Below are 144,179 nucleotides of genomic sequence, written 5' to 3'. Positions count from 1 at the left end.
TGAAAGACCTAGATAGTATCTTCCAGGAGGATGCTGTTTTGCCTGCACTGACAATCTGGTTTTTGCACCTTCATTCATGATCTGAGCTGGATCTTCTGGAGAACTTGCTGCAGCTTCTACATCAGCACCTGCTGCTTCGCCTTGCGCTTTTCTGTTATGGAGACGGCTTCTTTCCTTCAACCTCATGAACCAAACTCTGCGAGCTTCCAGCTTTCCTTCTGCAGCTTCCTGACCTCTCTCAGCCTTCACGGAATTGACAAGAGTAGGGCCTTGCTCTGGGTCAGGCTTTGGCTTAAGAGAATGTTGTGGCTGGTTTGGTCTCCTATCCAGATCATTGAAACTTTCTCCATATCAGAAATAAGGCTGTTTCGCTTTCTTATCATTTGTCCATTCACTGGAGTAGCACATTTGATTTCCTTCAAGAACTTTCCCTTCATTCACAACTCAGCTGTCTGGAATAAGAGGCCTAACTTTTGGCCAATTATGACTTTCAACAGAACTTCCTCACTAAACTTCAGCATGTCTATCTTTTGATTTGAAGTGAGAGATGTTCGAATCTTCCTTTTGCTTGGACACTTAGAGACCCTTGTTGGGCTATTATGTGGCCTAATTGTAATATTGCTGTGTCTCAGGGAATAAGGAGCCTTGAGGAGGGAGAGAGTGGAGGGAACCGCCGGTTGGTGGAGCAGTCATAAAAGACATAACATTTATCAATTAAGTTCTCTGTTTTCTGGGGGTTTGGTTTGTGCCACCCCAAAACAATTACTATAGTAACAACAATGATTACTGATCATAGATCATCAGAACAAATATAATAATATTAAAGTTGAAAATATTGTGCGAATTATCAAAATGTGACACAGAAACATGAAGTGAGCTAATGCTGTTGGAAACAATGGCACTGATAGACTTACTTGACTCAAGGTTGCCATAAGCCTTCAATTTGTGGGGCGCCTGGGTGGCTCAGTGGGTTAAAGCCTCTGCCTTCGGCTCAGGTCATGATCCCAGGGTCCTGGGATCGAGCCTCGCATTGGGCTCTCTGCTCAGCAAGGAGCCTACTTCCGCCTCTCTCTCTGCCTGCTTCTCTGCCTACTTGTGATCTCTGTCTGTCAAATAAATAAATAAAAACTTTAAAAAAAAAACCCAAAACTTCAATTTGTAAAAATACACAATACATGCAAAGATCAATAAAGCAAAGCATAATAAAACAAAGTACGCCTGTACTCAAGATACAAGTTGCCTATCAGATAAATGAATTGTAAATATTTTCCCATTCATTGCATTGTCTTTTCACTCTTTTTTGTGGTACCTTTTAAAACACAAACATTCTGGTGAAGTCCTATGTATTTTCTCTTTTGTTGCTTGTGCTTTTGGTGTCATATCTAAGAGACCATTGCCTAATCCAAGGTCACAGAGATTTACTATTAAATCTCTAAGTTTTCTTCTAAGAGGTTATAGTTGTAGCTCTTACATTTCGGTCTGATCCATTTTGAGTTAATATTTGTAGGGTAGGGATAGGAGCTTTATTGAGATAGGGGTCTGAATTCATTCTCTAACATAAGGATAGCCAGTTATTTCAGCACAATTTGTTGAAAAGACTACTATTTCCCCATTGGATGGTCTGGGCTCCCTTGCTGAAAATCAGTGGACCATTGATGTATAGGTTTATTTCTGGACTCTCCTTTCTATGCTAGTAATCTATACATCTTGCCTTCTGGCAGTACCACAAAGTCTTAATTACTGTAGCTTTATACTGAGTTTTGAACTGAAGAATCAGGAGTCCTCCACTATTCTATATAAATTTTAGGATCTGTTGTCAACTTCTGCAAAAAAAAGAAGCTGAGATTTTGAGGACTATGTTGAATCTGTAGACAGACATGGGGAATAATGCCATCTTAACAATATTAAGTCTTCTGATCCAGAACACAGGAAACTTTTCAGGTTATTTAGGACTTCTTTTAGCTATATTTTGTAGGTTTCATTGTATATGTCTTGAACCTCCTTGTTTAAATTTATTCCTGAATATTTTATTATTTTTGATGATATTATAAAGTGAATTATTTTCTTAGTTTTACCTTTGGCTTTTTAATAGGTAGTGTATTGTAATATAGTTGGTTTTTGTATATTAATCTTGCATCTTACAAACTTGTTTAACTCATTTATTACTTCTAATACTCATGTTTATAAGATCATACCATCTGTGAGTTGCCTGGATGGCTTATTTGGTTAAGTGTCTGCCTTAGGCTCAAGTCATGATCCTAGGGTTGTGGGATCCAGCCCTGAGTTGGGATCCAGCCCTGAGTTGGGCTCTCTGCTCAGTGTGGAGTCTGCTTCTCCCTCTGCCTCTCCCGACTGCCACCCCCCAACCCCCCCAGCTTGTGTACTCTTTTGCTCACTCTAACAAATAAAATTTTTTTTTAAAAGATCATGCCATCTGTGATAGTTTTACATCTTCCTTTACAATCTGAATGCTTTTTTTTTCATTGCCTAGTTGGCCTGGATAAAACCTCCAGTTGGCATTAAATAGAAGTAGCAAGAATGGACATCCTTGTCCTATTTCTGACCTTAGAGGGAAAGATTTTGGTAGTTCACCATTAAGTATGATGTTAGTTATAGTTTTTGTTGATGCCCTTTATTGAGTTTGGGGAGTTTCATTCTAATTGTTGAGGTTTTTTTTTAAGATATTTATTTATTTGTGGGACGCCTGGGTGGCTCAGTTGGTTAAGCAGCTGCCTTCGGCTCAGGTCATGATCCCAGCGTCCTGGGATCGAGTCCCACATCGGGCTCCTTGCTCCGCAGGGAGCCTGCTTCTCCCTCTGACTCTGCCTTCCACTCTGTCTGCCTGTGCTCGCTCTCACTCTCTCTCTCTTACAAATAAATAAATAAAATCTTTAAAAAAAAAAAAAAAGATATTTATTTATTTGAGAGAGAGAGAGTGAGAGAGAGCATGAGAGTGGAGAAGGTCAGAGGGAGAAGCAGACTCCCCATGGAGCTGGGAGCCTGATGCAGGACTTAATCCCAGGACTCCAGGATCATGACCTGAGCTGAAGGCAGTCACTTCACCAACTGAGCCACCCAGGCACCCTTGTTGAGTGTTTTTATCATGATTATATCATGATTATATCATGGATTATATCAGATGAATTGGTATAAGTCTATTAAGATGATCATGTGGTTTTTGGTCTTTATTCCATTCATGTGGTTTGATACATTGACTAATTTTCGTATGTGGAACAACATATGAATTTCTCAAGTTCCTAAGATACAATCTCAGCATGTCATGGTACATAACCCATTGTATGTGTTGCTGTATTCAGTTTATTCATATTTTGTTGAGAATTTTTATATCTTTATTAATAAAGGATAGTCGTTTGTAGTTTTCTTGTGACATCTTTGGTTTTGGTATCGGCATAATGCTTCAAAGAACTTCAAAGAACAAGTTAGAAAGTGTTCCCTCCTCTACTACTTTCTGAAAGTGTTTGCAAAGGATTAGTGTTAATTCCTCTTTAATTGTTTCATAAAATTTATTAGTGAGGCCATCTGGGCTTTGAGTTTTCTTTGTTGTTTTTTTTTTTTTTTCTATGACTACTTCAATCTTTTCAATTATAAAAGATACATTCAGGGGCGCCTGGGTGGCTCAGTGGGTTAAAGCCTCTGTCTTCAGCTCAGGTCATGATCCCCGGGTCCTGGGATTGAGCCCCACATCGGGCTCTCTGCTCAGCAGGGAGCCTGCTTCCCTCTTTCTCTCTGCCTGCTTCTCTGCCTACTTGTGATCTCTGTCTGTCAAATAAATAAATAAAATCTTAAAAAAAAAAGATACATTCAAATTTACTTGAGTCATTTCATAGTTTTGCTTTCTAGAAATTTATTTTGTTTAGGTTTTCTAATTTGTTAGCATGTTCATAGTATTTCCTTCCAATCCTTTTTTATTTCTGTAAGGCCAGTAAAGATATACAGAGTTTAGTCAACTGGGAACAATTCCCACAAGACTGCTCTCACTTTTAACACCAATGGTAAATTTAGTGTGGGAAAAGTGGAAGTGTTTCTAAAAATACTCTCAGGCTTGATAATTTAGAGGAAGGACTCAACATAACTCACTAAAAACTATTATATTCATGACTTATTACAAGGAAAGGACACAGGATAAAGTTAACCATAGAAGAAATAGAGAGGGCAGAGTCTGGGAAAGATGCAAATGCAGAGCTTCTGATCATCTCCTCCCATGGTCATGGATAGCATTAACTCTTCCTAGACACAATGTGTGACAATGGAGTATTAACAACCAAAGAAGCTCACCCAAATCTTTAGTGTCCAGACTTTTCAATGGGCCTTGGCCATATATTACTCACATGGCTGAACATTAGTCTCAGCTCTTCCCATAGAGTAGGCTAATTCCTTTAGCCTTTAGCTCCTTTGAAGTTTGGAAATGATCCAATACAGCCAAAGGCCCTGGGCAAACAATGAAACCCCAAGTAGGCAGGAATTTCCGGAGGCCTAAAGATGGAATCACAGTTGCCAATAGCAAAGACCAGATCTCTCTACAGGTGAGGTTAATTCTTCATTACACATAAGGTACCCTCTTTCATTTCTGGTTTTAATAATTTGAGTCTTCTTTTTCTTTTTTTCCTATGTAGTTTAGCTAAGAGTGTCAATTTTTTTGAGCTTTTCAAAGAGCCATCTTTTGGTTTCATTGATTTTCTCTGTTGTTTTGTACTTTCTAGTTCATTTATTTATTTTCTAATCTTTACTATTTCCTTTATTCTGTATTTTTTGCATTTAGTTGGGTTTTTTTTTTTTTAATTTCTTAAGGTAAAAGTTTAAGTTATCGAGATGTTCTTTTTTTTTTTTTTTTTTTTTGAGAGGACAGGTTGGGGAGGGGGAGAAGGAAAGGTAGAGAGAGAATCTTTTTTGTTTTTTAAGATTCTATTTATTTATTTGAGAGAGAGAGAGTGCACAAGCAGAGGGGAGGAGCAGAGAGAGAGAGAGAGAAGCAGACTCCCCACCGAACAGAGTATCTGATGTGGGGCTCCATGCCAGGATCCTGAGATCATGAGCTGAAGATGCTTAACTGACTGAGCCACCCAGGCACCCCAAGAGAGAGAACCTTAAGCAGACTCCACAGCCAGTGCAGAGCCTGACTTGGGGGCTTGATCCCACAGCCCTGAAATCTTGACCTGATCCACATCACAGGACCCTGAAATCATGACCTAAGCAGACACTTATCTGACTGAGCCACTCAAGCACACCTCATCTCTTTACTTTAAACCAGTCTATGTCTTTGAATCTAAAGTGCAAATCTTGTAACATATAGTCAGATCATTTAAAAAAATAAAAAATTCTGCCCATTTACAATTTGCACCAAAAACAATAAAATATCTAGGAATAGCCTTAACCAAGGAGGTGAAAGACCTGTACACTGAAAACTATAAGACATTGATGAAGGAAAGTAAAGATGACAGAAGCCAATGGAAATATAGTCCATAGTCATGGACTGGAAGAATATTGTTAAAATGTCTATACTACATAAAACAACCTACAGATCTAATGCAATCCCTACCAAAATGTCAACAAAATTTTTCACAGAACTAGAACAAGTAATCCTAAAATTTGTATGGAACCACAAAAGACCCCAAAATAGCCATAGCAACCTTGAAAAAGAAGAACAAACCCGGAGATATCAATCCCAGATTTCAAGTTATATTACTAGGCTATAGTAATCAAAACAGTATGAAACAGACAAAGATTAATGGAACAGAATAGAAATCCCAGAAAAAATTCTTGATTATATGGCCAGTTAATCTACAACAAAGGAGGCAAGAATATACAATGAGAAAAAGACAGTCTCTTCAACAAACAGTGCTGGGAAAGCTGGAGAGCTACATATGAAAGAATGAAACTGGATCATTTTCTTATACCATACACAAAAATAAACTCAAAATGGAGTAAGGACCTAATGTGAGACTTGAAATCATAAAAATCCTAAAAGAGAGCACAGGCAGTAATTCCTCTGACATCTGCCTGGCAACATTTTTCTAGCTATCTCCTAAGGCAAGAGAAACAAAGGCAAACATAAACTATAAAGACTCCATCAGAATAAAAAGCTTCTGCACAGCAAAGGAAACAACCAACAAAACAGAAAGACAACCCACTGAATAGGAGAAGATATATGCAAGTGACATGTCTAATAAAGAGTTAGTATCTAAAATGTATAAAAAACTTACACAACTCACACCAAAAAAACCCAAATAATCTAATTGAAAAATGGGCAGAAGACATTAACAGACATTTCTCCAAAGAAGACATTTGCTGTAATTACTGATAAGATAGGATTTAAGTCTGCCATTTTCCTATTTGTTTTCTCTATGTCTAATGTCTTTTTTATTACTCTCTTTCTCCATCACAATCTTCTTTAGTGTCATATAGATATTTTTAGTGTACCCCTTTAATTACCTTGTTTACATCACCATATTTTTGTTATTCTCTTAGTGGTTGTCTTGTGGATTGTAATTAATATCTATTTTTTTTTTAATTTATTTGTATGTGTGTGAGAGAGAGGGGGAACGTGCAGAGGGGAGGGGCAGAGGAAGAGGGAGACAGAGAACCCCAAGCAGATTTCCTGCTGAGCACAGAGCCCCTCAAAGGGCTCATTCTCATAACCCATGAGTTCATGACCACAGCAAAATCAAGAGTCAGACACTTAACTGACTGTGCCACCCAGGCATACAGCAATTAATTCTTAATCTAAAACAATCTAGTGAGGATTAATACCAACTTAATTGCAATAGCATACAAAAACTGTGTTCCTATACAGCCCTCATTTTTATGGTACTATTGATACACAATTTACATCTTTATACATTGTAAGCCCATAAACAGTTTTATGATTATTGCTTTATATATTGTCTTTCAAATCAGGTAGAAGAAAAAAAGTTACAAATAAAAAATACCTTTATACTCTCTTTTATATTTACCTATATATATACCTTTACTGCTGGTCTGTATTTCTTCATGTGGATTTGTTTCTGTCCAGTGTCCTTTCAATGCAACCTAAAGGACACCTTTTGGTACTTTTTGTAGTGCAGGATGGCAGGCAATTAATTCACTCAGTTTTTGCTTATCTGGGAATGTTTTACTCTCTTCTTTATTTTGAAGGATAGTATTACTGGATATAGCATTCTTGGTTGACAGTCTTTTTCTTTTAGCACTTTAAATATTCCATCACACTGTCTTCTGGTTTCCATGGTTTCTGACTTTCTTCTTTTTTCTTTTTCTTTTCTTTTCTTTTCTTTTCTTTTCTTTCTTTTTTTTTTTTTAAAGATTTTATTTATTTGTCAGAGAGAGGGAAAGAGAGCGAGCACAGGCAGACAGAATGGCAGGCAGAGGCAGAGGGAGAAGCAGGCTCCCTGCCGAGCAAGGAGCCCGATGTGGGACTCGATCCCAGGACGCTGGGATCATGACCTGAGCCGAAGGCAGCTGCTTAACCAACTGAGCCACCCAGGCGTCCCTCTTTTCTTTTCTTTTTCTTTTTTGGAGAGAGAGAGGGAGAGAGAGAGAGAGATAGAACATGAGCATGAGTGAGGGAGAGAGGCAGAGGGAGGAGGGAGAGAAAGAGAATCCCTAGCAAACTCTATGCTGAGTATGGAGCCTGACTCGGGACTTGATCCCATGATCCTGAGATCATGGCCAGAACTGAAATCAAGAATAAAATGGCCAACTGACTGAGCCACCCAGATGCCCCTGGCTTCCATGGTTTCTAATAAAAAACTAGCTATTAGGGGCAGCTCAGATGGTTAAGCAACTGATTTTGGCTCAGGCCATGATCCCAGGGTCCTGGAATCAAGCCCTGTGTCAGACTCCCTGTTCAGCTCCCTCTCCTTTTGCAACCCTCCCCACTTGTGTGTGCTTGCTCGCTCTCTCTCAAATAAAAATAAATATCTTTTTTTAAAAAAACTAGCTGTTAATCTTTTTCTTTTAAGATTTTATTTATTTGTTAGAGAAAGAGAGCACACAAGCAGGCAAAATAGCAGGCAGAAGCAGAGAGAAGAAGGCTCCCCACTGAGCAAGGAGCCAGATGTGGGACTTGATCCAGACCCTGAGATCATGGCCTGAGCCAAATGCAGCCACTTAACCAACTGAGCCACTCAGGCACCCCAAAATTAACTGTTAATTTTATTGAGAATCATTTGTGATGAGTTTCTTCTCTCTTGCTACTTTCAAACTTCTTTGTCTTTGACTTTTGGAAGATTGCGTCTCTTTGTGGATCTCTGAGTTTATTCTACTTAGAGTTTGTGAAACTTTTTGGGTGTGTAGATTATTTTTCACCAAATTTGCAGAAATGTTGACCATTATTTCTTCAAAAGTTTTTTCCTGCCCCTTTCTCTCCTTTTCCTCTGGGGTTCCTTTGTTTGTACAGCTGATGTTCCATAGGTCTCTAGGGCTCTATTCATGGTTCTTCATTCTCTTTTTTTTTTTCTTTGACTTGATAATCTCATCTGACCTATGTTTAAGTTCACTGAATCTTTAGTCTTCCAGCTCAAGTCAGTTTATGGGGCTCTCTTGTGAATATTTCTTTCTTACGGTACTTTTCAGCTCCAAACTTCTATCTGGTTCTTTTTCATAATTTCTCTTTATTGATTGATAGTCTCTATTTGGTAAGACATTGTTCTTATACTTTGTTTCCATTCTCTGACATGGTTTTCTGTAATTACTGAAACATATTATTAATAGCTAATTTAAAGATTTTGTCTAGTAAGTCCAACATCTGGCCTTCCTGAGGGATAGTTTCTACTGAATGACTTTTCTTCCTGTGTATAGACCATGCTTCCTATATGCTTCATGTCTCATATTTTTGTTTTTGTTTTAGATAACTGGACATTTTATATAATATATGTGGCAGCTCTGAGAATCAGATTCCTTCTCTCCCCTCCCCACCACCCCAGGGTGAGTTGTAACTACTGCTTGTGGTTTGTGTTAATGATGCTGCTATTGCCTTCTGTTTAATGACTTCCTGAACAAAGTCTGTGAACTTTGTAGTTTTGGGGTTTTTGTTTGTTTGTTTGTTTTTATTTGTTTTGTTTTCTGTGACCACTGAAATCTCTGCTCAGTTTAGCTTAGTGGTAAGTCAACAACTGGACAAAGACTTCCTGAAATGCCTTGAAAGGGCATTATGTGTGTGGTGGGACATGTTTTCAACTCTCTAGCAGACAGCTTACACCTCTGTCTTGGTCTTTAGTTCCTGCTTATACAGAGCTTACAAAGTCAGGCAGTGGTGAGAAATTCAGCCCTTCATGAGCATGGGTATAATCTTATACATGTTCATGACCTTCTAGAGTCCTGGGATTATGCCAGAGCACCTCAACATCCCCTATGGATATCTTATTCCCAAGATTTTCCTTTTAAGTTTTTGGTCAGCTTTTTGTTTGCCCCAGTTGTTTTCCCAACTCAGGCAGCTTAGATGCTAAATGATTGCCTCTGATTCTTTCCAGCAAATGTCCTGGGGAAAAGGCTGATCACACTGAGCACACTCTGAAACATGTCAAATAAAGATAAGCCCTCTAATTGGGGGTTAACAGGGAATGCCATACATGTTAAATAATGACAATTCTCTGAGAATGGGGCTTTTGAGAGGGTTCCAACCCATTCTGCCCCCGTAGAGGCTACTAGGCTACTCGTTTTTCATGGTTACTGTGATCATGAAATTATTTGTTTTTAATCTTTTTTTTTTTTAAAGACCTTGTCAGAGAGAGAGAGAGCACAAGCAGGGGGAGCAGCAGGCAGAGGGAGAGGCAGGCTCCCCGCTGAGCAAGGAGCCCAATGCAGGACTCAATCCCAGGATCCTGGGATCATGACTCAAGCCGAAGGTAGCCACTTAACCAACTGAGCCACCCAGGGGTCCCTGTTTTTAATAATTTTAGGGAATTTGGAAAAGAAGGATGGCAACAGGTCATGTTTAAATACCACAAATTTTGCTGTTTTTTGTTAGATTCAGCTATTTTCTTGTATACATTTTTGTTGGGTTATTATAAGCCTTTGGTTAATTTTAGGTGTTAAAAGTTGATTTTAGTAATTTTTGCTAATGTTCTCATTGCTTTTATGAAAGAGTGGATCTTTAGAGGGCTTCACTCCATCATTCCAGAAGTACACAACTTATTTTTGTATATTAATCTTTAATTTGAAAAATTTGCAAACATTTTATTATTTTTAATACTTAACTTATTTTTTAAGGTTTTCTACACTGAAAATCATATTACCTGGGATTTTTTCCCCCCAAGATTTATTTAATCTTGAGGGAGAGGGAGAGAGAGAGAATCTAAAGCAGACTCCCTGCTGAGTGCTGAATCTGACTTGGGGCTCAATCTCGTGACCCCAAGATCATGACCCAACCCACAATCAAGAGTCAGACACCGAACTGACTAAGCCACCCAGGACCCCTGGGTGGATTAAGTTTGGATTCCTCCTTTCTAATTCTCACACCTTTTTTCCCTATCTTATTGTGATGGGTTCACTATCCATTACAATATTAGATAAAAGTGGTAATGTTGGTGTATTAGTTTACTAAAGCTGCCATAATAAAATACCATAGACTGAGTGGCTTAAACAACAGAAATTTATTTTCTTATACTCCTAGAGGTGAGAAGTCCAAGATCAAGTGTCAGCAGGTTTGGTTTCTTCTGAGGCCTCTGTCCTTGGTTTGTAGATGACTGCCCTATTACTACCTATTCACATTGTTATCTCTGTATGTGTGCAAGGTCTGGTGTCTCCTTTTTTTTTTCTTTTTAAGATTTTATTTGGAGAGAGAGAGAGCACAAGTGGGGTTAGGGGCAGATGGAAAGGGAGAAGCGAGCTCCATCCTCAGTAGAACTCGATCCTAAGACCCTGAGATCATGACTTGAGCCCAAATCAGAAACTTAAATGACTGAGCCATCCAGGCGCCCCTCTCTCCTTTTTTTATAAGGATACTAGTCATGTTGGATTAGGGCCTACCCATATAACATCATTTTACCATAATTAAGTCCTTAAAGGCTCTATATCCAAATATATTCATATTCTGAGGTACTGGGGGTTAGGATTTCAACATACGACATAAGTTTAAGGTACCACAATTCAGGCCTTATTTTGGTTTTGTTTGTTTGTTTTTTAAAAGATTTTATTTTTTTATTTATTTGACAGAGAGAGGGAGATCACAAGTAGGCAGAGAGTCAGGCGGAGAGGCAGACAAAGAGCACGATGTGGGGCTCGATCCTAGGACCCTGAGATTATGACCTGAGCTGAAGGCAGAGGCTTAACCCACTGAGTCACTCAGGTGCCCCCTTATTTTGTGATTTTCAAGGTAATATATACAATGTTTCATCATCAAGAAAAGTATTTACTCCAGGGTTTGGTAGATACAATATCAGATATAGTAAGTTTATTCCTAGCTCATTAAGAATTTATTTCAGGGATACTTGGGTGGCCCAGTTCAGTGTCTCCCTTTGGCTCAGGTCATGATCCCAAGATGCCGGGATCCGGCCCCACATCAGGCTCCTTGCTCAGCAGGAAGCCTGCTTCTCCTCTCCTTCTACTGCTTCCCCTGCTAGTATGCACACACGCTCTCGCTCTCTCTCTGATAAATAAACAAAATCTTAAAAAAAGAAGAATTTATTTTAAATTCAGTAACCATCAAATTGTTTTTAAAAAATGCCCTCACATGACATTTCTTCTTTCACCTGTAAAAATAGTTAATAACATTAATATATTTTTATATGTTAAACCACCTTGAATTCCTAGGATATTCCCAACTTGGTCACAATATATTATTTTTTTAACACATTTCTAAATTAAATTTGCTAATATTTAGTTTGGATTTTTTTTTTTTACTGTGTCCATAAATGATTTGAAAACATAATTTTCCCTTCTCATATTGTCCTTTTCTGATTTTCATTATCAATATTATATTACAGTCACAAATGTTCTTTTCCCTCATCTCTGGAAGAGATTATGTAAGATTGGAATGATCTATTCCTTGAGACTGATAGAATTTACTTCTAAAAACACCTAGACATTGTATTTTCTTCTGGGAAGATTTCAAAACTTCTACTTCAATTTCCTTAACAATTTTGGTCTCTCTTCATTCCTACTATGGCATTCTGAATCTTTCTATAACTTCTTCCATTTTCTCCAGGTTTTCAAATTTACAGGCACAGAATTTTTATATTTTAATCTCCTTATTGGTTTGTAGCTATATTCCCTTCATCATTGATATATGGATCTTCTTTCCCCCATTAATCTTAGGACTATATCTATCAGTTTTCTTCAAAGAACATTCTCAATTTAGTATGGGAATCTTTTGTCTTGGGTTTGTAAATTCAAACCCAAGTTTGGCATAGAGCTCATTCCAAAAATATATATATATACCATTCTCAGCTTTATTGACTTTTTAATTGTTCTCCCACCCCCTTTTTCATTGATTTCTGCTACTACTTTTATAAACATTCTTATGCTTACAGTTCTGGAATTCATTCGTTCTATTTCAAACATAAGGTGGATAGTTGCAATTTAAATTAAAATTTGGTTCCTTCTTCCAAGGAATTTGTAATTTGCTGGCAGATGACAGATATTTTTGTGCTGGATACTTTCACCGGCCTTGTTTGACAAACTTCACGTGTCCTTGCTTTAGCATTAATTCAACACCCATTGTTCAAATCATTGAAAATGCAGTCTTAAATGCTTTCTTTGACTTCTCTCTGGATTTTCTTCCTTTCTCACAGGCCATTCACTCCTTTTCAGTTTGATTCAATGACTCCATTTCTCTGCTTACTTTATATTAATTAGGTTGGCAAGTGAACAAATACATAATCCAGTCTGACTTGGACAAAAAAAAAAAAATGCTTAAGATTCATGTAACCAAGCAATCTAAGGTGGGGGTTCCAACTTTGACACAGCCTGCTCCAAGGACCAAATGATGTGGTCAGCAGAATTTCTGTCTTTGTACTTCTATGTTGTTTCCACTCTTAGGCCTGCAACTCGTTGAGGCAAGAAGACTACCAGTAACTCTAAGCCTACACACTCCACAACAATTCTAGCTTCTAGTCAACAAATTCCCAGAATGGTCACTCTAGCAACATAATTAGCTTCAAGTAAGTGCTTGTTTCAATCAGGGCTAATCACCGTGGAAGGCTTGACTGCCTGGATATAGTACACACACCTACTTCTGAAGCCTGGGGTCCAGTCACAGAATGGAAAGAATGGAAAACCAGTTTTCAAATGCCACAAAAGCCCTATATCATTTTCCTTACTTTATTTCCTACCTTTGTCCCTCCGGCTCATATCACTCCAGCTACACTGGCTTTCTTACTATTTTTAAGGATGTCAAGCATGCTTGCTTTTTGGGGTTTCTGGATTTATTCTTATCTCTGCCTATAATTTTGTTAATACAGATATCATTTCAATTAAGTCTTTGTTTAGTATTGTATCCCATAATATCCTTTGCAGGGAGTCTTTTTATTTATTTTTATTTTTAAAGATTTTATTTATTTATTTGACAGAAAGAGACACAGAGAGAGAGGGAACACAAGAGGGGGAGTGGGAGAGGGAGAAGCAGGCTTCCTGCTGAGCAGGGAGCCCAGTGCAGGGTTCAATCCCAAGACCCTGGGATCACGACCTCAGCCAAAGGAAGACGTTTAATGACTGAGCCAGCCAGGCGCTGCCAGGGGTCTTTTTAGACAGCCAAATCAATTTTCTTTCACAACTACAGTCTTTTATAAGGTTCACACTTGATGTAAGACAGAAAAAAATAAAGCAAAATACTGAATGATATAAAGTCCTAATTTATACCATTCTGTGTTCTCTTAACATAATGTCCTAAATTTACTTTGAAGGGAATAAGGTGTATGTACAAGTGACTCCAAGTCTGTGATCTTCAACTGTTTTGTCCCAAAAAGAACTACTATTAAAATGTATAAGTTTAATAATTGCAAGTTTGTAGTTCCTGGCATATTGTACATTGTGTTAGATAGGCTTTAAATGTAAAATTGTCAAAACCTTGGCACTTAATTCATTCTGCTTATGGAAAATGGCCACTCGATCACCTAACTGACCAGTCCTTATCATCAGAAAAAACCTACCCTCATTTGAATTCAAAACAGTGAATTGATAACCATTCTTATTAAAACTTAATCTCGGGGCACCTGGGTGGCTCAGTGGGTTAAAGCCTCTGCCTTCGGCTGAGGTCATGGCCTCGGGGTCCTGGGATTGAGCCCCCATCGGGCTCTCTGCTCAGCAGGGAGCTTGTTTCCTCCTCCTCTCTCTCTCTCTGCCAGCCTCTCTGCCTACTTGTGATTTCTGTCTGTCAAATAAACAAATTTTAAAAAATCTAAAAAAAAAAAACCTAATCTCTTTCAAGTTCTAAGATTGATAGAAGACAGATAAGGTAGAAGTTTGTGTCTGGGTGAAACATGATCCTGCTTCCTTCAGTATTTCTCTCTCTGGGACTGTGCAGCCTGGCTTTTTCTCTTCGTTTGGACTGTCCCCAGAGATTTTTATACCGTGGGGCAGTGCACCAGAGTAAGAACTGGGATGAATGAGGTAGCTTTCATTTCATAAAGGAGAGGGAATCTCCTTTATGAATTGGTAAAGAAGTCCTGAAGCACCCTTTCTCATCTGGATAGGGATCATTTTAAATTCAGGGTACAGATGAAACAGAATTTGCAAAATAATACCTTAAAACTACACTACCATTTGAAATTAAAGATGACCTGTCCTAGAGCATTTCACCTACCTATGCCAGTGGTAGGATTACAAAAATATTCCCAAGTCAGGGGGTCCTGGATGGCTCAGTCAGTTGAGTGTCTGACTCTTGGTTTCGGCCCAGGTTACAATGTCAGGGTCGTGAGATCAAGCCCTGTACTGGGCTCTGCGCTCAGCAGTCTGCTTGACATTCCTTCTCCCTTCCTCTGTTCCTCCTCCTCATAAATAGTCTTTTAAAAAAAAATTCCAAGTCAAACTTTACTAAAATTTCCATTTGAATTATAGAAATTATAACATCTCAGTTCAAAAGGAAACAACCTGGGTTCTAAGACTACATTAAATAGAAATGCTCCAGAGCATGAATTTTACAAGTTTTTCCTCTGAATTAAGAGTCAACAAAAACAAGGTTAACTCATCTCAGAATATTTATACTTAAATCTTTATTTTTTTGAGGGTTTTTTTTTTTTAAATTTTAATTTGACAGACAGAGATCACAAGTAGGCAGAGGAGCAGGCAGAGAGACAGAGGGGGAAGCAGGTTTCCCACCAAGCAGAGAGCCCAATGCGGGGCTCAATCCCAGGACCCTGAAATCATGACCTGAGGTGAAGGTAAAGGCCTTAACCCACTGAGCCACCCAGGCACCCCCATTAAATTTTTATTTTATTTTATTTTATTTTTTTAAAGATTTTTTATTTATTTGCCAGAGACAGAGAGAAAGAGTACACACAAGCAGGCAGAGAGGCAGGCAGAGGCAGCGAGAGAAGCAGGCTCCCTGCTGAGCAAGGAGCTCGATGCGGCACTCGATCCCAGGACCCTGGGATCATGACCTGAACTGAAGGCAGCGGCTTAACCAACTGAGCCACCCAAGCGTCCTAAATTTTTATTTTTTTAAAAGATTTTATTTTTAAGCAATCTCTACATCCACCTCGGGCACAAACTTACAACACTGAGATCAAGAGCCACATGCTCTACAGACTGAGCCAGCCAGGCGCCCCATGAATATTTACGCTTAAATTCACATACACAATCACAATAGAGCTGCTTGATACATTTGGGTTCACTTGGAATAGCTAATAGGATACATATCATGCTGGATGTGATTAAACTTTGAGCTTCCTTGCCAATTATGATGTATCACCATTTGTTTTTTTAAAGTCATAGTTTTGGGTCGCTAAGAACTAATTCATCAGTCTTAATAGTAACAGTGTATCAAAAATTTTATTCCCGTGTCATATTTAAGTATCTTAAAACAGATTCAGAGAAAAAGTGAATAAATTTGAGGATGCAAAGCAAAATTATGGATTCAAAAAATTCACAAATCAGAAATGAACTCAACGCAATTTTGCCAAATTAAAAAATTCCTGTTTTTGTTATTTGATTTTGGCATGATTTTTAAATCCAGCACACCCCCCTTTTTTCACACTTTAAAAAGGACATCAGGCTCTGAGTAGTGAAAAAGGGAAGGTAGCGATTCCTTCAGTCTTTTACACTATACAGGAGAGTTTTGCTTAGAATTCCAGATTATAATCTAGAATACAATTTATAAATACTGTTTTCTGCACCAATCAAAAGTAGACTCTACAGATCAAAACCTAAATGTACTATCTCAATTAATACAAATTAATTTTATCCCAGGATATGAAGCAGAAATGTACTGGCTCTTTTTTTTTTTTTTTTAAGATTTATTATTTTTTTCTTTCTTAGAGAAAGAGAGTACACACCAGCTGGGATGGAAAGAGAGAAAGACAGACTCAAGCAAACTCCTTTCTGAGCAGAGAGCCCAATGCAGAGCTCAATCTCACAACCCTGAGATCATGACCTAAGATGAAATCAAGAGTTGGACACCTAACTATCTGAGCCACCCAGGTGCCCCTGTACTGGCTCTTTTAAAATAACAAATATATAGTTATGGTCATCTACATTACTCCTTTTGAATAGAAATGCTAATATATCACTGCTAGCATCCACTTCACACAGTTCTTTTGAGGCCAAGTTGGGAGAATGCATCACAAAGAGGAAGCCAACAAAGAAAGTTGTTTTCTTTTACTGGAAAAAAACAGAAAGCAAAAAACAACCTGTAGTCACAGAAAGATTTTTTTTAGCACTATAATTAGCTTCATAGTTTTTAAAAACAGTTTTATAGTGTATAGTTCTATGAAAAAAATGAATCATAGGTTTTGGTAACTAAAGACCACAGACTCAAATTTTAAAGTTTCATTCATCATTCTGAAAGTTCTCATCCCAAAATGAGACCCTTAAATTTGTCTCCTTGTAGTTCTTTTTTGCACACATGCTTCATATTCCATGAATGGGTATGAATATCATTACTGCTACATATGAGCCTTACTTCAAAGAAGGAATGAAGTTATTTTGTTTTTGTAGAGGACCTAATAATCCACCAAACACTAATAAACTGAGTATTGGTGGTGCCTGGGTGGCTCAGTTGGTTGAGCGACTGACTCGATTTCAGCTCAGGTCATGATCTCAGGGTAGTGAGATGGAGTCCCACAGTGGGTTCCATGCTCAGAGGGGAGTCTGCTTAAGATTCTCTCCATCTCCCCTGCCCGCCCCCACACACTCTGTGTGCACACTCTAAATAAATCTTTAAAAAAAAGAAAAAGATGGTGTGCCTGGTGTTTGAGTCAGTTAAGCATCTGCCTTTAGCTCAGGTCATGATCCTGAAGTCCTGGGATGGAGCCCTGAGTTGAGCTCCATGGTCAGTAGGGAGTCTGCTTCTCCCTCTACCCCTGGACCCTTCCTCTGCTCATGCTCTGGCTTGCATGCACTCTCTCTCTCTCTCTTTCTCTCTCTCAAATGAATAAATCTTTAAAAATGTCAAGAAGTAAGTTTTGTTACCTCAAAATACAATTACAGGTTAAACTTGATTAAAATTCTGACAATATAAGCCATATAATATACTTACACATGCAATAATTTCAACAATCTCTTTCACTTCCCTAAAAAACCAATGGTAAATGGTTAATCTGCTCTCCTGCCACATTTGTTTTCTACATCATAAACTACAAACATCAGCATGTTGCAGTAACAACAAGGCGGCGGCGGGGGGGGGGGTGGTAAACATGTGCATTTCTTTTCTTCTTTTTTTAGAATTTATTTATTTATTTGACAGAGAGAGATCACAAGTAGGCAGAGAGGCAGGCAGAGAGAGGAGGAAGCAGGCTCCCCGCTCAGCAGAGAGCCGATGTGGGACTCGATCCCAGGACCCTGGGACCATGACCTGAGCCGAAGGCAGAGGCTTTAACCCACTGAGCCACCCAGGCGCCCCAACATGTGCATTTCTAATTTGCAGGTAGAGCAACCCAAATCTGAGGGTCAAGGGCTCCCAACAGGTTATTGCAATTGACATGACAAAGGCCTGCATCTTGGAGTGGTTCACTCCAGACACTATTTGGGGCTAAAATGTAACTGGATCCACAAGAGAAAAATACTCCCTGGGTCATAATAATTACGGAAAAAGTTGCTCAAAACCTATTCCATTCAACTATGTGCTATGGGAACAAAAAGATAATTACTACCTTAACAAAACTTACAATAAGTAGAAAGTAAGCAAAAAATGCAACTAGAATAAAGATTCACATAGGGCACCTGGGTGGCTCTGTCGGTTAAGCGACTGCCTTCCACTCAGGTCATGATCTGGGTGTCCTGGGATCGAGCCCCACATTGGGATCCCTGCTAAGTGGGGAGTCTGACCCTTCCCCATCCCCTGCTTATTCCTTCTCTCTCTCTAAAAAAATAAATAAATAAAAATTTTTAAAAATTCACATAATACAAAAATTACAGTGGAAAACAGGATGGGTAGTATTTGAGAAGAAAAGGGAATTTCAGTGGGCAGAGCAAAGTCACAGAGAAACCAGAACAGAGAGAATTTTATCAGGATAAATTAAAAGAGGCCCAAATAGGGATGCCTGGTTGGCTCAGTCTTGAGCATGGGACTCTTAGCTTTCTGAGTTGAAACCCCACTTTGGGTATGGACATTACTTTAAAAAGAGGCCCAAATAAAGACTTCAAAGATTAGAAGGTTAAAGGGGCATCTGGGTGGCCCAGTTAGTTAAGCCTCTGTCTTAGGCTCAGGTCATGATCCCAGGGTCCTGGAATTGAGCCCCCCACCCCCTTAAGCAGGGAGCCTGCTTCTTCTCCCTCTCCCTCTGCCCCTTCTTCCCGCCCATGCTCGCTCTCTCACGAACAAATAAAATCTTAAAAAAAAAAAAAAAAATTAGGTTAAAGGTGGCATGCCCCAACGCCAAAAATGAAAAAAAAAAAAAAAAAAATTGAAAACAGAAAACAAAAAACCTCCCGCCCAAACCACCTGCGGCAGAGCCACAATCTGGCCAAGAGAGCCTGGAGGCAGGACGTTTGTCATCCCTATTTGATTTTACAGCCAAGGTCGTTTTCCTTCCAGAACAAAAGCATCCCCGCTAGAGATGAAGCGATTTCCCCCAGGTCCTCCTCTCGCCAGCCCGGGGCCCGCACACCTGTCCACATCCCCGCTCGAGGCTCTGGGCCCGCCCCGCCGCGCCGCCTCCCCCACCCGCCCGCGCCCCTCCCCCCATGCAGGCCGGCTCCCCAGGCCGCCTCCCACCCGCCAGGGCGGCAGGGGCACCGCGCGGTCCGCGCCCAGCGCCGCCGCCGGCCGTTACCCAACTAACCGTTCTGCGCGGTTCGCGCCGCCAAGCGTGCAAGGGACGCGGCTGCGCGGGACGGCGCTGCCCTGGGCCGCGCGGCTCCCACGCCGGGGGGGAGAGCTCCGCGCCGCGTGTGCAGGGTGGGCGCCGCTGCCTTGTACCCCGGCAGGCCGGAGCTTGCGCGCGGGGGCGGGGCCGGCACGACCGGCTCGGCCGCCCCCTCCCTCCCAAGCGCGCGCGGTCACCTGTCCAGCCCCACGAGGCCGGGGTGGGCGGAGGGGGGTGCGGGGTGGCGCTGACGCCCTGCCCGGCCACGAGTACCCCGCATCCTAGCCCTCACGTCCGCGTGTGCGGGACTTAGTCTCTGGCAAAGAGGAAAAAGCCGGCAAAGGGGCGTCCCGCCGGGGGCCTGACCCAGAGCCTCCACTGCGGCAACTGATGAAGGCTGGGCGGTATGGTCCCCAGGGAGGTGCGTAAGTTGGAAACGTGGAGAAATGAGAATGCAGAGGCCAAGTTTTTGTGGACCCAGAATGTTGGGGACGGGATATAACAGAAGCTAGCAGCCGGATGATGTGCTAAGTACTTGGCCGGAATCCTCATGACCCTGTGCCGTGGGGACTACATTTCACTAGGAGAGCACCTGAGGCTCAGAGAGATTAAGCAGTTTTCCACAGGTCAAGCAGCTAGCAGGAGCCAGCCTTTGAAGTCAGGCTCCAGAGCCTGGTTTTGTGGTAAGAGTCACTGATGTCTTGAGGAAGTCCAGAGACCAAAGCATACCAGTTAAAGTCTTTTTTTTTTTTTTTTTTAAACAGATTTTATTTATTTGAGTGAGAGAGAGAGAGAGAGAGCATGAGGCAGGGAGGGTCAGAGGGAGAATCAGAGTCCCTGAGCCAGATGCAGGACTCGATCCTGAGACACTAGGATCGTGACCTGAGCTGAAGGCAGCCCCTCAACCAACTGAGCCACCCAGGTGCCCCAGTTAAAGTCATTTTTAAAAATGTTGATTTTTAAGAAATACCGAAAAGGTATAAATCAAGGCCCCTTGATTTTGTAAGAAATTACAATTTCTTTGAGGAGGCTGAGGTACAAAAGAGCCAACATTTGCTGAGCTTTCCTTGCATTCTGGGACCTTGTCCAACCCCTCCACTCGCACCCACTAACACACACATTTAATTCTCAAAACAATCACAGGAGTCGGCCTTAAGATTTTGTTTCACAAGTGAGGAAACAGGCTGCGGAGTGGAGTTTGGGGGATCTGGTCCCCAGGGGTCCCAAGTGCTTTCCTCTCACCCACTCTTCCTGTTTCACAGCGAAGTTTTCAGTAGGAGTTCAAAGTGTTCATAGAAGACAGTGTAGAATCTACTGCCAAGTACTGCTTATGAGCAGTAATCGTCTCTGCCTTTGATAAATGCAGAGAAGGAAGGATCTTCAGGTCATTGTGGTGGCCAGGACCTGGACACTGGTGCTTTAGGATTGTTAAGGGAGCAGCAGCATTTCGGGTTGACTGTTAAATTAGGAAGTTAAGTTAGGAAGACAGAGTGGGAGACTCTGGTTCAGGAGTGAATTTATAATGGCAGTGGGAAGAGATAGGATAGGGTGACTCCCAGGAGATTTCTCAAAGACGTCTTGTAAAGCAGCAGTGTTGTGGGTTCAGAATTCGGACTCAGGAGCCAGACTGCCCAGTTTTCAAAAACCAAAGGACCTAATTAGGGTTGTTAGGGAAATAAAACTAGTGTTTGTGAAGCATTGGGACAGAGTCTAGCATATAGCAAGTGTTGAGTAAGTATTTGTTAAAAACAAAAGGAAAAAGAAATCAAGAAAACAATTTCATTTACAACAGCACCCAGAAGATTAAAATACCTAGGGCTAAATTTAACTAGGGAGTTTGCAAAGCATTTAGGCAAGAGGACAGTCTGAAGACACAGTGTCCCCAAACTGTCCTTGCTTTAGATACCAGCTCTATGTAAATCTGAGGGTCCCCAGGGCCACCCTCACTGGCCACAAATTGGAGGTTCCCAAAACCACCCTCAGGCTAATTTGCTAGCAAGACTCACAGAACCCGATGGAAATGATCATACTCAAGGTCATGTTTAACACAGTTTATGGATGAATTGAAATCAGGCAAGAGATGAAGAGCGTAGGGCAGAATCTGGAAGGGGTCTGAACTCAATGTTCTAATCCTCTCTCCCAGCTATGACTATGTGTGACAGTATTCAAAGAGTTTTGCCACCACAGAAAGTCACTCCAGTCCTGGTACCCAGCATTTTATTGAGGCTTCCTTCCTTGACATGAATCATCCCCCAGCTGACTGAACTCAAATTTCGGGCTCTACCGACCTCTACCCCAGTAGCAGGGCTGTTATCATGTGACACAAAGAAAGCCCTACTTTTCCAATCACATGATTGGTCTTTCTGGCATTGCCAGCCCTCACCTTGAGTTGTTTCATTAGCATAAACTATTGAAGTTGATCTCTGAGAACCTACCATGAATTAGAAAGACACTCCTCTAGCACTTGGAAAGGTGCAAGGTTTTAGAAGTCACCTGCCAGGAGCCTGGATAAAGGCCAGACCTCTTTTTAGATGAGGCCAAATTCCGTACTACATTAAGTTAGTAGACCCATACACTGAAAACTGCAGAATGTTACTGGAAAAAATTAAGGAAGACCTAAGTAAATGGTAAGGCATCCATGTTCATGATAGAAAGACTTACTATTGTTAAGATGGCAATACTACTCTGTGTGTGATCTACAGATTCAATACAGTCCCTATTAAAATTCCAACAAAAGTTTTGCAGAAGTGGAAAAGAGGACCTCTAAATTTGTATGGAATTGCACAGGACCCCAAATAATCATAAAAATATTGAAAAAGAACGAAGTCAGAGGACTCACACTTCCTTACTACAAAATTTATTACAAAGCCACAGGGATCAAAACAGTATGATACTATCATAAGGACAAATATATAGACAAATAGAATGGAATTGAGAGTCCGGAAATAATCTCATGAACATAGGACCAACTGATTCTCTAAAAAGGTGCCAAGATCATTCAATAGGAAAAGAAGTTCTCTTCAACAAATTGTACTGAGACAACTGGATATCCATATGTAAAAGAATGATGTTGCAACCCGACTTCATAGTACATACAAAGATCAACTCAAAATGGATTAACCAACAACCTAAAAGTAAAGACTAAACTATAGAATTCTTAGAAGAAAACAGGGGTAAATCTTAAGGATCTTGGTTTGGCGATGGATTCTTAGATACAACACCAAAAGAAGATCAACAAAAGAAAAAGTATGTAAATTTGATTTCATCACAATTAAAAGCTTTTGTGCATCAAAGGATAATTAATTATCAAAAAAGTGAAAGAGGCACCTAGCTGGCTCAGTTGGTGAAGTATGCAGCTCTTCATCTGAGAGCTGTAAATTTGAGCTCCGCGTTGGGTGTAGAGATTACTTAAAAATAATAAAATCTTTGGGGCACCTGGGCGACCCAGTCGGTTAAGAGTCTTACTCTTGGTTTCAGCTCAAATCATGATCTCAGGGTCATGAGATAAAGGCCAAGTTGGGCTCCGCTCAGCACAGAGTCTGCTCAGGATTCTCTCTCTCCCTCTGCCTTTCCTGCTTATGCTCACTCTCTCTCTAAAATAAATAAATCAATAATAAAATCTTAAAAATAAAATCTTTTTTTAAAGAGTAGAAAGACAACCCACAGAATGGAAGAAAATATTTGCTAATTAGGGTCTAATATCCAAAATACATAAAGAACACTGCTAACACAGTAACAAAGACAGCCTAGTTAAAAAATGAGCAAAGGACTTGAACAGACATCTTCTAAGAAAATATGTAAATGGCTAACAAACCCATGACAAGATGCTCAACACTACTAGGCAATAGAGACATGCAAATTAAAATTACAAGATGCCATTTCACATCCACTAGAATGGTTAAAGTAATAATTAAAAAAAAAAAAAGAAAAGAAGTACTGGCAAGAATGTGATGAAATTTGAGACCTCATATATTGCTGGTGGGAGCAGAAAATAGTATAGGCACCATAGAAAACAATTTGGTGCTTCCTCAAAAAGTTAAGAGAATTACCATATGACCCCCCCCCCATTCTACTTCTATGTATATATCCAAAGAATTGAAAACAAATATTCAAACAAATACACAATATTCATAGCAACACTTTTCATAATAGTGAAAAGTTGGAAACAATTCATTGCCCATCACTGAATACCATCATTGAAAAAATGTGGAATAGCAACAGGAGGGAATATTATTTAGTCAAAAAAAGAATGGAGTATACGGGCTACAGCATGTATCAAAATATTGCAAGGGAAAGTAGCAAGGCACAAAAGGTCACTAGTTATATGTCTCCATTTTATGGAATATCCAGAATAGGTAAATCTGTAGAGATAGAGATTTAGTGATTGCCAGGTTCTGAAGAGTAGTGAGAAAGGGAATGATTACTTAATGGGTATGGAATTTTTTTGGAGTAATGAAAATGATTTAGAACTTGATATAGGCACTTGTTCTGCAACATTGTGAATGTATTAAATACCACTGACATGTATACTTTGAAATGGCTAACTTTATGTTATATGAATTTACCTCAATTTAAAATAACAAATAAATAAATGAGAAACAGATTTTCCATGCATTTAATAAAGGTTACTATATGTGTTCATAGGATCATATCTAATCTTGTAATTGTAACTTTGTATTTTTTTTCTTACAGAAGGACAACATGGTAGTTAGAATAAGCAACCTCCCTAAGATGTTCATGTCCTAACCCTTGGAACCTGTGAATATGTTATATTAGAGGACAAAAGGGAATTAGGGATGCAGATGGAATTAAATTTACTAGTCAGCTGACCTTAAAATAAGGAGATTATCCTGGATTGTCTGGACCCAATGTAATTAGAAGCATTTTAAAAGTGGAAGAGGGGGCGCCGGGGTGGCTCAGTTAGTTAAGCAACTGCCTTCGGCTCAGGTCATCATCCCGGGGTCTCATGATCGAGTCCCACATTGGGCTCCCAGCTCCACGGGGAGTATGCTTCTCCCTCTGACCTTCTCCCCTCTCATGCTCTCTCTCTCACTGTCTCTCTCTCTCTCAAATAAATAAATAAAATCTTTTTTTTAAAAAATTGAAGAAGGAAAAAGAGTGCCTACGTGGTTCAGTCAAGGCATATGCCTTTGGCTCAAGTCAAGATCTCAAGGTCCCTGTTTTGGGCTCCCTGCTCAGCGGGGAGTCTGCTTCTCCCCTCCGTCTGCCCCTCCCTCTTGCTTATGCACTCACTCTCTCTCTCTCTCAAGTAAATAAATAAAATCTATAAAAAAGGAAAAGTGGATGAGGGAGGCAGAGAGGTCAGAGTGAAACAATGTGAGAAGGATTTGCTATTGCTGACCTTGAAGTAGGAAGAAAGGGTATGCCCGTGAGGGAATGCGGGTGGCTTCTAGAAGCTTGAGAAATGCAGGGAAACAGATTCTCACCTAGAACCTCCAGAAGGGAACAGAACTCCCCTCCACACCTTGATTTTACCTCGGTGAGGTCTGTGTTGGACTTCTGGCTCAGGAAACAGTAAGATCGTAAATTTATATTGTTTTTCAGCCATGGTTTATAATAATTTGTTACAGCAGTGGTAGAGAACTAATACTGTCTGCATCAATGTGGATTCTTCAGGCCCCACAAAAGTGGTTTCCACTAACAGGAAATACTGTCATGAAGAGCACAGGCTTTGGAGTTGGAAGGCCAGGTCCTATAACTGACTAGTTTTGTGCCTGCAGGCAAGTCACAGAAATCTTCCAGGCCTCCTCTTTCCACACCAGGTACTCCAGAGATAATACCTACAAGCCCAATTTGTTGTGAGAATCAACACAGAAAATTTGGCAACTGCTTGAAGAATGTTTATATATCATATTAAAAGTTGTCAGTAAAGGGGTATATGGGTGGCTCAGTTTTGGCGTGGCCTTTGGCTCAGGTCATGATCCCAAGATCCTGGGATCAAGCCCCATGTTGGGCTCCCCACTCGGCAAGAAGCCTGCTTCTCCCTCTCCCACTCCGCCTGCTTGTGTTGCCTCTCTCACTGTATCTCTCTCTGTCAAATAAATAAATAAAATCTTAAAAAAAAAAAAAAAAGAAGTTGTCAGTAAATGGTGCTTAAGAGGTAAAGGTCAAGGCTGGAAAAACAGAAACAGGAAAAGCAAAAAGAGGAACCAGTTAGAGCGAGCTGGAGAAAGTGATAAAACAGGTACAACTCTTTAACAGTTTTGTCAGATTTTATCCTGGCCTTAAGGAATTCCTAAATAGGAATTTTAGAGTTGACAGGAACTTGGAAACCACACAACCAAACCCACATTTTGTAGATGTGGAAGTTGAAACCCAGAGAAGTTGAAAGACTTTCCTAAGGCCACCCAGCTAATGAACGGTTTGACCAGGCGAACAAACAGGTTTCCTGGCTTCACTGTGTGGAGCAAAATCTTTAAGATAATAAAAGTATTTCTGCACAGAAAGCCTTAACTGCAAACCATACGGGGTACAGTGCCCTCTAGTGGCCTTTAATTTTATCTCACAAATCTCTTCGTTCTGTTTGAGACGGAGCAAGGTAGACGGGAGGTAGATAAACTTACAGCTCTTTGCAGACTCAGGAAGATTTCAAGCGAGTTTTAACTTCAGAAATTAAGGACAAGGATGAGAAACACCATTAAAAGAAAAGGTGGCGCAGATCTTGTAAATGCAAAATTGGAAATGTATTAATTTTGCTGACTACATTTCTCAATTATTTTATCTGGAAAATAAGAAAAGTAAGTTTTTGTTGTGGTTTCACTGACAAATTCAGCAGCTTCGTGTCCATTTCCTTATTCTTTCAACACCTCTCTTAGGTAAGAGATAGGAAGGTGCCCTTAACCCTATTTCATTAATGATAAAATGTTAAAAAGTTTTGTTTTATTGAAATGTAATCCTCATATAAATTCATGTATGAATATTACAGAATTCCATATTCCATAAAAAGCAGAAAAAGTCACCATTTTAAAGTGTACAAGTAAGTGGCTTTTTAGTATGTTCACCATGTTGTACAAACATCACCACTATCTAATCACAGAACATTTTCATCTCCCCATAAAGAAACCTTGTGCTGGGGCATCTGTGTGGCTCAGTGGGTTAAGCCTCTACCTTCAGCTCAGGCCCTGATCTCAGGGTCCTGAGATCGAGCTCCACATCGGGTTTTTTGTTCAGGGGGGAGCCTGCTACCCCCTCTCTTTCTGCCTGCCTCTCTGCCTACTTGTGATCTCTCTCTCCCTGTCAAATAAGTAAATAAAATCTTAAAAAAAGAAAGAAAGAAAGGAAGAAAGAAGAAAGAAAGAAAGAAACCCTGTGCTCTTGGCAGTTAGTCTCAATTTTGCCCCCTCTTCTACCATCCCTCGGCAACAACGAATAAACTTTCTGTTTCTATAGATTTTCCTATTCTGCATATTTCATGTAAATGGGTTAAGTATGTAACCTTGTGTAGCTGGCTTCTTTAACATAATGTTTTCAAGGTTCACCCATGTTACAGTGTGCATCAGTACTTAGTTCTTTTTATGGTTGAATAACATTACTGTAAGGATATATCATGTTTTGCTTCACAGTTTATCAGCTGATGAACTTTTGGGTGGTTTCCTCTTTTTGGCTCTTATGAATAATGCTATCAACATTTGTGTACAAGTTTTTGTCTGAACAAATTCTTCATTTCTTTTAACTATTTTTTTTTTTTTTTTTGAGTGATAGAGACCATGTGAACATATGCACATGCAAGTGGTGGGGAGGGGCAGAGGGAGAGAAAGAGAACCGTAAGCAGGCTCACACCTGGTTAGTGCTTTTTGTGTAGCAGGCTCCCTGCTGAGCAGAGAGCCTGATGCGGGACTTGATCCCAGGACCCTGAGATCATGACCTGAGCCGAAGGCAGCGGCTTAACCCACTGAGCCACCCAGGCGCCCCTGTCCTATCTAAAAAATGTTTTCCCACTTCCAATTCCTCCACTCCCAGATTACAAAGATATTTTCCTATGTTTTCTTCTAAAAGCTTTAGAACTTTAGGGGCACCTGGGTGGCTCAGTCCTTAAGCTTCTGCATTCGGCTCACGGCCCCTGCATCAGGCTCCCTGCTCAGTGGGAAGACTGCTTCTCCCTCTCCCACTCCCCTGCCTGTGTTCCCTCTTTCCCTGTGTCTCTCTCTGTCAAATAAATAAATAAAAATCTTAAAAAAAGCTTTAGAATTTTAGCTTTCACATTTAGAACTATGATGCATCTCAAGTTAATTTTTGTATAAAATGCACTGAAGTGTTGGGAGTGGGGAGTGGTCTGATTTTTTATTTCTCTCCTACAGATATCCCCTATCTGTTGTTACTGATGTTACAGCACTGCCTACTGGAAAACTTTATTTATTTATTTATCTTCTTTCCTTGATTGAATAACTTCAGTTGTTCTGTCCAAGTCAATTGATGGTACATGTGTGGACTTATTTTTGGACTCTCAATTCTGTCCCATTGTTCTACTTCTCTATCCTTGTGCCAATACTACCTTTTCTTTCATTACTCTGGCTTTTTATTGTAGAAAGTCTTTTTTTAAAAAAAGACATTTATTTATTTGAGCGTGAGGGAAGGAGAGAGAGCGGGAGTGGAGGGAGGAGCAGAGGGGGAGAATCTTCACGCCAGCTCACTGCTGAGCCTGATGCCAGGCTCCATCTCATGAGCCGTGAGATCAGGACCAGCTGAATCCAAGAGTGGGACCCTCAACTGACTAAGCCACCCAGGTGCCCCTCATTGTAGTGGGTCTTGAAATTAAGTAGCCTATGCCCTCGAGCTTTGCTCTTCTTCAAGATATTTTTAGCTATTTTGAGTCCTATTCATTTTCATACATTTTAGAATAAGCTTGTAAATTTCAATGAAGAAGGTCTGTTGGAATTTTATAGAACAGCTGGTAAGAATTGTCCTCTTAACCATTTCAGACTTCTAATTCATGAATATGGTATATCTCTTTATCTGTTTAGGTCTTTTTTAGCCTCTCTCAGTAATGTTTTATTGTTTTCATGTAGAGGTTTTACACAGTTTAATTAAAATTGTTCCTGATGTTTTATTTTTTATTATTTTAAATAGTTTTATTTCAACTTCACTTTTGAATTAATACTAGAGACATACAATTTATTTTGCTTATTGTTTGTATCCTGCAATCTTGCCAAATTCACTTATTGTTTTTAGTAATTTGTTTATAGCTTCTCATTTTCTACATATGTAGTCATGTCACCTGTAGAAAGGGAAGTTTAAAACTTCCCTTTTAAAAAACAGAGTTTTTTCTTTGTCTTGCCTTGCTGCCCTGACTAAAACCACCAGCACAATCTTGAATAGTAGTGATGAGAGTGGACATCTTCGCTTGACTTCAGCTTCGAGGAAAGTGTTCAGTAATTCCACCCACAAGTTTGATGTCAACCACAGGATTTTACAGACAAGCTTAACAGATTAATGAAGCTCCTTTCAATTTTCAGTTTGCAAAGAGTTTTTATCATGAACAGGTGTTAACTTTTATGAACTCATTCTCTATATCTATTGAGGTAATTATATGTTTTTTTTCTCCTAAATTCTGTTAATGTGATGACTGACATTGACTTGTTTTTTAAAAATACATTTTTAGGGTCACCTGGGTGGCTCAGTCATTAAGCATCTCTTTCCGCTCAGGTCATGATCCCAGGACCCCGGGATCTAGGCCCTGCTCAGTGGGAAGCCTGCTTCTCCCTTCTCCTTTCCCACTCCCTCTTCCACCCCCACTCTCCCTACTGGTGTTCCCTCTCTCACTGTCTTTCTCTCTGTGTCAAATAATTTTTTTAAAAAAGTAAAAAATAGGGGTGCCTGGGTGGCTCAGTGGGTTAAGCCGCTGCCTTCGGCTCAGGTCATGATCTCAGGGTCCTGGGATCGAGTCCCGCATCAGGCTCTCTGCTCCGCTGGGAGCCTGCTTCCCCCTCTCTCTCTGCCTGCCTCTCTGCCTACTTGTGATCTCTCTGTCAAATAAATAAATAAAATCTTAAAATAATAATAATAATAATAATAATACCTTTTTATTATGGAAATTTTCAAATACATACAGAGTAAATAGAACAGTGTAATAGACTCCCAGGGACCCATCACCTAGGTTCTTACACCATTTGTGCGTTTACCTAATCCCTACGCTTAAAAGCCCCTTTCAGGTTTTCTACTTTGGACCTTCTGTTTGTCACTTTCTCTCTGACTCTTTTCATTCATCATTTTCTTCCTCTTCCGCCTTCCATTTCTTTTCCTACCTCCTCCTCCTCCTCCCTCTGCCGCTCCCCGTCCCCTTCCTGTTTTGCTCTTCCTCCTTCCTTTCTCTTTTTCCTTCCTTTTTCTCCTCTTCCCCTCCTCGTCTTGTGCTGCTTCTGGTAAAGCTGACAGTCTTTACTGTTATTTGATAAAGATAAATGAACTCATATAAAATCCTTGTCTTGCTTCCCTTTTTATACACTTCGAATTAGCAAAGTTTTCTTTCTATATTTTAGCTCAGTAGAATACTAGAATTTGGGCAAGCACTGACATGTTAGACATTAGTTACAACTATAAATTCCAACAATGTATCCAACCGCATACGTGCATTATTAACTAAAATTAAATTAACTGCAGAAACTTCTTTCCAAAGACATGATTAGAAAGCACTGTATCGTTTTGTTGTTTCGGGTAAATAATCTGAAAAATGAACTGCCTATGGCCATACTTAATAAGTTGTGATATATTGTGAAAAAACAAAACCAACACAGGTCCAAAAATGTCACATTTAAATATTTTATATTCTTTAGAATTCAGGCCCAGACAAGTTCAATAAAAAATTGAGATTTATATAACTGTTTTCATTGTTATTGTTTTTGCAAGTTCTACTATCTGAAAAGGATATAATGAAAAGAGATGAGAAATCAGCGTATCAGCTTGTTATGAAATTTGTGAACAACAAAAGCAAAAGAATAAGGCAATATCAATACTATATGAGAATACCTTTAAACCTGTTTATTTTGGCAAAAATATATATAATTTTTTGTTGTTTTTTTAAACTTAAGTATAATTAACATACAGTGCTATATTAGTTTCAGGTGTACAATATAATGATTCAACATTTCTATACAGTACTCAATGCTCATTACGGTAAGTGTATTTTTTTAATCCGCTTCACCTGTCTCACCCATCCATCCCCTCACCCGCCTCCCTCTGTCATCCACCAGTTGTTTCTCTGAACTTAAGAGGCTTTTCTGTTGCTGTTGGTCTCTTTTTTCTTTATTTCTTCATTTTTTTTCTTAAATTCCACATATGAGTGAAATCATATGGTATTTGTCTTTCTCTGATTTGTTTCACTTAGCATAATACCCTCTAGATCAATCCATGTTGTTACAGATGGAAAGATTTCATTCTTGTTATGGCTGAGTAATATTCCACTGTGTGTGTGTATACACAAAGAAGATGCGCGTTTCATATATGTGTATATGTGTATATGTATATACGTGTGTATACATATATACACATATATGAAACACACATCTTCTTTGTGTACTCATCTACCAGTGGACACTTGGGCTGCTCCCATCATTTGGCTATTGTATATAATGCTGCAATAAACATAGGGGTGCGTAGATCTTTTTGAACTCATATTCTTGTATTCTTTGGGTAAATCCCCAGTAGTTCAATTACTGGATCATATGGTAATTCTATTTTTAATTTTTTGAGGAACCTCCATACTGTCCTTTAGGGTGGCTACATCAATTTGCATTTCCAACGGTGAGCAAGGGTTCTTTTTTCCTTCAAATCCTCACCAACACTTGTTTCTGTGTTTTTGATTATAGCACTCTGACAGGTGTGAGGTGATATCTCATTGTGGTTTTGATTCGCATTTCTTGAATGATGAGTGATGTGGAGCATAATTTCATGTGTCTATTGGCCCGCTGTCTGTCTTTGGAGAAATGTCTGTTCATGTCTTCTGTCCATTTTTCAGTTGGATTATTTGGGAGTTTTTTGGTGTTGAATTGTATAAGTTCTTTATATATTTTGGACACTGACCCTTTAGATATACAAATCTCTTCTCCCATTCAGAAGGTTGTCTTTTTATTAGGTTGATTGTTTCTTTTGCTGGGTAGAAGCTTTCGATTTTGATGTCGCAATAGTTCACTTTTGCTTTTGTTTCTCTTGGCTCAGGAGACATACCTAAAAAATGTTGCAACATCCAATATCAGAGGAATTACTGCCTGTGTTCCCTTCTAGGATTTTTATGGTTTCAGGTCTCACATTAAGTCCGTAATCCATTTTGAGTTTATTTTTGTATATGGTGTGAGAAAGTAGTCTAGTTTCATTCTTTTGTGGCTGCCCAGTTTTCCTAACACTGTTTGTTGGAGAGAGTATTTCCCATTGCATAGTCTTGCCTCTTTTGTTAAAGATTAATTGATTATATAATCATGGGTTTATTTCTGGGCTCTCTTTTCTGTACCCTTGATCTATGTGTCTACTTTTGTGCCAGGACCACACTGTTTTGATTACTTCAGCTTTGTAGTGTATCTTGAAATCTGGGATTGTGATACCTGCAGTTTTGTTCTTCTTTTTCAAGATCGCTTTGGCCACTCAGAATCTTTTGTGCCTACAAATAAATTTTAGGATTACTTGTTCTAGTTCTGTGAAAAATGCTGTTGACATTTTGACAGGGATTGCATCAAATCTGTGCATTGCAAAAGCTTTTTATTTTGGTGTTGTCCTAATAGTCTCATTTTGCTTTTGTGTCCCTTGTCTGAGGAGATGTATCTGGAAAAATGTTTCTACAGCTAATGTCAACATAATTGCTATCTATGTTTTCTTCTAGGAATTTAATGGTTTCAGGTCTCACATTTAGGCCTTCAATCCATGTAGTGTGTGTGAGTGTGTGTCTGTGTTATATAAAAAAAAAACAGTGGTCCAGTTTCTTTCTTTTGCGTGTAGGTACCTGGTGTTCCCAACACCATTTGTTGAAGAGACCGTCTTTTCCCCATTGTGTATTCTTGCCTCTTTTGTCGAAGATTAATTGACCGTATAATCATGGGTTTATTTCTAGGCTCTCTATTCTGTCCCATTGATCTATGTGTCTATTTTTGGGCCAGTACCACACTAAGTACTCAGCTTTTTACTTTGTGGTATTGATTCATTATATGTGTGCCTTAAGAGATAGTGATTATTTCATCATAATATTTGAAAATATTGTCAAGTTATATAAAAAATAACCCAGAAAAGCCCATGCGTTTTTCATATTTCACATCTAAGGATAATTTTGAATATATACCTATGCTACACCAACTCTGAAAATTGCTTGGAAAAACTTTCAGAACTGAAATTTGTTTCTGGAAGAAGACTCATCAGCCTTACCCTTATCACCAGAGTCTTTCAAATACTCATTTGCAGTTGTCAGTAATACAGACCATTTCAAACAATACTTCCACAGCAATCACTGGTCACATAAACATGTACTCCCATAGCCAGCCTCCACATCTAATAAAAACATGCATTTTCTCTCCTTTCCCCTCTACCCCTAAATTAAAAAAATAAAAAATGAGGCAGCAGTTGAAGCTACTAAAGAGAGGGTAGAAATGGGGCTGAAGGCAAGAACTTCTGTGTCCAGTAATCACATTTCTTTCCCTCTCCTAATCTTTCCGTTTCAAATTGTGATATTAAACATGAAATTACATGTTAGATCTTTAGTCATCAGCTCAGTGAGTTTTGACAATTGTATATACTTCTCTAACCACTGCCAAAAAAAAAAAAAAAAAAAACATTCTGTCACTCCAGGAAGTTTCTTCATGCCCTTCCCTGTCTGTTCCCCTTCTTCCTAAGGAACCACAGTTATTTTTCTTTTAGGATTTTATTTTTGGGGCACCTGGGTGGCTCAGTTGTTAAGCGTCTGCATTTGGCTCAGGTCATGTTCCCAGGGTCCTGGGATCGAGCCCTGCCACCAGGCTCTCTGCTCAGTGTGAAGCCTGCTTCTCCCTCTCCAACAACCCCTGCTTCTGTGCCTCTCCCTGTCAAATGAATACATAAAATCTTTAAAAAAAAAAAAAAAAAAAAAAACCAAGAAAGAAAGAAAAGAAAGTGTAAGGGCCTATTTAGCCAGAGCGACTCCATCTTGGTTAAAAGCCATTTTATTGTTTGTGCAGTAAAACTTAAACTGACCCTGTCCCCCGCCCAGAGAAACTTACTTAGAAGCAAGTCTGGGAAGCCAGTAAAATATGGTCAGCCAGTTCCTGATAACAGAGCCCAGAATACAAGGATGAGTCGAGCCAGGTGGAGACATCCAATCAGTAAGAAACACACATACTCTTTCCCTAACCACCAAAGAATGTAAACCCCTCCGTTTGGGTGCCAACCTTGAGCACCAATTCTGACCAGAGTAATAGGTTAGGTCAAACAGCTACTTTAGGGTAAATTGTAATTCAATTGGCCACCTGCACATGGCCTAACATGACTATACAATGTTACAATCTCATTGGCTACCTATATGTTGCCAGGTTTTTGCTCTATAAAAATTAGTCTGTAAGGCTGGGAAGGGTCACCCTCTTCGGAGGTGGCCCTGGCCGGTCAGTCTGATTTCTAATGCTTGGCATAGTCTAAAGCTTTGCATAACTTCAACTTTGTTTACTTCTAATGCTTGGCATAGAATAAAGCTTTAAATAACTTTCACTTGTCTCAGTCTCATTTCATTTAATAACAGACCTAACAAAAGAAGTTTAAGAAAAAAAAAATTTCTTTTTAAAGAATCCTTATACCCAAAGTGGGGCTCAAACTCACAACCCCGAGATCAAGAGTTGCATGGTCTACTGACTGAGCCAGCCACTTGCCCCAAGGAACCACGGTTATGATTTTTGTCCTCGTAGATTAGCCTGGTCTTGGACTTCGCATAAATAGAATTGCATACTATTTTGTGTATGGTGCCTTTCGCTTAGCATATTTTCTAAGATTTTATTTATTTGTTGTTGTTAGTTTCAGTAGTTTGTTTCTTTTGATTTCTGGTAGTATTTCATTATATGAACATACTACATTTTTTCCCCAAGACTCCATTGTTTAGAACAGTTTTAGGTAGACAGTAAAATTGATAGGAAGGTACCGAGATTTCCCATATACCCCTTGCCCCCACGCATGCATCATTTCCTCCACTATCATCACTCACTGGAGTGGTATGTTTGTTACCAAGGGTGAACCTGCCTTGACAAATCATAATCATTCGAAGTCCAGAGTGACCCAAAGGTTCACTGTTGGTGCTATGTGTTCTATAGATTTGGACAAATGTATGACATGTTTCCATCCTTATAGAATCATATAGAGTCTTGTCACTGCCTTATTTTCACCATCTGCTGTGCTCTGCCTACTCACCTTCTCTCCCGCTCCCAGCAATCCCCTGCAACCAATGATGTTTTTACTGTATCCATAGCTTCACCTTTGGAATGAATATATTTTATGGGACATAATTTGTAATGTTAGCTTATTAATATAAGCTAAGGTCAATGACTTTACCAGAGCAAACTTTTGATCATTATAAACAGAAAATTTTGAAATTGGCATGTTGTGTCATGATTTATTTCCACATTTTCTTTTGTTTGCGTAGTATTGAAATGATGGCTGGTTGAAGACCAAAATAAGTAGTCACACATGGTTGCCCACTTTTAAACAGCTCACCTTGTAATTTAGGTCACTCTTCAATTACATTAATTCCAAAGTGTGAAGAAAGTGTAGTAGAGATTTTTCTTCCTAAATTGATATAGAAGTAGTATCTAATAAGAGTTCAGATTCCTTTTCATATCTGTAATAGATATAAGTTACCCCAACAGACAATAAATGGTAAGTGTCTTTAAGTGTTCATTGGTTACTATACAACTGATCAATGCAATGTAAAGAAAATTTGCTCCAAATAGGTGAACCTTGTGCATTTTATTCAGTATACTATTGTTACCTACTCACCAATACAGTTTTGTAACCTGGGTTGAGAGAGAATGAGCGACAGTGAGCATGAGCAGAGTGAGGGGCCGGGGCAGAAGCAGACTTCCCGCTGAGCAGGGAGCCCAACTCGGGGCTCGGTCTGTGCATTCCAGGATCACCACCTGAGCCGAAGGCAGACACTTAACCAACCGAGCCACACAGGTGCCCCTGTAACCTGGATTTATTTTTTAAAGATTTTATTCATTTATTTGACAGAAAGAGAGAGAGACCACAAGTAGGCAGGCAGAGGGAGATGAGGAAGCAGGCTCCCTGTCAAGTAGAGAGCCCGATGCAGGGCTCGATCCCAGGACCCTGAGATCATGACCTGAGCCAAAGGCAGAAGCTTAACCCACTGAGCCACTCAGGTGCCCCTGTAATCTGGATTTTTTTTAAAAAGAGTTAACACCTGATGTGCCTGGGTAAGTTAGTTGGTTAAGCATCCGACCTCAGGTTGTGATCTCACAGTTGGTCTTGAGATGGAACCCTGGGTAAGGGTTTTCCGGTCAGCAGTGTCTGCTTGAGATTCTCTCTCTCCCTTTGCCCCTACCCACACAGCTCATGTGCACCCTCTCTCCCTTAAAAAAAAAAAAATGCAAAAAAAATTTTTTTTAAAGAGTTAACACCTTCCTAGTGTACCACACATTAAAAAGTTCATATGGAGTGCACAGCAATGGCAGAAGCTGTATTCAGAGATCTGTGTTTGTGCCAAGGGAGGAGTTAAAAAACATGCAAATGACCAAAACTCCACGCTTGGGAATGTGGAGGGAGCCCCTGGCAGCCAGGCCCGACAGGCTTGACAGATGAGCCTTGCGAATTCCTCCCTAGGAACACCCTGCTCAGCTGGTGTCAGCTTGGTGGCAGTAAGCCAGCTCCACTGCTCTGCACATAGCAGAGGGCACAGCCACCCGGAGGATTGTCAGTGGCCTGGGGAGCCGGTGCCTTGGCTGTCAGACCAGCTTGGTTCCCTCAGAGCACAAGGCTCCATTTGGAACCCATCGGAGCATTCAGCTGAAAAAAGTCACAAAACCCACGCAAGGGCATCTTACATAACCACACTTAATTAAGGCAGAAGGGCTTGAAGAAGATCAGAGCCTTTGGTCCAAGAGTAATTGGCATTTCATTCACTTCTTTTTAATTTTTATGATTTTTTAAAATTTATTTTTGAGAGGGGTGCCTGGGTGGCTCAGTGGGTTAAGCCTCTGCCTTCGGCTCAGGTCAAGATCTCAGGGTCCTGGGATTGAGCCCTGCATTAGGCTCCCTGCTCAGCGGGGAGCCTGCTTCTCCCTCTCTCTCTGCCTACTTGTGATCTCTGTCAAATAAATAAATAAAATCTTAAAAAAAATTATTTTTTAGAAAGAGAGAGGGCACGAGAGAGGAGAGGGGTGGAGGGAGAAGCAGACTCCCCACTGAGCAGGGAGCTGACAGGACTCGATCCCAGGACCCTGGGATCACAACCTGAGCCGAAGGCTGAGTCTGAACTACCCAGATGTCCCATTTCTTTCACGGCTACAAGGAGGAAAAGAAAGTTTCTGGACTACTCAAGAAATGACGTGCTTTCATTTGAATGGGCCCAGTCTGTTCTGAGGGAGGGTGCTTCATTGCGGTATAGCAAGAAGAATACTATTTTCTGAGTAAGGAGAAGCTTTCGACCTACTACCAAGTGACCTCGAACAAATCACCGAACCTTAACTTCCTCATCAGTAAATGGATTGCTGTGGTAATAACTTCATGAAATAACCCATGCAAAAGCACCTAACATAAATTTTTGGTGTCTCTTCCTTAATCTGTGAATAATCACTAAATAAAACAAATATGCTTTAACACACCAACAGATGCTCTTGAGGGATAGACGGATGAAAGAGACAGGAAGTTTCTCAGTGGGCCGTCCTCAAAAAAACTGGGAGGGGTTCAGGTAATAATTGCTCTTATTATTTTACCTTTTAGAGTAGAAAGGGACCTGAAGCATCACCTAAGACAATCCTTTCTCATATCTAGTGTTAGACCCTGGGCCATACTGGGGAGACCAGATTTCAAAGCAATCTCAAACATAAGTAATAATGGACAGCTTTGACTTGTCTAGCATGTATTACTCCTTTTATGCTTACAGCATCCAACTTTCCTCTATTGTGTTCAGTTCATTGGTCCTGGGGGAGAAGTGTCCACCCCAGCTTCAGAGGTCAGCGTGTGAGTCAGGCCTGGCCAATCAGAGCACTGTGTCTGTGGCAGAGCCCACTGATTGTCTAACCCAATTCCCATCCTCAAACCCCCTCTTCCCAGCCTCAATCAGCTGGAGTCTGGAAGAGCAAAGAAGTTGGCTGCCCAACCTCCCTCAGATGCAGAGGCAGCCTTGTGACCCAGTTGTCGCCCAGGAGTTGTGAGCAGAAGTTTGCTGGGTGCTTTGGGGAAAATGTTTGCTTTCCTCAAAGGGGAACATTTGCTGCCCTCAATGTCTTTCTGCTGCCCGCAAACCTGGATGTCCTACTGGTGGGTGGGGGGTGGGGGGAGGCTGCATCAGCCACCTTACAATAGTGAAGAAAAAGCCAAAGAACTATCGAACATGTTCGACCACAGAATCGTCAGCAGGTGCTATGCATTCCAGGAGTCTCTGTCAATAAGGGATGTGATCTTCATTTTCCTTTACCAAGTTCTTTCTGTGGTTGGCAGTTGAAACCATCTGTAACTAACAAAATTTCTCCTGGGCTACACTGACTGGTTTCAGGATGGGGGCATGGGACTCACGTTAGACCAGTGAGAGCCCATGAGACTGAACTTTTAGGACATAAACTGGACTGCTAGAATAAGAAAGCTCTGGGTCTCTAGATTTGAAAGTAAAAAGATATTAATCCAAAACTGCTGCCGCCAACTTGCCCCTACATGGCCAGAGTGAGAAGGAAGCCAGTTCAGAGAAAATCAGAGAAGAGACGTGGAGGGAGACAGAGTTAGGATGACACGCTTTGAGTCCCTGATACTGATCTGCCTGAAGTTAAGGTGCCTTTGGGCTTTTTGAGTACATGGGTCAATAAATCTCCCTTTGGCTCAAGCTTATCTGAGAAGTGTTCATGTACTGTAACTTGGCAACATATTACTCCTGCTGCCTCCAGAGCGTATTTTCCCCTGCCTGCATCGCCTCACGTGGTATATGAGTACCTAAAAGCGGGACTTCATATCTATCCATTTTTAGTGAGTCCTGTCCTCCTCCACCTTCCATCTTGAGACTTCTGTGGGCCCACCCCTACCTTGTCATCAACAAGGACAGTCTTTGCTCTGGGGAGGAAGAGATGAAAGACCCCACCCATCTGAGGGGCAAGACTTCCCAGCACAGGGAAGCCGAGTGTACACAATTCAATTCCTCTCTGGTTGAAATTCATCAAGAGCCTGTTCAGAGGGGCAGGGAAGGGGAGACTGGCTGGAGCTGCTAGGAGGCAGGATAATTTGGTTTATTATTTTTTTAAAGATTTTATTTATTTCTTTGACAGACAGAGATCACAAGTAGGCAGAGAGAGAGGAGGAAGCAGGCTCCCCACTGAGCAGAAAGTCCAATGAGGGGCTGGATCCCAGGACCCTGAGATCATAACCTGAGCCGAAGGCAGAGGCTTTAACCCACTGAGACACCCAGGCACCCCAATAATCTGGTTTATTTCTATCAAACGTTCCCCCCTTATTCTCAAAGTCATAGAAAAAATATAAAAAGAAAACAGGCATTACTATGTTCCACGATTATTTTTCTCATAGCTTTCTGTATTTCCCTCTGTCTTCTGGTAGGCATGGATGTCTTTGATAATCAGAAGGACATGACGGTGGTTGAATCACTTTGATAACAACAACCCAAACTCTCGAGGCTAAGGGATAGCAGTAGTCTAGGCCACTGTCAGGAGACAGAGAGTCAACCCGGACTCCAGCACCTACAGCTAGCTGTGTGATATCTTTGATTCTCCATTTCTTCATCTAAAAATAGAGATAATAGCACCTAAGTACCTACCTATGTAACCCCCTACTTCGTGTGGATATTGTGAGAATTAAATAATATTCCTCGATATACCTTATCATACATATGTGTTTCTTGTGTGTCCTGTTAGAACCAGGAGTTTAGAGATAAGTGACCGGGGTGGACAGCGCAGGAAGAAAGACAGAGTGAGAGCCTGTCCAGCTACCCTCCAGTAGCACCCCGTTATCACAGTGCCTGTTACATCTCCCACCTCCATGGACGCCTTCTCCCTCTACTTACTCGTGTGGTTTTATGGTTCCTCCTGTGTCCTCACGCAGACCTGTAGCGGGCAGGTACATCTTTGAGGCTGTTTTGCAGAATTTCAGGGAGAACATGTACCTTTTTTCCTGCTGACCTGGCTGACACCTGACACTTCTGTGTCTTCTGCTGTCCTTTCCCTGTCAAGAGACTGACATTCACAGAACATTCACAGACATGTTCTTTAGGGTCATGTCATCAAGATTTTTGAAATGTGAAAAGTAAGTGAGGTTTCTGAAGTTTCTTCTTTTCTTGTTTTTGTTTTAAAAGATGTGTTGATGGGGCGCCTTGGTGGTTCAGTGAGTTGGGCCTCTGCTTTCGGCTGGGGTCATGATCTCAGGGTCCTGGGATCGAGCCCCACATCGGGCTCTCTGCTCAGTAGGGAGGCTGCTTCTCTCTCTCTCTCTCTCTGCCTACTTGTGATCTCTCTGTCAAATAAATAAAATCTTTAAAAAAAAATTTTTTTTAAATAAACAAACAAATAAATAAATAAAAGATGTGTTGATTGACGCACCTGGGAGACTCAGTCATTAAGCGGCTGCCTTCAGCTAAGGTCATGACCCCAGGGTCCTGGGATAGATCCCTGCCTCTGGCTCCCTGCTCAACAGGGAGCCTGCTTCTCCCTCTTCCACTCCCCCTGCTTGTGTTCCCTCTCTGGCCGTGTCTCTCTGTGTCAAATAATAAAATCATAAAATAAAATAAAATATGTGTTTAATTATTTCAGAGAGAAGGAGAGTGCCTAGCAGCTCAACAAAGGGGCAGAGGGAGAGGAAGAGCGAGTCCCAAGCAGACTCTACTGAACCCAGGGCTGGGGGCAGGGGTTGCTAGCCTCACCATCCTGAGCCGGAACCGAGAGTCAGAGGCTCAACCAACTGCGCCATATGGCCCATCTTTTCACTGATGGAGGTGTGTCACCGGGCCGAGAACTGTTCCTGCGGCAAGGAAAGGCGTCCCACACACCACAGTCCAAGGACGACCCTTGCTTGAGGAGCCCCTTCGTGCTTTCCTCCCACGCTGGTCTGCAGACCTCCACAAAAAGGAGGCACTTGGACTTCTTCAGCTTCAGAGAGATCACGGCCACGGGGACTCCCAGGGCTCCCCTGACACCCAGGAGCACCCCACACACCCACCGTCCCGACGCGCACCCTCCTCCTAGCATATGCAGGTCACATGTCCGCTGCACCTGCTCCCACGGACGTCACTGGACGCTCATCCCACAAAGCAGAAGCGAACGTCAGAGGTAGCTCTTTACCGCACCGCTAGGCTCGGAAATACATCACATACATTACTGTCCGATCGCTATTCAAATTTTACAGAGGGTTTGTAACTCCACCTGCCTTCCTTCTGTGTGCATGGAGCCCCAGGTTCGGGAGGTTACACAGCTGGTCTAAAGTGAGTCGGTAAGTGTCACGGCCAGGTTGTAAAACCAAGCCCGTCAGGCCCATCCCAGCTGGTGTCCAGCAGGCTCATTTTTCTATTTCCTGGCTAGCTCGTGTAACGGAAAAACCCCGAACCAATTTGAGCTCAAAGGGAAAAGGCATTACCCTGTGTCGAGCCATCGGATTTTCTGCAGAGAAGAAACTTGGTACTTCAATGAGCTTGATCACTCTGTTCTTTTCCTCCCTCCCCTGGTTCCCTCTATTTGCTAGAATGAAGTGAGTTGTGACTGAAAAATAGGCTTTAGCCATTCACTTCCTTAGTCACTGGAAATTACTGCTGCCCAAATAGCAGGAGAACATATCTGAAGAGAAAGGCGTTGCTGAACCCCTATTCAGCCCCTTGTGCAGCCCAGGGGAGGCTTCCTACAGCATCTGCTTCAGGACCACAGAGGACCTGCAGCTTCCACCAGTGGGCAGCAGTTACATTAAACTTGTCTAAATAAAGGTCGTTTTCCAACTCAAGCCTTGGGGGAAGTCCTGCTTCAGAAGTAAAGAGGCAGGGGCACCTGGGTGGCTCAGTGGGTTAGAACCTCTACCTTCGACTCAGATGGAGCCCTGCATGGGGCTCTCTGCTCAGCAGGGAGCCTGCTTCCCCCCATCCCCCCCTCCTGCCTCTCTGCCTACTTGCAATGTCTGTCAAATAAATTAATAAAAATCTTTAAAAAAACACAACGAAGTAAAGAGGCAGACGTGATTGTTTGGTTTCTTTCTTTCTTTCTTTTTTTTTTAAAGATTTTATTTATTTGTTTGACAGACAGATCACAAGTAGGCAGAGAGGCAGGCAGAGAGAGAGGAGGAAGCAGGCTCCCCGCTGAGCAGAGAACCCAATGTGGGGCTTGAACCCAGAACCCTGGGATCATGACCTGAGCTGAAGACAGAGGCTTTAACCCACTGAGCCACCCAGGCACCTCTGTTTGGTTTATTTCTTTAGAGAGTTAATGACTAGAAGATTGAAGAAAGGGAAACACACCCAACATGTTAACACCTGGCCTTCCACGCTGCTTTCTTAAATCCCAAGATGGAAGGAACAGAACAGTGTCTACTAAAGAGGCCTGGAATAGGTCGTCACTCCACCTCCAAATACACTCTTCACCAGCAGACCTGTGCACGCACACATGCACGCGTGCACACACACACACACACACAGATTTGGGCATCCTTCTATCCTCATATTAGAGATTCCACAAGTATGTATAGTATTGGACTCTTATCAGAAAGACAAAGAGTAGAATGAAGGCAAAGGGATTTTGTCATTGAATAAAAGAGTGAACAAATAAACCTGTGTTCATTCAACATCTCTCTCCTAAGCACCTGCTATGTGCTGGCCACCATAAATAAGCAGACAAAGCCAGTGTTTCTCCTCAGTATGCTTCGAGTGCACGCAGGGAGATAAAGAAGTAAGTGGATCATTTCAATACCCTGTGGTAAGTACTATGTCTGAACTGACTCTTTGCAGGCTCTCACACCTATCTTTCAGTAAAACTAGCTTTGCTAAGTTCACATTGTCCAATGTGATGGTCAGTTCTTGGTCTTTTTACTTCATCAGTTGGCAGCATTTTACGCAGTTCTTTGAACCCACGTGACACAGTCAAGTGGACTCTTGAGCCAGAAGAAGTCCAAATCCCAGGTCCACCACCAGCAGCAGCTGTGTAGCCTTGAGAAGGACTCTTAAACTCTGTGCCTCAAGCTTGTCATATATAACATGGGGATGGTGATCATAATAAAATCCACTTCATAGTGTGGTCAGGATTAAATTGTTCTAAGAACAGCTGTTGTTGTTGTTGTCTTATATTTTCCTGACTAGACTTAGAGGATCCCACACTCACTTGTCTTTTCTCTTACTTCACTAGCTTCTACTCCCTTGCTGGATCCTTCTCATTCCCCTTATCTTTAAAGGTGCCCCAGGTCCCTGTCATTGTACCTCTTCTTTAACTATATCGCTCTCTCGGTGAGCTCATCCAGTCTCGTGGTGTTAAATACCGTCAGCGGTGGACACTATGATATACCACCCAGATACCCCTTCAATGATGGCCTCTTGCCCTGCTGCTAATGGTACGGTCAGTGGACAGTCTTCAGCTGTTGGCCCTTCAGGGATTACCTGCAGAGAGCCACCTTGCATAAGGCCGTGTCTTTCTGGGCATGGTTAAAATTCAATAACTAGTTGAGGCAAGAGGACTTCTCATTTCAGCCTCACAAAGGACAACACTGACAGGCCGTTTCAGCTCCAGAGCTGCCTATGCTATCAGCTGAGGCTGTCAGGCCCGCACTGGAGCTCAACTGCCTCTGCCCCATTCTGCTTCCTCTACTTGCCTTCCGGAGATGTTGATCATAAGGGCATTCATTCTCTATTAAATAGCCGAAACACTAAAGTGGGCCTCAGAATGTGTTTCCGGAAGAACCGAACTGTGATGCCATTTATATGCTGATGACTCCCGAATTTTGTGTCGCCAGCCCACTCTTCGCCTCTGAACTCAAAATGGTATATTCAGCTGTCTCCTTGGAAACGTGACAAATATCTCAAATTTAACGCGTCTCAAACTGAGCTCTTGATCTTCCCATTTCTGAAATCCTTCCTCCTTCTCTCAGTAAATGAGTGACAACTTAATTCTTTCAGTTGTTCAGCCCCAAAACCTAGAACCATCCTTTAGTCCGCTCTTTATTTTAAACCCTACATTTTGTTATCAGCAAATCCTATCTATTGTACCATCAAACTAGATTAAAACTCTGGCCATTGACATTTCCACTGCTAACAGCCTGGCCTGAACCACCATTATCTCTCCTTCGGATTATTTGAGTTCACTCCTAATTGGTCTACCTGCTTTTTCTCTTCCTCTCCCACATTCTATTTTAGACCAGGGAGCCCGAGTGACAGTGTTAAAGGGAAATCATATCATGTCATTACTCAACAATCACTATCCAGAATGTATAAGGAACTCCAACAACTCAACAAAAAAAAACAACCCGATTCAAAAATGAGAAAAGGACTTGACATTTCTTCAAGCAAGACACGCAAATGGCCAATAAGCTCATGAAAAGATGTTCCATATTGCTAGCCATTAGAACACTGCAGATCAAAACCACAATGAAATACCACTTCACATGGCCCACACCATCAGGATGTCTATTATCAAAACAAAAACAGAAAGAAAATCATAAGTGCTGGTAAGAGTGTGGAAAAATGAGAACTCTCATACATGACTGGTGGGAACGAAAAATGCAAAAACAGTTCCACACTTCCTTACAGAGCCAAACTAAATGACCACATGACCCAGCAATCTCCTTGCTAGTATATACCTAAAATAACCAAAAGCAGGGACTGAGATATTTGTACAACTATGTCCATAGCAGCATTATTCACGATAGCCAAGAGGTGGAAACAACCCAAATGTCCACTGACAGATCAAGAGATTAATAAAATGTGGTGTGTACATAAATAGAATATTACTCAGCCTCAAAAAGGAAGACATTCTTTTTTTTTTTTTTTAAGTAAACTCTACCCCAAACACGGGGCTTGAACTCACGACCCTGAGATCGAGGGTCACATGCTCTACCCATTGAGCCAGCCAGACACCTGGAATGAAATTCTGACACCTGCTAATCATGGGTTATTATGCTAAGGGAAATAAGCCAGTCACAACAGGATTACACCTCTACGAGGTACCCAGAGTAGTCAAATTCATATAGAGAGAAAGTAGTAGAGTGGTTTCCAGGAGCCAGGGGAACTTGGAGGTGGGAAATTGTTTCATTGGTATAGAGTTTTGGTTTTGTAAGATGAACTTTTGGAGACTGTTTGCCCAACACTGTAAATGTACTTAACACTACTGAGGCGGACACTTAAAAATGACTAAGATGGTGAATTTAATGTTATGTGCATTTTACCATAATTTTTAAAAAATTTTTTAAGGAAAAAAAGCAGCGCAGTAAGGATTCCAGTTCAGGGCATTTGATGACAGTGCCTGGTCTTAACTCACGGGTCCTGCAGTTAACATTACCTGTGACCTTAGATGGCAGCCTGACACATACTCTTGCCAGAGCATGTCCTTTGGAGTCCATTTATGTGAAGTTCCCAGAATAGGCAACTTCATAGAGAAAGAAAGTAGAGTAGAGGTTACCGGGAGCTGGGAGAAGGAAAGAATGAAGGATTATCAGTGAATGAGGAGAGTTTCTATTTGGGATGATGAACGAGTTCTGGAAAGGGACCGTGGTCATAGTTACACAACTTTGTGGATGTACTAAATGCTGCTGAATTAAATAAAAAGTGGTCAAAAGGGTAAATTTTATGTTATGTATATTCTACCATGAGTTTTGTTTTTTCAAAATTTTATTTATTTATTTGACACAGAGGGAGAGATCACAAGTAGGCAGAGAGGGGGAGGGAAGCGGGATCCCTGCCAAGCAGAGAGCCCGATGAGGGTCTCGATCCCAGGACCCTGAGATCATGACCTGAGCCGAAGGCAGATGCCCGACTAAGCCCCCCAGGTGCCCCTCTACCATGAGTTTTAAAAGGTAGTTTTGAAAAAGTGACAGAGATGACTTCTAAGTTCATGGCCCTACACAGTGTTTACCTCTGACCATCACATCCACCTAGACACACACTAAAAGCCCCAAAGACCATCCAGAGGTGAGGGGCAGGCAAACCTTTAATTAGACTTAAAAAATCAGCAAACCTGACTGGCTAAGAGACGAATTCTACCTTTCCTTTCCTATTTGTTGCCTTCAGTTAGCTACAAGTTGAGCTTCAGTTAGCCACCAAGTTGAGCCATAGCCTGTCCACTCGAACTTCCCCTTCTGCTGCTCCTCTCTCCCCAGACTTCGCTTCTAGCAGTCTTGAGGGCTGCTTAAGGAAACAAGTGGAGTCAGTTTGGATCTAAACTTCCCCTTCCCCTGGCAAATCACTTAACCATTCTGTGCTTTAGTGTCTTTTCCGCGCAACAATAACAGTAACGAACTAGGAGGGTCGTGGTGAGTAGCGAGTGATTTTATCTGAAGAACTTGGATTAGCGCACCACACATAGCAAGCACGTGTTTTTGTTCTTTATCGTTCTCCCAGATGAGGCCTGCGAGAGTCCTTGAAGGGAAGGAAAACCAACAGGTGGGAGCAATGCGATAAACAGGAAGGTCAGAGTGTTAATGGTGCCTAACGTCCTCCTCTCCATTCCAAGTTCATGTTTGCCTCTTTCTGGGTTCGCTTCCTCGGAACAGCGGACCCCGAGATGGACATCTGCGCGCAGGGAGTTTACCGGGGAGTACTCTCTCAGGAACAATGCCTGTGGGAAGTGGAAAGGACAATGCTGGGCCGCGGGGAAGCCGAACTGCAGAGCTCTCCAAAGGCCTCAGCTCACCCCTTGGTGAACTCTGGAGTCCGACTGTTGGAAACGTCCCAGAATGAGGCTAGTGGGGCTTTATACTCTTCCAGCGGTGGTGCAGGCTGCCCCCAAGAGGGACGTTGTCATCAGGAGAGGTAGCCGTCTTCAGCCAAGGGCAAATCCCAGAGAGGGACGTCCTTGTCATCTGTCAGCCTTGAGCTCATTCTGCAGCTGGGCAAAGGAGCATGGCAGTTCTGGAGAAGAGGGGCTCAGAGGCAAACCGCAGCATCTCTTCGTCCACTCTTCCCACCACTTCCATCCACTTGCCGCCCAGAAGCTTTGGGAAAAGCTCCATCTGGATTCTGTTTGGCCTCTTCTCTTGGCGAATCTTACAAAACGAAAGTTAAGGGATGAATTACAAACACAGTGAGAATCACCGCCAAGGACTTTCCAGAGCCTAGAGAAAGTACACAGAATTTACCAAGGAATTTAGAAGGGTTCCAGGAACATATAATCCAAGACACCAGATCTGTATCAGTTGGTTCGAGTGTGTTCGTAGGCACTCCACATGCAAAATTACCGGATGGGAAAGGCAGAGCAAGAAGACCCTGAGGGTAACCTAAGTGACCGGAACGTGTATAGAAAAACAGAGGGGTTTGAAAACCGGGAGATATTGCACAAGATCTTTTGGAAGCTATCCCCAAAGCTTTTCCTGTGAGAACAGACTGAACTCGAATTCAGTCCTGCAAGCAAAGGAAGGGTGAGTCCAGAGTAGATGGCAGGGATCGGCTCCTTAATACCTGTAGAGAGCACTCAGGAACAAACTTGGAGGCAGATATGACCTTTTGTTAATGGCCTTAAACTAGAAGTAGGGGCCTTAGGATGCAAAAAAAACTTTGAACAGGAAAAGTCTTATTGTCAGATCTCCAACTTCTCACTAAACATTTTAAAAATTGGTACATAATTTATATACTATAAAATTCACCTTTTTAAGATTTTATTTATTTATGAAAGACAGAGAGAATGAGAAAGAGAGAGGCAGAGGGGGAAGCAGGCTCCCCATGGAGCAGAAAGCCTAATGTGGGACTCCATCACAGGACCCTGGGATCACAACCCCAGCAGAAGGCGGATGCTTAACTGAGCCACCCAGGCGCACCACCCCCACCCCCGACAGAGAGTTTTTAAGCAGCCATCATGACGTTTCGGGGAGCAATTATGAACATGCCTGAAACCAATCCAAACATAGAAAGTCTCAGTAAGGAGATTGAAGACAAGTAAGAGCAAATGGAATATTAGAACTTAAAAATACAATAACCAAAGTAAAAATTTAATGGATGAGCTTAACAACAGAATTGAGTGGACAGAGAAAGAATCCTTTAACTTGAAGATAACACAATAGAAATTGCCCAGTTTAAGCAAAAGAGAAAATGGAGGGGGAAAAAAATGAACACAGAATCAGGAACTTGAAGAGCTATAACGAAAGATCAAATAATTGTGTCACTGGAGTGTTGGAAAAAGCAAGAAAGAGGGCAAAGATGAAAAAGTACTCAGAGATGTAATGGCTGAAACTCTTCCTAAATTTCTTGAAAATCTTTCAAAAGACATAAACTTACAAATTCAAGAAACTGAGTGAATCTTGAATAATATAACCCCAAAGAAATCCATACATGATACATCACAGTCAAACTTCTGAAAACTAAAAACAAAGACAAAAATCTTAAAAGCAGCAAAAACAGAAAAGATGCATCATCCCTAAGGAATAAATAACTTGGATAACAAAAGATTTTCTCATTAAAACCTATGGAGGCCAGAAGGAAGTGTTATAGTATTTTCCAAATGCTGGAAGAATAGAACTGTCAGTCACCCCGGTGGCCTATATCTAGCAAACAAACATATCCTTCAGGAATGAAGAAGAACTGAAGACATTCCCCGAGAAGGGGCACTTGGGTGGCTCAGTCGTCAAGCGTGAGCTGAGCCTTCAGCTCAGGTCATGATCCCAGGGTCATGGGATCAAGCCCCACATCGAGCCCCACACTAGGCTCCCTGCTTGGCGGGGAGCCTGCTCCTCCCTGTCCCACTCCCCCTGCTTGTGTTCCCTCTCTCACTGTGTCTCTCTCCATCAAATAAATAAATAAAATCATTAAAAAAAAAAAGATATTCCCAGAGGAAGGAAAATTAAGAGAAATTGCCCAGCAGACCTACCATAAAAGAATGGCTAAAGGAATTCTCTAAACCGAAAGAAAATAATGAAAGGAAGGAAGAAAGAATAAGAGAAAGATTGAAAGTACAATAGGGGGCGCCTAGGTGGCTCAGCGGGTTATGCCTCTGCCTTTGGCTTGGTTCATGATCTCAGGGTTCTGGGATCGAGCCCCACATCGGGCTCTCTGCTCAGCAGGGAGCCTGCTTCCCCCCTCTCTCTGCTCTCTGTTCTGTCTACTTGTGATCAATCTCTCTGTCAAATAAATAAAATCTTGGAAAAAAAAAAGAATACCATGAATCACTGGATGGAGAAGAGTCCCCACTAAACTACATCAGAGAATTTAAATTTTGTTTTCGATAAGTCATTAAAGTTTTGTTATATACTTCCTTCTGCAGCATTGCCCATTAGGCTGATTAAATCATAATAGACTTTTAACTTTATTTTGTAATTTCCTTTTCTATCATATTCATATTCACTATAAATCTTTTTAAAATATTAAGATAAAAAATCAAATTGTTGGGGCGCCAAGAGTGGCTCAGTAGGTGGGGTCTCTGTCTTTGGCTCAGGTCATGATCTCAGGGTTCTGGGATCAAGCCCTGCATCAGGCTCCCTGCTGAGCAGAGAAAAGCTCCCTGTTTCCCCCTCTCTCTGCCTACTACTTTTGATCTTTCTTATCTCTCTCACTGTCATAAATAAATAAAATATTTTTTAAAAAATCAAATTATCTTAAAAATCAGTGTAACTTACCACCTACACAGAGTATAGGAATCATATGACCAAGTCAAATGCAGAAAAAAACCTTGACAAAAAAAGTAATTAAAGGAAACAAGTAATTAAAGGAGTATTAGAAAGAGTCACGGGTGAATTAAACTTTTCAGAGACGGTTTCTTATTTCATAAAGTGAATTATTTAAAAGGCTGAAGGAGATGTACATCAATAACCTGCTGTCTGGCACAGAATAAGGGCTCAGCTGATAGCTGTTATTGATAACATACTATTTACATGGGGTTATATATTACATATATGCTATTTCCATAGGAGATAGATATATAGGCTTAGAGTCCTATACAAGTGGGAGACATAAAAAGGAAGGACCCTTATATGTTTATAAAAAATAAAAAATTAAAAAAAAAAGGAAGGACCTTTTGGGGAAAGCATATGAAATAATACTTTTTTTAAAAGATTTTATTTATTTATTTGTCATAGAGAGAGAAGCGAGAGCGAGCACAGGCAGACAGGGTGGCAGGCAGAGGCAGAGGGAGAAGCAGATCGCTTCTCCGCCTTTTGGCTAAGATCAAGTGCAGAGGGAGAAGCAGGCTCCCTGCCAAGCAAGGAGCCCGATGTGGGGCTCGATCCCAGGACGCTGGGATCATGACCTGAGCTTAATCAACTGAGCCACCCAGGCGTCCCTGAAATAATACTTTTATTATTAAGAGGTCCCAAAGGGTTAAAAATCTATGCTACATGCACATCTGACTTAAAGTTATGATTACAATAGACCCTCAGGGCACCTGGCTGACTCAGCCACTAGAGCATGTGACTCTTTATCGTAGAGTTCTGAGTTCAAGCCCCACGTGGGGCATGGAACCTCTTAAAAATAAATAAATAAGTGGTGCCTGGGTGGCTCAGAGCTGACTGTCTGACTCATGCTTTTGTCTCAGGCGGCGATGTCATGACGGGTGAGATGAGATGGGCTGTCAGCAAGCTCCACTCTCAGCAGGGAGTGGACTGAAGTTTCTCGTCCTCTGCCCCTCCCCCCACGCGTGCCCTACACTCTCCTTCTCTTAAATAAACAAATGAATCCTTATAAATAAATAAATCAAACTTTAAAAATAATAAAATAGGCCCTCAGTAAAAAGGCAGTGAGTAGGAAGACACAACTTACAAACAGAAAACGAAAGAAGAAAATACTATACACAGATGGAAGTGCAAATGTTACTCTTCAAGAATTTTTTTTTCTTGCGTGTGATGGATGGCATTTAATTAAAGAAAGAAAGAAAGCAGGGGCGCCTGGGTGGCTCAGTCGGTTAAGCCTCTGCCTTCTGCTCAGGTCATGATCTCGGGGTCCTGGAATCAAGTCCAGTGTCAGGCTCCCTGCTTGGCAGGGAGCCTGCTTCTCCCTCTCCCTCTGCCTCTCTGCCCCCTTGTGATCTCTCTTTCTCTCTCAAATAAATAAATAAAATCTTAAAAAAGAAAAAGAAAAGAAGATGTCTCTTAATTATAAAAAACTTAGAAAAAACGTTTAATGAAAGTGCCCAATGCTAATTAAGCTAGGGTGAGATAGGTAAGCTCACCTCAGGCGGGAACAGCTCAAGTGGATACAAAATAGGCCTGAAGAGCCAGAAATTAATGAATGAAAAAAAAATGCAGAATAGAGTAGGTTTTGTATTTTTTTTTTTAATATTTTATTTATTTGATAGAGAGAGACACAGGGAGAGGGGAAGACAAGCAGGGGAAGTGGGAGAGAGAGAAGCAGGCCTCCTGCTAAGCCGGGAGCCCGATGTGGGCCTCGATCCCAGGACCCTGGGATCATGACCTGAGCTGAAGGCAGAAGCCCAATGACTGAGCCACCCAGGCGCCCGGCTTTGTATTATATTACTCTCAAATTCCTAATTTCCTTAACAGTAGGTTAATATTGTCCATGATGACAAACTACGAAAAGGTCAAGATCCAATGTAGGTGTCAGAAATAAACATCTGCTGGAGGAAAACAGCCTGGTTGCTCCTGGAGTACGACTGTGGCCCTCCCTTCCTCACCAAATGGTGGTTGAAAGGCTCTCATGATGAGTCCCTGGGACACGTTTTTCAAAAATCAAAGTACAGTTGGGTAGTACCCCTTGGCCACATTAGACTTGTCCCGTGCAGCTAAAATCCTTCTGGCTGACAGGTGTATTAGTACGCATGATGGGTAATCAACCATTAATAAATCATGACAGTTGTTCCACTCTAATCACCTGTCATGAATAATTCAGAGCTAAAAATGCATTTCAGTGTAAATGGTCACCGGGCCTCTCATCTAATCCAGCGTTGGGTTCAGGTTTCCCCATCTTTTCGCACAGGCTGGAGTGGAGCACAAACTAAGTTCCAAGAGAAGCGCCAAATGGAGGTGCCACCCCATACTGGGGGTGGGGGGAGTACCTGTGTGCTACAGGACAAGGTCACAGGAGGAATGGCCAGAGCCCAGCTTTCGGATCTGGGACTTCTGGGTCCTGTCCCTAGCCTGACACTGGCTCTGCTGAGAGACTCACATGGTCTTCCCCAGTCCACAACTGCAAGCATTTAAAAACTTCCCAGTCTCTTGAGGTCATAAAAGGAGCCATGAGAGTGGAGGGATCTATGGGAACATAGCTGGGAGAGGGGCTCGAACCACCAAGCATTCTGTCCTACCCAGGAAGCTGTGGACAACCGGAGATTTGGGAAGGTTCAGCTCATTATAGAGATGGCTGACCTGTCCATAAATCACGTCTGAGGAGCTGTGGTCCTGGTGGACAGCAGGAGAGCCCGGGGAAATTTCAAGGGTGAGTTGTCAGGATTGAGTGAATATGGGTCTTTCTGCTTGAGGAGCAGAGAGAGTTTCGCTTGCTTCCAGGGCAGACCCAACTGATGTTTGAGAGCACAGGCCAAAGGGAGCAGTGTCCCAGACTCAGCAGTCCAGACATGTAGTCCAGTGCATCCTCTTTGGTTCATTTTTGGGACGTGATTAGAGTAAAAAATGAGTTGTTGTAGGGATCAGGGTTGGGGCTATAGTGATGCAAGTGAGCCACCCTGAGCACAAAACTCAAGGAGCCACTCACCCGCAGAAACCAACTCTACATTTGTATGATCTTGAGTGAGCGTCTCCTTAAATCCTGTGCCTCCTTGCCTCAAGGTAGTACTGGCCCTGATCAGCAGCTCCCCAGACAATTGAATTGCCTAGGGTAGGCTCCCCATCACTCATGGCCCCAAATCCTCTTCTCCTATTTCCCAGATCTCTGGAGTTTCCCAATCCAGGTACAGTACCATGAGAATCCAATCTTAGATTCGATTTTGAAAGGAAAGACCATGTTAGCTCCATTCTGGACTTCCCTGTATTCTCCCCTGCCTGGACCGAAAATGGATATGGGCAGAGTGATTCCAAGACGCACACATCTCCTTTATGTCCAAGCCCAGCTGAACGCTTAAATGGTTTCTCATCCGAATTCTTAAGGAATAAGGGCTTCCGCTGCCTCCTCCCATCCTTCCATCGGCCCAGGCCGCCCGAGTGCTTCCACCGTGGGTTCCCTTCCCTCTCAGCTCCAGGCAGTTCTGTTCTGATCTCAGAGCTAAGAGATGGATTCACTTTCTCTGGTTAGCCGCTCTCTCAGCTGCAATCTTCTTTCCTTAATCTTTGCTTTCCTCGCTGCCTCCTGGCTCTAAGACGGCTGCCAGGAGCCGGCTCCCAGGGGGAGGGAGAAAGCCTTACCACTCACAGTCATCTTAGGCAGCTGGCAAACCACCAAGTGGGAGATTTCAAGAAATCTTCCCATTTCCTATCAAAAAAGTCCTGTTTCACTTCACAGATGTGTATCTCTCTATAAAAACGCAGACTCCCCCTGGGAAGGAGAACACGTTACTCTATCACCAAGCACACCTTGTGTGAGGATTCAGTGTTAAGCAAGCAGTAAAGCATTGAATGGGTATATCACAACTTGTTTATCCATTTCCCAGTTGAGGGAGTTGTGGGTTGTTTCCAGTTGTGAAATTACAAATATAGTCCTTAGAAAAGCATTCATGTAAAAGGTTTTGTATGGACATAGGTTTTCCTTTTGCTTCTGACCACTTTCCATTATTTTCTTTTATTATTTATTTATTTATTTATTTGACAGAAGGGATCACAAGTAGGCAGAGAGGCAGGCGGGGGGGGGGGGGGCGGGAAGCAGGCTCCCGCTGAGCAGAGAGATCATGACCTGAGCTGAAGGCAGAGGCTTAACCCACTGCGCCACCCAGGCGCCCCTCCCTTATTTTCAATGCTTCCAATCCCCCATCACCCTTCCCAGTAGCCTCTACAGTTCTCCTGGCTTGCCCTCTTGCTTCGCTATAATCCATTTCTGCAGAACAGCCAGAATCAAATTAGGAAAATTTCATTCAGTTGTATCTCACTTCAGTTATAAGTTCTTTAATGCATCCCAATTATACTTAGAATAAAATCCAAAGTCTTTAGGCTTCCTTGCTCACAAAGTACTCAGGCCCAGTCCCATCATTCATCTCTGAACACATCCTCTACTTCTAGCTTCCTCTATGATCCAGCCCAGGAGAAGACCCAGGTTTGGGGCAGGGAGGGTGGGAAAACCTGAAGCTTATATAAGCTGTGGACAATGGGGGAGAAAGATTGGAAAAAATAAGATAAAATGAAAAGTCAATACAGAGCTTTGGGGACATCTATGAGGGTCCCTGGAGGCTTACACTTCATTAGCTTTAGGGCCAATTCCCTTGTCTTCCACATTCCCCTTAACTGCTTTTTTTTTTTTTTAACTGAAATATATTTGAAATATAACATTATATAAGTTTAAGGTATTCAATTCCCCTTACTTCTTTCCATCCCTTGGCTCTAGCTGTTCACTTTGCTTGGAATGCTCTTACTCCAAATGTGCACCCAGCCATTTCTCTGACTTTTGGATTTCAGCTTAAATGTCACCTCCCCAGAGATGCTTCCTCTAAGCATCCAATTTAAGAATCTACTTAGTCATTTGAAATAACATCACTCTGTTTTAAGGCTTAGCAGAGCACTTGGTCCCATCTGATTATTTCTTTTTTTTTTTTTTTTTTTTTTTAAAGATTTTATTTATTTATTTGTAAGAGAGAGAGAGAGTGAGAGCGAGCACAGGCAGACAGAGTGGAAGGCAGAGTCAGAGGGAGAAGCAGGCTCCCTGCGGAGCAAGGAGCCTGATATGGGACTCGATCCCAGGACGCTGGGATCATGACCTGAGCCGAAGGCAGCTGCTCAACCAACTGAGCCACCCAGGCGTCCCCCATCTGATTATTTCTTATTCATTTATGTATCTACTACCTGTCTTCCCAAAGGAAAATGTCATTCCATGAGGGTCAGGGACTTATCCATTGTTTGTTACTGTATAGGCAATGACTAGAACTGTGCCAGGACCATAGAAGGAGCTCAGGAATGAACAGAGACTCCACCCTGAAGGAGTCCACCATCCAGCAATGAAATCAGACAACCCATGAACACCTGCAGAAGGGCACTGACATGATAAGGGGGGTAAAGATGAAATCAGGGGACAGAAGGTAGCTCTTCTGATGGGAGGAGTCAGGAATTGCTGACCAGAGGTGGGGTTCTTCGATCTGGGCTTTGAGGTATAGGTGTGAATTGTCAAAGAAAAAATTCTGCAATGACAATTGTTTAAAGCATGGTGGGGCAGATTTCATTCCAGACCATTATCAGAGAAATGGGGACCACTGTAATGGGTATTTGCATGGGGGAAAAACATAGGACTCCACTCTGAAAACAGGATAGGCAAGACCTCTGAAAAGACTAAATTTATAGCCGAAGAACAAGGTGGAGATCCCTGGATGGGGAAGATGTAAACATAGGAGGAAGGAAACAAAATTACTAATTGGAAACATTAAAAGTGAGGGGGCTTCTGGATAAACAGATCTAACAGGATCCTTGCTGAAGACAGGCTACAGTGCTCAGACATCACCCAGGGGAGGGAGGAGGATGAGGAACTTGCCTTTGTAGGGCTCTTGCTAAAACTGGATTTTATAAGCACATGTACAGATGGGCCTAGGAGAAGGCTCAGTAGCCTGACTAAAGTTTGGTCAAGCAAAAAAATCTTAGAAAACAGAGCAATGATGGGGCATTTCAAACAGGAAACAGAATGGGGTAAGTACAGTGTGTGTATAGGAAGTGGGACTATGAATTTATTAGCTATTTAATGCTGTGTAATAGGCCACCCCAAAACTTAGAGGTTTGAAGCAACAGATATTTATTTTTTCTTAAAATTCTGTGCATTGACTGGACTTTAATGTGACTACACTCAGCTGTTAGCTGGGTTGGAAGATCCAAGACAGTTTCACCCACAGTTCTGGAGCCCTGGGACTGGCTGTATTTTGAAGCTGCTCTATTTTCTTTCACATAGGAAAGGAAACTCTTTCTGAGGTGAGGAAAATTCTTCCTCCTCCAGCTTGGGTCCAGTGGTTCAGGACTTGTAAATTACCTGACAATATCCAGATTAATAGGAGAAAAGATAAGGTTTTTTATATATGCACAGGAGCTCCCAGAAATAAAGTTATATATATATATATATATATATATATATATATATATATATATATACACATACTTAACAAAAGCGGGGTTATTAGGGCTTCAGTGAGAAATATGGAAGTTTCTATTAGGCTGTTTGATGCTAATGGAAATGGTCAGTTTGTCTCCATGGCAGCTGAACTCACAGGAAATCTCCTTGGAGGATGAGTTAATGGTGCTTCCAGGAAGCCAAGATAAGTCAGATAAGGGAAATTCAGGTTAGATTTCTTTCCATATCTTCTGTAGCTCAAGTTCTTCATTTCTTAACTCTGGGAAATCCCACTGGGTCCCCCCCCCCCCACCTCTCACCCTCCAGAAAACCAGACTGGCTTCCTATAAGGAGAACTGCTTTCAATTCCTCTAGGAATTGGATTGTAATTTAAACAACATCATAGTTTGATTTCCCATACATCCTTTTACAAGGGCTTTTCCCTCCCTCAGCTCATGCATTTAGCTAAGAGGAGGAGATCTAAAAAAAATTAGATGGGTTAAATGGGTTAGATGGGTTAGATGGGTTAGATGGGTTAAATGGGTTAAATGGGTTGTAATTTAAACAACATCATAGTTTGATTTCCCATACATCCTTTTACAAGGGCTTTTTCCCTCCCTCAGCTCATGCATTTAGCTAAGAGGAGGAGATCTAAAAAAAATTCCTACCAGGCTCTGAATACCAGCCTCTAATTGGCCAAATTTCTAATCATGGAGTTATTAAATCCTTTCAAACATTTTGACAGGTTTCAAGCAGGACAAACAGTAAATACTTCTGGCATTATTGAACAAATCAGAAGACTGAATCAAACATATTTCTAAAAAGCTCAGGGATGCCTGGGTGGCTCGGATGGTTAAGTGTCTGACTCTTGGTTTCTGCTCAGGTCATCATTTCAGGGTCGTGAGACTGAGCTCCCTGTCAGGCTCTACTCAGTGCAGAGTCTGCTTAAATTCCTCTCTCCCCACCCTCTCTCTGCCCCTCCCCAACACCATGCTCGCTCAATCCCTCTCTCTCTCTCAAATAAATAAATCAGCCTTTAAAAAAATAAAACTGGGACGTTCAGAAACAACTGCATATGTGACTATGCACACCCAGGGAAGTCTCAGAAAAGACCTCTGAGAAGACTTTAAATTTATACCTCAGGTAACTCCTTGGCACGAGACATCCTACACCAATTCAAATAATAATGATAACAATAAATAACAATCCCAATGAAAGAGAAGAATCTGATTTCCAGAGTTACCACATTACTAGATTAAAATGTCCAGTTTTCAACAACAAAAATCAAAAGGCATACAAAGAAACAGGAAAGTATGACCCACTCAAAGGAAAAAATGACAGAAACTGTTCCTGAGAAAGACCTGATGGCAGATACATTTATGCTAGGCAAAGACTTCAAAACAAATGTCTTGGGGCACCTGGGTGGCTAAATCAGTTAAACGTCTTCCTCTTGATTTCAGCTCAGGTAATGATCTCATCTTTGTGAGATGGAGCCCAATGTTGGGTGCCACGCGCAGCAGGGAGTCTGCTTGAGATTCTCTTCTCCCTCTCCCTTTGCCCCTCCCTCAGCTCATGCTTTCTCTCTCTCAAATAAATCTTTAAAAAAATTTTGCCTCAGAGATAAATAAATATGTTGAGAAATGTGAAAGAGACCTTAAATAGAAATAGATAGAGAAATGTGATAAAGACCTTAAAAAGAAACCAAAAAGAAATCCTGGGGCTTAAAAGTGTAACTGAAATGGGGCACCTGGCTGGCTCAGTTGGTGGAATGTGCAACTCTTGATCTTGGGGTTGTGAATTTGAGCCCCATGTTGGGTGTGGAGATTACTTAAAAATAAAATCTTTAAAAAAAAAAAAAAAAACATAGGGGCCCCTGGGTGGCTCAGTGGATTAAGCCTCTGCCTTTGGCTCAGGTCATGATCTCAGGATCCTGGGATCGAGCCCCACATCCGGCTCTCTGCTCAGCAGGGAGCCTGCATCTTCCTCTCTGCCTGCCTCTCTACCTACTTGTGATTTCTCTGTCAAATAAATAAAATAAAATCTTTAAAAAAACCTGAAATCAAAAATTCACTAGAGAGATTCAAAGGCTGACTTTAGCAGGCAGAAGAAAGGATTGAAGAATTATAAACTTGAAGCTAGGATAATGGAGAGTATGGAGTCCGAGGAGCAGAAAGAAATAAGATGGAAGAAAAGTGAACAGAGCTTAAGAGACGTGGGAGACATCAAGTAGATCACATTTGTATCATGGGAGTCCCAGAAGGAGAATAGAAAGTGGTGAGACATTATTTGAGGAAATAATGGCAGAAGAATTCCCAAATTTAATGAAAGACATTAATACATCCAAGAGGTTCAGGAAACTCCAAGCAAGATAACCTCAAAGAGAACCACACTGAGACATATTATAATCAAACTTTCAAGGACAAAGACAAGAAGAATCTTGAAAGCAGTGAGGAGCAAATTACTGTGTACAGGAGATCCTTAATAGAGCGGCTTTCTAGTCAAAAACTTTGGAGGCCAGAAGGCAGTGGGCCAATGTATAAGAAGTGCCAAAAGGAAACAAAAACTGTCAACCAGGAATCCTACACCTCGCAAAACTGTCCTTCAAAAGTGAGGGAGAAATTAAGACATTCCCAGATAGGGGTGCCTGGGTGGCTCAGTTGGTTGCCCCTCCTCTGCTCTCTAAATAAACAAAATATTGGGGCGCCTGGGTGGCTCAGTGGGTTAAGCCGCTGCCTTGGGCTCAGGTCATGATCTCGGGGTCCTGGGATCGAGTCCCGCATCGGGCTCTCTGCTCAGCAGGGAGCCTGCTTCCTCCTCTCTCTCTGCCTGCCTCTCTGCCTACTTCTGATCTCTGTCTGTCGAATAAATAAATAAAATCTTTAAAAAGAAAAGAAAAGAAAACTATAGACTGATATTCCTTCTGAACATTGATGTAAAAATCCTCAACAAAATACAAGCAAACCAAATTCAACAGCATGCTCATGACCAAGTGGATTTTATTCCTGGAATGAAAGAATAGTTAAACATAAGAAAAATCAATCAGAGGAATATATCAGATTAACAGAATGTAAGGAAAAAAACACACAGTAATCTCAATTGATACCCTTGACAAAATTTGAAATGCTTTCACGTTTAAACATACACACACACTAAAAAACCAGGAATAGAAAGAAACCAAATCAACATTAAAAAGCCACATATAAAAAATCCACAATGAACATCATAATGATAGAAGACTAAATGCTTTTCCTTTAAGACAGGAACAACGCAAGGATGTCTGCTTTCGTCACTTCTATTCAACATAGCACTGGAGATTTCCAGCCAGAGCAATTAGTCAAGGAAAATAAATAAATAAAAAAGACGTCCAAGTTGGAAAGGAAGAAGTAAAATTATCTCTGTTTGCACATGATATCATCTTATATATAGAAAGCCCTTAAGATTCTAGACACACACACACGCACAGACACTGATTAGAAGTAATGAATTCAGCAAAGTGGCAGATTACCAAGTCAACACACAAAAATTAGCTGTATTTCTCTACACTAACAATAACCAATCTAAAGAAGAAATTATGAAAACAATTTCATTTACAATTGCATCAAAAAGAATAAAATCCTTAAGAACCAAGAAGATGAAGGATTTATACAATGAAAACTATAACACATTTCTAAAAGAAATTAAAGGCATAAATAAATAGAAACATGCCCCATATTTATGGATTAGAAGACTTAATACTGTTAAAAGGTCCACATGGAGCATCTGCATGGCTGTTAAACATCTGACTCTTGGTTTCAGCTCAGGTTGTGATCTCAGGGTCGTGAGATCGAGCCTGGCATCAGGCTCTGTGCTCAGAGCCGAGTCTGCATGAGATTCTCTGTCCCTCTAAAATACATAAATACATAAAATGTAATGTCAATACTACTCAAAGCAATAAGTAGATGCAATGCAATCCCTAGCAAAATCCCAATGTTTTTTGTTTTTTGTTTTTTTGCTGTAACAGAAAAATCCATCTCCAAATTCACATGGAATCTAAGGGACCCTCAACAGCCAAAACAATCTTGGAAAAGAACAAAACTAGAGGAATTATACTTCCTGACTTTAAAACTTACTACAAAGCTACAACAGTCAGAACAGTAGTACTGACAAAAAGACAGACATATAGACAAATGGAGTAGAATAGACACCCCAGATAAAAACACTCACAAAGATGGTGAAACAATTTGTAAAATGCCAGAACCATTTAGTGGGGAAAAGGACAGTCTTTTCAAGGAATGGTGCTGGGAAAACTGGATGTCCACATGTGAAAGAATGTAATGTAGTCGGACCTCTGCCTAACACCACATACAAAAATTAACTCAAAATGCATAAAAGACCTAAATGTAAGAACTGAAACAATAAAACTCTTAGAAGAAGACACAGGACAAAATTTCACAACATTGAAGGCACAAGTAAGAAAAAAAGACAAATTTGACTTCATGGAAGATTTTTAATTTTGTGCATAAAAAGATACTTTCCGGGGTGCCTGAGTGGCTCAGTGGGTTAAAGCCTATTCCTTCAGCTCGGGTCATGATGTCAGGGTCCTGGGATCGAGCCCCACGTCAGGCTCTCTGCTCAGCAGGGAGCCTGCTTCCTCCTCTCTCTCTGCTTGCCTCTCTGACTACTTGTGATCTCTGTCTTTCAAATAAATAAATAAATAATTTTTTTTTTTTTTTAAAGATACTTTCAGGGCTCCTGGGTGGCTCAGTCTGATAAGCATCTGTCTTCGGCTCAGTTTATGATCTCAGGGTCCTAGGATGGAGCCCTGCATGGGGCTGGGGTGTGTGTGTGTGGGGGGGGGGGTCTCTGCCCAGTGGGGAGTCTGCTTCTTCTTCTCCCTCTGTAATCTCTCTCAATTTCACTCTCTCTCAAATAAATAAAATCTTAGGAAAAAAAAATAAAGATACTCTCCACGGAGTAAAAAGGCAGCCCACAGAATGGGAGAAAATATTTACAAATTATATAATAGAAAAAGGAATGCTACCCAGAATATACAGAGAACTCCTAAAACTCTATGATAAATAAGCTGATTCAAAAATGGTCAAAGGACTTGAATTGGCATTTCTCTAAAGAAGACATACAGATGATCAATAAACACATTAAGAGATGCTCAACATCACTCATCATGAGGGAAATGTAAACCAAAATGGCAATGAAAGACCACTCACACCCATTAGGATGATTATTATAAAGACAAAAAACAGACACAAAAACCAAAACAACCGGAGTTGGAGAGGATGTGAAGTTAGAACCCTTGGCGCACCTGGCTGGCACTCTTGATCTTGGGGTAGTGAGTTCAAGTCTCACACAGGGCATAGAGGTTACTTTAAAAAATGAGGGGCACCTGGGTGGCTCAGAGGATTAAGTGTCTGCTTTCCACTCAGGTCATGATCTCAGGGTCCTGGGATCCAGCCCAGCATGCCTCCCTGCTCAGTGGGGAGCCTGCTTCTTCCTCTCCCAGTCCCCCTGCTTGTGCTCCCTCTCACTGTGTCTCTTTGTCAAATAAATAAAATCTTAAATATATATATATGGAAAGAGAGAGAGAGAGAAAGAGAGAGAGAATTACAGTAAGACCCAACTATTCTGCTTCTGGGTATATACCCAGAAAAATCGAAAGCATAGTTTCAAAGAAATATTTGTATCTGCATGTTCATAGAAACATTATTCATAATAGCTAAAATGCAGAAGCAACCCAAGTGTCCATGGGTGGACAAATGGATAAGCAAAATGTATAATGCAGTACACACACAATGGAATATTATTCAGCCTTAAAAAGGAAGGATGTTCTGACACAGGCTCCAGCATGGATGAACCTTAAAGATATTATGCTTAAGTGATACAGGACAGTCACCAACAGACACAAACTGACCTAAAATACTTCGTCAGATGCACAGAGACAGAAAATACAATGGTGGCTGCCCACGGCGGGGGGGGGGGGGGGGGGGGGGGGGTGAGGGTGAGAATGGGGAGTGTTATGTAATTGGTAAAGAGTTTCAGTCTCCCAAGAGGGAAAGAAGCTCTGGAGATGGATGGTGGTGATGCCTGTACAGCCTTCTAAACATATTTAATACTTCAGAGCCGTACATCACATTTTATATGTATTTTGGTCACAATAAAAAAAAAATGGAAACAAAAAGCAAGAGAAACCATGAAATTAGGGTCAGTAAGAGGAACACAAAGGAAGATGCAACTTACTAAGTGATGATTCAGCTCTCTTCCCAGGTGGCAGCCACCCGGATAATCACTATATTGTTTTATAACTACCATTTTGTTACATTGTCTTTTGATATGCAGGAATACTGACTTGGAAGATACAGGGAGAAAAATCTCCGGAGGTGAAAGGAGGAGGGCCTGTAGCTTGGGCGCCAGCCCGGGGGAGCAGTGACCGCGGGCGGGGGCGCAGCGGGACGCAGCGGGGACCCTGAGTGGGCAGCTCCTCAGCCAGCAGCTCTGGGGCGCGGGAGGACGACGGCGGGGAGTGCAGCGCCGCCTCCGGCCACACGAGGGCGCCCCGCGCCGCCGTGTTCAGCCTGCGGCGCCGGACTCGAGGGGTGCCCGGGGTCTTTGCGGGGTGAGGGGCAGCGGGGAGTCGGGGAGGGAGGAAGTCCTGTTTGACCCCAGACCGGTCCCCTCTCCGAGTCCCTCGTGGGGTCACCCTTGAAGAAGGTCAGTGTAAGGTCCCCCTGGCTACTGGACTCTGGGCACCAGCTTCCAGGCCTGAGGAGTTGGTGCGCAAGTGTCGGGGCTGCCTGCGTGGGGGAGGGGAATGTTTGTTTCTCGGGGTGTGAGCTGTAGGTAGGGGTGTGGGTGTGGAGGTTTCCCCTGGGATGGCGTGGAGGGTGGGCGGGGGCGGGGGGCGGGGCAGTTCCGGTCTGCCGGGGGCGGCCTCGAGGAGCGGAATCTGAAGCGAGGAGCCGCCCAAGTGGCCTGGGCGACTCTTCCCGTCCGAGTCCGCGGAGGGTCTGACCGCCGAGAGCGCAGCCTCTGCTCTCAGCCCCGCGGCTGGCAGAAGGTGCTCGGCGCCCCCTTTGCTCGGCGCCGTGGGATGGAGAGGGAGAGCTTCCCTAGGGGCCTGCAAACACCCCCCCGCACCCCCCCCCGGTCTTCTCATCACCCCGCAAAGGCTTTGATCTCCCGCGGCTGCCGGCTCCTGCCGCTCAGGAACCTGGTGCCACTAAGATGTGTCCAGGGGCATAGTCCAGCAGAGGTCTTGTGACCTAAGAAACACCACTGGTCCCACTTGGACCAGAACATTCTTTTTTCCTCCTGAAAGCTGCCTCGGGCCATGGCAGGGAGCCCGCGTTTGGAAGGGGGAGTGAGAAGGATGGCGGAATATGTCACCCCCAAATTTGCCTCTTGGTCATAAGGCTGATTTTGAGCGGATTATTTTATCAAATAAGGAAAGCAGTAGAAGTTACCCTTTTGAAAAGGAAACTTATATTTGCAAAGGAAAATCGTCTTTTGTAAGGGTGTCTCACTCTCCGTAGTAGGAAGAGAAGGGGACTCTCAGTCACCGGAGACGCTTACCCAATGGGGACAGCAGTGATTTAAATCTGCCTAAGAAGCTTTCTCCGAGTTTACCCTGCTTTTCCAGGTAACCACCCGTACAGACCTCCCCCCACCATCCTCACCTTTTGTTCTTTTGTCTTTAGCTGAAGTCGCTGAAGCTACTGGCTTAGGCCCCCTGGGACGAATGACTTTTTCTCTTATCTCAAATATATACAGGAGGTACACCTACAAATAAACTTCTGTTTGTTTTTCTCATGTTCATCTGTTTTTTATTACAGGGGCCTCAGTCAAGAATTCAGAAGGGTATAGGAGAAATTATTTTTCTTCCCCTCCACAGGACACAGCTGCCAGGGGCCTAGAGGCTTCTCCCCTCTCCCACCACGGGGGCACTGGGCTTCTACTGCACATGAATAAGCTCTACAGGCTGTACTTGGGTCTGGCGTCTCAGCCGGGGATTTGGAGAGCATTAGGGTTAGTGGAAATTAAACCCAGGGTGGGAGGCTCAGGCCAGTAGGCTGATGCCCTGGACAGTGTCCCAGAGCCAGAGGATGAGGAAGTCCTGAGGCTTCTTGGAGCCGGAACCAGAGAAGGAATAGCAAGTCTCAGGAATCCTTAGGGTCCGGAAACAGGCTGGGACAAAAGCAGGACTTCACGGTGCCTGGGAGACTCCCTGCCAGGGAGGGGTGAAGAAGAACAGGTTTAGGCCAACAACCACGAGAAAGATGTGAGAGAACATCTTCCTGGGACTACTGGCAGGCCCTGGCCCAGAGCAGGGGTCCTGGGAGCAAAGCTTAATTACCCTGTAGTCACTAAGAGTTACTTGGAAGAAGGCATTAATGTGGGGTCTGGGCTGGTTAAAAGTCTAGTTCAGCCCCCCCCCCCTCAGTAGCTGTGTGACCCTAAATGAGCAAACTTCTCGGCCTAACTGAACCTTAGTTTCATCATCTGCGAAGTGGCAACAATAATGATCTTACAGAGTTAGGGAGACTCAGAAAGTAGGAATGTAGAGTGTTTCCAGGAACAGTGAATGCTATTTACCAGCATTCTTTTCCAGGGCCCAGCCCCCCAGGGGATGACTCCTGGCCGCTCACCTTTTCAAAAAGCAGGCCTCCCTTCTAGGCTCCTCTAATTGGCCTGCACTACTGTGAGAATGAATTGGTAAGAAGTTCCGACGTCAGCCCAGGAGTAAGTAATGGGCTCCCATCTTCTGTGGACAGCCCCGGGGGGGAAATGCCTGGGTTCCAAGCAGAGCATCTGTGGGATGGGATGGCAGACCCCCAGTCCTCAGGGTGAATGCGGTGAACAGGCACGTGGGTCTCTCCTTTCATCTGGTATCTCAGGGCAGAAGGAATGCAGAACTCAAAGTAGAAAGGACCAGGGGTGGCTGCCTGATCCAGCAGAGGCTGAGGCCTGGGGCCTTTGTCTAAGGCTGTGCTGGATGTTCTTTGTACCTTTCAGTCAGAGGGTGAGAGGTCATGGGTCAAGACCCTCCTCCACAGGGGGAGGAGAGAAGGCCTGAATGTAGGCTCTGTGTCCACAGCCTCTCCCTGCCCACCCTCAGCCCCCCATCCGTGCTCCAGAGCCTCTCAGTCATCCAGCTCAAACTCCCTTAGGTGAGAAAGGGAGAAGCCTCCCTGGTTCCTGGCCCATAAGAGCTGCTCAACAAATGTTGGTGGAATTGAATTGCATGTAGGCCATAAGGTTCACGGGAGGGAAGAAGCTTTTTGTGAACTCAGTCCAGAGGCAGGAAGCCTGTGGGTGGGTACCACCCCAGGATCCAGTGCCAGGAGCTAGTGGGGGCCCCACCCTTCCAGGTGTACGTGGTGCTGAAACCTGGCAGCCACCCCAGGTTTCTCCCTGCTCCCACTCCCACCCCCTCCTGTGCACTCACCTCCTCCTAAACTCCCAGCAGTCTGCTCTGTCTTTTCCCTGACCTCTTCTAGGCAGGCAGTAGTTCCAACCTACACTGCCTCAGCGTCATCACTGACATCCTCACCCGCAGTCCAGCCCTCTCCAGCCTATTCCACAAACTGCAGCACAGGGACTCCTGTCCCTGCTTAAATACCTACTATGGCTCGCCACTGCCCACAGGATAAAGCTCAGATTCTTTGAGCTGTGGAAGCCCCTTGGGATCCCCATGCCCCTGCTTTCCTCTCCTGCTTCATTTCTTGTCCACCACCCTGACTCACCACTCTGTGCACTGGTGGACTCAGCTGTCTACTTGTGGTCACTGCCAAACAGCCTCTGGGGGTTTGTATATGCATATGCTCCCTTCAAGTGGAAATTAGCATTGTCGTGCACAGGCACTCAGGCACCCTTTGTTTCTTCCTGCTTAATGTGGTTAATTTGTAATTTTCCCTTCCAGCCTTGTATTAGACTCTACTACTACTGGAAAGCTGGCTCTTACCATTCTGTGCCCCACCCCCACACTGGCCCAGGTGCGCCCCCCTGCTCTCAGCTCCCTGTGCTGCCCAGGCTTTGAGGACAGACGCCCTGTTACACCAACCACATTCCTTGATGATTCCAGTCTGCGGACCCTGGAGGGTCAGCCCTTCTTTAGGGTCGGGCTCTGTCTTATCCGCTGCTGAATCTCCTGGGGCCTGGTCCTGGCTGGCAGTCACCCACCACCCTCTACCAGAAACACCTTCATTCAGCACGGGCTGTGTGCCCCCCCCCCCGGGAGGGGGGGTGAAAGGGGGGAGGGGGTGGTGAGCGCTCTCCAGGCACAAACAGGGGTGCAGGTAACCCTCTTGTGGCTGAAGAGCACCCAGGACATCCTCCCCCGTATTTTCTGTGCTTTGCAGGCAGAAGGCTACAGCGACATTTCCCAGACCGCTCCTTCCAGAGCGTGGGTGCCCACTGTGAGCCAGCGCTCGGCCCCCCACCTGGGACTCCGCAGGTGGAAGGGAGCCAGAGGCCGCCTTCCTGGGCTTGGCTGCTCCCTTCCGACAGACAGGCAGGGTCCCGCACACCTGCGTCTTTTCCTGCACTGCTGTCCTGGGCGCAGTTCCACACCACTGGAGGCAGCCACCAAGGCCCTGCTCGATGCAGGGCTTGATCCCAGGACCCTGGGATTATGACCCAAGCAGAAGGCAGAGGCTTTAACCCACTGAGCCACCCAGGTGCCCCAGACCAGTAGTGTTTGGAGACACACTTCAGTGATGGGTGCAAAGTCAATAGAGGGGGGTCTGTGTGGCGGGGGTGTCGCCAGGCCCATGGGGCAGGAGGCTTGCTTGGGTGGCAGCGCCTTGCTGAACCTAGAGTGGTTTGGCCTTGTTGGTGGCCCAGGGTTGAAGGGAGCCTGGGAGCCTGACAGACATCGGAGGCTCAGGGGTATACCAGAATTCAGAGGGAGAGTATGGCCAGCACTCAGACGGAACATTCCCGCCAATATGCTATGTCTGTCATCTCCTATTAGGCCGCTAGCAGTAGAGAGGCAGCCAAAGCCTCTAGTGAGGAGAAAAGTAAACCCAAGGGGTTGGTTGGTGCTTCAAGTATTTAAATGAGGCCAGTCTTGATTCCATCTGAGGGCACTGCACAGGGGAGCTAGATCCGTCTCCCTGGACAGATCCTTCTCTGGAGCCCTCATTCATTCATCCTTTCTTTGTATATATTCAACAAATGAGGCCTATCAGATAATAAGCATATTCGGGCCTCCCTGCCTCACAGAGCCTAACATTTTCCTGTTTCCTTGTTGATCATCCTCCTTTCGACAGCTGAGTGCCATTTTCCTTTCAATGACTTTTTTTTTTTTTTAAGGTTTTATTGAGGGGCCCCTGGGTGGCTCAGTGGGTTAGGCCTCTGCTTTTGGCTCAGATCATGGTCTCGGGGTCCTGGGATGGAGCCCCGCATCGGGCTCTCTGCTCAGCGGGGAGCCTGCTTCTCCTTCTCCCTCTGCCTGCCTCTCTGCCTACTTGTGATCTGTGTCTCTCTCTCTGTCAAATAAATCAATAAAATCTTTAGAAAAGAAAGATTTTATTGACTTATTTTAAAGTGAAGGAGAGTGAGTTCATGCATGTGTGAGCGGTGTTGGGAGCGGCAGAGGGAAGGAATCTCAAGCAGACTCCCCACAGAGTGTGGAGCCCAATGCGGGGCTCGATCCCAGGACCCTTAGATCATGACCTAAGCTGAAACCAAGAGACACTCCACTGAGCCACCCAGTCGCCCCAGGGATGGCTTTAAGTGAGCTGGTTCCCTAAGTCAGACTTTGGGAATGCTTCAGGGTTGTCCCTGCCCATAATAAGGACTTCCATTCCCAGAGATCTGAGGGAATTCAGACACTAATTCTCCGTGGCCACCCATCTGGCAACAAATGTCCAGCCACAGTGTTGGAAGAGGAGGGGCTCTGACTATGGATGTTGAACAGGTACTTCTTCATTGATTTCTTTGAGGCCACCCAGAGCCTCACAGGGCTCTCCTGTGTTTGGCCTTTCATCAAACCTGGGCTTGGGAAACACTGCCAGTAGTTCACTAGACTTTCTGAAGTTTGGCTTCTGGACTTTTAGGGCCCTCATCACACTATGTTGTAAGTAAGCCTCGATTTCCTCATATTTCCCACAACAGACTTAGCGCTTCTTGAAAGCTGAGGTTAGTCCTCATTCCTCTATCTTCCTAGCCTGGCCCAGGACCTGGCACACAGTCTGTGTTTAACACCAGCTTGCCAGTTGCTTCTACCCTGGCCCCACACAGCTCTTTGGATGTTCTTCTCCAGGAGAAACGTGGCCTTCCCTTTTTCTACCTGGCTGAAATGTCACCTCCTGCAGGAACGTCTCCAGCCCCTAAAACCAAAAGGGAACAATGAGTTTGCGTGTGGTTCCCTCTCATCTCAAGCAGCTCCTAGCTGGTAGTGTCTGGAAAGGCAAACTGATGAGTGCTGTGCACTATGGTGCAAGGCAAAATTGTGAGACTTTACAAATGGGCAGAGGATTCCTGGGTGTTCTGTCTGTGGAAGGCTGTGAGTTGTCTGGGGTTCTGGGCTATCTGGTTCTGTAGGGAGCTCTGCATCTGTCTTCTGCCGGGCTGCATTACAGCTTGGTGGAGATGGGAGCTAACCTGTGGAGGGCTGACAGTGGTGCAGATGCTCTCCCTCTGATGGGCGATGCGAATTACTCCTGTTCATGGCAGTGCAAATGTGTTTTGTCCAGTAGAGAAATCACCATAAATCCAGTTGCAAAATCTTACTGGTTCCCTCCTTAATGAGTTATATAAACATGTACATTTTATATCTGTATGAAAGCTATGATTTTACCATTTTTTTTTAAAGATTTTAGTTATTAATTTGACAGAGAGAAATCACAAGTAGACGGAGAGGCAGCCAGAGAGAGAGAGAGAGAGGGAAGCAGGCTCTCCGCTGAGCAGAGCGCCCGATGCGGGACTCGATCCCAGGACTCTGAGATCATGACCTGAGCCGAAGGCAGCGGCTTAACCCACTGAGCCACCCAGGCGCCCTGATTTTACCATTTTTTAAAGATTTGTCTATTTGAGAGAAAGAGAGATATAGACAGAGAGAGGGAGAACAAGCTGGGAGAGGAGCAGTGGGAAAAGGAGGAGCAGATTCTATGCTGAGCACAGGGCCTGACGTGGGGTTCAGTCTCACAGCCCTGATATCATGACCTGGGCGAAGAGCAAGAGCAGAACGTTTTAACTGACTGAGCCACCCAGGTGTCCCTAACTTTACCATTTTTAAAAAATAATTTCGTTAAAGATTTTCTCTAATTGAGAGATAGAGGTGAGTGAGAGAGCACAAGCAGGGGGAGCAGCAGAGGGAGAGGGAGAAGCAGGCTCACCGATGAGCAGGAAGCCCAATGTGGGGCTTGATCCCACGACCCTGGGTTCATGACCTGAGCCAGAGGCAGATGCTTAACTGACTGAGCCACCCAGGTGCCCTGATTTTACCATTTTAAAGAAAGATTTATTTATTTGAAGTGGGGGGAAATGTGAGGGGGGGAGGGCAGAGAGAGAGAGGGAGAGAATCTCAAGTAGATTCCCTGCTGAGCGCAGAACCTGACCTGGGGCTCAATATCACGACCCTGAGATCATGACCCTTGCCAAAATCAAGAGTCCGATACTTCAAACTGAGCCACCCAGGTGCCCTGTGATTTTACCATTTTGAAAAATATTCTTTGTCAGTGGGAAGATCTAGGACAGAGGTAGTGATAATTCCTGCTGAGCATTTATTCAGACATTATGCTAAGGGTCTTATAGACATTGCCATATTTAACCATCTTGGCAACACTATAAGGTAAGTTCTGTTCAGTCTCATTTTATGGTTGTACAAACTGTGGCCTAGAAGTTAAATAACTTAAGGACTCAGAATCAGTAAGCAGCCTGTTTGGAACTTGTACCCAACACCTGGGATTTGACACAGATTCATACTCTGTGCTGTACACCTAAAGACCATTAAAAATGAATGGGGGGATGTGCCTGGTTGGCTCAGTCTGTTGGGTGTCTGCTTTTGGTTCAGGTCGTGATCCCAGGGTGCTGGGATCGAGCCCGCCTCAGGTTCCCTGCTTGGCAGGGAGCCTGCTTCTCCCTCTCCTCCCTGCTCCTATGCGCGCTCTCTCTCAAATAAATAAAATCTTCAAAGAAAACACAACACAACAAAATACACACACAAAAAAAAAAACTGGGGAAGAATCAGTAAGGGCCTCCTGGAAGAGAAGACAAACCGAGTTTCAAAAGATGACGAGGAGTTAGTACAGAGGGGTTACCAGGCACAGGCAAGCACGTAGGAAGGCAGGGCGGTCGGAAATCAGGGCCTGCTGTACTGAGATATTCTGCTGGGCGGGAGAGCAGGGTGCGGCCACGGAGGACTGGTCGGAGATAAGACTGAAGCAGTACGAAGGTGCTGATTGCTGATTGAGAAGGGCTCCTGGGGGTCAAGCAGAGATTGGACTTTATCCTCAAACTATAGAATTTTCAGCAGAGGAGTGACACGATTCGATGGGTTTTATCTTTATTGCTTTTATTTGAAGTTATAAAAGCCACTGAGACACTTGGTCTTTTTAGAGAAATCATTTTGAAGCAGTGTTGAGATTGGATTGGAAGTGGCAGGAACCTAGGTGGGGAGGCTGTTGAAAAGCCAAGCCAGGAACAAAAGGAGGGGTTGAAAGGTGAAACAGAAACGCTTTGGGGCACGCGGGGGAAGGATCGGAGAGACAGAGGGAGACGCTGGGGCAGGGGTGGAATTTTAGGCGCCCTGCCAAGTGCCTGGCTCACTGACCCCTAGTGCAGGCCAGTTCCTGCTCACTCTTAGCATTGGAGAAGATGGTACTTGGAATTTAAAAGGCGAAGGGTTGTTCATCGAAAGTAAAGCTCTCCTATTGAGAAGCGTATATAAATAAACAGGGCCTGAGGAAAATCACCCAGGCCCCTCTCTTTTGGTTTCAAGGCTGGGGTGGGGGGCGATGAGAAAGGAAAAGAGACAAATCACAATGACAAGAATCATTAGAAACCTTCTCTTGATAATTATCAATGTACAGATTGTCAGCACACCAGGTGATTTCTAATCCAAGCCCAGTTCTCCTCCCGGCTTCTTAATGGCTGCGGGCCACTTCCTCTTGGGACCCAGCCAGAGTAAGCTCAGGAAATGCAAACTTTTAATTCTGGAATTAGTAAAGCATATTAGGAAAGGAAATCCACAAATGAAGAGATCACATTATGAATTCTGACGCCAAGGGAAAAGACTGGGAGTTCATTGGGGCCAGGACCATTTTATTCATTTTGGTGCAGGGCCCAAGTCATTGGTGTGGTCCTTGTTCCAAGATTACCCAGGATTCAGCCTCTCCCATTCTTGTAGGTCTTCAGACGTCCATCTGGTGCTTTTAGCTCTAGGCACTGAGCTGTCTGCAGTCCTGCTTTGCACTGTTCTGCAGCAGGGGAGATGCCCTGCTCAGATGAAGACCCAAATAAAGGGTCAATATTTTTCATGACATCCGCCAGGATTTTGTGTGAATCTGAGGACAGAATATACTCAAAGGTCTTTGAAAACCGATCAGCTATACAAATGTTATCAGCTGTTCTGTATTCCTTGTTGTTCTGACTGATGACTTGACACTTGCTATTTAATTTATATATTTTAAGATTTATTTATTTGAGAAAGGGAGAGAGAGACCACGGGGGAGGGGCAGAGAGAGAGGGAGAGAGACCCCTTACTGGACTGCTGGCTGAGTGCAGAGCCCTTCGTGGGGCTCCGTCTCATGACCCTGAGATCATGACCTGAGCCAAAATCAAGAGTCAGATATTCAACTGACTGAGCCACCCAGGTGCTCTGCTGTTTAATTTTTAACACTATGAGCTCAATGTAATGCTAGTATATACTCAACAGAAGACTGGGTACTTTCACACTTAATCCTCACAATTTCATTGTTTATTTTACCAGAGGCTCAGAGAAACTAACTTGCTCAAGAATATACTTTTTGTCCTTTTTAGGGCCCTCTTGAGATTGGGTTAAAGAATTCTCCATGTCCTCCCACCACAACACTTACTACAGAGTTCTCCCCATTATACTGGAAGCTGTGGGTGCCAAGAACAAAATTTTGGTCACAGTTATCTCTATTCAGCAAATGAGTACATAGAAGATGCTAGAGAAACAAAACAAAGCCAACCTGCCTAATACTTTTTCCTTTACAACATAGGTTCACTGTCTGTCTTCTGCTCCTAGAATGTAAGCTGTATGGAAGACCTACTGTGCCTGGCTGGATTCTCAAAGCCTAGAACGATGCTTGGGACACAGTAACAGTCCAATAAATACTTGCTGGTAAATAAAGGACAGCTATGTGGACAAGCAAATTCTCCTTTTTGTGACATCAGTGCACTTTTTTTCTGACGCTGATTCCAGTAAGATAACGCTTTGAGACTGCAACACTCTGATGTGGGTAAGTGCTGAATGCTCTGGCTTTCTGAGTTAAACATTCACTTGCAGCAAGATGATGATCAGAGACGGAACCACAGGAATGCTGTCCCTGAGAGCATGGTCTCAGGGAAGACGGCACTGCAGGCTGGTGCAGGTGTGGGCCATGGACTCTTGCTCCATGGCCCTGGTCCAGCACCAGCAAGACCATGACTTGAGACCACTGGGCTCTTGAGTCCTGGGTCTCATACACCACCCTTTCACCAGACGCAGCTCTTGAAGCAGCAGGAAAAAAATAATCTGCTTCTAATCAGCTTCATGTTCTTAGGAATCCTGTTCTTGCCAGAACCCTTCTAGATCAATTATACTATTCTTTCCCCTCTCTGCAAACCAGTATTATGTGCTACATTAAATATTTTTTTAGCGTAAAAGTTACCATCACATTAAGAAAATTCAGAGTATGAAAAAAATTCAGAAAGTCACCTCTAATTTCACCAGTCACAAAATGATTAGCCTACTTGTGTATATTCGTTCTCCTGCCATGCATGTGTATATATGCATTGTGTGTGTGTGACATGTATCATGATCGGTTTTTTTTTTAAATAAAAATTTTATTTATTTGTCAGAGAGAGATAGCGAGAGCACAAGCAGAGGGAGCAGCAGGCTCCCCGCCAAGCAGGAAGCCCCACGCGGGGCTCCATCCCAGGACCTCGCGACCTAAGCCAAAGGCAGACACTTAACCAGCGGAGCCACCCAGGCATACCCTGTGTTTTGGCCTTTTTGTTTAACATCGTGTCATGTTTACACTACAAGGACATCATAACCATCCATTTAAATAGTTACTGATATACACCTTCAGGATTTCTCAAAGAAACTGACAAATTTCAAAGACAGACCTTTTTCTTATATAAATTCCAAATCTGGAATTCTTAGATGTGAACTCATGGCACTTGACACCTATCATGAAATTGTTGCCAATATGTTAAATACCCATTTAATTGGTTACAAAGTGTTAATTTATAATTTAAATCAGGTTATCGGTATAGTATGGAAAAATTAAAACCTCAAGTCTTCAATTTGCATTTAAGAACATTGCTGGGACAGACAACTTTAACCATGAGTGGTTACTAGTTACTTATTCTTTTAGAATCATCACAGACATTGAGAGGAAATGTTTATCTGCTGCTAGGTGGGCCTCTCTTTCTTGGAAACGATGTACCGTTAGAGCATCAGGAGCAAGGGTTTTAGGACTCACACCCCTCTTGCTCAAAGAGCTGGGCATGTATGCATCAGTCTCATGAACTGGTCATTTCATCCATTCATTTACCAAAGAAAGACCATTACATTTGTAAGAATAAAAGGAGGGGGGAAAGAGAATAAAAGGAGGATCTGATCAAAAGGAGAATTTGATAATTTAGCTAATATTCTTTATTTTTGAAGTATGCTCTTCACCCAGCATGGGGCTTGAACTCACAACCCTGAGATGGAGAGTTGCATGCTCTATTGACTGAATCAGCCAGGCACCCCCAATTTAGCTAATAATATCATTTTTTAAAAAAAGATTTTATTCGACAGAGAGATAGAGCACAAGTAGGCAGAGGGAGAGGAAGAAGCAGGCTCTCTGCCGAGCAGGGAGCCCAATGTGGGGCTCGATCCCAGGATGTTGGGATCATGACCCGAGCTGAAGGCAGCTGCTTAACTGACTGGGCCATCCAGGTGCCCCAGCTAATATTATCTTTAAAGGTTACTTCCAAACTGTCCTAAGTAATGATCCATCTTGGGAATTAGAAGAGCAATTTTTCCCCAAGAATTAATTTTTTTTTAAAGTCAGATATTTATGCTCAAGAGGCCCTTATTTAACATAAGCTGTTACATATCAACTAACCTTTCTGATAACCATGGGAGGGGGTTGGTACAATTATTAACAACTTACAGAAGAAAAAAAAAACCTTATGCTTATGGAGGCTAGGTAACTAGGTTGAGGTCACCCAGTCTCAATTTGAACCCAGGTAGCTTATACTGTTAGGCAATTCCACTACTAGCTATCCCAGTCTCCTCTGCTGAGGGTAAAAGCAACATGCTAACGATGCTATTCTGCTCAAGGAAAAGATAATCTACACATTACACATGGTACTTTTCCCAATCGCTGTCATTTGAATGATTTTGTCACTATGGCCCAGACTGAACTGGGGGGAAAAGGGGAGACTGAATCTAAAATGCTAGAGCTAGAAAACAGTTCAGAAGTGATGTACTTGAAACTCTCTAAATGCTTCTAAACTTTGAAGTAACTTGGCTTAATTGCCCACATCTGGGCAAGCCAAGCAAGCTTGGGCTGTCGCTTCCTGTCAAGAACCGAAAGAATTTTCATATTGACACAAGTCTGTCATTAACCTCTTTCTTCATGTCTTCGAGGCAAATGCCTGACCTGATTATTAAGACAGGCCATGTTGCAAAAGTGGAAATTTACTGTTCACCTTCCCTCATCTTTCCGAGCAAAACAGGGAGGGGAGGGATACATACCTGATTATTAGGTTTGTTATACTGTGAACCATTTGCTAGGTAAAACCCAGACATTTAGGTTTTTGAAAAAAACTGATACCCATTTCATTTTGAAATTCAATACAGTCAAACACTGGCTCGTACAAAAATATTAAATGGCTCTTAACACATTTTTTTTTCTTAAAATACAGGATTAATATTGACATATGTATCTATCGTACAAACAAAATTTAGACAACTCAAGAATTCAGACGATTAGTCTTCAATGTGATTATCAGGGATAAAACACCTCTGAAGTTTCCATAATTTGCTTTTACCATCATGCTCTCCTGAGTATTTTATAGAAATTATTCATTTATCCTAACTAGTTAAGATAATTTAAATTCTCAACAGATGGGAGTGTGCAGACTAATACAGTCTTGTCACCATGATCATCTATAATTGCTAACTATCAGTTTAAGTAATACTCCAGCTTTGGCTTAGCAGCTTGTTACAGAGTAAGCTCTTAAAACAGTGCCAAGCGTTTTTAGGGCCTACGACTACCAAAGAGCTGTACATGTTCTGAGACTTACGGAAGGTGTGGGACAGAGAGGAAACGAAGATGGGCGGGTGGTCTTTGCATACATTTATGTTTCCAAAGCAGCCACAGAAACTGTGTGAATTGGAAGAAAACTGTCCTCACGTGGAGTAAAGGACAAATAGCTTGGCTCAGAAACCCCAGCTGCTTCTCAGCGTTGGAACACAACCTGCAACACAGACAGGATCTGCTGACTGACAACAAGGAATAGATGGCACACAGTAGGCCTGTACGGGGTTTTAGTGTGGGCTGATACCACAACTAATCTTGAATACCTTAATTTCTGGGGAAAAAAGTCTGGGTTGGACTGGGCAATAGAAGGTTTAATTCCAACTTTGAGCCAGTTTTTAACCCTTTACTAACAAGATTCAACTACTGAACAAAGACTAAGCAGGGTCTTAAGTATGGACATAGCTCAACCATTAGGATGGGAGCGATGGGGTTCAGGACAAGGTTGCCCCAAAATGTGCCACTTTGGAATGTGGAGTATTTGAGCTGAAGGCAGTCAATGCCTAGCAGACTCAAGAGGAGCTTTTTACCTCCCCTGTAACTGCCTAAAAAAATTTAGATAGGGAGCCTGTACCAGGAAGAGAAGTATTACCATTTTTTTTTTTTTTTTAAATGCAAGACTTCTCTATATTGGCATGGTCTACCAAACATTTGCTCTTCCCATCTTCGTGTAAATAGTCTTCATTCCTTTTGAAGCTACAGACCCCTACCCACCCCTCCTCGGCTTTGGACGGCTTGTAAGTCTCAGCTGTCTGTTTTGTTTTTTAAAAGATTTTATTTATTTATTTAACAGACAGAGATCACAAGTAGGCAGAGAGGGAGGCAGAGAGAGAGGAGGAAGCAGGCTCCCTGCTGAGCAGAGAGCCCAATGCGGGGCTCGATCCCAGGACCCTGAGATCATGACCTGAGCCGAAGGCAGAGGCTTAACCCACTGGGCCACCCAGGTGCCCCTGTATAATTGTTTTTGACCCTCTCATGTCTATGTGAAGTTCCTGTTATGTATGAAATTAAAATTTTCTATCTTATCTGTCTTATGTCAATTATTAGGCCATTCAAAGAACTTAGAAATAAGGGCAGTTTTCTTCCTTAGAGGAGAAAATAATTCTATACTCCTCCTCTTCCACCCCACCCCTTCCCACTTCCTACTCATGGACAATGATCCTCATTTTTATGGAAGGGGAAAGAGGCACATAGAGATTATGGATTCAGGTCTATGGAAAACAGCAGAGTCCCAACTGGAGCCAAGCCTGCCAACAATCACAGCAGGCTTCTCCCCTAAAATTCCTTCTCCATCTGCCATGACACTCAGGCATAGAAAGGGAATTTTCATTGTGTCCTTAAGGTTAACTGCTTTGGATGCTTACACAGAGGGGAGATTTCAAAATTCCCCTCTTCCCTGCCTTAAAGAAAAGGAGGAAAGAAGAAAAACAAAAATAAGCCATATACACTGCTCCACAGCACATAAGCTGATGATTTAATATTAGTAAGGGCCAAACTGGATCTTGATAATGAAAATGAAGACACAGTAATACTTTCTCAAGAAAATAAACATTTACAGGGAGAAAGATTTCTTAAAAAAAGAGAAAAAAAGTTTATTTGGAAAAGCCAGCCTCTTACACAAAAAGTTTTGTACCTATACTTTCACTGTGTCAATTACAATGATACTTTAAAATGCACTAGATAGGATTTATTGAGTGTCTATCATTATCTTCTTGTGCATTTTAGAAGATATTAGGTTAAGAAAATATTTACAGATTTCATTCTTGTCCATCCTCCCAATCCTTATGCTAAACTCATTTCTCTACTTTTCAAGTAAGTAAAAAGGGTCACAATATCTTTAGGTTTCTGTGAAGTAGTAAGACTATGTCTAATAATTATAAGCAAAACATAATTTTTTTTTCAGGCCTTCTCAGTAAAAGAAACGGAGCAACTTCTCTCCCAATCTTACTCTTACTGGTTTGCCTGGGGCCAAATCACTCTGGCTTTAATTAGCAAATATAAAAAAAAAACCAAAAACCTAAACACACAAAGACTGAGTATCTCACACACAGCTCTGAGCTAGACGCAGATATAAACAGAACCACTACGGAATCAATGGGGGGAAATTCCAGAAACACCACCACCAACAAAAATTCCAAGCCTCACAGTTTAACTAAGGTTTTGGTAAAACTGAAGCTGAATTCTGCTGCTGTTTGAAATATCTGTCTACATTTAATTAGATGTGTTGTGTTTACTAAGGAGGCGCAAATACATAGTTTTGCATATTTTAAAATTAACTTTTAGAGTGAAAAGTACTAAGTAATTTCAAAGGGGGCAATGGTCTATAACCACTCAAAATGTGTCTTTGAAAAGGGAAAACAGTAATTTAATGAAATAAATTCTCAAGCACTAATAATATTAGCATCCTAAGAAAAGATTCCAGAGGGATGCTGTTGAGTACAATGTACCTAGAACTGCCAACTTGTTTCCAAAGTTGTATGCCTTAAATTTCCTAAATATATAGCTAGCAGGCACTATACCAGGCAACTACTGATACGGGGAAAATATTTTAGTCAGGATTTTATAATATCCCAACTTCCAACCAATATTTCTATTCATAAATCTTCCAGTGATGATGTCTGACAGTATATTACAAATAACAATGAAGCAAGATTAATTTTAAATTTTAGATTTGTCTCAAACAAGTTAGTTGTTATTCTTCCTTCTAATGTAACACTTAAAATAGATGAATTCAGCAGAATGGTTTAAAAAGTTAAGGCTCCCTAAAGAGTTCTAAAGACTAAAACTTAAGGCACATATTATAATCTTCTGGACACTGTTAAAAGCTAGGATTTAAACAAACAAACAAACAAAAAACCACCACACTACTGCCTTCTCTCATTCTTTGCCAACCACTCCCTCCCCAAAGGTATGGCATTTTTAATTCAGGCTACTGGTAAGGAGTGAAACAAAAATTCCATCCATGAACAGCTGGTATGATTCGCACACACATGCCCACTATGGTCATTGAGCACCACTGCTGGAATACAGGCCAGTAGATATTTTCAGATATCTTGGGTCACAGCTACTTCAGTGACCCTTGGGCCGCACAGGTTTAGACTGGACTCTCCTCCTCTTTGGGACTTCCTTCTGGGTCCTTCTGCTCTGCAGATTCTGCTGCATATTCTTTTGTCTTCTCAGCAGCATCGACACTTGTCTCCTCCTCTTTGCTTTCCTTTTTCTGCTGCTCCTCTGCTTTCTGCTCTTTCGCCACAAGTTGGTAATTGATGCCCATGCCAATGAAGAGATAGACGCCTGCTACAATAAGGATCACACCACATGACCAATAGGTGTATTTGTAGTCTCCGTAGATGTCATTCAGACGACCTGAAGATACCCAAAACAAAGTTATGTGGACAGATGTAAACACGTACACCTTCCCCCAAAGAGAGCTGAAGGATCCACTCAGAAAGATGTCAGCCAATCCTCAAAGGAGCCCACAAATAACAAATGCTTCTAAAAAGTGACTGTTAACAATGATCTTATCTTTTATGACATCACACTTGGTTTTAGATGGCCTTGCTTATCCCGTTACTTTTAGCAACTTGAAAGTAATGAAATCTTGGCCAACTGGAATGGGGAAGGCCTAGAGATCCATACAATCAAGTCTCCCCTTCACAATGGAAAAATGTGTGGCTCAGAAGAGATGTGGGAGTCTTGCCCCCAGGCTCCAGACCTAACTGCAGCATCCCACCCAATGCTCTTTTGCTGACATCAGCATTCCTGAAGAGCAGTCCAAGGGACACTTGTCCTGTGCTACAGAATTAACTAACAGCATCACCTTTCCAACATCCTAAGTGCTTAACCCTCACAACAGGCAGCGTCTGTCATCACACTTGCTGTATAATCTGCTGACTGAAGTTAGAAACCTTGGGTAACTTTTCCAAGGTCACAGAGCTAGTAAGTGAAGTGGCCTGGCTTGAAACCCAGGAGGTCTGACTCTGAAGCCTGACTTACAACCTTCCAAGTGTTTCCAGAGTCAGACCTAGGAAATGGCTCAGCATATGCTTCTCCAGTGAAGCGTCACCATGTGCATTAGCATATTAAAGATTTTGCAAGGTCCTCTAGTAGAGACATCTATCAAACTTAGTGTTCCCAACATTTTCTTTTGGCCATGAAATCCTTATGATAATAGAATTTATTAGCATCTCATCCAATTGGTATGTTAAGGAATAAACTCTGGAAAACCCTACTCTATCCTTCAGAGAAGGACCGAATAGAACCCATTCAAACACCATTCCTTGTGTTTTTCTCACTCAGGGCACTGGCCATCCAGCAATACTTACTCTGCCTATACTTGTCCCAGGCACTGGGCTGCTGGCCCTCAGGATAAGGGAGAACAGAGGAGAAAACCTCCACAGTTCAGTGGACAAGAGAAATGTTAATCAAATAATTACACAAACCATGACAAGGGGGGTTTGCAAGCAGAAAATAGGGGGTTGGCAGCAGCAAGCGGGTCTGGAAGGCTTCTCTTCAAGTGTAAATGAAGCAGAGACCTAGAGGGGGATGGGAGTTATCCAAGAGGAGAGCATGGGAGAAGGCTGGGGCCATGGAGTGCAAAGGCAGGTGGGAGGAAGCTGCGAGGTGAGGGGGAAGGAGGAAGGGCGGGGTTGCTGGAACAGAGAGAACAAAAGGTGAGTGACAGGAAATGAGGCTGCAGAGATTGGTGGCCAGGCTGGGGGACGCCTTGCAGGCCACAGGAGGGAATCTGATCTCCACCCTGAGAACAATGGGAAGCAACTGGAGAGATCTAATCAGCTGGGCTATCAGGTTTGTATTTGCACAGATAAATTTTGTCTGCAGAGTAGAAAACAGATTGAAGGTGGGATAGAGTGGATCTGGGTAGACCAGCCAGGAGGCTATGGGAAGCAGCAGCCCAGATGGGAGACAGGAGCTGTGAATAGGGTGGTGTGACGGAAAAATGGGCTGATTAGAAAGAGACTTAGGAGGTGAAAATTGACAAGTCTTGGCAATCACTGGATATGTAGTGGAAAAGAACAATGTGAAAAGATAGCTGTAGGACTTCTTTGATGTATTCTCACTCACTAGCCAAATACTTTCAAGAAGTATACACCTAAAAGGAGGGCCAAATTGTATTTTCACTAATATTATCTAATGAGCTATTAATTTAAAAGATGAAGTATTTTTTAAAAAGATTTTATTTATTTATTTGACAGAGAGAGATCACAAGTAGGCAGAGAGGCAGGCAGAGAGAGAGAGAGAGAGAGAGAGAGGAGGAAGCAGGCTTCCTGCTGAGCAGAGAGCCTGATGCGGGACTCGATCCCAGGACTCTGAGATCATGACCTGAGCCGAAGGCAGTGGCTTAACCCACTGAGCCACCCAGGCGCCCCAAAAGATGAAGTATTTAATATCCTTAGGAAACAGTTCCCAAATCACTTACTAGCCATATGATACAGGCAAATTATTTAACCTTTCAAAGTTTCTATTTCTTATGAAGTAGGAACTACAACAGTTATATTTCATAGGCTTGTGAGATAGAAGAGAATATAGAAAATGGTTAGAACAGTCCTTGGTAAACCATGAGTTTACACGGTAGCTATTATCAGAGATGGAGTTGTATTTTACATGTTTTCTACAACAAGGACATAAGTTTTTTGAAGAGAAAACGTACTTCAAAAAAGAATGCCATTTATAAAAATACTGGACTCCCCTTTCAGGTGGATGGTTGAGTGTAATTCACTTCCGTAAGAATCGGAGCAGTTCTGCTGTGCCAAGCACTGTGCCAGCACTGAGGCTAGAGGAAACGGAAGTACCTTCTGCCACCAGGCAGCTTACTAATCTTGGCTTTCTAGCACCCTTCCATCTCCTATGCCTGCTTCATGTTAATAGAACCAAAGAGGGAGTAGGGCATACTATACCTAAAAGTGGTGGCCCCAGGAGGACAGGACAGCATTCCACAATGGTCACCAATCCCACGGCGCTGGAGAACCTCTGGGGTCCGACGAGGTCCATCAGGGTTTCAAATAACACGGAGCTAAGCCACCCAAATGCAAATCCAAAGAATCCAGCATAAACACAGAACCCAATGTAGCTGGAGGATAAAGGTGCTAGCAGATGACACACTCCGTTTGCAACAACAGAAGCCGCAAAAAAATACTGAACTCGAGGTCTTATCCACTTGGTGTTGGCTACAAGTCCCATAGAAGGTCTAGCTACCATGTCAACAAAAGCCAGAATGGAAAGAAGGAAGGCAGACTTCTCACTAGAGTAATGTTGACTCTTGCCATAATTACTAAGAAAGACCAAAGGGGTAAACAGTCCAAAAAACATGAGCACATTTCCAGATAGGTATAGCAAAAAGCCTCTGTGTGTGAACAGAGATAAATCCAGGAATTTATTAACTGTTTGGAAAACTGACCGTTTCTCTTCTTTGTGGTTTCCTCCAATAAGATCTGTATTTGCATCACTTGACCCCTTTTTCTCTTCAGATTTCCCAGGTTCCTGAAGGGATTCTTTGGACCTTTTCCCCGCACTTGTCGCTGGGGGCCCTATTGGTCGCATCAGGGCTCCAGCCACACAGCAGTTTAGGAGGAGGCCCCCGAGAATTAGGAAGCTCCCTCTCCAGCCAAAGATACCAAAGAAAGCCTGATTGAGGGGGGCTAGGGTAGAGAGGAACACAGGGCTGCCAGCCATGGCCAGTCCATTTGCCAACGGTCGCCTCTTATAGAAATACTTGCCAATCATGGTCAGAGCGGGATTCAAATTGAAGGCAAGCCCAAGACCTGGAAAAAGGAGGGAAAAGAACAACATAAATGTCACAAACATATTAGGAATTACTTAGCCAGACAAAGAAATTAAGAAGAGAAGTATAATTAATACAAAAGAGACAAAAATCCTCACCAGTTCAGGACATACTGCATAATGGTTTAAAGTGTGAGATCTAAGTGGGTTCAAACCTCAGCATCACTATTTACTGGCTGGTAAGATCAGACACATGAGTGTTTCCTGATACGTAAAAAAGGGCATACAATACTACTGTGAGTAAAACATTTAGTAGAGTGCCTGGCATATAGAAAGCACTCAATAAATGTTATTTTTATTATTGTTGCTTATATTACTTGAAGGTGAATAACTATTTGTCTAGTCTTACAGAATCATCTGAGGAGTCACTGTAACAATAGACGATCATTAAGTAGATAGTTACAACTAGAGACAAAAGTTTTACAACAGAAAATGCAATACAAAATTATTCCTCTTACAGTAGTATCAAAAAGTAAACAAACAAACAAACAAAAAAACATGTAATGTATATTCACTACAAAAATATGCTCACTACAATTGTGTAACCTTCCTAAAGAGTCAATGAATTTAAAAACAACACACACACATACACAGTTTTCGGATAATAAAACACAACATTATCAAGGTGTCAGTACTTCCCAAATGAATGCATTAATTTAATGTTATTCCAAATGAAATGTCAGTGCATTTCATTTGGAATAGGTAAAATGACTCTAAAACATACTTAGAAGAATGCACGGGAGTCAACCAGGAAATTTCTGGTGGTACAGGAGGAGTGGGACAAACTTTAACAGATAGTTAAGTGCTCTTCTAAAAGCTACAATTATTACAACAGTGTGGCTCTGACTCAGGTAAACACTTATCGGTTAAAGTGGTCAGAAAGTCCAGGAACATACCTGATTTTGTAGATAGATAGATAGATATCCATATATAAATGTAAATGGTTTTTTTAAAAAAGATTTTATTTATTTATTTGACAAAGATCACAAGTAGGCAGAGAGGCAAGCAGGGGGGAGGGGGAGCAGGCACCCTGCTGAGCAGAGAGCCTGATGTGGGGCTCAATCTCAGGACCCTGGGGTCATGACCTGAGCGGAAGGCTGAGGCTTTAACCCACTGAGCCACCCAGGCGCCCCATAAATGTAAATGATTTAATATATATAATATAAAATGTAAAATTATATATATATATAATATATATAAAATGTAAAATGTAAAAAATTAACATATATATGTGATTTAATGTAAAAATGAAATTTTAAATTACTATAGAATTATTCAATAAACAGTTCTAGTAAAAGTAAATATTCAAATAACTTTTAGATGCTCTCCCTGGCCCCAACTTGCTCCAGCTCCCTACCATTTATGTTTAAGGTATTCACAGAGGCTTAAACCAATACACCAGGGCAGACCACTCTCTTAGTTCAGGCTTGCTAATGGCTTCCCATCCATAACCTTTACCTTGGCCTTTACCTCCCTTCCTCATCTCATACCAGACCATTCTCACCTGTGCCAATAAGCATACTGTTGACCTGGGGCTTAGGTTGCCCCAAATTTTCACAAAGCTTTTTTCCTGTTGCTACTCATATCTCTTGGTTAAGGTCATCTCTTCAGAATGACCTACCTTTGTAGACTACCAATCTACCACCAGTCCTTCCCTGTCAGAACATTTTGTTTTGAGGCTTTGTATAGCATTATCACTACCTGATATTCTTCCTACTTATACATACATTTGTAAGTAATACAGTCTGTCCCCTCATAAAAGGGTATGATTTAGCCCTAGTTGTTGCTCTATTCCCAACAAAATCTAGAATACTGCTTGACACACACGGTTGTTACTCAATAAATATTTGAGGAAATAAAAGAGCAAACGAACAAACTGACTAACCATGTGGGAACAAAGAGAGTTTCATATTTCTTCTCATTTTATGTAAAATGTTTTCTTCCAATCAGAAATTTTAAATGTAAAAAAAGGAGGGGGGAAAAATTAAATGCAATCCTTATCAAACTACCAACAGCATTTTTCACAGAACTAGAACAAATAACCCTAAAATTTGTATGGAATTACAAAAGACTCCCAAATAGCCAAAGCAATCTTGAAAAAGAAGAACAAAGCTACAGGTATCACAAGTCCAGATTTCAAGTATATTATAAAACTGTAGTAATCAAAACAGTATGGTACAAGCACAAAAACAGACGCATAGATCAATGGAACAGAATAGAAAGCCCAGAAATAAACCCACGATTATATGGTCAATTAAATTAATCATTGACAAAGGAGGCAAGAATATGCAATGGGAAGAAAAGAGTATCTTTAACAAACGGTGGTGGGAAAACTGGACAGCTGTATGCAAAAGAATGACACTGGACCACTTTCTTACACCATCTACAATCATAAACTTAAAATGGAGTAAGGACCTAAATGTGAGACCTGAAAACATAAAAATCCTAGAATAGAGCAGAGGCAGTGATTTCTCTAACATCAGCATAATATCTTTCTCATATGTCTCCTGAGCCAGGGGAAACAAAAGTAAAAATAAACTACTGGGACTGCATCAAAACAAAATCTCCAGGGGCACCTGGGTGGCTCAGTGGGTTAAAGCCTCTGCCTTTGGCTCAGGTCATGATCCCAGGGTCCTGGGATCGAGACCCACATCAGGCTCTCTCCTCCACGGGGAGCCTGCTTCCTCCTCTCTCTCTTTCTGCCTGCCTCTCTGCCTACTTGTGATCTCTGTCAAATAAATAAATAAAATCTTAAAAAAAAAAACAACAACAACACACAAAATCTCCAGCACCACAAAAGAAACAGTCAACAAAACAAAAAGACAACCTAGTGAATGGGAACAGATATTTGCAAATGACGTATCTGATAAAGGGCTAGTAGCCAAAATATATAAATAACTTATATAACACACACACACACACACACCTCCACACCCCCCCAATAATTCAATTAAATAATGAGCAGAAGATATTAGACATTTCCCCAAAGAAGACATACAGATGGCCAACAGACACATGAAAAGACGCTCAACATCACTCATCACCAGGGAAATGCCTATTAACACTACGACGAGATAACACCTCATATGTGTCAGAATGGCCAAAATCAAAAGCTCAAGAAATGGCAAATGTTGGGGACGATGTGGAGGAAAAGGAACCCCTGTGCACTACTGTTGGGAATGCAAGTTGGTAGAGCCTCTGTGGAAGACAGTAGGAATGTTCCTCAAAAAATTAAAAGTAAAATTACCGTATGATCCAGTAATTCCACTACTGTATATTTACCCAAAGAAGATGAAAACACCAATTTGAAGGGATATATGCACCTTGATGTTTACTGTAGCGTTATTTACAATAGCCAGTTATGGAAGCAACACAAGTGTCCACTGATTGGTGAATGGATAAAGAAGATGTCATCACTCACACACACACACACACACACACACGAATATTATTTTTGTTAAGGATTTATTTATTTGAGAAAGAGAATATGCATGCATGCACGCGAGAGTGGGGAGGGGCAGAGGGAGAGGAAATGGATCTCAGAAAGACTCCCCAACTCCCCACTGAAAACAAAGCCCGAGACAGGGCTCAATCCCAGGATTCTGAGATCATGACCTGAGCTGAAACCAAGAGTCAGATGCTCAACCACTCAATGCACTGAGCCACCCAGGCACCCCTATATAATGGAATATTATTTAGCCATAAAAAGAATGAAATCCTGCCACTTGCAACAACATGGATGGATGTAGAGAGTATAATGTTATATTAAATAATTCAGCAAAAGAATACAAAGAGCATATGATTTCACTCATGTGTAGAATTTAAGAAATGAAACAAATGAACCAAGGGGCAGGGAGGAAACATACCAAACCAAACCAAAACAAAGCCCAAACCCCAGACTCCTAACTATAGAGAACAAGGGGAGAAGGGTTAGGGGGATGGGTAAAATAGGTGAAGGAGATGAAGAGTACACTGATCTGGATGAGCACAGAGTAATATATGGAATCGTTGGATCACCAGATTGTACACCTGAAACTAATATAACAGTATGCCAGCTACACTGGAATTAAACACAATTTTTAAAAAGTAGGCAAATACATTCATAATCTTGGCATGGAGAACAACTTTGTAATAATGATATACTAGACAAAAATCATAAAATATTGCGAGTTTTGAATACCTGAAATTGTAGATGAAAAGGGGAAAAGGTGGAATAAGACTCAACTAAAAAATTTGCTTTCAAACAAAATTCAACAGAAAAAAAATTAACTGAGAGACACATAGCAAAAGAGGGAACATAAGCAGGTGGGGTGGGAGAAGGAGAAACAGACTTCTGGCTGAACAGGGAGCCAGATGGATGGATGCAGAGCTTGATCCCAGAACCCTGGGACCATGACCTGAGCCAAAGGCAGCTGCTTAATGACTGAGCCACCCAGGTGCCACATCTTTTTCATTATTCATTCATTCAACAATGAACACCCACTATATAACAAGAATTTCTTTAGAAGTTTTTCTTATACCCATTAATGTATTTACAGCTCTTCATAATGATAATCAAAAGTAATTTCTTTAAGGTAAAACTTTCACTCAAAAGATCTGAAAGATGAACATTAAATAAATACCAAATAGCCAGCAATAAATTAATGCTTGAAAATGAATGAACGGTAACTCACCTCCAATGACTCCAACACTCAAGTAAAGTTCCTTAACAGTATTACAGAACGAAGCTGCAATCAAGCCACAGCCTGACAAGCAGCCACCAACAATCATGATTGGACGGCTGCCATATTTATTCACCAGAATACTGCTGATCGGACCTAGAAGAGAACCAGAAATTTAGTAGCAGAGAGGAAAGGAACAAACTCCCTCATATCTACACAAGGCATTGATGCTAAATTACAAGTCCTTTAAGATAAACAGATTAAAAACAAAGACAACAGTAAGAATACCGAATGTGTATTAGAAAATAAAGATGCTAAAGACCATCATTGTGTATCTTCTTTATGAATATTGGATGGAATTTTACTAAAATATCAGACTCTGGTTCTCTCCTTATCTTCTGTTATAAGGCATAACTAGCTGAAAACACTTGTTAATGGATGTTCATTGGCTTATTGATCTAAGATACGACAAACATATTTAGTTAAGTTTGCTCTCTTTTAATTTCTGGACAGGCACTATGATATGATATCATATCAGAGCATTATTTACACATTACCATAAATGTAGTTTGTGTCATATTTTTAAAAAAGAAAAAAAATTCCCTGAAAAATATGTAATTATGTTTTTCAAGTTTAAGTAGCTTTGTAATTAGGAAATCTAAATTGAAAACAAAAACTGTTCCCTGTTACACCTAGCTGTATTAGGTACCAAACTGAATATTTCTTTTCGAGTTAACTTGCTTCCATGCCTAAACTACGGTTTCATGGTAGCAATACTGTAAAAAAAAAAAAAAAAAAAAAAAAAAAAGCTTGCAGGAGATTAAGTCAAACAATGGTCAAAATATCTTGGGTCTAACAACTCAAGAAGATGGGAAATGGAGTATTATCTAAAATAATCAAATTAAATTTCCTCTGATAATCAAATAGATCCATACCAAAATACCAGTTTTCCTTCAGTGTGAGAGAGGGACCCAAATAAAACGTGAAGTATCATAAGGATCAGGAAGAAAAAGACTTGATGCATTTAATGTATCAGTTTTCAAATATGAGTATCAAATGGGCTCTCCTTACTTGCTACAAACATAATCTGTAATTCCCTTATTCCCCTTCCCAAATTTTCAAGTGTTTATTATAACATGGGGTGCCTGGGGGTGGCTCAGTCAGCTGAGCCTCCAGCTCTTGGTTTTGGCTGGGGTCATGATCTGGGGTGGTGAAATTGAGCCCTGCATGGGACTCCACACTCCTCAGGGAGTCAGTTGGCAGATTCTCTCCCTCTGCCCCTTCCCCACCACCGTATGCACTTGCTCGCTCTCTCAAATAAATCGTTAAAAAAAAAAAAGGAAGAGCTGTAACACAACTCTTAAGTAGACTAACAATATTTTCTGATTACCCTGAATGACATTCATTGCATTTTATTTCTTTATAGAAGAATATATCTAAGTCTGGACTGCATGGATATGGACTTGCGGGAATGGCAACTTTCTTTACATGACACCATACCTCATCTGCCTGTTTAAGGTAGATGACTGCAAACAGACAGGATCAGTGCAATGCATCAGTGGGGAAGGGCACACAAGGAAATGAACTGATGTTTGAACTTTGCAAAGTCACAAAGCTACCAAGGACCAAGTTTCAAATCCAGCCCCTTTCCTCTCTATTATGTATAATCCATATATTTGGAACTAAGCTATAAAGCAGAAGACATAAAAATTTTATTTTTCTTCTATTAGCAGAGTAAATTTGGACTTTATTCTGTTTATTCTATAATTAATTCCTTAGAAGACAGTAAGTTCGTTTTTAAAAACAAATATAGAATGTATGTATTCAGAATTTATTACTGGTTATATGTTGACATATTCTATTTCCATAAACACTATGGGAAATTCTACAGTTACTTATATTCTAGTAACTCCAAGTTGCAGTATGATGCAATTAAAAGGTCAGCTCTGACCTTTTAGGGAACCCAGATTCAAATTATGGTGTATATAAGCATGCAAGAAGGAGGGGGAGAAGCAGGCTCTCCACTGAGCAGGGAGCCTGATGCAGGGCTGGATCCCAGAACCCTGGAATCATCACTTGAGCCAAAGGCAGCTGCTTAATCAACTGAGCCATGCAGGTGCCCCATTTTTTTTCTTTTTAAAGATTTGACACCAGGATCATGACCCAGCTGAAGGCAGGTGCCTTACAGTCTGAGCTACACAGGTGCCGCAGAATCAAACTTTTTTTTTTTTTAAAGATTTTATTTATTTATTCATAGACAGAGATCACAAGTAGGCAAAGAGGCAGGCAGAGAAAGAGGAAGGGAAGCAGGCTCCCCGCCAAGCAGAGAGCCCCATGCGGGGCTCAATCCCAGGACCCTGGGATCATGACCTGAGCTGAAGGCAGAGGCTTTAACCCACTGAGCCACCCAGGCGCCCCCCAAACTTTTTGATATCCTAGTGTTTCAGAAGACTAAGTCTCTTTAAGGGTCAGATCAAGAACTGGCTGCCAGGAAAGACTTCCGGCCCAACCAAGGATATGTATAAAGAAGTTTTCATTGAATTTCTAAGTCACTTCATGAAAATATCAGACCATGGCTGGTTTGGAAATAGCCTGAATTTGCAGCTTGTATTAAGATGAAAAGAATTAAATACTGAAAGAATATTCATGAAATATTTCCATATAATTTGGTCATGAAATAGATTTTGGTACAGTCAGAATTACAAAGATCAAAATCCTGCCACACACAAGAAGTTAATACTGTAACATCTGTAGGGGTGCTTGGGTGGCTCAGATGGTTAAGGGTCTGGTCTGCCTTCCGCTCAGGTCATGATCTCAGGATCCTAGGATAGAGCCCCACATTGGGCTCCCTGCTCAGCGGGAGGCCTGTTCTCCCTCTCCCACTCTCCCTGCTTGTGTTCCCTCTCTAGCTGTGTAACTCTGTCAAATAAATAAATAAAATCTTTTTTTTAAAAAATATTTTATTTATTTATTTGACAGACAGAGATCACAAGTAGGCAGAGAGGCAGGCAGAGAGAGAGAGAGAGAGGAAAGCAGGCTTCCTGCGGAGCAGAGAGCCCGATGCGGGGCTCGATCCCAGGACCCTGAGATCATGACCCGAGCCAAAGGCAGCAGCCCAAACCACTGAGCCACCCAGGCGCCCCATAAATAAATAAAATCTTAAAAAAAAATTCTGCAACATCTGCAATATATTTTTTTAAGATTTTATTTATTTATTTGACAGACAGAGATCACAAGTAGGCAGAGAGGCAGGCAGAGAGAGAGGAGGAAGCAGGCTCCCTGCTGAGCAGAGAGCCTGATGCGGGGGCTCAATCCTAGGTCCTGGGCCCATGACCTGAGCTGAAGGCAGAGGCTTTAACCTACTGAGCCACCCAGGCGCCCCTGTAACATCTGTAATATTAAACTAGGAAATGTTAAGGACATTAGTGTGAAACCGAAAACAGGCAAATTTACAATTCCCTTAAAAAAAAAATTAGGAAAAACTCAAATAAATTAAAAAGTAGGGAACTAAAATCTCCTCCCTAAAAATACTTACACTCTAACAAGGATCAGCACATATCTCTGAACCAAAGTACTAAAAAATAAAAAAATGCTAAACCACTCATAGTTCAAAACATCAGCATTGAGGGTGTGGGCCAAATACTTTAAGTTAAAGAACTGTGGCAGTTGTAAAACTGATGATAACTCTTAGGGGATACGCCACCTCGGAGCCAATCAAAACAAAATAACCCATTTAGTAAAAATTCTGCCACCAGGCTCTCGATACGCAATTTGTCTTTAGGAGTTATTTCAGGAAGGATGACCCCAATTAGCTATCATTAAAAATAGAGAGGAATACAGTTTGTAGGCCTCTTATGACACAAATTCAGAGAAATGTGCTAGTTATCTCTGGGTGAGGACAAAGAAGGACCTGTTTTCCCAGAAGAAACTGTCATGTGCCATTAGTACAACTGACATCACTTACTTCTGATGCAAAATGCAAGTGGCTCTCAAGCTCTTTGGCAGCTCCAAATTGTACATGTGAACCTCTGATTTACAGTCAGCTTAAAGATATACCGAGCACCTGGATTATGTCTGGATAATATTTGTACCACTTTCTTCCAGTCATCATAGTTAAAACCTGATTAGAAAATCTTGGCAGATGAGAGTTCAAAGCCTCCAAAACTACTGGCTCTCAGAAGCTAGATAATATCCAAAGTCCCTTTTGACTTCTCTGAACTTATAAAAAGAAAGTAAGTACTATAATTTAGCACTTATATTCTCCTTCTTTTCTAAGGATTTTTTAAAAAATTTATTTATTGGACAGGGATCACAAGTAGGCAGAGAGACAGGCAGAGAGGGCAGGAAGCAGGCTCCCTGCTGTGCAGAGAGCCCGATGTGGGGCTCAATCCCAGGACCCTAAGATCATGACCCAAGCAGAGGGCAGCAGCTTAACCCACTGAGCCACCCAGGCGCCCCAGCACTTATATTCTCTTAAAAGTACTTGACAGAATAGGCATACCTTCAAAATTCAAAAGGCATAAAATAAAAAGATATACAGTGAAAAAACTTAAGTCTTCCCACTTCTGTTCCCAGTCACTGAATTCACCTCTAAGGCAACCAGATTACCTGTTTTTTGTATGCGATGAAATTATATATTTAGTTAAATTATGACTTTAACTATTCTTGTTTCATGAGTTTATGGTATTGTCTCAATAGGATATAAACTCACCAAAGACAGAGATCAGGACCAAGTGTTCTCTATCACTCACAATATCTAGCCTAGTATGAAATATGTGCATACTGCTAAACATTGGTTGACTCTGCCACCAGGTTATTGGAATTCCAAGAATTCCAATTCTAAAGTTTTACACTCAACATACAGAATCTTCGTATTGGCTATTAAGGAGCTACATGTGAAAATAATTTGAGATACTAAACTGCCACCAAAAAGTAGTATTAACAGAGGTGAAAGTATGGCTAACTAAGCAACATGAGACACTGTCAATCTCAGTAAATATACTTGGCTTTAGAATCTCACTAAGCAACTATATTTTAAGCACTATGGAAGGTTTTGAGTTTTACATTTTACATTGTAATTTGATGTTCCAAGGGGAAACAGAGTATTTTAAGTGATGTTAGTTATGCAACTTACTCTTCACATTTCTTTTATAACATGTCAAGGAAAACAGAAGGGAAAAATATGATGAAACTGAAGTTTAAGGTTCAGCTGAAATGCTTTTAGGATGAATAACATCACAAGGAAGAATGGGAAGATTTTATTCAGTTCTTTAAATCTAACACCATGAAAAGATTTTACCTTTGAACTATGCTATTAAGGTGAGCCTGATTTACTTTAATTCTCCCAACATCAATTTAAGAAAAATCTTTATCTGTGGGATGCCCGGGTAGCTCAGTTAAGCATCTGCATTCAGCTCAGGTCATGATCCCACGATCCTGGTATCAAGTCCTGCATCAGACTCCTTGCTCAGTGGGGAGCCTTCTTCTCCCTCTGCCTGCCATTCCCCTTGCTTGTGAGCTCTCTGACAAAAAATTGAATAAAATATTTAAAAAAAGAAAAAGAAAAATCTTTATTTGTGTTTACATCTTAAGAATCTGGCAGAGAGCATTAAGAAAAATCAGCTCTGCACATTATTTTTCTGAGAGCTTTTAAATGATACTGAGTTGAACCAAATCACAGGTCCTCACAGGTACTTACCTCCACCATACATGACAGCCAACATGATTGAGGATATCCATGATACTTCACTTGTGGTGGCATTGAATATGCCTTCAATTTCTTTGAAGAACACAGTAATGGATTTGGGAAATGCATAAGAGAAGCCGATGGAAATGAAAGCTCCAACTACTACTGCCCACCCCCAGCCTCCATCTGGGGGAGTGTATCCAACTGGACCTCCAACTGCTGGTGGCATTTTAAGTGTAGATGAATTCCAAAATGCAGTTCAAATCCAAGTATCTGAAGGACATAAAATTAAAATACCATGTCAGTAATAAAACACTTCCACCAGTAAAAGCACTTCTACCCTTTATAACCAGCTCTCAAGTAACTGGAATTGTTTCCCAATATTACTTTAGCAATAGAAATGATCTTCTAAGGACATTATCAGAAAAAAAGTCTTAGGGGTCCCTGGGTGGCTTAGTTGTTAAGCATCTGCCTTTAGTTAAGGTCATGATCCCAGGGTCCTCGGATGGAACCCTGCATCGGGCTCCCTGCTCAGCAGGAAGCCTGCTTCTCCCTCTCACACAGACTCCTGCTTGTGTTCCCTCTCTGCCAAAATACATAAATACATAAAATCTTAATTTAAAAAAAAAAAAAAAAAGAAAGAAAAAAAAGTCAGATGGGGCACCTGGGTGGCTCAGTTGGTTGGGTAATTGCCTTAGGCTCAGGTCATGATCCCGGAGTCCCAGGACAGAATCCTGCATCAGCCTCCCTGCTCAGCTGGGAGGCTGCTTCTCTCTCTGACCTCCCCCCTCTTGTGCTCTCTCTCACTCACTCTCTCCAATAAATAAGTAAAATCTTTAGAAAAGAAAAAATAAAGAAAGGAAAAGAGTCTCAGAGATATGGTATTGCCAAGAATAGCATAAAGGAAAATAGCTCCATACCATTTAAGGAGCCATAACTGAAATATATCCTGTTCAATACAGTCTTTGTATTTCAAATAAACCTACTTGTTTCAGCAGTTAGTAGAACTCCTCAAATTACCATAACTAACTGTGTCATTTGACTTATCCGCTTGCAAAATTCACATAACACATGCCATATGCAAGTTTCAGCCTTGAAAAAAGTCTTTGTAAGTTTTCCCCCTTTCCCAAAATTTATTCTTCAATCCTACCTTTACTTTCTCTTATTTATTTGCTGGCAAAATATTAGGAAGTAGGTACCCGAGTCACTAGATATGTAGCAATTTACAAAACAGATCATTCCGTGGGCTAGAAAATTCTCTCAGAAAAGTTTCCTTTTATCTAATTGTTTTGATTCAAGGTATTTTTTTCCCCATTATATAAGAAAAGACCCTAAACACCAGCTAGTCAATATAAACTCACAAAATGAACTATGCTGTCAAAAGATGGTACTTCAGGGGCGCCTGGGTGGCTCAGTGGGTTAAAGCCTCTGCCTTCGGCTCAAGTAATGATCCCAGGGTCCTGGGATCGAGCCCCGCATTGGGCTCTCTGTTCTGCAGGGAGCCTGCTTCCTCCTCTCTCTCTCTCTGCCTGCCTCTCTGCCTGCTTATGATCTTTGTCTGTCAAATAAACAAATAAAAAATCTTAAAAAAAAATAAAGATGGTACTTCAAATCAAAAACTCCCTTTTTCTTGAAGTCGTCTAGTACTAATGTACAGCATGGCTATAAAATATAACTTCCTGTTAAAAGTGTGAACAAGATGATAGAGTGAGTGTGTGATGGTAGTCTTGCCTGTTTTCTCATGAAGCTCTCCTTTTATTTATTTGAAGCTAACTTCTACCTTACAACTCATCCTGCAATACTATGTTAGCATGTCCATTTCAAATGATCACCACTCAGATTTATTACAGCAATAAATATCCTAGCTTAAAATATAGTAGTAGTATAGTAGTCAACTGCTAAACATTGTTTCTTCCAACCCATTTGAACACTTCAAATATGATTTAAGATAATGAATGTTGCAGGGGTAGGAAAAAAAAATAGCTCATAAGGGAAGTTTCCCTAAAAGCAACAGTATAGGTTTCAACACTTCTACGCGACATTATACTAGAGGTTCTAGCCTCTAGTGTATGCAGATAAGAAAAAGAAATAAAAGGTAAAAAGACTAGGAAGGAAAAAGTTGTCTTTAGTCACAGATAATATAATCATCTATGTAGGCAATGCTAAAGAATATTTTAAAAACGTTCCTGAACTAAAAATGAATTTAACTAGGTTTCAGGATATAACAGTAATAAACAGGTATTATCTGTCTTTATATATAAACCAGTATCAGAATTTGCAATTTTAAGTAATACCATTTAGAAAAACATCAAAAAACTATTGAACAGGGATATATAATGTGTAAGATATATACAATGAAAACTACAAGATATCACTAATTAAAAAAACAAAAGGTAATCCATTCTCATGGTTTGAGAGACTCAATATTTAAATTGAGCAAATATTTCTAAAGGCACGCAACAGCACATTTACTAAAAAGTGTATAAACTGCTTTTAAGCTACAGGTTGGGAGAAAATAAATACAAAAAGTAACCAACAAAAGACAGGTCCAAAACATAAAAAGATCTTTAATGACTCAGTAGTAAAGACAACTCAATTAAAAATGGACAACAGAAATGGAGAGATAATTTATCAAAGAAGATACACAGATGACAAAGAAGTACATGAAAAAATGCTCAAAATTGTTAGCCATTTGTAAAACGCAAATTGTAATCAAGAGATACTAATACCTATCTATTAGAATGACTAAAATTTAGACCGATAATACCAAGAGTTGGTGAGGATATGGAGCAAACAGAATGCTGTTGTTGGTGGTAAAGCAAAACAGTAGAGCCAGGTTGAAAAACATTTTGGAAGTGTCTTAAGAAGTTAAAGATATAAACATATGATTTAGCCATTATATCACTTGGTAAATGAAAACATACATCTTCACAAAGACTTATGTGAGAATTCCCTAATAGCTTTATTTGTAACAGCCCCAAACTGGAAACAACCCAAATGTCCTTCAACAGTGAATGGAAAAACAAATCATGGTATATCCATATATTGGAACAACAGACTTAAACAAACTATTGATGCATGTAAATATGGAGGAATCATAAAAGCATTAAGTTAAGTGAAAAAAGACTAGACCTAAGACTATATTCTGTATGGTTACATTTATATCATGCTCTAGAAAAGGTCAAACTCCAGGGCGCCTGCGTGGCTCAGTGGGTTAAGCCTCTGCCTTCGGCTCAGGTCATGATCTCAGGGTTCTGGGATTGAGCCCTGCATTGGGCTCTCTGCTTCTTGTGATCTCTCTGTCAAATAAATAAATAAATAAATAATCTTGAAAGAAAGAAAGAAAGAAAGAAAGGAAGGGAAAAGGCCAAACTCCAGTAATAGAAAACAGATGAGGGATTGGAGAGATGAGGCTGACTGCAAAGGGGCCTGAGAGAATTTCTCTGGCCCATGGAAATGTTCTGTTATGATTGTGGCAGAAGTTACACATTAAATTGTATTTAGTGTATGTAAATAATACCTCAGGGGCATCTGGGTGGCTCAGAGGGTTAAGAGTCTGCCTTCATTCAGCTCAGGTCATGATCCCAGGGTCCTGGGATCAAGCCCCATTCTTCAGGCTTCTTGCTCAGCAGAAGCCTGTTTCTCCCTGTCCCTCTGCCACTCCCCCTGCATGTGCTCTCTCACTCTCACTCTCTCAAATAAATAAATAAAAATCTTAAAAAAATAATACCTCAACAAAAGTGATCAAAAAAATAGTTCAAAGACAGTGACAAGGAGAATAAAATCTGTTCAGTAGCATATGGAGATAATACAGAAGCAAAAGGTGATGGCAGGCAAATTCTCTTGGCTATCTGGTGATTAAAAGAAAGAAAAGGAAACTAGGAAGAGGAGATACTCTTCTGAGAATTCACAATTACAGGTCTCGGTGAGCTTATGCTTGGCAGGGCAATGTCTGTGGGAAACCTCTGTTGTTCATTTAGATATATACTACGCTTGACTTTGCTAGCAAAGAGTTCCCACAGATAAAGCCCTGTCAAACATAAGCTGACAAACTATAAATTCTCATTCATTCATTCATTCATTCATTTAAAGTAGGCTCCATGCCCAGCATGGAGCCCAGGCCAGGGCCTGAACTCACAACCCAGAGATCAAGACCAGAGCTCAGGATCAAGAGTCAGATGCTCAACTGACTGAGTCACTCAGGTGCCCCGACAATCTAAAATTTCAAAACACATCAAGAATCAATTAACCATGAGTGAAGTAAAGCCAATTCAATATTGCTGGATTAGACACAAGCACTACAAACATTGCATGTGAATATTTAAAATTATTAAAAGCATGAGATAAAAAATTAAGACCACTAAATAAAAAACAACACGTTAAATAGTATTAAAAGACCAGCTGACCTGAAACAGAACTTCCAGAAATAAAAAGTATACTCAACGAAATAATAGGTTAACCAGCAGACTGAATATAGCTAGAGAAGAGAGAACATAAATCTAAAGGATAGGTTTGAAGAAAACAGAATTCAGGGGAGAGCTTTATTCTGGAGCTGAGAGAGAAAGATTTACAAACACAGGAGTTGAGAATGGGAGCATCTGGCATACATCTAAACGGACTTGGGAAGAGAATGGAAAGAATGGGACAGAGGCAATTTTCAGGGGTTAATGGCTATGGCTACTCCAGATTTGATTAATAATATGAACCTACAGTTTGAGGAAACCCAATAAGATAAAGAGGAAAACCTTAAAAAATTTTTGAGAAAATACAGATTATCAGGAAATACAGATTACAAGATAATCAAACTTGACAAAACAATTCTCATCAATTTTGAAAAACTCTCAGCCATTATGTCTTCAAATATTCCTTCTTCCTCCTTCCCTTTTATACCTCTCCCCTGAGACCCCAATTAGATGTGGGTTGAACCTTCCCATGGTATCTATTCTCTTTCTCTTCTGCGTTTTCCATCCTTAGTATAGTTCCATCTGTACTGAAAATTTGAAGTTTAGGATAGTATCTCCCTCCAGAGTGATTTTCATTTACCTAGGGCTATATAAACCTAGAATCTCTTCAAGAATATTTCAAGGACCAATATGTTTTGTTCATACAGATGACGTGTAGGCTGCAGGCTGCAGTCATTTGAGGACTGTTTTACCTCCAATGTACCCTTATTCCTATGGCACAGCTCTTTAGGATCCCAACTCAAAAAAGAATAGGATTTACCAGAGCTCTTATACTTGACAGGCCCTAGACTCTCAACATTTGTTCCCTTGGATCCATGAAGCTTTCCAAGGCACTATCCAGGCCCAGGAGGAGGCTCCTCCTCCTATAACCAAAAAGCCATGGGACTCCATAATCGTATCACTACTGGCACAACTAGGAAGCCAGCAATATAAAAAAGCTGCTAAAATCAAGTAATCATCAAAATCAGGAAGTTGAAATCAAAGGCTGTTAATTTCTGCAGTTAGCTCCAGAACCATATGTGCCTCCTCTGGTAACATCTTCAAGATGGATCCCATATGCCCTGCTTCTCAAAACCTCAAAGCTAGTGAGTAGACAGCAAGACCTTTGTTCTCATTCTGCCTTACAAATGTCACATGAATACATGTGACTGGCAGAATTTAAATCAAATTCAGGAATATAGTTACAAGGAAGCCTGAGAAATGAAGCTTAGCTTTAAAGCCTCTGCAACACAATAATGTACACGAGAAGAGGATGTTTAATGGATGCTGAACACCATTTTCAAAATACACCTTAGACATACACAGTGTTATTCATGTAAAACTATTTATGTGTATATATCTGTATCTCTACATCAGAGTCTTTTTAAAGAGTATATATTGATACTATCACATACAAACATATACAAAATTGAAAAAAAATTGCTATAGAAGTTTCTAAATGCTTAGCACTAACATTAATGTTTGTACTTATCTCATCATGGACTGGAAATACACAATAGACCAGCACTGATCCCTTGGGCCATACTTGGTAGTGCTCCTTCAGAACTGTCTGAGAAAAGATGCTCAAGAATGTTAGGCAAGGGCATCTCCTCCATATCCTCCCGGTACTGGAACTTCCCAAGAGGAAGTACTAGCCAAGACTGATGTGATCAGATATAGACTGGAAGCCACCACAACAATTATAAATTTGTTCCTATCAGAAGTTCCCCTTCATTAACTTGTCAGGATGGATGAAATTGTGTCATAACATAATTTTCAACCTATTCTTGCTCATTGGTGGAACAGACAAACATGGCTGATGAAAAGGTGAAGTGCCTGGAGAAACAGAACATACCATCCATTTCCTTTATAGAAGTCCAAACAGTGTGTGGAGACATTTCTGAGATAGTCGCAACCTCACTGAGTTGCAGATAGGTCTTAAGCTCCTGAAGCATAATTCTCCATTGTCAAAGAACACTCTTTGCACAGCCAGAACTGCAGGCTTATCCTGATTTCAGGCACTTGGCCTATCTGAGGATCTCAAACTTGTTCTCTATGTGAAAACAGTGTCACCATCCTAAAATAATATTCTTTTCCTTGGAACTCTAGTCTTGTTTTACTCAGTATGTACATTAATTATGACATATCATTACCCGAGACTCCATAGTTTGCCTTAAGGTTGACTCTTAAGGTTATACAATCTACATCTGGACAGTTTATAATGATATGTATCCACCATTACAGTATTTAATAAGTAGTTTCATGGCTCTAAAAATCCTTTGTGCTCCCAATATTCATCCCTTCCTCCTCTTTAATCCCTGGCAACCACTGATCTTTTTACCATCTCTATAGCTTTGCCTTTCCCAGAATGCCACAGAGTTGGAATCATACAGTATGCAACCTTTTCAAACTGGCTTCTTTCACTTAGTAATATGCATTTAAGTTCCCTTTAGGTCTTTTCATGGCTTCATAGCATATTTCTATTTGGTGCTATATAATAATATTCCATTGTCTACATGTAGCACAGTTTATCTTTTCACTCTCTGAAGGAATCTTGGTTGCTGCCGAGTTGTGGCAATTATGAATAAAGCTGCTGTAACTTCCACGTGCAGGATTTTGTAGACAAAAAAAAGGGAAAAAAATCTGTCTTATATATTAACTTTACATCTAAAATTTGTTATTAAGCTTAATAGTTACATATAATAGAACTTCTGGCATATTATATGTTGTATTCTATGTGCTTTAAACATATCTGTCACAACTTTGGTGCTAAAATTTTAGCCCAATTTATAGAAAATACCATCTAGTCTAATTGGCCAGATTTCTGTCAAAGTCTGAAATAAATGTATTTACACCATCCCTGTGGTAACCATCTCACTTTTAACATCTAACTCTAACTTAGAATACAGAAAAAAAAGGAGTTTGTTGTCCTGAAGGAATAAAGTCCTGCCTCCCCCAATATTTCTGACCTAACCCCTCTTTGGATTTCTGTCATGGACAGAACAATGCATTCTGCAATTTTCTCTTGTTTGGGGAGCCCAAGAGATTTTGATAGTATGGGGGCAATGAACCATAATCAGAATTAGGATAAGCGAGAGATACACCTTTCTTTCATAATGGGGTTAAGGGCTTTTGAAGAAAACAAACTGAAAAAGGAAGGAAAAGACTGCAGACATCCATTTTCAGGAGAGATGATTTTTAGTTCAGAGTATTTTGAATCTGAAAATCTGAAGAATAATTCCCTTAAAAATATAACCCAGTTTAAAGACTTAAGGTATCTGTCCTAGGGTATTTCACCTACCTATGGTTCAGGAGGGATTAAATTATTTACAAGTTGAAGCTTCCTAAAATTCCTATTGGAATGAATACAGGAAGCTATGTAACTACTTCGTTCTAAAAGAAACAGTCTCGATTCTAAAATTATGTTAAACAGAACTGCTCTAGGCATTAATTTTATGAGTTTTTCCTTCATCTTAGTATGAAAAAAGAGAAAAGCACTTGAGATTTTTCAAAGAACACTGCCCCAGATTGTTTACACACATAGAGAGATACCCACACAGACGGCGGAACTATTTAATGCATCAAGCTCTAACTCGAACAGCTAATACGTGCTGGACGTGATGAAACTTTGAGCTTAGCTGCCAGCTATGATTTGTCCCGGTTGGTTAAAGCAGTTACAATTTTTAGTCACTAAGACTTGCCTCATCAAGTTAGTAATATCTTACTCCATAGTGTCAAAATTAGATTTAAAACTTGAAAAGCTTTAAAAAGATTCAGAAGGAAGCCAGAAGTATAAGAGAATACAAAATTTTGAAAACAACACTTCAAAAAAACAGATACGGATTCAACACAATGTGGCTCTCATTAACTTAAAAAATTCTGATGGCACATGGTTTAAAAAACTGTGTAATATCATTACCTAAATATATTATTTCCTTTAACAGACCACATCTCAGCTACTAACAAAAGGGTTCATACAAGAAAATTATGAAAGCAAGCTCCCCCACATTAGTATTCAGAGCCCTGTTGAGAAGTACTCAAGTCCAGAGGCTAAAAGGGATTAAAGTTTAAGATTTTAATCCTTCCAGTGTGCACAGTAGCCTTCCTGTTAGCTTAGCTATTATTTGATGACTCTCTTGCAGTTCCCTGACAATGATGGAGAGATTAAAAAAAAAGTGATTTGGTGATGAGAAAGTTCATTGTCAGTTTTCCTTGTAAAGGACAATGGGAAACATCCTGGCGATGACCACGGTGCAAGAATCACCCAATTTCTCCTCTATCACCTTCTGATTTTTTTTTTTTTTTTTTTTTTGGATCACTTCTGAGAGTCCCATGACTCTCAGGAATTGTGCAAGTAAACTAATCTGGAAAGCTGAAATTGTGCCCCATACCCACCATGTTCTGACCCCACTCCAGAAGAGTTGAGTTACAAAAGCCCTTGGAAATAGTACTACTCATTATGTTCCCTACACTTTCTCCATCGACATTTAAAACAAAGCCATTGTGATTTCCTAAAATGACAATGGCCAGTTTGTGAACTTAAAAGAGGCAGAAAGTATCTAAAATCAATAATCTTAAAAGAATTTGTTACTAAGTGTAGACTAGTTTTAGGTTTCAAATTCACAAGGAAACATTCACATAGAAAATCCAGAAGGCTTATTTACTGAAGCTGTTGCTGTTAATGTGGTTAAGCTACTACTCTTTACAACCAGCTCTAGTCCAGTTTCATGGTTTATAGAACTACCTGCCTCAAGGTAAATCCCAAGATTCAAGGTTTAGGAAATCTCATCTTTTTTTTAACCTTCTTTCCTACTTGAAACAGAAGAGAAAGAAAGAAAAAAGACTGTGAACAGAACAGTAAGCAAATAAATAAATAAAGCAAGTGCTGGTAAAAGGAGAAATATAAGAATACTATTGTTAGGTAGCCAAATACTCAACAGTTTGAAATGAATGGTTTTGACCAAACTCAATATAAAAAACCTAGAAAAATACAAACCTGGCTCTGCAAACTTCCAACTGATTGTATCTCCCTTACCACTGAAGGCCAATCTGACCAGCATTACAAAGAGTTAAATACACTACTCTTGAAGAAAAATTAACATTTTGCTAATTGTTTATCTTAAAGAAAGATTTTGGGTTTGTCCTTCATAATACAGGAAAAGTAACTGTAGATCTTACTTTCACTTAGCTCATATTTATAATCTCTAAAAATAGCAATGTTTTAATTACTTTCCAGATTTTTTATTATTTACATGGTTAGCCTATCCTACCCATAGATATAAAATAGATTCCTTTTTTAAATATAACAGATCTCAAAGTTTTTGGTCTAAAGCAACCTTAAGCAGATACATAGTTGTACAAGGGAGTATTTTAATAGTCTTTTCAGATAACCGTGGATATTTTACCTTGATACTACACCAAAACTCAATAAACTATCATCTCTTAATGATTAGTTACAATGTGTAATCTAAGGATTCCAACCTTGAATCTTGCTGTCCTTGAGGAGCCCGTAAACACTCTGAGAATGGCTGTTGTTTCAAATAACTAACTCTACTTGATTGCAAAAGTAACTAAATTGATATCTATTCGTTTTTGGTTTATTCAGATTGTATCTCATCTTGGTGCATTCAACTAAATCAGAATCTCTCTGCTAGGCCGTATTTTAAAGTGCTTTAGTAAATAATGATGTATAACCTGAACGTATTTAATTACACAAAAAAGCTGATGCATATGTACATAGGAAAGGATGGTAGGAGATGATGCATAATGGATTATCTTTCATTTTAAGTCCTCTCACTTATTAAAATAACTTTGAATAAGGATGTCAAATCTTTGTTCTTTTTATTTAGCCAGTTGAAAAGAAAACAATTGTAGTAATTCTATTATAAAACAAAATAATAATTTCCTTTCCTTTAAGAGTTCTTTGACTTATTAGATATTCCCTGTCATCCTCCTCACATTTTTTTTTAATGATTTATTTGAGAGAGGGAGAGAGAGAACACGTGTGCACGTGTGTTCGGTGGCGGGGGCGGGGAGGCTAGCAGGAGAGGCAAAGACAGAGTCTTAAGCACATTTTGTGTTGAGATGGTAGAGGTTGTTTTGATCTCATGACTCTGAGTTCACCACTCAACCAAGAGTCAGACTGAATGTACCAAGAAACCAAGAGTCAACTGAATGTACCACCCAGGCACCCCCTCCTCACATTTTTCTGGTTGTCCCAAATACTATATGTATCCTTGGAGAGTATTTTCTACCCAAACCACCAATCTGTTCAAAGCTTTTCCCAACAGAAAGCTCACAATATATACCTGTCAGGACCCAGAGCACCATGAAACACATGAAACCTAGCATCTGTAACTAACTCTATTACTTCTGTCATCTAGAAAAGGGCTGCTATTTCAAGTAATGTATCATGTGTCAAAGGGTATGTGATGAAATTAAGGGTGTTTGAACTAAGGGCCTTTCACCACCTAATGTAAGACTGAAGGGTGTGTCAGAAGTCAGGGACAAGGTCTTCTCAAACATAAACAACCAATACCCTTAATTTCCAGCCCTTCAGCCACCTCTCTTGCCCACTGCCTTATGTACAGATTGTTCAAGCATAACACTTTTCTGTGTTATGAATGATCTTCCTTAAATACTAGTCAACTACCTATTGCTCAGTTGAGCGAAACCTCAAGACTAAAATTTTTTGGAAAGGCAGAAATACAGATTTATCAATAACAGAGAGACATGTGAACATAAAGACCCAGTACTGAGAAAGGCTTCCAGAGAATGGAATTTAGTGCCACCATCAAATGACATGCATCGTAAATATTCCTGGCTTATTTCATGAAATGGGTTTGTTTTCCTACAAGGCTTCCTGGCAATCAATATATATCACTTTTTATACCAATATATTACTATTATGGTAACAGAGCTACTTTTGCTATACCATCAATAAGGCCAGGCAAGCTATTCAATGAATGACAAACATGGGGAAATTTTGGCTATTTGCAACTTCAACTACAAACTGCCTAACAGGGGCACCTGGGTGGCTCAGATGGTTAAACACATGGCTCATTTTTTTTTTTTTTTAAGATTTATTTATTTTAAAGAGGGAGGAGAGTAGGAGAGAGGTGCGTAGTGAGGGGAAGGGGCAGAGGATCAGAGAATCTCCAGCAGATTCCTCTCTGACAATACATGGGCTCAATCTAACGACCCTGACATCATGATCTAAGTCAAAAATCAAGAGGCAACACTTAACTGACTGAGCCACCAAGGGGTCCCTAAATATCAACTCTTCATTCTCAACTCAGGTCTTGATCTGAGGATCGTGAGCTCAAGTTCCATGTTGGCTCCATACTGGGCATGGAGCCTACTTAAAAAAATGAAAACTAAAAAAATAAATTCCACGAGAAACTACAGAATGCCCAAGACTAACAGTAAATGAAAACCAACTTTTGCTTATTTCTGCTTGACTGGGCCTACATAACGCAGACTTCCAATAAATTTATCTTGACGTTCTTTAATGCTCTACAACACTCTATGATGCTGCTCTAACAACCCAGATTTTTAAAATGTCAATCCTAATTTCTTGTAGTTGTTTTAAGAAAGAGGACTGGGGGGCGGTGCTTGGGTGGCTCAGTGGGTTAAAGCCTCTGCCTTCAGCTCAGGTCATGATCCCAGGGTCCTGGGATTGAGCCCCACATTGGGCTCTCTGCTCCATGGGGAGCCTGCTTCCTCCCGTCTCTCTCTCTCTGCCTGCCTCTCTGCCTACCTGTGATTTCTGTCTGTTGAATAAATAAATAAAATCTTAAAAAAAAAAAAAAAAAAAAAGAGGACTGGGGTGCCTGGGTGGCTCAGTCAGCCGGGTGTTGTACCCGTGATTTTGGCTCAGGTCATGATCTCGGAGTCGAGAGAGATCAAGCTCCGCATCAGGTTCTACACTCAGTGTGGAGTTTGCAGGAGATTCTCTCCCTCTCCCTCTGCCCCTCCTCCTGTTCGCTTTCCTTCTCTCTCAAAATAAAAATAAATAAAATATTTTAAAGTGGTTTAAGCCCCTGCCTTCAGCTCAGGTCATGGTCTCAGGGTCCTGGGATCAAGCCCCGAGTCGGGCTCTCTACTCAGCAGGGAGCCTGCTTTCCCCCTCACTTTGTCTGCCTCTCTGCCTTCTTGTGATCTCTCTGTCAAATAAATAAATAAAATCTTGAAAAAAAAATTGAAAAATTAGAGGATTTAAAGTTTTATAAGTACTACAGAGAACTGATGAAATTGATCCTATCTTCAAATGAACAAACTAATATGCAAGCTTAAAGGTAGTGACTATACATATATGCACATGTGTGTATATATATGTGTGTGTAAATATACACATATTTACTTATTAAATCCTCTTTTGTCAATCTCGGCCAATGTCATACTCAATAATCTGAATCTGTAATACACTTTAATTCTTGTAAGACAATGATTTCTGGCATCTATTCAACCGAATAAGCGTAATTATAAGTAAGTGGATAGGAGAAAGAAATATGGTTCCCGATATGTGTAGAAATTTTCAATTCAGGTTCTGGTTTCTCTGTTGAGGGTTAATGTTAGTATTTTATTTCTCTCTTCTCCCTGTACCAGTGCAATTTCTTTCAAAGGTAAGTAATCTACTTGTAGACTTACAGAATAGATAATACTGATATATATTAATATGCATTTTAAATTGAGAATAAGAATTTTTAAAATAAGGAAAAGAGAAACTTCTACTTACTTTTAAAGTCTGATTTGCAAACTATAAGCATAATCAAACTAATTCCAATAAAAAGATCTCAACCTTTGGGGCACCTGGGTGGCTCAGTTGATTAAGCGTCTGCCTTCAACCCCGGTCAAGATCCCAGGGTCCTAGGATAGAGCGCCACACCGGGCTCCCTGCTCATTGGGGAGCCTTGCTTCTTCCTCCCTTTGCCTCCCCCCTATTCAGGTTCTTTCTCACTTGCTCTGAACGTGTGCTCTCTTTCCTTCTCTCAAATAAATAATCTTAAAAGACTCTCCCATTAATAATTTATTATAAAACTCAAGATTACACAAAAAATTGTGAAATTGTTAAAATTTTTATTATAAAAAGAATTTTTTTTAATATGGAAAACTTTTTTTTTTAAAGATTTTATTTATTCATTTGAGAGACAGAGAGCATGAGCAGGGGGAGGGGCAGTGGAGAGGGAGAAGTAGGCTTCCTGCCAAGCAAAAAGCCCAATGTAGGGCTCCGATCTAAATCTAAAAATCTAAATGTGAGACCTGAAACCATAAAAATCTTAGGAGACAAAACAGGCAGTAACTTCTTTGACATCGGTCATAACAACTTCTTTCCAGATATGTCTCCTGACGTAAGGGAAACAAAAGCAAAAATAAATTATTGGGACAACATCAAAATAAAAAGCTTCTGCGTAGTGAAAAGAAACAATCAACAAAACTGAAAGGCAACCTACAGAATGGGTAAAGATATCTGCAAAAGACATATCCAATTAAGGGATAGTATCCAAAATCTATAAAGAACTTAAAAAACTTAAAACTGCAAAACCAAATAATCCAATTAAAAATAAGCAGAAGAGGGCGCCTGGGTGGCTCACTGGGTTAAGCCTCTGCCTTCGGCTCAGGTCATGATCTCAGGGTCCTGGGATTGAGTCCCGCATCAGGCTCTCTGCTCAGCAGGGAGCCTGCTTCCTCCTCTCTCTCTGCCTGCCTCTCTGCCTACTTGTGATCTCTCTCTCTGTCAAATAAATAAATAAAATATTAAAAAAAAAACAGAGACAGAGAGACAAATCAAGAAACAATTAGAATAAACTGTTGGTTACTGGGGGGGGGTTGGAGGAGAATAGGTGAAACAGGTTATGGGGAATGAGGAGTGTACTTGTAAGTAGAGTGATGTATGGAAGTGCTGAATTATTATACTGTACACTTGTAACTAATAAAACACTGTTATGTTAACTACATTAAAATAAAAATTTGAAATCTTTTTTTAAAAAAGATTTTACTTATTTATTTCAGAGAGAGGGAGAGAGAAGGCCTGGGAGCCAAGGGAGGGGCAAAGGGAAAGGGAGAGGCAGAGTATCTCAAGCAGACTTCTGAAGAGCTTGATCTCAGGACCCTGAGACCATTACCCGAGCTGAAAGCAAAAGTTAGCTGCTTGCTTAACTGACTGAGCCACCCAGGTGCTTCCAGAAGGACTAGCCTCAGAGTAGCAGATTAATTCTTTATTCTTGTATATAACAATTTCCTAAGTGCCATACTGAATTCCTTGGGCAATTCATCCTTCCTTTCTACTACCCAAGCACAAACTGTGGTGTAACTTTCTTTATGGGATGCCTGAGTGGCTCAGTCATTAAGCATCTGCCTTCGGCTCAAGTCATGATCTCAGGTTCCTGGGATCAAGCCCAGCATCAGGCTCCCTGCTCTGGCGGGAAGCCTGCTTCTTTCTCTCCCACTCCCCCTGCTTGTGTTCCTTCTCTCGCAGTGTATCTCTGTTAATAAATAAAATCTTTTAACAAATAAATAAATAAATAAACAAACACTGCAATCCCAAAGAACAAGGGTTAGTTCTATTCATGCCAATAAAGGGGCATACCTTGTTAATAATAAAGATTATTACAAAAGCAGGATTTTAGCATTATGAGATCCAAAGAGGATCAATTACCTATGTCCTAAATTTCATAAATGTTTTTGCAATTCAGATTTTTAAGCTTAAACACAATAGGACTATATAATCATTTAAAAAAATTTATATCAGGTTATACACCAAACTTTGCTGCCATTCATTTAATAAAATTTTGAGTGCTTGGAGCGAAAGCAGTAAATAAACAGACATGGTCCCTGCCCTCAAAGGGTCTAGATTCAGGGAAGAAAGAAAGAAAAAAGAGGTAAAGCATTTGCAACTTTATATTGGTTGCAGGTTGTGAAGGGTAGATAATCATCTTCTGGTTTCCATATACCTGTGTTGTTTGATTTGTTCCAACACACCTTATTCATGATAAAAAAAAAAAACCCACAAAGTAGCAAAGTAATAAAAGATACAAGTTATACATATTCATTACTGAGAAATTAAAAGATATACCTATATAAATAGAAAATGAAGTCGGCCTGGGGACACCTGGGTGGCTTAGTCTGTTAAGCAGCTGACTCTTGGTTTCAGCTCAGGTCATGATCTCAGGGACCAAACTCTGTGTTCAGTGGGGAGTCCTTTGAGGATATGAGTGCCCGCTCTCCCTCCCTCCTTTCTCCCCTCTCACCCAATTGCATGCTCTCTTTCTCAAATAAATAAATCAATCTTTAAATGAAGATTCTTGCCTGTCATTCTATCATCCTCATATCACTTATTCACATTCTGATGAAAATTCTCTTAAACTTCTTTTTAGGATAGTGATGCACAAGCATATATGTAATATAAACATGGGCTTATATTTCATGCTGCTTTTTTTATAGCCTGCTTTTTCCATTTAGTATTAGAAATATTTTTCGGGATGTGTCCAGATCTACAGTATTATTTCTCAACAGTGTGGCTTTCTACTTTGGGAAGTTTAAGGTTTAAGACAGACAATAATAGACATCTTCATTTTTTTCTACATTTAAAGTTCATGGATTATATAACATTAGCTGAATTAAAAAACAGGTAACTCTTCAATATCACAGATCTGTGCATTACTTAGGGCTCAGAATTAATTAAGATTTCTGGGCCAAAGTTGGACACCTAGTCAAATCAAGTAGCCAACTCATTTTTACTTTTTACTGCAAACCCCTAACTTAAGAGAACTTTCCCACTTCACTATGGTTAGCCACCTAGGCTACCCCTAAAAGTTACACCAAAAAGAAATTATTGTATATTTGTAATATTAGAAAATAACAGTATAATGGTGTGCCTGGATGGCTCAGTTGTTAAGGGTCTGCCTTGAACTCTAGTCCTGATGCCAGGATCCTGCCCTGCCTCGGGCTCCCTGCTCAGTCTCGGGCTCCCTCTCCCACCCTCCCTGCTTGTATTCCCTCCCTCGTTCTCTGTCAAATAAATAAATAAAATCTTAAAAAAAAGAAAGAAAGAAAGAACAGTATAATAAACTAAGACAAAACCCATGAAATCAAATTAGTTTAGTTCTCTTTAATAGCGAGGCTTACTTGGGGGGGTAAGGAGGTAGATGAGGATGTCCAGAAATGAGAAAGTAACTTCTATGGCTATTTCAAAGCTTTAAGTGAAGTTAGTAGAACCATCAGTCACGATTTAAATTAATACTTAAAAGTTTCCTTTCCCTTCATACTGTTGTATTATTAGCACTTGTCACACTTATTAGCAAAGACTGAGGCTTTTTTAATCTCATAAACTAGAGAGGAAAGAAGAAAAGGGAAAAAGAAGAGATATTCTGGTAATGCTACTATGTAAGAGTTGGAAGTAGAGGAGGGAAAGGTAAGGGACTTTTTTTTTTTAATTTTAAAGATTTTATTTATTTATTTGACAGAGAGAGAGAGAGACAGACAGAGACACATGCCGAGAGAGGGAACACAAACACAGAGAGTGGAAGACCCTGGGATCATGACCTGAGCAGAAAGCAGACACTTAAGGACTGAGCCACCCAAGCACCTGGTAAGGGACTTTTGAAGTATGTATTTAGAATTCATGATGCATTCACACTTCAGCTAATCTCAGTTGTGAATGAGCAAAGGGAAGAGAAAGTCTACTCCATGATTCTCCAGGAAGAAAAAGACAATTCAAGAGGCAGCACTGCTTTAAAGACCGTTAACAGAAACAAAGACAAAAAGAGTACAGTTTTGGGACGCCTGGGTGGCTCAGTTGGTTGGACGACTGCCTTCGGCTCAGGTCATGATCCTGGAGTCCCGGGATCGAGTCCCACATCGGACTCCCAGCTCCACGGGGAGTCTGCTTCTCTCTCTGACCTTCTCCTCGTTAATGCTCTCTCTCACTGTCTCTCTCTCAAGTAAATAAATAAAATCTTAAAAAAAAAAAAAAAAGAGTACAGTTTTATGCCAAATTCACATGTTGATGTGATAAAAACATTTAGTAATTTATAAAAATGAAATCCTCACTTACTGACAATTTCCAGAATTCTAATTTTATCTAATACTAAAAATCTACTCTAGCCCACCAATATCTTTACTGTTTTTCTGAATACATCACGTCACATGGAGTTAACTTCCTCCATGACATCTTAGGTAGCATTCTGAAAACTCTAACATACTAAACTGTATGTCTATTTCTTTCTTTTTGAGTAACTATTTCCCTAATTAGTTTAGGTGTGTACTTTTAGATCATGAATTAAGGACAGAGGCTATTACTACTTTTAAAAATTTAACTTCCACCTCCAAAAGTCAGCATTAGATGAACTTCAAGGAATTTGATCTCCCCAGTTTTTGAGAAGCAGAGAAAAACATGCAACCAGGCAAAACCTTCCAGGAATACGAAGTCATGCTTTCTGGACCTAGTTAGTGCCCTATATAGTCAAAGAGGCAGAAAAGCTTTTTTGTTTTTATTTTTTATTTTATTTTTTTTAAGAAGAGTATGGGCATGAGAGTAGGGGAGAGGGAGAGAGAAATCTTAAAGGCTTGATCTCACGACTCTGAGATCATGACCTAAGCCAAAATCAGGAGTTGGACATTTGACTGACTGAGCCACCCAGGATCCCCTTGTTTGTTTCTAAATAACGAAAAAAAAATTACTGAAGACAACTTCTGGCATCTAAAATCTAATTTAATCAGCCTCACTTGCAAAGTTAGTACTACACCAGCAGATCATGCCTTCTGTAATGCTTCATTTTTGCCTGTTTCTCACAGACTGAAAAACTGGCTAATGTCCATGTTTTGGCCAAGTCCTGTTCCCTTTCACATGCTAATTTATTTATTGCTTGGACAAGAGTTTCCAAATATAAACCCATTTCACATTTTATAAAATAAAGAATTTGAGTAGTAGTAGAGCATGGGAAGTTGGGAAGCTTTATCCTTCAATGGCAGGTTCTGCTTGGCACAATTTCAAGTTATATTCTGGAATACCTGTGTATGTTCTGGTTTTCTTCAGCAACCCAAAAATATGTTCATCAAATCAAGATCTAAATGGGTCATTTCAATTTATTAATATAAGACCTGTCTTGCTCAAGAATCTAAAAAAACGTACTGGTCAGATTTCTTTTAAAATTTATTTATTTATTTATTTTATTTGACAGGCAGAGATCACGAGTAGGCCCAGAGGCAAGCAGAGGGGAGCGGGAGTAGGCTCCCCGGTGAGCAGAGAGCCTAATGGGATGCCTGGCTCTATCCCAGGACCCTGAGATCATGACCTGAGCCCAAGGCAGAGGCTTAACCCACCGAGCCCACCCAGGCACCCCTGTACTGGTTAGATTAAAATTACAAACATATGTACTGTTAGGGTTGTGTCATTTATTACTTTGAATATACATGTGTATTTGAATATAGTAGGTGGTATTTCTACTAGAATCTTACTTCATTTCCAGGATTCTGAACCCAAACGGGGAGCATAAGTGGATTACAATTCATTAAAAGATAAAGAAATCTTTTCTTTTTCTTGCAAAAGGCTGAGTTCACTGACAAATAATTAACATTATACTTACTTTCACATAAACATAGCTTAAGTTTTGAGGACCAGAGACAACGTAGTAATATGCTAACATTTCATTTCCAAGCTTTATTCTCGTTTTAAATGTTCTCAAACCATATTTTCCTTCATCCCTTTCTAGTAACTTCTTGTACACATGGTAATTCTTTTGTTGTTGTTGTTTTTTTAAGATTTTATTTATTTATTTGACACAAAGAGAAATCACAACTAGGCAGACAGGCAGGCAGAGAGAGAGGGGGAAGCAACCTCCCTGCTGAGCAGAAAGCCTCATGCTGGGACTTGATCCCAGGACCCTGAGATCATGACCTGAGCCAAGGCAGAGGCTTAACCCACTGAGCCACTCAGGTGCCCCACACATGGTAATTCTTTCTTTCTTTTTTTTTTTTAAGATTTTATTTATTTATTTGACAGACAGAGATCACAAGGAGGCAGACAGGCAGAGAGAGAGGAGGAAGCAGGCTCCCTGCCGAGCAGAGAGCCCGACTCGGGGCTCCTGGGATCACGACCTGAGCCGAAGGCAGAGGCCTTAACCCACTGAGCCACCCAGGCGCCCCACACATGGTAATTCTTTAATAAACATCCCTTCAATGAATCTGAACTTCATTATTATGCTACCTTTGACCCTATCTCAAAAAACTAAGTTGTTTTGTTTTCTTGTTTTATCAGTAACAGACAAACCACAGTAGAGTATTAAAGTTGAGTACTGTCTAGAGTCAAATCATTACCCACCATTCTTCAATGTATATCTGAGATGTTTTTTTGTTTTTTGTTTTAAGATTTTATTTATTTATTCCCAGAGAGAGAGAGTGAGCACAGGCAGACAGGCAGCACAGGCAGGCAGAGAGGCGGCAGAGGGAGAAGCAGGCTTTCCGCCGAGCAAGGAGCCTGATGTAGAACTAGATCCCAGGACACTGGGATCATGACCCAAGCCAAAGGCAGCCGCTTAACCAACTGAGCCACCCAGGTGTCCCTATCTGAGAAGTTTTTAAAATTTAATTTTATTTAAAGTCAATTAATTAACATATAGGATATTATCAATTTCATAGGTAGAGTTCAGTAATTCATTAGTTTTATGTAACACCCAGCGCTCATTACATCACATGCCCTCCTTAATGCCCATCACCTTGTTACCCCATCCTACCTTCCCCTCCAACAACCCTCAGTTTCTTTCCTATGGTTAAGAGTCTTCTGGGTGCCTGGGTGGGTGGCTCAGTTCTTAATCTCCCTTCAGCTCAGGTCATGATCCCAGGGTCCAGGGATCAAGGCCTGCATAGGGCTCCCTGCTCAGCAGGGAGCCTGCTTCTCCCTCTCACACTCCCCTTGCTTACATTCCCTCTCTTGCTGTTATTTTTCCCTCCCTTCCTCTATGCTCTTCTGTTTTCTTAAATTCCACATAAATGAAATTATATGGTATTTGTTTTTCTCAGACTGACTTATTTCCCTTAGCATAACACCCTCTAGTTCCATCCATGTCACTGCAAGATATCTTTTATTTTGATGGCTGAATAATTAATATTCCCTTTGTGTATACATATCATATTTTCTTTAACCGCTCATCTGTCCATGGACATCTGGGCTCTTTCCATAGTTTGGCTATTGCGAACATGGAAAACTTTTAGTAGATATTCATAGCTGCTAAAGATGTAGCAAAAATAAGTCCGCATTATTACCTCAAAATATACTAGGTTAAACTTAAATATGGGATGCCTGGCTGGCTCAGTTGGTTAAGCATCTGCCTTCAGCTCAGGCTGCGATCCCAGTCCTGGAATTGAGTCCCACATTGGGCTCCTTGCTCTCCCTCTGCCTGCCACTCCCCTGCCTGTCTTTCTCTCAGACAAATATATAAAATCTTTAAAAAACAAAAACAACCAGGGCGCCTAGGTGGCTCAGCTGGTTGGGCAACTGCCTTTCCATTCAGGTCATGATCCTGGAGTTCCAGGATCGAGTCCCACACTGCACTCCCTGCTCAGCAGGAAGTCTGCTTCTCCCTCCTACCTTCCCCCTCATGCACGCTCTCTCTCTCTCAAATAAATAAATAAAATCTTAAAAAAAAAAAAAAAACTTAAATAGCTGCCTTAATTGCTGACAAGACTATATTGTCTTTTAAAATAATTATCAGTTCCTTTATTAGAAATATTCAATTTTCAAAGGAGTGTTTTTATTTTCCTGGGAACTGTAGTTATCGTTAAACCATCTGTTTTCCCTCTACTAACTTCTCAAGTAGTATTCTAGATGGCAGCAAATACAAACATCATTACACAGTCACAATAGAAAGGACGTGTCTTGGGCACCTTAGTTGGCTCAGCTGATTAAGTGTCTGCCTTCAGCTCAGGTTATGATACCAGATGCTGGGGTCAAGTCCCACATCAGGCTCCCTGCTCCTCCCTCTCCCTCTGTCCCTCCCCTCCATTCAGCTTGCGCTCTCTCACACACTCCCTCTCTCTCAAAATAAATAAATAAAATCTTAAAAAAAAAAAAAGAAAGAAAGAAAACGAGAAGATTTGTCTTTCTTTCTTTCATTTTTATTTAAGTAATCTCTACACCCAACATGGGGCTCAAATTCACCCATGACTCACATACTCTTCTCAATGAGCCAGTCAGGCACCCCAAGGATATGTATTTCTAATCTCCAGAGCAGGTACTTCAAACCTGAATTCCACTAACTCCATTAAGGATTCGTTCAGCTGAGCAAAATAAAAGCCTGCATCTAATAGAGTGAACTGATAAAGATAACATTGGAAGCAATGTGAAGTATTTTGCTGATTATATCCAAAAGAGGGTAAGAAAGTCCTCCAAGTCAATAAAGACACCATCTGGGGCACCTGGGTGGCTCAGTAGGTTAAGCCACTGCCTTTGGCTCAGGTCATGATCTCAGGGTCCTGGGATTGAGCCCTGCATTGGGCTCTCTGCTCAGCAGGGAGCCTGCTTCCTCCTCTCTCTCTGCCTGCCTGTGATCTCTCTCTGTCAAAAATAAATAAAATCTTTAAAAAAAATAAAATAAAAAAAATAAAGACACCATCTATTTCATTTAACTTATGGCATTTAAGAGAATTTGGGGGGCACATGGTTAGCTTAGTCAGGGGAGTGTATAACTCTCGATCTTAAACTTGTGAGTTCAAGTCTAGAGCTTACTTTTGAAAGTTTTTAAAAATAAAAAAAAAAACACAGAATTTTGGAAACCATAATTTTAAGTTATATAAACATATACTTCCTGAATACAAAGGAAAACTATTCTGCCAAAATTTATAGAATCATCTTACTAGCCCTTAAAATACACAAACATTTTGTTCCCTATCATTTGTGTGGTCAAAATTTATGATTTAGTACACAACAGTCAATGGCCAAACAATTTACATAAACCTGTGATATCATGATTTATATGCTATATTCCATCACAGCTTCTGACTAACCATTCCTATATCAGAAAAGACATATAAAAGAGTTAGGAGGAGTTAGGAGCAGAGGTTCTTAGCCTCTTTGGTGCCACAGATTCCTTTGACAATTCGGTAAAACCTGTCATTATTCTTGTCAGAATGATGTTTTTAAATGCATAAAATACAAACATACAATTGTCAAAATATATTTTTAATTGACATGTGCTTTTAAAAATAACAAGTTAGATAAGATCTAGTAGTTGGTCTAATAATCACAGTAACTTTAAAGTAATGATGAGTTTAAACAATTTCAAGTTGGCTGCAACCACTTATCATATGAAAATGATGACAAAGTCACAGATGCTGCAAAACTACTCATTGCTTGTTGCCTACATTCATAGCGGGAATAACTAGATTTTATGTAGAAATTAATGAGAAGATGTAACTTTTTTTCTTCAGCAAGTTCAGAGACCCCCTGCATTCCATTGACCATGGAAGACCAATCTGCAGATCCAGATTAAAAACCGCTGATAGGGGAAGAGAAGAGAGAGTTAATAAAGTAAAACCTCTGAGTCTCAAAACTATATAAGGCAACTCTGAAAAGCCCTGTTAGAAGTACAGTTATCATGATGAACACTGAGTAATGTACAGAATTGTTCAATCACTATATTGTATATCTGAAACTCATAACACTGTTAAATGTATTAGATTTAAAATAAAAACTTTAAAAAAAAGCCCTGTTGCTATCCAACACAGTTTAACACACTAGAGCAGTATTTTCAAGCTTTCATTCACTCAGTAATTTTGGTGATTTACACAGTAAGAGCAAAATCAAAGGGGAGAGATATTTTTCAACAAATGATCAAATATGTAGCTTACAATGCTTGTACATTTTGAGAAACTTCTCCTTTATATGAAGGCTAAGTCACTGTAATCACATCAGATTAGATTTAACAATACTATCAGCTGTGATTAGTACCATAGTAGTAGTAAGGAAAACCAACAGAGCTGGACCCTGCTTCTTCTGCCTAAGTCGTCAGTTATACTCCTCAACAGCTTAGCCCCTGAGCCAGTCTCCCTTTTGGTAGATGTGAACTCCTGCTGTCACTGTGTGCACTGTGACCCCAGAAGAGAAAGCATCATTTCCTTAAGATCAGTATTGCTGGGGGGAACCTGGGTGGCTCAGGGGGTTAAAACCTCTGCCTTTGGCTCAGGTCATGATCTCAGGGTCCTGGGATGGAGCCCCTCAAGCCCCTCAAGCCCCGCAAGCCCCACATAGCATCGGGCTCTCTGCTCAACAGGGAGCCTGCTCCCGCCCCCCAACACCCCCAGTCAAATAAATAAGTAAAATCTTAAAAAACAAAACAAAAAAAAAAAAAACATCATTGCTGTTTCATTACTTCCTTATAGGAAACACAAGGGCTCAAACATCTCAACTATACTAAACTTGGCATATAGATCATTATAAAATGGATCCTATGACCGGGCAAAGAGAAAAAAAAAATTACAGGGAAAAAAGCATGGAGAAAAATTTCAGTTTGTCAGTGCAAGTTAAAGGAAGAATAACATACAACTCAGAAGGGTAACCTGGCAGTCATATACTGAAAACTTTATCCAGACAAGTATTAAATTTGGTAGGCATTAGAAAACCATGAGAAAATTTTGATTATAGAAATGACATGATCAGAACTGGTAGGACATCAGTTATGGTTGAATAATCTTCAAAAAAGCAGGAAAAAACATACAGTGGAAAAAAGAGAGACTCTTTAATAAATGGTGCTGGGAAAATTGGACAGCTATGTATGGAAGAATGAAACTCGACCATTCTCTTACACCATACACAAAGATAAACTCAAAATGGATAAAAGACCTCAACATGAGGCAGGAATCTATCAAAATCCTAGAGATCATAGGCAGTAACCTCTTCAACATTGGCCACAGCAACTTTTTTCAAGACACGTCTCCAAAGGCAAAGGAAACAAAAGCGAAAATGAACTTTTGGGACTTCATCAAGATCAAAAGTTTCTGCACAGCAAAGGAAACAGCCAACAAAACAAAGAGGCAACCCAGAGAATGGGAGAAGATATATGCAAATGGCACTACAGACAAATGGGCTGATATCCAGAATATATAAAGAACTCCTCAAACTCAACCCTCAAAAAACAGATAATCACATCAAAAAATGGGCAGAAGACATGAGCAGACACTTCTTCAAGGAAGACATACAAATGGCTAACAGACACATGAAAAAATGTTCATCATCATTAGCCATCAGGGAGATTCAAATCAAAACCACATTGAGATACCACCTTACACCACTTAGAATGGCCGAAATTAACAAGACAGTAAAAACGGGTGTTGGAGAGGATGTGGAGAAAGGGGAACCCTCTTACACTGTTGGTGGGAATGCAAGTTGGTGCAGCCACTTCGGAAAACAGTGTGGAGATTCCTTAAGAAACTAAAAATAGAGCCACCCTATGACCCTGCAATTGCAAAGATACAGATGTAGTGAGGGGCTATCTGTACCCCAATGTTCATAGCAGCAATGGCCATAGTTGCCAAACCGTGGACAAAACCAAGATGCCCTTCAACAGACGAATGGATAAAGATGTGGTCCATATATACTATGGAGTATTATGCCTCCATCAAAAAGGATGAATACTCGGGGCACCTGGGTGGCTCAGTGGGTTAAAGCCTCTGCCTTCAGCTCAGGTCATGATCTCAGGGCCCTGGGATCAAGCCCCATATCAGGAGCCTGCTTCCCTTCCTCTATCTCTGCCTGCCTTTCTGCCTACTTGTGAACTCTGTCAAATAAATAAATAAAATCTTAAAAAATATTAAAAAAAGAGAGAAGTGAGCTGGGGGAAACTGGAGGGGGAGACAAACCATGAGAGACTGTGGACTCTGAGAAACAAATTAAGGGTTTTGGAGGGGAGAAGGGTGGGCACGGGTGAGTCTGGCGGTGGGTATTAAGGAGAGCATGTACTGCAGAGAGTACTGGGTGTGGTGCATAAACAATGAATTTTGGAATACACACACACACAAATAAAATAAAATTAAATTTTAAAAAAGGAACTGGTAGAACACCATAGAACAGACTGGAGAAGGGGAACGGCAATGATCGGAGGTACAAGGCCACAGCAAAAATCATAGCAGCAGCCAAAACTAGGGAGTAATGATAAAATGAAAAGCGGGGTTGGTGGAGGGAGAGAATGGACACAAGAGATAAGAAGAGAAACTCTGGCACATAGTTGCATTTGGGAGAGCAGGGGGCCCACAAGGGAAGTGTTAAGATGACTCAGAGGTTTTAAGCCTAACTACCTGAAATAATGTAATCAGAAGAAAAGACTAGGTTTGGGGGATGAAGGGAAGTTGAGAACAGGCAGAAATAATGAACCTCAGGTAACATTTTAAGTATGAAATGCCCAAGAGATAACTACAAAAGCAGATCACAGATAAGAGTAATCAATCTCTGTATTTAAGGAATTTTAATTCTATAATCCAGTTACAGCTTGAGATTTAGATTTGGTAGTGATTCTACCAGAAATTCCACAAAAGCTATGGGAACAAATAAACTGAAAGAGCAGAGAAGACCAAAAGAGACCCTATCAATGTAAGAATAGAAATTCTAAATATTCCAAATACTAAAAACCATTTGAAATGCTCATATTGAGTGCTAAAAACATTTTAACAAAATACCGGCTTTTAAAGAGGCTGTATCTTGATACATTTAAATACATTTCTCCAGGGGCACTTGGGTGGCTCAGCGGGGTTAAGCATCTGCCTTAGGCTCAGGTCAGGATCCCTGGGATGGAGTACCACATCCCCAAGTCAGGTTCATGGCTCCGCGGGAAGCCTGCTTTCCCCCCTCCCTCTGCCTGTCACTCACTCAACTTGTGTGCTCTGTCAAATAAGTAAATAAAATCTTTAAAAATACATACATCAGGCCTCCAAAAAAGATAGTGTCTCAATACATATGATATTCTATTAAAACACACAAACTTTGGGGCACCTGGGTGGCTCAGTCATTAACCATCTGCCTTCGGCTCAGGTCAGGATCCCAGGGTACTGGGATGGAGTGCCCCACTGGGTTCCCTGGTAGGCAGGGAGCCTCCTTCTCGCCCTTCCCCTCCCCCTGCTTGTGTTCCCTTCTCTCTCAGTCTCTCTCTCTCTCTCTGTCAAAAAAACAAAAACAAAAACAAAACACACACAAACTTTAACTTGCCCTTACTATTCAAAAACCACTTAGAGGAAGGTAGTTAAAAGGTAACAAACTTCCAATCATAAGTACTAGATATGTTAAGGTAAAACATGACGACTATAATTAACACTATTATATATAGGAAGGTTAAGAGAGTAAATTCTGAGTTCTCTTTGAAAGGAAAAAAATTTTTTTGCTCTTTTTATCTGATGAGCTGATGGATGATAACTAAACTTATTTGTGGCAATCATTTCATAATATGTTAGTCAAGCCATCATGCTATGTATCTTAAACTTATGCAGTAATGTCAATTATATCTCAAAATAAAACTGGGAGAAAAAACCCTATTTTCTATAGAGGTATTCTAGTTAATCAATTAGGAAGGAATGTTAGAGAGGGGTGCTTGGTTGGCTCAGTCGCTTGCCTGCCTTCCCTGACTTCGGCTCTGATCCTGATACCAGAGTCCTGGGATCAGCCCCGCATCAGGCTCCCTGCTCTGCGGGAAGCCTGCCTCTCCTTCTCCCCCTGCTTGTGTTCCCTCTCTCTGTGTCAAATAAATAAAATCTTTAAAAAAATAAATAAATAAAAAGATTTTATTTATCTGAGAGAGAGAAAACAAGCAGGAGGAGCAGCAGGCAGAATGAGAAACAGGCTCTCCACTGAGCAGGGAGCCACATGTAGAACTTAATCCCATAACCCTGGGATGACAACCTGAGTCAAAGGCAGATGTTTAACCGACTGAGCCACCTAGGCATCCCTAAATAAATAAAACCTAAAAAAAAAAAAAAAAAAAAAAAAAGAGGAATATGAGAGAAAGGCCATTTGCAAGCCACTAGTGAAGAAATGGAGCCACACCATTAATTTAGCAGAGTCAGTGATAACCAAAGCCCTCCTGATGGAAATATACATCATCACCTGTGAATTGTATTTGTTCTCTCCTCCACACTGTTCCTACTCTCAGAAATCAAACCTGAACTGATCTAAGCATGCCTGAAGTCTTCAAACTAGCTACTAATTTATAGGAAATACGGGGAAGCCAGGGATACGCTGAACTAAAAACATGTTAAAACTATTCCAGAGGGACATATTCAACAAAATCCAAAATAAGGGAAACCAGGAAAAATAAGCTGGTTCCTTCAGCAAATCAATGAAGAGAAATGACAAAGGGGGAAACTGCAGATTAAAAGATATAGCAACCAAATGTAATGTGTGACTGTGTTTGGATTCCAAATCAAACAAACCAATTACTTAAAAGCAACCTGGAGTGGAGTGGTGCCTGGGTGGCACAGTTGCTTGAACACCCAACTCTTTCTTGGTTTTGGCTCAGGTCACCATATCAGGGTAGTAAGACGGAGTCCGAGTCAGGCTCCATTGTCCACACTCAGCATGAAGTCTGCCTGACTTCTCTCTCTGCCCCCTCTCTACATGGTTTCTTTCTCTCTCTCAAATAAACATTTAGATCTTAAAAAATTAAAAAACAAACAAACAAACAAACAAAAAACCCTAGGGGTACAATGCCTGGCTGGCTCAGTCAATAGAGCATGTGACTCTTGATCTTGGGGTCTTGAGCTCAAGCCCTGTGTTGGGTGTAGCGCTTACTTAAAAAAACACAAACACAGAAACAAAAAACAAGGCCAACTGAGGAAAATTTGAATACTGCCTGGTTATTTGGTTATGTTCATTTTTACATATGAGACAACAGTATGTGGTTATGATTTCCTGGAATCCTATCTTTTAGAGATATACTTAAATATTCATAGACAAATTAATTATCCACATATGATTTGCTTCCGAATAACCCAGCAGGTGTAGGGGAGTAGAAAAGGCTCTCAACTGCGTTTGAAATTTTTTGATAGAAGTTTGTTTAGAGGGGAATAAATAAGAAAAAAAAATCACTATCAATAACACCAACAGAACTACAAAAAGGACAGGAATGGATTTGTTTTATTTCCAAGACTGACAACCCAAGCAGCCCTGGGTTAATCATACAATGTCTTAATTGCCCCCCTGGTTAAATGGAAACAAATCCTATCCAGTAAACCCACAAAATCGTATTTGGTCAAGCTAGAAAGCTTGGAGATACTTTTAACTCTGGCTGCCCTAGTTTCCCACATCTGTGGGTTCCCCCCTCTCATGTCCTCCCACTACTGTCCATCACTGTGGTCTCACACACTCCCAAAAGCCTCCCTCAGCCTGTTTCCCACATTGTATACAGAATGAAGTTCCTAAAAAGCAAAATACGATCCTCAACTCCACTTCAAACCCTTAAACTGCTTTTGATTAGCTACAAGGCAAGAATGCTTCCTTAAATTTTTAAGATAGTCCCTTCCTTAATTCTTTAAAATGACTTATAAGGCTTTCCATTATCTGATATTATCTATCTCTCCAACTTCCATCTCTCCCAAATTTCCCTTCTCCCTCTTATGCTTTAGCTTTGGTAAATTCATGCAGTTTTTCCAACGTACCCTGTACTCTGGAGCTTCAGCATTCATTGCTGGAATGCTTTTTCCACCATCACTTCCTGGCTTAGTTAGCTCCTAACCGTCAAGTCTAAAAAGTTAAGTAGCATTTCCTCACAGAAGCCTACCCAGATTGCTTCTATACTAGGTTGGGTGTCTTCGCATAAGTATAGAATACACCATTTCGTTCCCCAGGAATCTGTACTTTCTCTATCATAACACTCAGTATTTCTTTATAAAGAGTAGTTGTAGTAACCACTGTTACCAGTCTATCTGCTCTTCAGTTAAACTACAAACTCCAGGAGAAACAGGGCCAGAACCTGTTTATTGCTGAAACCTAAGTCTCTTAGTGCCTCGCAGCTAATAACAAATTGCTGAATACATAAATACCCACAACTCTCTAGTCTGTTTTTCTCACATCCAAGTTCCATCTTCATCTGCTCAAAAACAGACTGACCATATAGGCATTTACAAGGACCTAAATCCTACATAGGGATGCATTATAAAGTGGACTGAAAACACAATGGGAATGAAGGACATAAATTGGGCAAAAGCTACTCCAATATCTATTTTTAGTATAAAATAATTTACATCCATGTTAACAATTTTACAGAAAGCTCAAGAGTGCCGATCTGATTAACAGGAGTCAAAAGACATTAATTCCCACACAAACAACAAGTTTTCATCTAAGATGTTAAGTCACTTAATTTCTCCAATTTCAATTTCCTAATCTGTAAAATAAGGGAATCTGACTAGCGAGTCATTAAGATCTTTTCCAGGATTAATGTTATTTATATGCATTAATATTTAGAAGACAAAAAGACATGTAAAACTATTCAAACACTATCAAATGGTTTCATCCTATGACCTTTTTATCCTTTTTAAAAAATCTGTTTAGGGATGTTATAGCCTATTATGTTAAGCTTACAACCAAACCTTTAAATCTATTCAGCTATAAAAATCTCACAAAATCTCTCCAGACCATTGACTTACATATTTAATAAGAGAAACTGCAATACGATTAAAAAACAGCATTTATCTAAACTCTAAATTACTCAAGTATGTTAAATTCTGAAATAAAACTTACCCATTACCTGTATTAAAGCCTAGATATCTTGAATTCCTGATATTTCCTATGGCAATTTTAAGGCAAAGTTGTACTTCACAGCATAAGACTTGGACTTATGGGCTCTACTTAACGCCATACTAAAAAGCTGAAGATACGCAGTCTCTAATTCACTCACAGTTCTGGTAAACGACACTGACATTGTTTATTAATGCCTAATTCCTAGTCATACTCTTCCAAACTTGCACACAATACTGAGTTCACCCTATCACGACATTCCACTAGTTACTAAGCCCACATTTGTTTTATCAGGGCACTGATACGTGCGCATTTTATTTCGAAACCGGAATAACTTTTAGGAAATAATAAAAAACATTTCAAAACTAGCTATGGTAAAGAGTAGCTCTGTAAACATTCTACTGCTATCAGTAGGCGTCTAGCTCGTAAGCAAATGGTGCAAACCGGCTCAAGCAGAAATCCGTTTGTTTCTTGGTTGAAAATAATTACAAAGTGGTTTCGGTCAGTGCTCGTCACACCAAGTAAGTCGTGACAAAGAAATGAAATGCTAAAATGCACGTGGAAGAAAAGGATGTACTTGGAACAAAACGCGTGCATCTGACCAAGTGTAACGCTATCCTTCAGATCCCTCCCAACAGGGCCGCCTTCAAGACCAGGAGCGCGAGGGCGCTCCAGTCGAGATTCTGCAGCCACAGGTTGAATGACAAAGAGTCCCCGTCAGCACCAGTCCCCGCGTCGGCCAGCTGCACTATTCCCTCCGCAAAGTCCACGCGAACCCTGCAGTCACGTCTTGGCTGCGGGGACTGCGGCTCCCCAAACCACCCCCGCAAGTCACCAGGTGGGGCAAGGATTGGCTGGCCGAGGTTGGGGCGGGCATGCCACGAGTCCAAAATAACTCCCGCCCCGCGTCCCTTCCCTCCGAGCAGAACGCGGCCAGGAGAGCGGGGAGGCACCACGTGAGCCAGCCCCACGTCGTCCCTTTTCCAAATCAAAAGCATCTCTTGAGGAGACTCCTGAACGCTAGGGGAAAAGCTACTTCCCCAAGGTCACCGGCATCCAAACCCAACTCCCCGGCCAGGCCGGTGGCCCGCACCTGACTACGGGGCCGCAGCCCCTCCGGGCGAGGGAAGGCGCTGTCCCCATCGCCTCAAGGTCTCCTTCCCCAACGCCGCGTTCCGGTGCTACGCGGCTGCCCGCGGCCACGATGCCCCTGCCGGGCCGCCTCCCTCCCCCGAGACCCAGGTCTGCGACCCAGTCCCGAGGCCCCCTCCCACCCTCCAGGGCGGCAGAGGCACCGCGGGGTCCGCGCCCAGCGCCGCCGCGGGCCGTTACCCAACTAACCGTTATGCGCGGTTCGCGCCGCCAAGCGTGTACGTGACACGGCTGGAGTCCCGCAGGGCCCAGGGTTCAGGTCGCGTCCTTCGCCAGCTACCTCGTTCGCTCGCTCGGGCACCCACGCGGCCGGCAGGTCACGTCGCAGCTCGCCAGCACTTTGTCGGGCCGGGCCCGCGGGGCTGCCTTATAATCCGCCGGGGCCCGAGCATGCGCACAGGGGGCGGAGTCGGCCCTCCCGGCCGCCGCCCCCTCCCCCCCCCCATACATACGCCCGAACAGCGACTCGCGCCTCCACACGCTCTCAGGCGCGCGCGCCCGCCCGTCCTCTGGCGCGCGCCGGCGCCCCCTCCCCGCCACGTGACCGGCGGCCTGGCAGGACCCGCGCCTCGCGCCCCCACCTCTGCGGCGTCCGATAGGGCTGCTGCTCTCCTCTGCGGACCTTGGCCCTCGGGTCTTCAGTCCAAGGAGTTCGCGGTGACCTACACGCGTGCGGGACTTCGGTGTCGGCCTCCCCCTCAGTCTCTGGCAGAGAAAAGGGAAAAGCCGCCAAGGACGGATGGGGCGTACCCCCGGGGGCCTGACTCAGGTGTGGGGGGCGACCGGCGCGGGGAGGAGCGGGGAAGCGACTGGAAGTGGAGGGACTGGGCAGAGTGTGAATGGACGCGTGGCCACCTCGGGCCCGGGAAGAGGCCGAAGGGGCGGGCGGAGAGAGCGCGGGCTGCGGCCTCAGCAGAGTTCGTGGAACTCAGGGAAGTCACTCAAACCCTCAGGGCCTGTTTCCTGTTCTCTAAAAAGGCAACCGTAGTAGAACCGACCTCCTGGGCACTTTTAGTGGTTTTGGGGAGAGAACTGATGCAACTTTCTTAATACAGAGCGTCCCCTGCGGCATTTGATGAAGGCTGGGCGTTAAACGCCGAAGTCGGGAGAGCAGAGCAGGTCAGAGTGTGGTGAGACGGGTCCCCGGGGAGGGGCGTATGTTGGAAACACGGAGAAATGAGAATGCAGAGGCCAAGTTTTTGTGGACACAGAATGTTGGGGGCAGGATATAATACAGCCAGCAGTTTTGAGGAACTGATTATGTACTTAGCAGTTTACCTGAATTACCATCATAGCCTTATGAGGTAGGTAACTATTCTTAACATTTCACAAATAAGGGTGGAGGTTCAGAGAGGTTAAGTAACTTTGCAGAGGTCACAGAGAAAGTGAGCAACATCCAAAGTCAGACTCCAGAGCCTGATTTTGTTCTCACAGCCATTGTAGGTTCTTGAGCAAGACCAGACACTGGAGTCTATCAGTTTAGGTGAATAATCATGAGGTGTCTCTTATGTTGGCTTTTGGGAAATAACCAAAAATGTATGAAGGCTCCTGCCTTCAAGGAGTTTACAAGTTCTTTGGAGGGATTGAGTGAGGCAGAAGAAATCAACCAACATTTGAGGACCACTTGCTGTTGGCCCCAACCCTGCCCCCTCTGCCCTTAATTCTCCCTGCCCTGTGAGGTTGGCCTTAAGGTTTTGTGTTGCAAATGAAGAACTGTGATTGAGGAGTGGGGATTGAGGAGGGATCAAGTTCTGAGATGTAAGTGTGCTTTCCCTTCACCCACTGTGCCTGGTTCACACAAAAGAAAGTTTTCCGTAATAGTGCAACACCTCAGAAGGCTGTCCAGAATCTGTCGCCAGGCAGTGCATAGGAGTAGTAACTGCTTTTCACCTTTAATAAATGCAGAGGATTCCAGCAGGGCTTTAGGATTGCTCGGGTGGTAGCAGCATTCATGGTCGATGATAGGAGAACGGATTTGGGGAGGCAAAATGGCACTAGTTCAGACATGGGCCTATGAGGCCCAGAACTGTAAAATGTAGTATGAAGTGGTAGAATAAGTTGATTCCCAGGAAACCCGAAAAAAAAAAGGCTTATATAGGAACAAAGTACCGTAGATTTATAATATCAACCCATGTCTCAGTTCCAGTTTTGATACTTTGCACTTACAAGCTCTTTATCCTTAGGCAAATTATTTTGCTCTCCAAGCCTCATTCTGTGCTCTGTAAAACAAGGATAATACCTACCTCATAGGGTTTTTATGATAACAAAAATAGTATTTTACTTAAGTGTCTGGCATATAGTGAGCATTAAATAATTGTATAGTCATGGAAAACCATGAAACTCAATCCTTAAAATTAATCCTAAAAGCACTTCACTTGAATAGACCCCCTTGCAGGGCCCTAAGAGGAACCCTTACAGTGTGTTCCCAGGATAATGTTAGTGCTTTATTGTAATTTTGTATTCCTTTTCTTGAAAATGCCCACCAAAATTGTATAAACTTCAGGCTCCACAAAATCTGGATCTGCTCCTACTAGGAACAGTAGTGTTGTGGAAAGAGTATAGACTTTGGAATCAGAAGGTTTGTTTCCATAACTTACTATCTGTGTCACTTTGGACAATTCATTCATTGAACTCTTCTGGGCAGGCCAGGTAAACTGAATATAATAGCTACCAGCCTGAGCTGTTAAGATAATCAAGTAAGAGTATTTGCAGAAGGGGTTGGTAAATCTTGGAAAGCACTCTACAGGTGTTTGTGATTAATAATATAATTTGTTCATAAAGTGCATAAGAGGTAAAGATCAAAAGCAAGAGAAAGGTTCTCAGCCTAAAAGTAGAAATAGGGTGGGTGGGGTGCCTGGATGGCTCAGTGGGTTAAAGCCTCTGCTTTAGGTTCAGGTCATGATCCCAGGGTCCTGGGGTCGACCCCCCCCCCCATGGGCTCTCTGCTCAGCAGGGAGCCTGCTTCCTCCTCTTTCTCTCTCTGCCTGCCTCTCTGCCTACTTGTGATCTCTGTCTGTCAAATAAATAAATAAAAATAAATAAAATCTTAAAAAAAAAAGAAAGAAATAGGATGGGTGAGCTGGCAAAACTGATGAAATAATACAGGTAGAAGTCTTGGTTTTCTCCAGATTTTTTCCTGATTAATTCATGAAACACTGAAGAAATAAACTAGTAAGCACAGGATCCGAAATTTAGAGCTGAGAGGAAGTTTAACAGAATGGAAATTAAGGCCCAGAGGAGCTAATTATTCTGAGGCCACTTGTCTAATAAATGGTATGATCAGAAGAACCAGCTCTCCAGGCCCTAGGTTTTCTACTGTACCAAGTGTGTTGTTATTTGTTTGTTTGTTTGTCTTTTGGGTTTTTTTTTTTTTTTTTACAGGCTGTCCCTTTTTTGCCCTTAAGATTTTATTTATTTATTTAAGAAAGAGCACCGGCAAGATTAAAGGAGTAGGAGGAGCAGAGGAAGAGGGACAAGCAATTCTGCAATGAGGGCACAGGCTGGATCCCAGGACCCTGAGATCATGACCTGAGGCGAAATCAAGAGTTGGTCACTCAGCGAACTGAGCCACCCATGCGCTCCCTAAGTGTGGTTTTTTAAGATAAAAGCGTTTCACCACGGAGTCTTTCAAAATCATTATCTCAAAACCAGAGAAGGCATGATGCTCTTTAGTGGCTTTCGGCTTTAGCATGAAATTCCCCAAATTCACTTTCCTGTTTTAAAGGCTGATAGACTGAATGATCCATGGGTAATCTGCTCTTGGCAAGCTTGTAAAGTGAGCAAAACTTCTAAAGATTCTAAAGTAAGAGTTTTAACCTCAGAAATTAGTAATGGGATGAGAAATGCAAATGCAAAAAGTTTGAAAATTTGTAACGATTAGTTATTATTTAAGCTGAGTAAGTTACCCAGTTGCTTTATCTAGAAAAGAAAAATAATAAGAGTGTATTTTCTCTGGAATTCAAATATTTCACTTACATTCTCTTAATTATTCCACCATTTCTGTGGTGGAAGATGCTGTTATCCTCATTTCACTAACACCAAACAAAGCAAGAAGGGGTTTTTTAAAAACACAGTAATACTTAATTGATTAAGAATACTTCCCCATTTATAATTTGTAATATCTCAAAGGGGAATATGGAAAATGAAATTTGCTTTTGTACCATGTATGAAAAAAAGAGTTTGCTAAGCAGATACCTAGCATAAAGAAGATAATGTCAATGCTAAAATTAAAGTAGGGAACTCTTGGGCCACCCGGCTGGCTCAGTCAGTCCGTGGGGCATGTGACTCTGGATCTCCGGGTTGTGAGTTTGGGCCCCATGTAGGACGTAGAGATTACTTAAAAATAAAATCCCGGGTGTCTGGGCAGTGCAGTCAGTTAAATGTCTGACTCTTGATTTTGGCTCGGGTCATGAAATCAAGCCCTGCATTAGGCTCTATGCTCAGCGCGGCATCTGTTTGAGATTCTCTCTCTCTCACTCGTGCAATCGTGCGCTCTTTCTCAAAGAAATAATCTTTAAAAAAATATAATCTTTAAAAATAATAATAATGAACTCTTTCATTCAGAATATCTCATATTTTATGTCCTTTATCAGTGTAGTCTTGCTGCATCCTAAGGGCCAAGTCTAGATCTAAGATGAATTTGATACCCTTTGAAGAAAGACTAACTCAGTGTTGGTGAGATGTATTTCAGGCCTTGTCCTGAGCTCTCCCCATCTTCCCTTGGCCCTTCTTGCCCTGTTTTCACCCTTCACGTATCTCAACAGCCTGCAGTTTGGCATCCTAATCAGTTAGCTTCTTTGGCTCTTTGCTGGCAAGAGATGATTTGGTTAAAACAGTCAAAGCAAACTGCTGCAGATGAAGAGAGCCTCAGCAATTTAGTAGAAAAGAAAAATACTCCCAATAATAATTTCCTCAATATGCCAAATTAGTCAAAAATGATTATATCCATCTGCTGACTTTTTGTGTGTTTGGTAGTTTTGGTGGCCAGAGATTTGCTTTTCTACTTATTTAAGTCTTCGAGAATTTTTTTGTGAAAAAATGTGTGTTTTTCCAGGAATCATACTGTCCTATGTTTACTAGTACACATATGCTAATTGTAATTACATGTGTACTAATTATAATTACACATGTACTAATTATGTGTACTAATTGTTTACTGCATTTTTTAATATTTGCAATGGCTTTGATAGTAAAGGACATTTACATTTCTTCTAATAATTGTCTGAAGTTGAGATTAAAAAGCCTGCAAATTTGGGGGAAGACCTAAAAAATTATGATAAACTCATGCTAATACTTAAAGACTTTAAAGTCTTAAGAGACTTAAAGACTTTAAAGGTTGCAAAAACAATCCATGTGAGTAAAAAGTACCAAGAGTATTCCTTTTGACCTGTTTATCCTCTAATTCAGTTTGTTTCAAGCAAATTGCCTAACGCTCTATTTGTATATGGCAGTACAGTTCCCATATCATCACTCCATTCCTGGTCTGAAAAAGCTTATGTCCTGCTTATTTCTGCCAGCACAGAGACAGTTTTGGCCTCTGCCCTATGTAACGTATATCATCATTTAGGATCTTTACTGGCCAGCATTCCTTCTAGGCATGGTCCTACATATTTTCCAGACCTACCTCCTTGACCCTGGCTAACCCTAAGCTCCTTCCTTTTACTTTTTCTCCCTCCTTCCTTCCTCCTTACTTGCCTATCTTTGGTATTCTAGGCAGATGGGGGGGGATTGGAAATAATAATAATGATAAATTGATGATAGCTAGGACTTACGAAGTGCTTACTATATGCCAGGCATTGATCTAAGCACTTTACGCGTATTAACTCGTGTTCTCCACGTAAATATGCTATAAACTAAGTACTGTTATAATCCCATTTTACAGACAGATACAGATACAAAGGTTAAGTAACTTAAGGTCACATAATCAATATTTTCTGGAATCATCAGGAAGTATTCTTCATTTTGTTCTCACCAAAAATACATGAGCAGAAATTGTCATTTATAACTATTAATACCATAGGAGTTAATCCCTAGAGTTTGAAGGCCATCTTGACTTAAGAAAATCCTGTTCTAGTTTCCTTATATCCCTTGTAGGGCTAAACAATCCTGACAAAAGCTGTTGGCCACAAAATCTGCCTTCGAAACCAGAAAATGCACTGTAGGGAAGAACTACTCCCTGCTTATCTGAATTTGGGAGAGTTGTGCTCACTTCTTGTGTTCATAAGGCACTTCTAGGCACTAAGTTGGGGATGGAGATATTGGGACATGTTTTTTAAAGCTTAATGTTAAGATCACCTGTATTCCAGGAAGTTCTGGATGCCCTGGCGCCCATATTCCATGCTGTGAGATCTTTCGTTGTGAGAACTTGGACCTTATGGCCCCTACTCAACAGCAGCAGCTGGCAGTTGGAACTCCTGAACAGCTGTACCTCAGGCCTGATGTGACTCAGAAGAGTGGTGCATGCAGTGAAGGAGGCCTCTTAGATCATAATGACTGGCTTTATGTATCCACCTGCCTGGGTAGCCAGACCTGGGTGTTCTAACTGGACCTTGATGCTGCTGCACTGATGAACAAGATAGGCCTTAAATAAAGCATGAACTCAGTCTGTGGTGACCTCTGAGAGCTGTAATCTGCCACAGTGCCTCATGCTGTACAATATCAGTGACACCTGTACCCAAGTGAGATCCAGGGGCTACCAATCCCCCTTCTGAGCTGTGTGTTAAAAGAGTGAAGCCTCCTCTCTCCCTCCAGCTTACCTTTCCTATAAACCATGAGTTCAGATGTTATGCCTCTTGTACTCTGATAGGATTATTTTTATGGCCATAGAATAAGGTTATACTCTGTTGGGTAGGGTGGAGAGTTTTCCTTAAATAAGAGATTCTCATTATCAATCATTCATAGAGGAAGAAGGTCCTCACACCAAAAAACTTGGAACATAGAATAGGTAGAAAGTGGCACTTGTGGGTTTAGCTTTTCAGGGTTTGAACTTAGAGGAGTTAAAAAATGTTGAGGGCCCTCCTTACTGATATGAAGGAAATGGCCTTTGCCGCAGAGCTGCCTAGTAGGAGCCAGACCAAAAGGGAAGGTAAATACTCTGTTTTGTAAGTCTGTTTTTGGTGCAGCATTCTGCTGTTCCCTGAATTTTAGTCAAGTTTAATCTGAATCACAGATTTGAACCAGAGAATCTTCAAGGACTAGGAAAAGGTAAGCAGCCCAGTATAAGATAAAAGGAGTAGAGCAGTATAGTAAAAGTGAGTCCGTACCCTTCTAGACCTCAGTAGTTCAGATGTCTCAGATGTGCTTCATGAAGCCGTTCCCTTTATAGCACTAACTACAGGACATGTTTGCTTGACATTTCTACATCATACGTTATTCAGTAATACAAAAGAAAGCAGAATTCTTTAAACTTCTAATACTTTGTTTCTAATCAACATAAAGTGGATTAAACAAGGACAGAAAATTGTGTGGGGGTTAGAAAATGAGGAATGGACACGCAGTTAGGGCAGGGGTGCCAAGTACATATTGTAGCAGCTGGTTGTTCCAGCTTGGATTCTGTGAAGCTATTTAAGAAGCAGGTAAAAAGGGAGGACACCTGCGTGGCTCAGTTGGTTAAGCATCTGACTCTGGGTTTTGGCTCAGGTCATGATTTCAGGGTTGTGAGATCCAGCCCACCTTGGCATCTGCACTGACGGGAAGTTTGAAGAGTCTCTCCCTTTGCCCCACCCCCCTGGGCCACCTACTCTCTAAAATAAATAAAGTTTTTTGGTGGTTTGTTGTTGTTGTTGTTGTTGTTGTTAAGTGAAGTGCTACCCACCCCCTAGTCTTCCTCATAGTGTCAGTGATAATTTATGTAACATCCCCAAGGAAGAGTTTAATGTCACAACAGGAGTCTTGGTAACATTTGGCAGTCTCCTCCCTCTGTGGAGATTCTCTCTTTTTTTTTTTTTCTTAAGACATTCTTCTTTTAATGTTACCTTTGGCAGATCAGGATTTACAGTTTAGAGACCCGGTAGACTTCCTGACCACTTCTTCCACAATTTACAATTTTTTTATTTCAGGCCCATGGTTCCATTTTGGTCACCCTGGCCACAGTGACTGAAACAGCTACATCCTCTGCAATGGACAGCCTTCAGATTCCAAGCAACTGCTTATAGACAAGTTCTTTTCTTTCTAGTGTCTTCAAACTCGTGGTCTTGGACTGAGACTCTTTAACTCTATCCTGCTTTGGCAGAGCCCTCTTTAAGTCTTCTAGGTATACAAATATACCTTCCCTGTTTACCACCACCAATCTGGTAGCAAGAAAGAAACTGGAAAATCTTATAGTAGGGGAATACCCTTTGTACTATGCTATCAGCCTCCAGGACTGCTAGTCTACTCCGTACTTCAGGGCCAGAAGTGGAGTAAATATCACCAAGCTCAGAATACACCATTTTGAGACAGTCCTTGTTTTTACCACTCCCTCATCGCCATGATGCACACACACCTCATTATTTTGTCTTATGTATACTTGCCATAGCCACATCAGTGGGAACCAGAATCTGGAAAAGTTAAATACCAAAGGAAGTTAACAAGACGCACAAAGACATAGATTGCAAACAGGTAACACTCATTGGGGTAGCCATCCAAGTAGAGAGCTACATACAAACCCTGCCCTTTGTCTCATGTTCCATCAGTTCCAAACAGGCTCGTTTTTTGCTCGTTTCCAGTGAAAAGTGAAGTTAATCTGGAAGCCTTCTAACTCCATTTTGTATAACCGCTGTTGTCCAGTAGTCATTCCTTTGACCAACCTAGGTATGAGAACACATTATGCATGAAACAGCTGAGATGTGCTTCAACCATAGCATGGGAGTACATGATTCAGGTTATGTTGGCAACCAAGCCCACTTACAGAATCCAGTGGAATGAGATAGAGATGAATTCCAAGAATTATTGGGGAGAACTCTTCATTCATTGCAAACCATGCTCCTAAACCAACGTTTTTCTACCAAGAACCTAGGGAAATCCCATCTCCCGAAACTTATAGATATGTCACCGAACTATTTTTGGCTTATAAGTACTTTAGAGCTGAGATTTAAACCTAGGTCTGCTTAACTCAGCCTATGCTAAAGCGAGGCTGTTTTCATTTTATTTTGTTCAGAATCCTCAGGTCATAGGGAAGACAGTGATGAGGAGGATAATAAGAGGTGGAAAATGCAGGGTTGTTTCAAAGTCCTAACCCTGACCATTCAGTGTTGTGTATATGCTATTTCTTCTTCCTAGAAACACTTCATCCTTCTACGTAGTAAACCGTGTACCTGACAACCTGGGGATGAAAGAGAGGCAGATCGACTAACAAAGGAGCAGTTTTAATAATTCTGTTGTATAATTCAGACTCTTCGTAATGCAATTTAGGATCCCCACTGATAAATGTGAATTAATAAGGTTTCATAATTTTATTTATAACCAGGTTCTTTCTACATAATTATTGTTTGTACTTGAATAAATTGCTTAGGAAGGCCATCTCCAAATCCAAATTGAATGTAATGTTTCATTTCCTATTTCCTCTATGGGGGTATGTGATTATTTTGGGAAAAGCATTGGTTTGAGAATTAAACTCCATGTCTTGCTCTCTCCCCTCTGGAAGACCTAGATCTCTCTTTTTTTAAACATATTCCTAAATTACCAATCCATGGGAGGAGCCCTTAGTGGATCCTTTGAAGTATTAAGGACCTCAGGCAAACATGTATGTAGTCTTTGTATTTTAAAATTCAGGTATTCCAAAGTCCATGTATTGTCCACTCTTAAGAATGCAAAAGTTGCAGAATTCAGAAATAATCTCAACAGTATGAGAGAGCCATATAAACATGTTGTGATCTAATTTATACATTCTCCATGTAGAAAACTTTTCCTCAGGTTAGCAAAGCATGTTAAATTTCTCCTTAATTTCCACCTGAGAAGAGAAAGCTGGGGGGAAGTGAGAGACAGGGTATATTTTAAGGTAGATTAGAAAGGCCTAATGTCTCAAGGGTAGATTTTCTATTGTATGACGGAGGGAAGTTTAAATTATGTGTTGGAGTTTGGTGCGCCTTCCTGTCCCTTTGGAAAGTTAACCTTTCCAGGACAATCTCTACCAGGAATTAGGCTTTCTTTTCAAAAAGATTTTTGCCCTCTCCTTTTCAGAGAGATTGTAAGACAGTTTTAATTCACTGAAGAACATTTCCCACCTCTCGATTATCCAGTACAGCTGTAGAACAGTTCCTTTTATTCCTCTTCCCCACCCCTTTATTTTTTTTTTTTTAATTTTCTTGTCTTTTCTTCCCCTTTTCATAGACTGGAAGGTATCCAAAAATAAAGGTGTTCAGAAGTGGAGGTATACATACATGAAGGCTAAGGACAGTTCCACATACCCAGGTCTCTAGGCAGTCTTCCTCCTGGCCTTTTCCTCTTGGCATTCTACCCTTGTCAGGAGAAAAAAAAAAAAAAATTTATATAGACTCCCACTCAAGTGCCTTACTTCCCTGAGAATTTTGATTCTTGTATTCAAGATGTAGGGGGAGTTTGGTTTAGATAGATTTTATGACACCAGAATTGTTGAAAAGCAATACACTTGTTTCACTTTATTTTAAATATTAGTGGTCTCTGTTTTTAACTTGTTTGGGATGAAGGAGCTGTGAACTTTTCTCAGCCTTTGATGCAGGACTCGCTAAACTATCAAAAGATGCTGCCTCAAAGAAACTAAATATTTTTTTCTTTAACAATTTAACTTTCTATTCTCCTTCAAAATGTATCACTATAAACTTCTTACAAACAGGGACTGTTTCTCCTCTTGGTATCTAACAGATTATATAAAGGTACAATATGGCTGATAAAAACTTTCAGCTATTTTGAAGTGGTGAGTGTCATAATAAGGATGGTAATAAATAGCATTTAACATTTACATAGCAAATCTCCTGTGCCAGACACTGTTGTAAGCATTTTACCTAGAGCTAGCTGCTCAACATAAAACTACTTTTATCCAGTTGTCTTCAGTTTTTGGCAAAACTCTTTAAGAATCTGTGTACTATAGTGAATTCCACAATTCAGCTTTCATCTCCTCAAAAAGAATAACTAGAATTCCAGTGCCATCCCCTTATTATTTTGATTCCAATAAACTGTCATTTTTTAGATCCATGCTTGTTCCTAAGGCTTGACCTAACTGTGCAGTGCGATAGGTTGCTGGTTTGCTTCTCTTAGGACGTAAGATAGTAAACAAAGCCTCAAGTAACTTTTCACTTAGTATAAACTCTTGGTTATTTTCACTGATATAGATGATACAGTAAATCTATTCATTTGAAGTCTGTTTGCCCTCCCTTTTACTATTTTTCAGAAAAATACCAAAACCAGCTTCCTCTGCAAATGTAGGGAGACACAGTTCTGCCTGGACTTATGATGAGGTTACATCCCAATAAACCTATTGTAAGTTGAAAATATTATAAATCGGGGCGCCTGGGTGGCTCAGTGGGTTAAGCCTCTGCCTACGGCTCAGGTCATGATCTCAGGGTCCTGGAATCGAGTCCCGCATTGGGCTCTCTGCTGGGCAGGGAGCCTGCTTCCCCCTCTCTATGTCTGCCTCTCCGCCTACTTGTGATACCTCTCTCCGTCAAATAAATAAATAAAATCTTTTTTAAAAAATGCATTTAAGGAGTGCCTTGGTGGCTCAGTGGATTAAAAATGCATTTAATATTCCTAACTTACCTTAAAAGTGCTCAGAACACTTATATTAGCCTGTAGTTGAACAAAATCATCTAGCACAAGTCTGTTTTGTAATAAAGTGTTGCATATCTCAGGCAGTTTATTGAATACTGTACTGAAAGTGAGAAACAGAATGGCTCTGCAGGTACAGAATGATTTTAAGTGTCGGGTTGTTTACCTTTGTGATCACATGGCTACCATGTGATCACATGGAGCTACAGCTCTCTCCGCCTGCCCAGCATCACAAAAGAGACAAATACTGCATGCATATCACTGGCCGTGGGAAAAATCAAAACTCAAAGTACAGTTTCTACTGAACGTATCACTTTTATACCATGGTGAAATCAAAAAATTCTAAGTCAAATCATCCTAAGTTGGGGACTATCTGTATAGGAAACTTCCTTGTAATAAAGAGTAACAGAAGGGGCGCCTGGGTGGCTCAGTGGGTTAAAGCCTCTGCTCAGGTCATGATCCCAGAGTCCTGGGCTCGAGCCCCACATCAGGCTCTCCGCTCCGCAGGGAGCCTGCTTCCCCCTCTCTCTCTACCTGCCTCTCTGCCTACTTGTGATCTCTGTCTGTCAAATAAATAAATAAAATCTTTAAAAAAAAAAAAAGGTAACGAATTGGTTCCATTTAGAGATATAACAAAATGACAATAGCTTTTTCCCCAATTCAGTCTTCATTTCTGTTTTACAAAGCCATTTAGGGGTGCCTGGGTGGCTTAGTTGGCTGAGCATCTGCCTTTGGCTTGGGTCATGATCCAGCGTCCTGGGATCTAGGCTCCATGTTGGGCTCCCTACTCAGTTGGAAGTCTGCTTCCTCTCTCTCCATCTCAAATAAATAAAGAAAAAAAAAGTCATTTAGTAAGGGTACCTGGGTGGCTCAGTCGGTTAAGTCTCCGACTTGATTTTGGCTCAGGCCTTGGTCTTGGGGTCATGGGATTGGACCCCATGTCAGCCTCTGTGCTGGGCATGGAGCCTGCTTAAGATTTTTCCCTCTCCAAGGGGCACCTGGGTGGCTCAGTAGGTTAGGCCTCTGTCTTCAACTCAGGTCATGGTCTCGGGGTCCTGGGATTGAGCTCTGCTCAGCAGGGAGCCTGCTCCTCCTGTCTCTCTGTCTGCCTCTGCCTACTTGTGATCTCTCTCTCTCTCAAATAAATAAATAAAATCTTAAAAAAAAAAAAAAGATTCTCCCTCTCCATAATCCCCTTCTCCCCACCCCAAAATATAGATAAATACCATTTAATCTCATGCAATTATGAAATTTCACTGTTTAGCAGTGAGAGGAAGGTTGATAAAACTGCTACTAGACTAGTTTGGGACCTGACATTAGCAGTAGAATTGGTGCTTTTCTTCTAGACCATAAGAGGTGTTTTTGCCCATGACTGGTAATTCTTTCACAGATTTGGGGGATGGAGGATAATCTGGTTTTACTTACTTAGGAATTTCTAAAGGACTAACCTAGAACCACTTATAAAAATGCTGTTCTTCTATCAACCAAAGCTCTTTTCTTGGCTATGTCACAATTCTGTCATTTCTGAAGATTTAAAGATATTGACCATTTACAACCTTAAAGTTTGCTACTGTTTGGGCACATACCACTGCAAGGCTTTAATGCAAGTTTAAGTTTAGTGCAAGTTTCAGATTCATTAAGATTCATTTTACTTAATTCATTTATTCATTTATTTTTTATTCCATGTTTATTGAATACCTATTATGTGTAATAGGATTTTTATCATTCTATTTTTATTATTTTATTTTTAAAGATTTTATTTGATAGAGAAACAGCGAAAGAGAGAACACAAGCAGGGGGAGTGGGAGAGGGAGAAGCAGGCTTCCCCCCCGAGCAGTGAGTCCAATGCGGGGCTGGAGCCAGATGCAGGGCTTGATCCCAGCTCCCTGGGACCATGACCTGAGCTGAAGGCAGACACCCAACCCACTAAGCGACCCAGGCACCACTAATTAAATTCTATTTTTAAATTGTTAATTCCTGTATATGGAATAAAATTTTTAAGGTACAAGGAATATATAATGAAAAAGAAATCTTGTACCCCTGTTACCTAGCCATTCACCACACCTCAGAGTAAGCCAGTATTAATAGTAGCATTTTGTTACTTTGTAGCCTGCATATATTCTATGTATATAAAAATAAACACTTTAAAAAATATATATATATATATAATGGTATACGGCATATACTGTTTTGTCCCTCTTTTTTCGCTTAACAGATTCTGAGATTTATTGTCTTTTGGTACATTAGATTAATTTCAGTATCACAACCAACACATTTCAATATTAAATTGTTAAAAAACAGGATGTCCCCAAAAAAACCTTAAAGTGATATCCTTAAAATCATTAAAAATGGTGTTTGTAACAAATCAAATTTATCACAAAGATTTGTCTTTTCTAAAAAAAACCCAAATTCTAAAAATAGTTATACACATGAAATAACCCAAAACATGAGAAATTTAAAAATGCAGGCTCAGAAAATGGTAAAGGGACAAGTTGGATGAAGATGTGCTTTGTTATTCTGAACATGGCCAATGAGTTACATGTTGTTCTTTTGAATGATCAGCTATCTACAGTAACCTGCTCAGCCAGTATGTCAGCCCACAAGGGGGTTCTGTGTCTTTCCTGTGTCTCTAGCTTAGTATTTCTTCTAAAGCCTCTTTAAAGAGTACCACAATTGTTATAGCCACTGAAAGCCATTGTTCTGTGTTTTTCTTAATGTTGTGGTGAAGGTAGCCACTTCCAAGGTGTTTGCCTGTTTATTTATCTAGCTAGTCCCCCAACCCAATGTGATGAATGTAAATCTTTTGCTTTGCTGCCATAATTTTGATACATATTTTGTAATAAGTTGCACATTTAAAATTGAACACCTGCAGAATGCTAACTTTCTGCCAGTTTATTCAGTATTGCCCTGCCAGTGTTTGAAGATTTGATAATGTTTCAGTGCATAAAAGTAATGAGTCTTAGTATTTTATTCAAAATACTTCATTATTAAAATGTTGTTGGAGAAGGTGCTCCAGAATAGCACCCTAAAATGACTAAGTGCTGTGGGATTTAAAAAGCAAAACAAGGGGCGCCTGGTGGCTCCATGGGTTAAAGCCTCTGCCTTCGGCTCAGGTCATTATCCCAGGGTTGTGGGATTGAGCCTCACATCGGGCTCTCTGCTCTGAGGGGAGCCTGCTTCCTCCTCTCTCTCTGCCTGCCTCTCTGCCTACTTGTGATCTCTGTCAAATAAATAAAATCTTAAAAAAATAAAAAGCAAAACAAAATCATAAAATGATTTGTGGGTAGGCAGGAGGAAAACTGTAAAAAGAAAAAAAAAGAAGAGGACAACTGGGTGGCACAGCTGGTTAAACAGCTGTCTTCGGCTCAGGTCGTGATCCTGGAGTCGAGGGTTCAAGTCCCACATCAGGCTCCCAGCTCCTGGGGAGTCTGCTTCTCCCTCTGACCTTCTCCTCTCATGCTCTCTCTCAAATAAATAAAATAAAAATCTTTAAAAAAAAAAAAAAAAAAGAAAGGACATTAATTGAAATTTTGGTCTGGGACCTTAATTATAGTGCGATTATGATCTCCAAAAACAACTTTGAATCTCCCTGAATCTGCAGAGCAACATCGAAAATAATGAGGAACTTGAAGTGTCTCCAAAAAAAGTGAACAAGTCAAAAAATGAATAAAGTAATGGAAGTAGACAACAAGAACAACAGAAAGAAATGCAAATGACCAAAACAGAACAAAAATGTTCAGTAATAATTAGATATGGATATTGATGTTCAAATAATGGATACTGAATTATAAAGCCTGCGACCTCAAGGGTTTTTCACATGGTATAGTGCCAAAGATTTCTTTATTATTACTATTATTAGTAGTATTTAAAGATTTTATTTATTTACCTGACGGAGAGAGTGAGAGCACAAGCAGGGGGAGCAGCAGATAGGGGAGAGGGAAAAGCAGGCTCCCTGCTCGCAGGGAGCCTGATGACAGGGAGCTTGATCCCAGAACCTAGGGATCATGACCCAAGCTGAAGGCACACACCCAAACTACTGAGTCATCCAGGTGCCCCACAAAGATTTCTTTAAATTATAAAACCTGTTATACAACTTCCAGGATGTCTGGAAAAATCAGCACTCATAAATTTCTAGTAGGAATATCTCTAGTTATGAAAAATTGTTCTTAGGAAATAACCACTTATTCTTATACAAATTTGTTCACTACAATGTTATTTATAGCACAGATTAGAAATAACCTAGATGTCTAACGATAATAGATGAGTTAAATTGAAGTATTTAATAGTTGATTACAAATGCAGCATGAAGAAAAATTATGCTTTAGAAAATGTGAGGAAATCTTTATGATATTATTAGGTAAAGCAGGTTTCCAAACACTAAGGGAGGGTGGGAGGATTAGGGTGGCTGGGTGATGGACACTGGGGAGGGTGTTTGCTATGGTGAGTGCTGTGAATTGTGTAAGCCTGATGATTCACAGACCTGTACCCCTGAAACAAATATTGAATTATATATTAATTTTTTAAAAACTAAGTACAAAGTGATCACAATTTTATTTTTTAAATAAATAAATATGCATTAAAATATGGGCACTGAAGTAATAAAAGATTACAACTCAGTAGTGGGTTATAGAGAAGTATTTATTTTCTTTTTATCTTTATTTGGATATATTTTATAGTCTTCAAGTGGTGCCATGACTACTTCGGGAAAAGAAAAAGGCAGACATTCTATATAGAGAGCTTTTTATTTTAAGCATCGGTGGTAAGTGATTTAAAAAAAAGAAACCAAACTTGAAAAAATTGAGCATTCCGCATACAACAAGGATGACAAAAGGGAGAGTTTGCTTGTCAGATGAAATCACAGAAAATTCAAACTGGAGGATGTTTTAGAAATAATTTAACTCAACTCCCTCTATTTTACAGATGAAAAAGTTAAGTCCAAACTTACCCAAGACCACAAAGACAGTGTTTAGAATCCAAACAATACTTGGATTTTCTTATTCCTAAAATCTTTATCTCATCTTTCTTCCTTTCTACTTATGTATTATAAAGCAGTATTTGTCAACTATGGTCTTTTAAGTCTGAAAAAAGAAAAGGAAAAACTTTAGGATAAAGAGAAAAAACATTAGGAGAAAGGATATGTCAAATAACATGGTAGCATAGCTTTTCTTCCTATTTTCGAATTAACATTTGCCAAGAAAAAAAAAATACACACTTTGTACTTTTCTTCAGAATAGCCCATACAACACATACAATGTGTTTGTCAAAGAATATAGTATACACTTATATTCGAAAAGGAACATCATGTACATATCTTGTCATACATTTGTACATCCAACCAATATTTATTGAGTACCTGTCATGAGACAGACACTGCTATACTTGAATATAAAGTGGTACTTGAAACAGACCCCAAACCTGACTTGGAGCATACAGTCTAGTATATAATAGTCTCTACTAAATTATATATTAAAAGTCAGCAATCATGTCTTATTCAGTACAATGAATATAGATTTTCTTTGAATATAGACTAAATGAATTAATTTCCCACAAGTTACTTTGCCCTAAAGTAAGAAGTTTATTACTACTTCAGGCATTATTACTTGTGGCAGTTGAAGAATAATGTGGACTCACTCACTACTAAGTTTAGCATGCTTCTTCCCAAGCCAATTTGTCTTTCAAATCACTCCAAATTGGGCCTAATGTCTGGTTATGAAAAGATTTCTGACAAAAAGTCTTGCCAATGTGGCCACCCTGTGATAAAACAAGCAGCCTTGATGCTCAGAGACTGCTGTCATTTAGATTAGAACAAATTACTGTTATTATTGTGATTTTGTTCTTTAAAAAGAAAACCCTCTGAAATTTGTTTTACAGTGGTTTACAGAGATATTTGGGAAAGTAATCGGAGATTATATGACCCAGCATTTTTAGAACAAGTAACAGATTTCAACACCAACACTTAGTAGAAATCTCAGGTAGTAATCTCTTGATAGTAATACATTTTTAAGTGATCAGAATATCAGAAACTTTTACATTTTGGGAGATTAATTGGTATGCAAACTTACCATTTCTTGACATCTCTGTCATTTTAGAAACTGCTCTTGAATCAAAGAATCAAAGCTAATAAGGGCTTTCCTGTTATCTCCCCTGTAAATAACAGATTTTTCTACCTTAATTTCTCTGGGGATGGAAACACAAAATGAAAGGCAAAGACATTTGCTCTCCTAAGGTCTGGTCTACCTAATGGATAAAGTGGCACTTACCTGGGACTTCCAAGAGTTAGCCTCTACTGTGTTCTCCAAAGGAAAGAGAATGGATGTCCTCTGGGCTTACAGAAACAGGGGAAGACAGCAGCTATAAGTGACCTTGTGTTCTGATATGGTCCTGGCATCTGGACAGACTCTTTTTGGTAGCCTGTGCTTTGTCACTTTCTAGCAAGTACAGAGGCTGGGCACCATGAGATTCCAGGCCTCCTTGAGGGTAGGAGGAAGGTATCCCCATAGTCTGAGCATTTGGTTGTCCGTCACAGATGAACTTTCGAGTCCAGTTAATGAGCAGGCACCATGCCAGGAAGAGATACATGAGCTTGGACCTCGAAGGGTATGTACTCTGAAGCTGAAATCATAAACCAGAACATCTGATGTGTGTCTCATACACAATGAGGGAGGGAGGGCTGTTGATGGAAATGTCACACGCAGCTGCTTTTAGCGCTTGGCTCTCACTGAGGAAGCTTCCCCCTCTGCCGCTATACCCCACCCTCTTCCTGCATAAAAGCCATTTAGGGCTCTTTAGTTCTTATCCTGTGTGCTGTGAAACAGGCTGAAAATTTATAGCTGTTACATCAGTCAGGTTCATTGCTGATTGATGTACCTGACGGACTATGGGAGTGACTGGCTCAGTCAGCTATGTTTGGGTCAGGAAAGAATCTGCCTTAGAGAGACAATTGTGTGCCATGCTCTGTACGGTAAAGGATATGACTTAGGGTCCTAATTAAGCTGCTTGTTAAACAGAATCCTTTGAACAAGTCACTTTGTTCTACCACTTCTCTGGCTATGTGATTAAGCATGTAATCCTATTGAGATTTCCTAGTGGGGTTGTGAAGAGAAGCTATTCCCTCCATCTGGAATTCTTTCCTTCGCTTTTCCATGCCAAATTCTCCCTCTGCCCTGGATTGAAATCGAAACATAGGTTTCTTGAGATCTTGCCTTAGACCCTACTTTCTTCCTGTTGGTACTGCTGAAAACGAAGAAATTTTCCAGTTCACTCCATAGCATCTGTGACTTACCCTTTTGCAACCTATGTCATGCTTATTACAATAGTTCAGTGGCTTTTTTCCCTATTAGACTCAAAGTCCCATTGGGGTAGGACTCAGTATCAGTCTTTTGCACCTGAATCTCCCGCACCAAGCATTGTGCTTGCACATATTTGGTGCTTAATAAACATTTGTTAAATAAATTATGAATTATATCTTATAATAACTTTGAGACTCCTTTGGGAAAACCAAATATTGAACTTTTTGTGCTGTCCTATCATGCAGATAACGTTAGGAACGGGTGTGTTGAATTAGAGCCAAAAGGGCGGCAGGTAATGTTAAGAACGGGTGTTGAATTAGAGCCAAAAGGCAGCTACTTATTGTGCTTTCCCCATGCCTGACTGCTGTTTGCCTTCTCATATCACCACAATCTGAATTCTTATCATGATGGCAAATTGTTCCCAACTCCCTAAGCGATCATTTCTAGGAAGATTGCAGTCTGTGTTCATTTTTTAAATGAAACTAACCATCCAAACTGGCTTTTAGAGTCGAGTGTTGTATTTCCTCATATTTTAGTCAATTTAAAGAATCATTAAGCTCCCAGAGAAAAGATTTCTTATAATATTTGTAATTACATTTGAGAATGAGTTTGCCAACTTCAAATAAATTCTTATCAAAATGTCTTCTTATCAACACTAGGTGTTTCTGAAATGTTAACCTGAACTTGAATATCTTCGTTTTTTCTGAAAGCTTTTCAGATTCATAGTTGAAGTGAGGAAAAACAGCTTCAGATTCCATTTATTCACTGACTTACTCATTTAATAATTGTTAGTGAACACTGCAAGCCAGACACGATTCTAGATATTTGGGAATATCAGTAAATAAAACAGATTATTGCTCTCAAGAAATAATTATAGGACTACTGTGGTATGGACAGTACTTAGCAAATATTCCGTTGCTGCTCTGCTTTTCCTAGCCTCCCTTCTGTTAGGTTGGGATCCTGTGATTACTTCTGGCTGATGACCTGTGAACGAAGTGATTTGTATCACTTTCAGACTGAACAAGTTATAAGCTGATATGCCTCCCCTAACCCTTTTTACCCTGTCACAGCAAGCTTGGAGGTTACATACTGCACATGGTATAGCTATATAACGGGAGAATCTGAGTCCCGTTGGCTACTGAGTGGAGTGGAACCGCACACGGCCTTCACCGCCTGCCACCCTGTGCTAGAGATAGGACATGCATGAGATAGAAACTTTCATTGGTTAAGCCACTAAGGATTCAGGGTTTGACCTCTGGGACGGCCAGCATTTAACTATCCTGAGTAACACAACCCGTATTACTTATTTAACACATTTTATGTGCTAGGCGCATTACTAGGCTGTTTGTAATAGTGATTTATTATTGTTAAAACAAACAATTCACTTTCCTTGCCAAAAGGGAGA

The 144,179-nt window shown here is 41.2% G+C and overlaps 1 protein-coding gene across 3 annotated transcripts; it reads right to left on the bottom strand.

The window, feature by feature from the left end:
- Positions 1-76,881: 76,881 nt before the first annotated feature.
- Positions 76,882-131,511, bottom strand: LOC101694577 (monocarboxylate transporter 1). 3 transcript variants are annotated; one of them, XM_045081889.1, is made up of 6 exons: positions 130,059-131,511; positions 124,346-124,469; positions 92,475-92,735; positions 86,789-86,932; positions 81,233-82,096; positions 76,882-78,680 (listed from the first exon to the last, which is right to left on the bottom strand). In XM_045081889.1, exons 3-6 carry the CDS (start codon positions 92,689-92,691, stop codon positions 78,409-78,411), a joined length of 1,497 nt encoding a protein of 498 aa, XP_044937824.1. In that variant the 5' UTR covers positions 92,692-92,735; positions 124,346-124,469; positions 130,059-131,511; the 3' UTR covers positions 76,882-78,408. The 3 variants fall into 3 exon arrangements, with proteins under 3 accessions (XP_044937824.1, XP_012899892.1, XP_044937823.1); XM_013044438.2 differs by lacking the exon at positions 124,346-124,469; XM_045081888.1 differs by lacking the exons at positions 124,346-124,469; positions 130,059-131,511 and adding an exon at positions 123,954-124,168.
- Positions 131,512-144,179: the final 12,668 nt, after the last annotated feature.

Source organism: Mustela putorius, unplaced genomic scaffold (genome assembly GCF_011764305.1).
Source record: "Mustela putorius furo isolate JIRA1106 unplaced genomic scaffold, ASM1176430v1.1 tig00000585_pilon_pilon_pilon, whole genome shotgun sequence".
Classification (NCBI taxonomy): domain Eukaryota; kingdom Metazoa; phylum Chordata; class Mammalia; order Carnivora; family Mustelidae; genus Mustela; species Mustela putorius.
The sequence above is the reverse complement of the archived record's forward strand: the minus strand, read 5'-3'. Positions and strand labels throughout refer to the sequence as shown.

What these genes read in the sequence shown, in the direction of transcription:
- LOC101694577 (XM_045081889.1), bottom strand. Translation starts at nt 92,691, where the DNA reads ATGCCACCAGCAGTTGGAGGTCCAGTTGGATACACTCCCCCAGATGGA. An exon ending in GAGTGTTGGAGTCATTGGAG is followed by an intron (nt 82,097 to 86,788) that starts GTGAGTTACCGT and finishes TCCTTTTTCCAG; the next exon opens with GTCTTGGGCTTGCCTTCAAT. An exon ending in CCTGGGGCCACCACTTTTAG is followed by an intron (nt 78,681 to 81,232) that starts GTATAGTATGCC and finishes GGGTATCTTCAG; the next exon opens with GTCGTCTGAATGACATCTAC.